Raw genomic sequence first — 144179 nt, 5'->3', positions numbered from 1 at the left:
AAAACCTCGATGTTGACTGCATACTGACCTGGTGCCCAATTAGAGACACGCACCAGAGTCACAGAGGAGGCAAAACCACAGCTGTGAGGAGGGACGCCATGAAACACAGACTCCCCTGGCCTAACAGACGCACCCCTCTCCCAGACCATCCCTGCCTCTTCCGCCACTCCCATACCACTGAGGTTACAGAGGGCCTGAAGGCACACGTCCTCCAGGGCCTCCTTATCAGGAAAACGGAAGAGGATGGCGACTAGACGAGGCACCGCACCTCGGCGTAGTAACAGTTCCTGCTGCTTGGCTGTAAGACATAGAGAAGCAGAGAAAATCATAATTAAAGGTGTGCAGCATTTTAAAACATCTATACTGCAAAATGTATTGTGATACCTTGGTATGATTCGCATTTCTTTATATAAACTTGACTGAACCTGAGACCATGGCCAAGATGACTAGCAGCCTTTGTCTCAAAACAGTGACATGACTAACAGTGACATGACTATATTTCCCTACATCAGCCTGCATTCTATATAAAACTTGTTGACTCCTATTACAAAAAAGAAAAAAATAGTACATGCACATTTACAAATTTGCAATCAAAAATAAATGAAGCTATAACCTGAACAAGAACAAGGAAAACAAGGAGTCCATTTGCACAACTCGTCAGGAGGTATTTGTATTGGTTTCCCCTACTTACAGCTGTCATAAGACATGCGTGAGATGGCCCGTACAGCATGAAGGAGCAGTTCTTGGTCTGGACTGGTCAGCACAGACAGCAAAGCTGTAACCAAACCGGCGTCACCAAAACCTTTACGAACCACAGCTGACAGGAAACAGAGAAACACAATAAGTGAGTGTAAAACTACAAAAAGAAAGTGTTAGCAAGCTGTGACCTTTTGAAATAGCTGAGAGGCTGCAGAGGTTCATTAATCTTATACACTTCATTAATAAATAAGAAATTATGTATATGTTATGTACATAATAAATCAACACATATCAGTATATATATCTAAATAACATACATTCCTTGGCGAGTTCAGCCACGAGTTTTGCAGTCAGCAGGGTGAGAGCCCCTCTTTTCCTCAGAGACAGAGCCAGAATTGGTAGGATCCCACTGATCACTACCTGCTCAGGAGCGCCTTTGCCTGGACACAAGTGGAATTACACATGAAAACACAACATAGGCATCATGTTCTCACAAATATATGACTAACATAACATATTATCCTATCACTTCCTAAAATAAATCCTTAAAAATGAAGTTGTTCTCATCTGTAGTGTTTTAATGGATATGATTTGTCGCTTCAATCTTTGTATGCTGAACTGAGTCCTTTAGTGTTTTTCAGCTTTTCTGTCTACATGATCTCTGACCATTCTTTACCTCTCCTGCTCCACTATCCCCCTGTTGCTCTCTTGCTAGTAGACACAAATACAGCTTAACGTCTCCCGAGGACTTACAACTGTCATGCACCTGATCCCTTCACAGCCTCTCAACCCCCCTAGCTACCCATCTCTCATGATGTGGTTTTCCTACAGGTTTTATCATTCAGAACAGGTAGCTGATATGATATAGCTGCCACTAGGAGTGGTTTGGAAACATATAAATATGTAAATTACGTGTGGAAGCAGTTTTCTGGATTTGCAATTCAAATGACATCAAATGAAAGTCACTCTGAACCTCCTCGTTATACCATGAAACCTATACATTTTGATATATTCTGTCCAGCACGCAGTGTTGTATAAATAAACTCCAACATGTCACAGTATATAAATGTGCAAATGAACTCACTCCGCTCTTTAATGTTGGTCAGCACTGTGTTCAAGTGTGGTTTGAGTTCATCTTCAATCAGTTCCAAACCAAGGACTCTGATGGCACCCAGTGCATTGTTCAGATTGTCTGTGGGGACATGTGAGAAGATGGAACCACATTAGACTCACAGCATGGAGCATAAAGAAAAGGCCAATAGGTAAGTATGTATGGAAGCGTACAAAATGTGACAGTCATTACAGATTGGTTCTCACTAAATAAGTCCCTGAATGTGATGTGAAAACACACAAATGAGAGTGTAGGAGTGTGCAAAAATGTCTTGTGTCTTGATTTTTCTATCCATTGTGGTTTTGGTTAAATGACCAGAGCTCTTTTGGGTCTACTTTATGTCTGTCTTTGTGGTTTTGTAAGGAAAACTTTCACTCATGACACTGTCATTCATACTGTGTTTGATTCACTCATCCAAGTGTATGATCCAAATGAAACTCCACTGTATTTTACTCCGGCACTCATGCGATTAAATTAATTTGCTGCTCTAATGCAAATGAATTTAAAAAAAAACATTTTTTAAGCACCTGCACGGAGAGAAGAGAGATGTCTGTGTGCTGTTGCTTACAAAAATTTCAGACTGCTAATCTGTGAATGCTTTGATCAAGGACACTTCAACAGCAAATGGCACTTTCCTGTTTATTTTTTTAAAACCAAAACCTCCAGTCGCCAGCCCAGTCCAGTTTCGAGGGGCCCTCCAATTAACTTGTACAAAGGCCAGTGGTACGTAATAGTTAGTAGGGTGGTCACTGTGTACTCAAACCTAGGCAAGACCATTAAGAGGACTCAAGCATCACTGGAGGCATATTGAAGGGCTTTAAGGGCCATATCAATGTTGTATTGCATGTTTTAGCCCCACAGATCATGGTAACAGATCAGATAACCATGTTTCCATTCATTCTCTATATGTGAAAATAATTCATCCAATTCATAGTGTACAGAAATGATCAAAAATGCAAACAATAACTGAACCTACACATGATCTGTTGTTAACGAGTTAAACAAAAACCCTGGTGTGGCCCTTTAAGGATTCATGGAAAGTAACGATCACTGGTTTGACTTGATTTAAAGTGTCAGGGCAAAGTCTCCCATCAGAAACTTCTACTGAGGTGCCTTTGAAGAAAACAGTTAACAATTAACTGGTCTAATGAAGCAGCTCAGTGCCCAGCAGTATAAGTCTGGTTGCATGAAACAGCTCCTGGGTGTGAACATATGTATTTCCTGTTAGTGAATACAAGTATTACAACTGCTTTAAACGGCAAAGACCTAGAATCTACTGACTAAACTGTACAGCAAAACATCAGCTACTGTTTCACTCACCGTTCGGTGTGTGGAGCTGCAGCCGGCTGGATTTGTGTTTGTCCCTGTGGGAACGCGTATAAGTGTACGTGAGTGGCACATTAGGGTGTCCCATTCTGCTCCGTCTCTATCTTCGGACAGCTGGTGGTGAAACTTTCTCAGGTTCTTCATGAAAAATACAAAGCGCTTTTTTTGTTTCTGATGTCCTCCTTTAGCTTTTCTCTCACCAGATTTCTCTCTTCAACGTCTAATCTACGGAGTCATTAGCTGCAGGATTAGAAAATTACTTCAAACTTCTTTGCATCTAACTTTTATCACTGCTGCTGCACTCTCTAAACATCTTGCACTATTTGTTTGTGCAAAAAATAAATGGTATTTATCAATGTCTGTTCAGCCTGTCTTCCCTGTACTCCAGCTAGCTCTCTGTCCCTTCTCAGGGTTAATACAGAGCAAATCCTCACAAGCTGTTCCCTCCCGCCTCCCTGAGTGTGTGCATGTGTGTGTACAGTTAGGGTATTAGCACTTTGCTCTGCTGGGTATATTCCTGCTGCCCAAAAATATCCCACAATGCCTTTTAGCTCCTGGAAAACCTGAGCTACAACAACAACACAGTCAGGTGGACATCTGTTTGTATACACAAGTGTATTATTAGATGGCTTGTCCCCACCCAGAATGCAAAGTATTAAAGCCGGATTGCATCTGATGATTCTTTAACCTCATCTATCTAATCTAACCCTCTAAAACATCTCAGGAACTGTGATTTTAAAAATCAATTTCCTCTCTGCAAAGCTCTGTCATTTAACAAATGCTACAATATTAGAGTCACTTAAAGCTACAAATCTGTCTTTTTTGAGCGACATGTTTAGCAAAAGCTTGCTCCGTTTATGACATTATACAAGGCAAATGAACAAAAATCAATGTATTTATGAAAATTAAATCTTTATATTTTACTCAACTCTTGAGGTTCCCATAAAAACAGACTATAATTTTCATGATCTAGTACAGAACAAAAGATGTTCAACTGGAAATCTAAATAATAAATACAACTGGGACACAAGACACATTGTACTGACAGCTACACGACTGACATTATTTGATCTGATGCACCTGTGCATGGACAGGTTTTCTCAGTGTTCAACATGTTTACATTTATACATACAGTACATCGGTGGGAACTTTTGTTCTTTAAAAACATGGGATGAAAAAAATCATATATGATCGGATTCAGTTAGATCTGAAAATACATATGAAATTTGCTACTAAAGAAACAGGATTTGTAGGTTGATGCTGAGTTCACCACAACTGTGATCTCCCTCACAGGTAAACTGTGGCATCTGAACTCGTGCAGCCTGTGAAACGTCATCATTGAGCTTTTAATGTGTTGATTCTCTTAAAAAAAACTTTGATTTGCTGGGCCAGTCCTTAAGCGGGATCCAACTGTCAAACAGAGGTGTCAAACAGTCCCTGCTGCATTGAGACCACTGGAAACAGTCTCATATCCGACAGAAACCAGAGTAAGGACGTTACTCTCCACATCGTCTGGCTTGCACTGCTCCGCTTGAGTTTCCACATGACCCACGGCTCCGGTTTCCTGCCGTATCTTCTTCCTGCCTCTGCCTCGCCCTTTGCCTTTTGAAATGACCTTCCCTTGATCTTTGACCCCTCCGGACGCCTTGTGAGGCCTCTCGCTGTCGGCGGAGCGAGTCTTGCGGTGGCGTCTGCGGATGCGCCGCATCGGAGGACCGGAGTCGGCTGGGTCTGATGCCGCCGCGCCGGACAGGATGCGAATCTGCTGTTCGATCACCATAATGATCATGTCCAGAGCAACGTCCAACATCCCCAGACCGAGGCCATGAGTGACATTGTCGAATGCACCACTGTTCACCGGGTCCCTGAAACATTTTCTCATGTCCTCAAGGTGGTTTCTTAGAGAAAAAGAGAGTTTTACCTGTTATTACTTTTGTTTATTTTGTTGGTATATCATAAGTAAAAAAAGTTTGAAGGCCATGTAACAGCATAGACATAATGTACGTACTTAGTTTCGATAATTTTGGACCAGTGTTGAACTGTGTTTGTCTCGGGAATGAGCTGTTTAGCCATGTTGCTGTAGTCGATGTAGTCATGGGCAAAGTCCTTCATGTCGTCACACAAAGCTCTAGTGTCGCCTACGAACAAACGCACATTAAAACAAAGTTAAGTCTCTGTGCTGTCAAATTCAAACATTCATCCAGACACACACACACATGCAGAAACTCTATATGCTACTCATTCCCTCATGCACAAACACAATGACATCTCTTGTCACCTTCAGTGAGTTTGGAGAACGAGGAGGATACGGAGGTAGTTGTGCTCGGCGTGAGACCGAGTACATTCAGTGACTCTAGAAGTGTTTTCTTGCTGGCTGGGCCTCTGCTGACCCGAGTGTAGGCTGCCAGGGAGCGCAGGGACATCTTCTCAGGGGCCTGCAGACGCCGTTTAATCTCATCATACGAGATGAGATACTTCCCTTAAATAAGAGCAAGACAGTTGGAGGTGATGGATTAACCTCAGCAGGGTTTTGGATTCAACAATATTTTGAATCCAACTCTTGATCTCTTCATCTCTCTTCATCATATGTCACACTTAATCCGCATGCCTTATCATATTTATTAAGGTTTGTACAATTTTGAGCAACAAAACTTTATTAAATGACTGAAAAAAACTGAAATTGTACGTTGCTTCTTGCTAATAATAAAAAAGAAGATATAAAAGATTCTAGCCTGATATTTTATCAACTGATCGAGGATCCAAAATGGAACCAGTGATCATAAACCATCCCCGGTGCTTCTACAGCTTAATAAACATTCAAAAGGTGCCATCTTTACACAACTAGCTACTTACGAGCCTTAGATCCTTTCATGTTGGGATCCAGGAGCGATGACACCTCTGCAAACGGCATCTGAGTAACGGACTCTGAATTTGTGCTCGGCGGCGGGTCCTGATGCTGAGACACATCCTCAGTCTGGACCGGGGCGGACACCTGCATCTGGGGCTGAATGTGAGGCTGCATGGTGTGCATTTCCACCTGGTTCTGGTCTAGCGGAGGCTGGCCTTGTGCTTGAGGGAGGACCAATGTGTTTTCAGGTAAACCCTGAAGCCCCATGCCCCCTTGTGCTACACTGCTGCCTTGTTCTGAAGACACCTGAAATATACCCATGACTGGCTTTACCACAGTGAAAACCATGTTCCCCTGGGCATCCAGACCCACCATCCTAGTAGAGGGGTCCATCTCTTCACTGAAATTTTACCTTTCTAGCTGAGGAGGGAGGCTCGAGAGGCTTTAATTATCGGATCAGGTTACCCCACAGGCCCATGTAGTGTTACAGTACACTACTGTTCTTAAATGGTTATGGTTAAAGCTGACCTGACTAAAGGGGAAGGTAAACTGAGCCTTTCTCTAGTCCAGGTAAAACCTCCCACATTGAAGCTGCTACTTTTCACTTTCTTTTTACAGTTTTGTGAAGGTTATTATGACTCATGGCAACACAAATGGCAGCAATTACATTCTGAAAGAGAAAACAAGAAAGATAAATGATGGTTAGAGACAAAGGTTGAGCTTTTAGCTGTATTCAAATTCATAAATGAACTTCACTGAACTGGAAATCTACACTGTTTTGACTCAAGCTGAAATAAAATGACTGGTTTTGGTTTGAGATGTTTAGTTGAATAAAAATATATTAAACATTATTTGCTTTTCTGAATAGTTTAGTATTTATATGGTGGGAATTCTCTTTGTGGAAAGTAGACAGCTGCTTGAGCAGGTTGATTGCAGCAGGTGACATCACCGCTACTAATCTCCACAGAGAGCTGAGGTAAACAAATGTCCTAAATAGCAACCGGCTTTTTAAACATCTGACAACTGTAAATATTTTTATATTTAATACAGTTTTATATTTTCATAAGATAAACTTAAACCGGGCAAAAAATATTTCAAGTAAATTAATAAAATAATAAAATCATATATGGTTATTATATTGCAAAACACCAAGGGAAATCAAGTATTATTGGCCTATTGCTTTAATACTCTTTTTATTGTTTTGTTTTTATTTATTTATTTATTTATTTAGGAACAGATTGTAACTATAGGAAAAAAGTGGGCTACAACTAAACAATCAAAACAAATCATCGAGAACAAGACTGTCTTTCTATGTGCCATTTGGTCATCACCATGATAACAAATGGAAGAAACCAAATGAGAAAAAGCTCCAACTCTGCAGTGTCATAAATACTTATTGGCTTCATGATAACCCAAGTAATCCTCAGATAATTTTTCATATCATATCTTATCCTGTTTTGAGAGAAAAATGGCATGGACATATTAAAATGATTATGACTCACACTGTTTATCTGCAGAGTGCAGGGTTTTGTGACAATGTTTAAGTCTGTTTATGTCGTAGTTGTCTGTGGGTTTGTGTAACGTTATAGAGGTCCGAATGAATACAAGTTGCTACAAGGGTCAGCGATGGGCCAGTGTTTTTCAGCACTATTTATCAGGGGGGGGGCCCGACATTTTACAGGCTGAAAACACACAAACAAAATGTTTTTTAATAAGTTTTGTTTGCTTATTTATTTGACTTCATCTGAGAATAAAACTGCTGTGTAAATCAGTTTTAGGGTTGTATCTGAGGACAGGTGTCATCATTTCCTTCAATAAACAACAACAAACAAAGACAGCATCTTATGTTGATAATGATTCGGCAAAAAATGACTCATAAACATTAAAATACATGAGACTAGAAATGTAACTGAAGGCTTATCCTCACACATTTAGCAGCGGTCTGCTTCATTTATTGGCTGTGTTATGCATCTCGTAAATTTGAAAGAGGTTAACAGGTCATATTTATTGGGATTTACATGAGCACTGTGTTAACATTGTTATCTACTGTAGATTTATGAGACTTATGTAAAATATTTCATATAATCTACAAAAGAGAAAACCCTTTCATTACGGGGCCTGATATTTATGTTGGAGGGCCAGATTTGGCCCACGGGCTGCTGATTGCGTACCACTCTGTTACAAACTAAACACCAAACAAGTCAGATGCTACAGTGTGTGTCTGTGATACAGTCCTCTGCTGTCTGGAAAGTTCAATACATCAGCAAGGACTTTAACAAGTTTGATCTGTTTTACTTTTATTCGTTTGAAAGAAAGACAGATGATGAATGTGATCAGTGATGTGCATCAAAGTGCAAAAACACAAGCTGAAATCTTGCTAAAAACTCAATAACTCTAATGTTATATTCCATAAGTGATGGGCAAACAGTGGCCCGTGGGCTGAATCTGGCTCACCAGCAGAAATATTTGGCCCATTGATGAAAGTTGAAGATTTGACTTTCACAGTTTACGGTAAAACTTCCACATCGTTTTTCCACAGATCTATTGTAAATTTAAAATAAATACAAGGTTCTTGAAAATCCCAATGGATAAACTGAAATTACATCTAATTAACATACCAGAAGTTAAATTTTAATGTGTGAATTCCAACTGTTTTAATTCCACGACATTAGCTGATTCAACCATAACAGATCTGTTCTTCACAAACGGCCAAACAGAAACGGTGTGTTTGATATTATATTGATATTGTGATATGAGACTAGATTTTGGATATCATACTAATCGTGATATGGTGTTAGTGTTTCCTTTTCATAGTTTTAAAGGCAGTATTACAGTAAAGTGATGTAATTTTCTGAACTTACCAGACTGTTCTATTATTTGCCTTTATCCATTATATCCACATTACTGATGATCATTATTATCAAAAATCTCATTGTGTAAATATTTTGTGAAAGCACCAATTGTCATCCCTACAATATTGTAACAATATCGATATTGAGGTATTTGGTCAAAAATATTATGATATTTGATTTTGTGCATATCACTTAGCCCTAGTTTGATGCATTTTTTTCTAAGGCAACAACAACAACATTGTAGATAACCAATGCAACACAGAGTATATATTTGCATATGAGTCATTTTCAGCCAAATAAGCATTAAAATAAGCTGTGAGCCATAACTTAATAATGGAAAAAAAATGTTATCAATCGATTGTATTCTGAAATGAATAAACAACAAATAAACCATATATTCAGGGTGAAAAATTAACTTTTTTGTCCACCGGCCAAAAGACTAGTGAATGTTCAAACAGCCGCTCAATAGATAACCACTGTTTTTTTTGGCTGATGAGTAAAGCAAATCTACCAGCCACTTGCATATTTTACCAGCATTTGGCTGGTAGCTGGTGCTAACTTTGTGCTCTGCATATATTTCTACTGGACCGTTTAGTGGCCCCCAAAAATGAACAAATCCCGTAAAAAAAACTGGCCCATGGTTGAACCAAGGTGCTGTAAGTTATAACATGATAAGACGAAAGGTGTTGTCAGCAGCTCAGGACACAGTTCAGTTCAGTTTTATGGTTTCCGTTGATTGTCTGTTCTCTTTCACAGCTCAGGTGCTGCTGTGTGAGAAGAAAAGAGCTCTCTACATTAGTTTAAACAGCTGTATAGTATCTGTCCAAGCGTCCACAAAACAATGAAACTCAACTTTTTTAAAGAGTGAGGAACACGTTTAACGGTTGCGTCTGTCAGTCACTTACTAACGAACGAGTCTCTCGAAAGCTTAACAACTTTCGAAAAATAAACACTTATCGACAAGCTTTTCTCCTCCTCCAACTGCCAGTTTGGAAATATTTCACGTCGCAGTGGCACAACGTTATGACTTACAGACGCAAATGTTATTAACACTGCTTTATTCCTCGTAAATGACAATCATCATGGCTGCCTGGCGCGGCCGCTGCCGGGTTTTCTATACGGCAGGCCTGAGACGTTACACGAAACGAGTCGGTTAATGTTGAGGTGGACGGTTGCGGTTCCGGACGGGACAGACCGAATTTAAGCGCTAACCTTAGATGCAACTGGTGACGGCTGTCCCACTCACCAAACTGCCGTGTGATTTTTTCCTAAAAGGACACTGATCCTAGAACGGTCCGCGTCGAAGACAGCGACATTTTCCCTTCTTCTCTGCTGTTGCTTTAGCCGGTTGCAAATCAGCTGTACGTGCACTACCGCCAGAGAACCGTAATCCTTGAGTTCATTGGTCAACTGACAAATCAATCACGCATCAAGTGGTTTTTCATTGGACAGAAATGCTGTCAGTAGAGAAGAGGGGGCGGTATTTCCGACTCTTATCTAAATACAAGGGGATGAAGTCCGCATGTCTTTATCTTGTGTTAGGTGGTGATTGACGTAGATATTTTAAGTAATTGCAGTATATAAAAGTATATAAGTACAAGCAATATTGCGTTTTCAGAATCTATTTAGCATATCCTAACTTGTTTTTGGTTGAGAGATCATTTAAAGGAGTACAGGGGTCTGCAAGAAGCAGTTAAAACCTGAAACCCATTCAATTCTCTAAGATAAACTATAGACCTGTTGGTTTTACTCAGAAAATGTATACATGCTTCTATGATAATAATTCTTAAGGCAAGGGTGGATGTCCCCGTCAGATTCAAGGACTCATTCGTTAAGAGACTCAAGACAATTATCTATCTAAATGTGCTATTGTAATCGTCTGCATCATCGTCAATGATTAACTGACATAGAACAGTAAATATTAACATAATTTGTCTAATAATTAGTCTGGAACAAAGATTAATAATGTGCTTTTGACATATGTCATGCCAGCTAAATAATCAGTTGGAGCTTTCATTGTGTGTTACAGAAAGGTTAATGGTCACAATTTTCTAACATGACAATATGGTTTTGCAGCCAAAAATATTGTGTTAAAACAAAGCATCTCTCTACAACCGTATATAGACTGGCTGAATACCCTGTGTGTTTGACAGCACATGGATCCAAACTCAGACAGAATGATACTCCTTTACCAATTATACTGCATTATATTTATCCTAGTACGTATTTTCTGAACATATACATACAGATTATAGACTAGTTATTGCAAACTGCACGGAAAATAATCTTGCTGCTGTACAATATGTACATGAGAAATTCCACCTCTACTATAGAAGTCTGTACAAACATAAAAACCAACCTTAAACTGAATCATAAAAGCCAAAATCAAGTAAAGTTACAAGGAAAACTTATCTTGTTGGGTAATTTATAAGTGGAGGTAACCCATCAGATGGTCTGTAAACTGGTTAGTTTAACAAACTGTGGCTAGAGTGCAACATCTGGTGGACATTTTACAGCATTACATACTGGATTGGTAGAAAGCGGCCTGTGTCTCACACTAAATTCTCTTCCAAATGACATTGTACAGTATTTCAGTCTCAAGCATGACTCCCAAACTGTTCTAAAAGCAACGTCAGACTAAGTATTTGACGCAGCCCTTCATATGTTGACTAAAACCTACACTGCTCTGAATTGACTGCAATAAAAGGCAGCCAACAATAGATACAATAAGCAACATCTCACTTATTTCATTTGAATTTATTTGGGTACAAATAAAAAAAATGTACAAAATAAAGCATAGAAAGTATTAATTATTAAAACAATGTCAATGACAACAACATAAAAGAAAAGGCAACAGTTAAATAATTCATTAAAAATACAGCCAACTAATCTGGTAAAGCATCTTGTGGTCCTATACATCTACACAAACAAGCAGGACATTTGACAGTCAAGTTTAGGTAAGAAAAGGCATAGACCCGGGGCATGAGAATATAATGTTGAGTTTGAATCCAGAAGTGCACAACAATCAAAGTGATCAAGTTTTTCTTTTTACTCACATATCAGCGTGTCATCAAATTGAAACAACCTCACTACAAGAAACATTGATGCTGAAACTTTGGGCCATTGCTCATTATACAGATTTTACATTGCCATTAGTGTGATATCCTTTTAGCTTTTTTATCCTTTGTTGAATAAAGATAGTCTTTTCCTCTGAGCCCCATGAATATAATGACATCAAAGTAGAACTCCACCCTTCATAACAAGCACTGAACATTACCAAACCGCATATACTCATAATGCACAAACATAAGTACAGTGTTGCATTCATAATGAGCTTGACACCATCCTGACTTGATGATAACACAAGTAATTCAGTACGACAGCAAGCTAAAGTGGGAACACTTGACAGAACAGAACACAAACTGTACGCAATCTTTGGCGTCTGCAGGTCTCAGAGTCAATCAGCGCCATCTCTCAGTGTTCAAAACAAAAGTGCAGAGGAGATCTGTGTGGAGCTACTGTCTCACAATCTTGCCTAATGTCAGTCACTGAGGGGTTAAGTGTTCATTTTAATGGGACTGGGGGTTGGGTTCCCTTCCAGGATCAGCTGGTTTGAGTGTTAGTGCTGGTGTTGAGAGTAAATACGGGTGGACGACTCAGTGTCTGCGTGTACGCTGGCCCCCAGCGCCTGTGGTGGTGATGTAGAGGAGGGGCTGGGGCTGCCGCAGCTGGGGCCCTCGCTTCAGGTTATTCATGTGGACTGTGGAGGACTCTACATTTGAGCCTGTGGAGAGACAGGGAATAAAGAAACAAAGCTCAATTACAAAAAAAAAAAGATTGTAGCAGAGGAATGTCACTACGGAGGCGATTACAGCGGTTTACCTGTTTGCAGGTTGTTAGGGGGTGCCCTGACTTTGGCAAGAGGAGGGACCCCTCTGTACTGGGGGCGAAGCATGGGGGCCTGGGGCTGACCGTTGATGTGGAGGTGGGGGTCTGATGTGCTGTCCAGAGGGCGGAACCTCTGAGCTGTGGTTGTCTTGGTTTGAGGCAGCTGCAAGAGAGGGAAAGACAAAATTAGAGCACTTCAACTTCTCTAATACTCAACAACATTCATTTTTCAAAGTGCTGCTTAGTGCTGTTGTTAAATTGCACTATTGATACCTATTTTGTGGTTTTTAGCTCACACAGTGTTTTGTGAAAACCGTCATTCCTGGGAAAAAAGGGCTGATGAGATGATATAGTTAGTGTATTATGGCTGGTTGGCATTTGTCTTAAGAGCCTTTCTTAGCTAAAAAAAAAAGACTTCATGCAGCTTTCACTTGCAATGTTCAATGCAAACATTAAACATCATACATCAGTGTGTCATGAAGAGGTATTCTAAAACGTTAAAATAATAAAATTGTACATATAGAAATAGGAAAATACTTACTGCTTGACCAGTGACCTCGAAAGAACGTGAACGCCTCTTCTTGCGGCGAGCCTCAAAGTCAACTTCACGTGGGGTTTGGTTCTTGGTGGCGACCTGACGGTTACGTGGGCGTGTCCAGGTCACCTGCAGGCCGGGCCCCTCGCCAGTGCTGCTGGACAGGTTATCATCTGAGGTGGCGTGTCTGAGCTCAGGGCTAGGCTGCCTGCCACGCCGCATTGGTAAACCTCTAGGGGGTGCCTCACTTAAAGACAGGCTGCTCTTCTGCTTCTTGGGGTCCAAGGGAGAGGGAGGAGGGGGCAACCGCAAGGCATCCACCTCCAGGGCTTTGGAGCGCCGACGGGCTGCCTTCACCACAATGTTCTGGACTCCCTTTAGGATCTGCTGCCTCTCTGTGGAGGCCAAGGGAGAGGTTTGTTATTTTACTGTATACACTTTCTTTACCAACCAGGTAGATGGTCAGGAATGCACAGACAGTACAGTTCTTCACACTCATGTCACTTCACTCACTCATACTGTCGCCCACACTGTACTGTCTCCTCATATGGACATCTTACCGCTTCTTGAAAGGGGGATATCAGCCCCTGCCTCGCTGCTCTCGGGTGATGAATCCAGGTGGCTGCTTACACTGTGACTGAGATGGCTGTAGCTCAGAGAGCTCTCAGGAGCCAGTTGCTGCAGCTGTAGACATGAAATGCAGAGTGCCACGTTATGATCAGACGTTCACCGCCGTTCTTTGCTTCGAGCTGAGGTCAGGTTGAGCGCCATGTTAATCAATTCTGTTTCTCTCCAAATGTGTAAATGAAATTTTAATAGGGCCCTTTGGATTCTACCACTCATAACTCTACTTAATACATCTTGTCTTTGAGTCACATTTGCATAGAGACAGAATTTGATGGAGGTAATATTATTTCAAGCCCGGAAAAAAGAGCTCATTCTGCTGGTTTGCAAATTTCACCATGAGGCAAAATATCTGTGTGAGTTTTATTCAAATAGGAACCCATATTGCTTGAAGTGCAAAGCAACACCTAACTAGACTGTATTATTCCACAGCATGAGACAGTTCTCATGCAGAGCTATTGAACTGAAATGAACCAGGGCAAATTGTATTAAAATTGTCCTCACCTCTCTGTTGCCCTTTCCGTTGATGTGGATGGGAGGTGGAGTCATTACTGCTGAGTTTTTCATCTGCCTGGCGTGAGGGCTGCTTTTAAAAACTCTGTTATTGTCCCTGACACAGGGAGAGAGAAAGAGAGAGATAGACTGAGAATCTCAAATTAACTTGTTCATTGTATTATGAAGGTATAGTGACGCTCGCTGTTGCCATTACTGTAAATTCATCTTTGGTATAAATTCTAAACATATGAACAAGATGTCTTCTTACAGCTCAGGCTCAGGCAGAATGGGGGGCAACGTGTGTCTACGGATTTTAGCTTGGCCTCGTCTGTTGTCAGAGCACATGTTGCGTACACTCTCCTGGTCTGAGTCCATGTCCTGCATGTTGTCACGACCGTGGCCGGGTAGGGTGATCTTGGGTAGAGAGCCCTCCTGGAAATATCAAATAGAGAGCATTTAATAGGAAGTATTTGAATTAGTATTAATCTAGACAACCTTATTAACATTTTAGTTTCTTAATTGTTTATTTGATTTGTCAGGTGGGGGGTTACCTTGATGGTATGTCTGGTTGTCACCTTATCCAGGGCCATGGCTCTGTCCAGTTCCCTCTCATCAAGCTCCCTCATGTACATATCATAGAGCTCCTGGAGGTGGGGAGGTACTAGCAGACTGTGGTCTGGAACACATACATGCACACAAAGTTCAGTAAATCATAAATTCATTGTGCCTAAAACAAAAGTTAGATCTCTGCAAAGCAACTACACAGAAGTTACCAAATTATAGATATTTATTAGAGGCTTTCACACAGGGTCAAAACCAATTCTAATGGTCTCACCATCAATGAACTGCCTCTGCTGCTGTATGATCTCGTCACACAGGTGTCTGTGCTGCTCGAAACGCTGCACCACAAAGTTTTTCTGCCGGATGACGTTGTCCTTGAGCAGCGCGTGGGACTGCATCTCTGCATTCTCGATCTCCAGCTCATGGACCTTGCAGAGGAGGCCCAGGACCTCGCGTTGCTCCTCTGAGCTCACCCGACGCGGCAGCAGCTCCTCTAAGCGCCGGGCCCGATCCCGAAGCTCCAGAAACCTGCGCTCGAGCAACGCCTTGAGGGTGAGAAAGAGAACAGGAGCTGATCAGATATGGTCTCAAGCCTCAAACTGTTTATAAAGCGTTAGAAGAAAGTGGTTAGTTATATATTCTACAGAAGCAAACAAAAGTGCATGAACCATTTTCCCCTTAATTTCAATAAGTAGAAAAACTTCTACCTTCTGTTTGTGGATCTTTTTCTGTTCAGTCATGAGTGTAACCAGGTTTTCTCTGGCTATCGCCACCTCCTGAGTCTCAGAGCTGTCAGGGGGAGACTCCGGGGAGTCGGAGTCCTTCTCGCTTTCATCCTTATTCACACTTTCTTTTCTCCTTTCTGCCCGCCACTTCCTCCTGCGCCTACTCCGCTCCTGCTCCCAGCTAGGAGAAAAAAATACAGAAACATTTTAACTGCCAGCAATAATTACATGTCATCTGGTTTGTAATTTACAGCTAGATCATAGTGATCAGATTTCTGAAGCCACATTTGAATGTACGCAGTTCAAGCTATCATCTGTTTGAAAGACCAGTGAGAATTAATTGAACGTAGCACAAAGTCAGAGTATGGTTGCAATGGTTACCTACTGTTCAATATACCTTGCACACTCATTAAGATCTCAGTGGTGTTAAAACTGCACATATTGAATAACAATTCTGAACTTTTAAGCTAGAACTAGATTCCTGAATGTTACACAGGAGATCTTTGCATAATACATGTCTAACTAGAACATATGAGGGGGCGAGAAAGACATAAATCCTGAACACTCACTCTGCAATAGTTAGCAGGTGTTTGGAGGTGTCGATCTGGATCTCCATATTGCTGTTTTCCAGCTCCATCAGGCTCTTCCTGATCTCCATCTGTTGGCGGAACGCATCCAGGAGCTGCTCCCTCAAGTGATCCATCTCCGCCCGACTCTGATGGCTGGAGTGGGCCTGGACCTCCGCTGCGGGGAGGGGAAAGATGATGACAGAATGAGATAAAGATGAACAGGGATTATGCAACACAAATATTACAAAACATCTTAATTTGGCAGATATTCTTCATGTACTGTAGGAGGCGGTGTGGACAAGGCTTTACCCTGGACGTGGCGGATGTCAGCCCTGTCTGAGTTGAGTTGGCGGCTTGCCTGATCTGCAATCTTCTTCTTGAGCCGCTGGATCTCACAGCGCAGATCTGAGATTATGCTGGTGTACTGAGCAATGTGGTATGACACATTTATCAGGTTCTTTTTTACCTGAAGCACAAAATGACAAAAAACAGCTGAGCAAATACATAAATATTGACACAACTCTCTCAAATTTCACACTGAAAGTTGTATTTTGTAACTGTCAGCAGCTGAATTTAGCTCTTGAAATACTATTACTATTACTTGGATCTGCTTTATTTGCTGTAAATGTCTTATAATCAATAATAATGAGCAACAATCTACTCTTAACTTCTTGCAAACCTTTTACATGCAGTTAGCACTACAATATTAAACCAAATATAACATTACTCCCTTGTGAACGAATTTTAAGGTGAAGAAATCAAGAAATTTGAGGAAATATTTCATTGCAGCATTAAGGACATTGATAAAAATCAGTAAAAGTAGACGAGAAGTTAAAAGATTGAAATATGTGTTCTGAGCTCACCCGTGTTCGAATACTTTTGGCACGGTCAGCATATGCCAGCGTGTTACGGGACTCCTCAAAAGCCACAGAGGCAGGACTAATATGGGCTATCATGACCGTTCGGCTGTTCCCGCCAAGCGAGTCCTATTAATCAAACACATCAGAAGAAAGACAAAAACATACATTAATCAGCAAAAAAAAAAAAAAATAGATAAAAAATCTGAATCATAAAACACATTAAAAATAATGAGGAAGTTGGTACCATATACATTTTTAAATTGCTGTACCTTCAGTAGGCGAGTCAACTTGCTGTCTCGATAGTTGACATACTTGTTGCCATTTTTGTCACTCAGGGCGTTGATGCAGTTGCCCAAAGCCAGGAGGGAGCGGTTGATGTGGGCCCCTTCTTTCAAACGCTGACCCCTATTCTGAGTCTGATAGAAAGACAGACAGATATGAGTCAGAAAAGTGATGAAATTTTTTTGATTTTTTTGTATTTTTTGGGCCTTTCATGCATTTGTTAGAGAGTAGACTGCAGAGAGCTGACAGGAAATTAGATAACAGAAATTTGGGGGAATAACGTGCTACAAAGGTCCCAGCTGGACATGAAGTGGTGACAATGTGATTACATGGTCACGACTTGGCTGTTTCTTTCAGAGTAGTTGTCATGTTTCAACTTTTGCCCAGGAGATGGCATTACCTCCTACCTTTGGTTCATCAAGACTTGGCTTAAACTACATCAAGTTCAGCTTTTATTAGCCGCATGCACTCCTCTTTTGAAGAGGCAGAGAAAATGGTCCCTGTAACCTCAAGTGACAAACAACTCTCTGTGCCGCTCAATTCCTAGTGGAGGCCATATGTGCTGTTCATCAATACCATGGCTGTGAACCTTTTTCAAACAGTCTCCATGGTAAATAAGTGCTTTCACTCACCGGCTGTTTGCATGTTGCACGTGTGGTGCACAACAACATGTCGGTGTCAACATAGGCGACAATGATAAGCTATTAAGCTGTCCAACAAAAGCAGTCTCAACTTGAAAACTGCCAGCAACAAGCTGAACAAATACTTTTCAACATCTTCGCTTGTCTGCTCAAAAAAAGAAGATTGAAGAAATAATAAAACCAAGGAAGTGAACTGTCTCACAGATAGTCTTTTCTCCCTGTCTGGTAATACAGCCTTGCACGTCTCCATACAAGAATTGACTGTATTGGTTTGATGTCATGGACAAGACTCTCAAAAGAGTGGCTGACAGCACTAAACTGGCTGTGCTGTAAAATGACCCATTTGCCAATCATGAAATGGCTCACCACCTTCAGTGTTTCATTTTAATTACTTTTTCTTTCTTTTTTGTTTATTTGTTACATTGTCCAGAGTTTGTTTTATTATCACACCCTGCATATGTACAGTGCTTAAGAGATGCTTGGTTTCTGCACTTAGGTGATTAAAGAGCTTATTTGCTGAAAGGTTGGTGTATTACTTTAATAAACTACATGGTGGGTCATAATGACAGATGTAAAAAGGGTTTTATTAAAGTCTCCTGAGGTTTATGTGGCCCTCAATCCTCTGGCCTGTTGTAAGAAGTCACTGCCAAGCATCCCTGGTGAGCAGACTACAGTGAGAGGCTACATGAGTGCAGACACACTCACAAAGCAGACCCTTGTAGTTTGAAGGCTACATGTGTAATGTGTACATACAGGCTCAAAAGGAGCAGTGTATATTGTATAATGGGTACAGTAGCCAAGTCATGCTATATAGTCATGCTATATATACAAACACACATAGACCACACACACCTGTGCTGCTCGTTCGGAGCCGGCAAGGTCGATCATGAAGAGGCGTGCAAAGCGGACCTCCTGCAGGACATCACGGCAGCGACTCTGCTGTTTGACGGCCACCTGCAGCACAGCGTGGGAGCGAGACGACGTCTGATTGGCAGCTGTCGGCTCCTGGGTGCGCTGTTTGTTACCCTTCATCAACAATTCCATGATCTGACAACACACAAGTAGAGTTCTTTGATGTGTCTGCAGTTGCGCTGGATGAAATCTGTATGCTTTAACTAAGATGAATGAGTGAATGAGTCATGTAGTGCAAGTGTATGGTAGCTTGTCTCACCTCTTGAGCATTGATGGTAGACACCTCAGTGATGCCAGCAACCTGAATCACTCCCTTAGAGTCTTCTCTTAGGTCTAAGAAGCCTGAGGATGGGTTCAGCAGGTCACGGATCATCTCATTGTAGATCTAAATGATGCAGATAAAAATACAAAATCATCAACTGAGTTCACCTTCAATAAAGATCGGAAAAAAATATGTGCTTGGCATCCTTAACTTAAACCTTAACTTTTAAACTCTAGACATGAATCAAGAGGAAAAGGTTTAAGTCCATGGACAAGGCTCCATTCAGCTTTCAGGCCTCCCTCACACACACAAACATGGTACAAAAGCATCAAGTGCTATATTTTCAGAAACTTTAGAAACCTCTACTTGTTGGGTGGCAGGCTGCCATCAAGCCAATGTCAGTGCTCTTCTTTCATTCACTGAAAAGAATATGCAGTTGACCTCTCTGGTCTGCAGTGAAAGCCCCTAAATCTACATAAAAGCCCAGTGCAGGAAGTGACATCCTGGAAAGTGACCACTAGATGACAAACCAACGGGAGGCTGGAAATATGAAGACAGTTTTTGTTTGTCAAGCAGACCCCAGTCACAAACTCTGAAAAGGGGATGCTTTTATTGACACTGACAGTTGGGTATTTTTCTCTGTTATTTTTTCCAACTCTTTTATTTTGAGTGAAGTTTAAAAAAGACTAAGAGTCTTCAGCCATGCTAGAAGCTCTGTGAGGCTGTACTTGGGCACAATGGTGCTTTGAGCTAAATGCTAATGTCAGCATGCTACAGTAACATGCTTAAAATGAAAATGCTAACATGCTGATGTTTAGGAGGTAATAATTCCCATGTTCACCGTCTTAGTTGAGTTTGTTGGCATGCTAACATTTGCTAATTATCACTAAACACAGAGTGTAGCCGAGGCTGATGGGAATGTCATTAGTTTTGCAGGTAATAAACCAAAGTATTGGACAAATTAAAAACTTAACCAGATGATGGTGCGAGATGAAAAGTGTCATAGGGAGGGGAGTTATCACAATTCATCCTGAGTGAAACATGAAATTGGGTGGCAATCCATCCATTAATGGTCAAGACATTTCACTCAAAACCACATGGTGGTGCTACAAGAAAAGTCAGGGGACCACCAAAGTCAGGAGAATACATCATCTGGGAACCATGAAAGTTTGTGCACAATTTTGTGCCCATCCGTCAAGTAAGCTGTTGAGATATTTAGGTGGCTAAGTGAAAAATTTACATGAAAAGTCAGGGGATCAGCAGGATTCGTCATCTGATCACCATGGATATCTGTACCAAATTTTATGTCAATACATCCAATAGTTGTTGAGATATTTCAGCCTGGTCCAAAGTGGTGGACTGACCGATCAACAGATTGACATTGTCATCCCTACACGCCGTTAGTGTAGGTAAAGAGGTTTCTCTGTCCACTACCCTACACGTGAGGAGAGCAAGGCAACAAAACCAGAATAAACATAAAAACAAAGGGGGAGGTAACACTGCGTGCATGTGAGTGGTAAAGAATGAATGAAGGTGTATATTTGCATTTGTTGTGCGTGTTTCTGTGCATGTGTTTTTGAGATTGCACATGTTGAAAGAGAGTGTGATTTGGACAAGAAAGGGAGCAGATGTGTGCACATCGCCCAGTCAGGCTGTAAAATGGCGTTTAACCTCTTTGTGGTGAGGCGGCAGTGGTAACAGATTGCTCCCTGGAAACAGCAAACACACACGTCACACACAGCCTTGTCAGGATCCATCCAGAGAGTTCAATACAGGTCAAAGAACATCCAGACTCCATGATTGGCGTTTTAACAGGCTAATTTTTACATCCAGAGTGCTACTAAAGAGCTAAGCTTCAATAATAATGTCAATCATTGACATTAATGATAATGTTTGTCACTGAAAACACAAAATCTAATTTCAATGTCTGATGCAAACCCTCCACTCAATGGGCAAAATTTGTACCCAACAAGTGCTTATATTGTGCCATTTTTATTCTCTGCTGAAGGTTGAATGTCCTCTTCATATTTGCTCTTTTTAAAACAGGTTATATTCATCATCTATCTCTTTCTTTCTGCCGTTATCCTTTTCTTTTCTTTCTCTCTAACCCTTTTCTCTTTCTCTCTCTCTTTTCTCATAAAATAATTTCCTTTTCTGACAGCCTGGACATTTTTGAACAAATCTGACTCATTCGTCTTTGTATTCATGCTGCCATCTTCTACAGAACGTCTTGTAGGAAAGAAACTACAAAGGACAAATTGTTCATTTGAAATCATAAAAAATATCTTGAATGAGACACATCATTTTAAAGGTTCACATGATACAATACTTTCTGTATTTTGAAAAACAATTTTGACCAGATACTTTGAAAAGAACACATTATGAACCCATTGTGAGGCTATGCCATAATCTCAAACTGACCACAGTCAAAAAAAAGGCAAAAATGACTTCTGTGAACCCATGAGAATACTAAATCACCCCAGTGAGGCTCAGTTACTGCTATCAGAGTCAAATGAACCAACTCCATTGTATCCACTGCTATTAAGGGCTTTGTCATTAAACACACAATCTGAGCTGTAGCTGCTTCTCAGTAATGAGGTGTGGAACTGCAGCCAGAAAGGCACACAGAGAGACCACCATCATGAGCCTGGCTTCTCATGTGTAGTTCATCATCCAATGACAAAGGCGGAGATAATCCCTCAGCCAGCTGGTCCACAGATCACTGCACACCAAAAACTACTGAGGGCTTCAGTGCAACAAAAGCTATCGGTTACTTACTGTGGTGTCTTACAAAGTTTGTCCTTGATCTTTAAAACTAATTTTGAGTCATGACCTGGTAACATCATCAGAGCTGTCACCTTATAATCTGCGGTAAGTTTTGAGTTGCTAAGAAAATAACCTCATCTAAAAGCCCTCACACAACAAACTCTGACAGATTTAACATTGTGCATCGCCTCACCTTGCCTCACTTTACCTCCTGTCTTATGTCATAAGTTGTATTTGAACCCAATGTAAAAACTGCAGCTGATTATTTGCACTCCAAAGAATATCATGGAAACACAAACAGAACAAAAGAGGCTGCCATTATATCTTCTCGGAATTAAAAGTGAGAAAATATATTTCAATTAGCACTGTAAAGTTTTGCTTTGTTGAGATTTTTCAGCCTGTGGTCTTTTAATGTTGAAGAAAAGAAATGAAAAAAAGAAAAAGAGAGAACCCGGACAAAATAGGTGAAATTACCGCTTTATTTTCCTAACAGCCTTTCAGACAGCTTTCTGCCACTGACTGCCTCCACTGACAATACAACACACCAAAGCTGTTAAATGGCCATCAATAAGGGACAGTTAGAGACAAACAAAAACTACAGGTGTTGAACAATGGTTCAATGGCTGACTATCACTTTGAATTTGAGTTTTCAAAAAGGGTTTTTTTTAAAGATGGCAACTTTCTTTTGAAGACTGCATTGTACTTTTGAAATTACAAAATGCTATATTTGCACAGTGACATTTGTAAATGTTGAAAGCAGTACGCCTTTACCATTTTAACAAGGAAAGGCATGGCAAGTTTATTTGTGTAGGACCTTTGAACACAATTTAAAATGCTTTACATTAGACATAAAAAGCATTAAGACACAATGTACAGTACTGGTCAAATGTTTGGACACTTTCTCATTCAAGTGAATGGAAAAGTGTGTCCAAACTTTTGACTGGTACTATAAAAGGCACATATAACACAAAGTTTGTGTCCGGGCTCCTCTGCAGGGCTGCGGATAAGGATGTCAGCTCAGCTCCTTTCACATGTGAAACAAATGCTAGGCTAAAGTAATGCAACACCAGTAGTATCTGCATACGATTGGCATCAACTAACAACCTCAGATGTTATCAGTGTGAGCAGATAACTGTGAAAGAGGACGTTCTAATTGTGACAGAAACAGAAATAGATGCCTGCAGTTAAATGTGAAGAAATCAGAAGGAATCTCCAAACTCTGAGTGAGCAATCAAGTTAATGGCTTTAACATTTTGAGTCCCCCACTGCAGGGCAATTAGGAGATGTGTCATCACTGCTGCATTAACTAGATGATTCTGTGTGTTGTGAGAGTGAGAATACATGTCTGGAGAAAAGTTCTTGAAACTGACCTCCAGATAGGACATCGAGACGCTATACAGCATGTCGTCACTGGTCTCCTCAATGGCACGGAACAAGTCGTTCAGGGTTCGGACATAGATGCCAGGCTCCTTGTCTGTCCCCAACATGGTGTATGTCTTCCCACAACCTGAAAACAGCAAAGAAAATTACAAACAAACAAACCATTTATGGCCTGCCATGATCAAATAACATCAGATCGGTTTAGAAGGGAAACATTTTACTCCCTCAGTTGGTACAGTGAAGCTTTTGACGTATAATGTGAAAGAGGTTGTACGTAGTTATCACTAACTCTGCAGTTCTTCTCAGCTTTACAGAGCATTTTAGTCTTTCACCTCATTGTTTTGGTTTCATGGTTTTAATGTTTTAATTCTCTCTCCCTGCTTTCATCAGTGTCCTTTCCAGCTGCAGCACGCAGCTGTTACAAGCAAAATACCTCTGATAAATCCACTTTACACCACCTGGCCATCACCAAACAGCAGAGGCACATTTAGCAACTAGGTGGTGTGCATAGTAGAACATTTAGGAGCTAAAGAGCCAAATATTTCCCTCAGGAGTTGGTGGAGACCACAGAGCTAAAAAAAAAAAAGAGTGAATACTGGACTTAGATTTGCAAGGTGGACAGAAACATGACTTCAAATAAATGCTCCATGTCTGCTGGTTGTTTATATAGGCAACTGTTGGCTAACAAGTTCGTCATATCAACTTTATGAGGTGACGTCAATTAGTGCAGGTTTAGCAAGTTAAGCAAGTTTTTTTTACTCCTGCATATTGTGTTTAAAAATTGCTAACCAAAGTAAATACTGTACTCTAAACCAAACCACCGTATGAAAGCTCAATGTCAAAGCTAGAACTAAAAGTGTTTACTATGTCCGTATCACTGAATGTTCAGGATGTGCTGCCTTAATCTGTCCTTGGCTGGCCTGACCACACTGTTGCACAGACATGCAAGTAAACACATAAACACACACAGACACACGCTAAAATCCCTGTGTTTATTTCCCCACAAGAGGAGACAGAGAGCTGTAAATCTCTGAGACAGATGGACAGACAGAAGGCAGAGGAAGTCAGTGAGACAGAGAGACAGATGGGTAGCTTAGATGGAGAAATAGTGCTTGACTAGTCTTTGGCAGTGTGGCCCTACTCACTGGAAATGTGGGAGGTAGAGCATGACTCATTTTCTAATCAGACCTGCAGTAAAATTAAAATCAAAACAGATGCGAATAAGATGTCTCACTCTTTTCCTGAGAGTGCAATGACTGGCTGAATTGGTGGATAATTCACACCTCTATTCAGACAGAGGGCCGAGTTATATACGTGGGTCTTGTGCAACAAACACACAAACAAAGACGAAGACAAACCTGTAGGTCCGTAGGCAAACACAGTGGCATTATAGCCTGATATGAGGCCCTCGATCAGCCCTTTGGTTGTAGCTCGATACACCTCCTCCTGCAGAAGGAGAAGGAAATCAGTTTAAAGAGCTCAAGTGATAAACAAGAGCACAAATTATTTAAATGCTATGCCACATTTGTTTGGATTTCATTTAGTGCTTGATTTACTACTACTTTCGACTAACCTGACTGGCTGAGAAGTCGAACGCCACGTCAAACATGTAAGTCTTCTCCCTGGAGCGGTTGGCACGCAGGATGTCGTCTGGATCCTCCATGGGGTCCATCAGAACCACCATCTAATGATGACGAGGAAAGCGAAGACAGAGGAAGGAGAGCCACGAGAATGGAGGAAAGAGGCACACAGAAAGAGTAGGTGGTTAGTCCCAGAGCCTCGGACTACTGACGTCTGAGCAGCTAATTAAGTTGAAGATATGTCTTTTGTCAATCTAATGAGTGAATGTGCCAATTCAGTGAGTTGAGATTCAGCAGTGGACGTCAGTTTGGAAACATGGTGAGAGTAAATGAGAAAAAAAGTTCTGTAGGAATGTCAGACATTAATTTCCCAATTCCACTGGGATTGGATGGATCCCAGATGGGAAAATGATAACTTCACAGGTGTACTGTTATCATTTATTATTTGTTTAGATTATTATTATGTGTGCATAGTTGAAAAAAGGGAATAGAAAGTCAGGTAGACTGTGCAGCTGTAGCATCAGCTGTCAGGGCTGGCTAAAAAAGATGCAGATGGCTGTGTGTCTGTTGCAGATGGCTGCAGATGTCTGTTCCTGTTGAAACATTTGGTGTAGGTTGTAAGCTTCTGGCAGGGTGATGTTGAGTTTCAACTGAGTCTTATGTACATGGCATTTTGTGTATTCAGATCACAATAGTAGAGAAACAAAAAAACAAAGGAAAATGACTGGCAGCTAGAATGGAGAAAAACAATGTCACATTTAAAAGCGAGGAAACAGCAAAAACATTTTCTTTTCGGCCCTGTAAGTAAAAGAAGTAGAGGAATATGCCCAAATCAGGGTACACTTATGTGCACTTCTGTAATTTACAGCCAGTATTTCTTCTTCTGCTCTCTTCCACTGTTTCATAACCAATAACTGTCATAAAAAAAAGAATGAACACGTCAATGGAAGATGTCTGCTTTGACAAAAACAGACCACAGAACGGGGACAATTCACAGCATGTATGTATGTATGTAGGCAAATGAGCATCCACTCAAGCCATCTGCTGCACTCTGAGTCCTGCTTATAGAGAATAACGACCCAACAAGCAGCCCACATGTCAAGGACATTCATGGCATCTGGAGGATGAGAGACCAGCTCAAGTGTACTCAAGAAGAACACGGGGGCAGGTTGATATTGTTCAAAATTGCTGAAAATTGCTGCATACAAAAAACATGCATGTGACAGCCTCATGAATCAGGTTGTGTGTGAATACAAGATTGAACTATCTTATTGTTACAATTGCGCTGTTTGACAAAGCCCAATTCTAACCCACTATCATCAGTAAATAACAGCTCCAAGAAAGAACATTCAGGGAACTATTAACAGAAACGGCACAGCACAGTGCCAGAAGAAAACATTATAATGCTGTTGACAAATCACTGAATTAGAGTGGGTGCATTTGGCTTGACAGGAAAATTACTCTCTTTACAATCCCGTGGGCTTGAATCTCCTGCAATGCAACTGACAGAGGAGTCAATAAATAAACAAGACAAGGTCAAAACCTAGTATATGGCTGGACTGTGTATGAAACGCTAATGTGAAATGATGGATACAGGAAGTGGTGACATGTGGCGACCGAGCCCCCAGGAAGTGTGCCGGGCTTTGACACCTCTTTTTTTTTCTCATCCGCATTCTGCAGAGACACACCCTGCTCAACCTCTAATTGGCTAGTACTTGTTGACGTCATTGGTTAGGTTGGTTAGGTTTAGGCATGAGATAGTTAGGGTTAGGGTAAGAATATCAGGGTCAGAGCCTATCAGAGGCAGAGTAGGGGCGGGTCTTTGCAGAATGCAGGTGGGAAAAAAGAATAACACGACTTTGACTGAAGCCAATTTGACAAAGGGCCTTTCTCAATACCAAGTTCGGACATCTGTACTTACTAGTTCGGACTTGGCAAGTTTGACTCGGGAGTACGAACTTCAGAGGACAGGAGGACGCAGTACAGTCATTCTGCAGTTGGAACAGCAGCTACTTGCTGATAGCAACAGCTCAATAAACTTAAATTTAATATACACTGATCTGTTCATTTTAATACATTTATATTTATTGAAACGTGGTGATGTCTGTACATATAGAGCCCCAGAGGCAGTGCTGTTGTTCTATCCAGTAAAAACATGAAGCTTCACTTTACATTCAGACAAACTAATGTAGCAGCTACAATTGTTAGATTTCATCTGTGAGACCAACATTTATCTTCCAAAACGAATTATATCATATATCAAAATGCTACAGAGACATTATAGTCAGGAATTATTTGATATTTTTTACAATACTCCATTACCATTAAGGTTTGAGCAATTGGTAGTTCTGGTGCTTTTTGAGCGAATGCAGAGCTGGATTGCACTAAACAAAGAGACCAGAAGTAGAGTCCTTAGCAAATTTTGAATTATTTGTTTTTGTAGTTCATAGTTCGTATTTCATATTTAATCAAAATCATGATAAACGTTTCTTCCTGTCCCCTTAAATGCAGTTGGTAAGAGTTGACAATACAACAAAAACTAGGTTTGATCTGATAAAATGTAATACCAGGTCCAGAATCACCTATATATATATCAGTGGCTCGTCACATCTCCAAAAACTTTCCAAAATAAGCGTTATTTAGATAAACTGACCACTGATTGTGAATCTAAATAGTTACTTTCTTGCCTGAAAAATACTCATTAAAGTGACATATTAACAGTCCCACAGCGAAAATGACAACGGCTTAATCTCCACCATCGCTGCCTGTCAGTGCAAAATGCATTCTGGGATACTTAGCTTCGGCCACCTTCAGTCAACCAATGGTGTGACTTCATCGATCAGTGATTCACTCAGTCAGTCAGTCATGGATGTTTGCGTTATAGGGCTAGCTCTGCTGTTGCAGTCCATCCAAAAAAATAAGAAAAAAACCCTTGAGTTTATTTTAGATACGACCATGGGGCAGCTGGGAGTTTGCAAGGGTTCAGTTGATCAGCTTCCGTTCAGCAGTGGGCCTGGAGAGTCCTCTGAGGCCTATAACGCTGAACCACACGGCTTGTTTGATGACCCCCTCAACCACTGAGCCGCTCACTTTGAAGCCTCTCAATTGAAATTCAAGAGGGGAGATTTCACTTTTAATAAACTGACAATAACAGATGAAGGCGGGGAGCATGGCAAGCTTGCACAGACTGCAATCAGCAAAAAGGGGGAAAGGAGAGGGGGATGAAGTACTGAAGAGGGAGAAAGAGGAAAGATGGAGAGGCGGGAGGGATGAAGTAACACTGGTACTTGTCTGGACTTCAAGTTTACTCCCTTAATTGCTTGCTTAAGATGTGTCTTGTAGAGAACAGAGCAGCATGTGGAGCAGTTCATGCTACTCATCCTATTAACTCCCTGCTTCTTCTCCAACTTTTCTGTGCATGCCGTCCGGCTGCAATGACAAAGATTTGGTGAACAAGGGAGTGCTTCTTCAGTATCCAAGGTCAGAGGCACTTAAGCCACTTACTGTAACTCTCAGCCAATCTGATGACCTTTAGAAACAATATCGGTATAAAGTCAGAGGAAGAAATGAGTCATCGAGTCTGGAAAAAAAATGGCAAACAGAGAGAGTGTTAAGCAGATGAGTCCAAGTCCTTTGAGTTGCAGGAGGATGTAACCCCAAAGTGGATTCATCTAAAAATGTGTCCACAATAGGATAAGGACTGGCAGGGGAGGTCATCTACATTGTCAGATCATCCTGTCGTAATTACACCACATAGCACCACATAAAGCTGAATCCGGTTATATCAGATTTTATATTATAACACATATTTAGGAAGTTAGTAGTGGGCTGATAAGGATTTCTTTACACTTCATATGTACATTTTGACACATGTACACTGATTTAATAGATCAATTATCTTAAAATTGGTTGGTCATTCATCATCAATCAGCTTTTGTCTCTTTAATTGCTTATAGTTGAGATGACTATTAGCAAACAAAATCATCTTCTGGTAAGTTGGTTTCAGTAGTTTACAGTAAACTTCTGTTCCATCGCCTCCTACTCTATGTGATGGCCAAATAGAGCTGATGACACAATTTTGTCAATTTATTTTTTTGTTTCTGCAAAAAGCAGAAACATAAACCCAGATGCAGGACAACACCTCCATTGCAGAGCTGGAAGCAACAGAGAATTGACTTCTTCTTACTTCTGTGCAACAACCTAATCGTGTCTGAGACGACATGCATAATTGTTTTGGAAATGCTTTATTGTCCTTGTTCACACTAAAATGTGAGTAGTGTTTTCAAGATGTTCCACTCTGGAGACCAAGCTTAGGGTGGATGAAAGGTTATACCAGAGAAAAAAGGTGTGTTTTCAAATTCAGCCAGCTTAGTGTGAACATGGCCTGTTACTATATGCATGGTGTGTGCGTGCGTAATTGTGTTCCCCGAGAAGGCTGATGAGCATGCCTCAATACTCTTACATAATTGCATGTATAGTAGGTATCAAATAGTGTGTGCATCCATGCACACTTTTGTCCCTGTGCATGCACTTGAGAAAATCATTAAGGGTGCCAAAGGTGTTGATAACACCTCTAGTCCCATCTGTCATCTGTGTTTCTTGAGTTACAGTACCTTCCGCAGCTCCACCCATGAATATCTACACATAGCAGCTGCTGCTTGGGCAGATTCTATACCCCTAATTTTCTTAAGTCTTCTGATTAGACTGTAAGGTGCTGGCTCTAATGACAGTACACTGTGTAGGAACATAAGACTGGATGTCTGGGCATGTGCCTCAGGGTTTTATGCCAATAATGGACTATGGATAACCTCCCAAAGTTTAGACTTTGCCAACACAGGTGCCTTTCACAGCGGACTGTCCTCTGAGTTCAATTAAGAGCCTTCTGAGAAACAAAGAGTCTGAGGTGAAGTATAGGTCACTATTAGCTGTTGAGCATTGACATCCAGCGTACAGAACAGGTTAAGGAGGATTCGGAAACATGGCAGTCTCATGGATACCACTAAGTCTCCCACATATCCCTTCTCTCTCTCTCTCTCTGTCTCTCTCTCTTTCTCTCACAGTTGCATGGAAACATATACACACATAGCAACTAAGAAAACAGCAGTTCGTGTCCACTGCAACAAGCAAGTCTGTGCAAGCAGGGTGGCGAGAGGCATGACTGACCACAAGAGCTGAGGTCAGCACACTCCCACACAGTGTTCTTGTGTATATGAGTATATAGGAGGAGAGGATGTGTGATCGGTTGTATTTTTTACACTAAAAACATTCAGGCACTCTCCTCATATACAGTATGTGTATGCGCTGATGATAGCAGAAATTCCACAGAGCCAGTGTGATGGTTAGAAAAAATGCAGAAGTACTGTAGGTTTTAACACCTTCAGAGCAAATAACTCTCTCAGAAAAGCTGATCGATACATCCCTCTTATTTACCGTATCATACATGCAACACGCTGTTCACTGACATGAGTCTGTGAACAGCTGCACAGCAACCACTCTACAAACAATACTGGCACAATACAGCAAACACATAGAACCTGATAAGATGAATACAAATGTCTGACTGGTTCTGGTGCAGCTGTTGAGAACAAAAAAATAAAGAAGTGGGCACACTGTATCCATGACACTGATAATTACTGGGACATTTGCTGTGCTCTAATTTAAAGAGACTCAAGCATTAGAGCACATTTAGCAGCAATTTATGTGTCTTTTTGCCAATATATCGGTTTCTCTAACCTCCAGCTGACGATTGTGTAACATTCAGATGTTGTAAGCCAGTCTGGTGAAAAAAACGCAGAACTACATTTATGAACAGCCTCCTTTAGGAAATTAGCTAATTGCTTTGATCATTGATCATTTGACAGTTAACACTAGAGCAAATACATCAGATAGAAGACAAAACCAGTGTGAGTGAGAGTCCTTTGCATGATTTCCAAACAAACTACAACTAAACTTAAGCTACCATATCTGCCCGTCTATCAGGATAGAATTAATTGCTTCAGCTTGTTAATCATGTTCTTTCAAAGATCAGGGAAGATCAGAATTTAGGTGACAAGGGAATCTCTTGACTATGCTCAAGTTCAACAACATACTATGAGATGAGTGATGTCAGATTTTCCACTTGGGGACTGAATGAGCTTCTGTTACTCTTTCTATCGGGACCAATCACCCCTTTTTCGCTGACTGCTGACTAATTTATGGTTGCCACTCAAGGAAATGTCAATTTTAAGACAAGCGAGCCAAAAGCCTGGAGGACTGCTTGAAAGGGAAATGGAAAGCAATTTCCTGGTCGACAGCCCCTGTGGTGTCGTGGTGTCATTTTTAGCAGTTTCAATCATGCTGTCTTTCATCACAATGGACATCACATGCTACAGCCAATTTTCATTTGGATACAGGGCTTGACTCAATTTAACTTGACCCTGGGTGCTGACAAAACAAATGGCCAGAGCGTGAATTTACACACTGTGGCTATGAAAAAAAGAGGCTCCTAAAATATTCATATCATCACATGGATCAGCCAAAGTCAAAACAACAGCTTGCTTATGCAGTGACATGAAACCAATTAGTATGATGGAGTTATATAAATGCCATAAAAAGCAGTGGGGTGCGATGGAGCACATTTGCCCAGTGCCTCTCTTGGCTGATAGGTTTTCTAATCAACAGGACCTGCTGTTCTGGTCGTTAAAGCAGCAGGGTTGACTTGGTTGGCCATCTTGCTCATTATAGCACTGCTAGCTCCCACCGCAGATCCATAATTCAAAGCGTGGATGTGGTGCAGTTTCACAAGCCAGCTTGCCCTAGTTGGTTCCCCCTGACTTGCTCCACTATCATGTGCCAAGAGGCAAATGCTGCCAAGATGGGCAACAAAAGTCAGCAGTCGTGTAGACATCAGCCCCTTTTATAGGCACTGGTTTCATTACACCTAATTGATGGCTTGGATCTCTAATAAAATGAACAAAGAGCAATTGGAAATCTCGATCATATAAATGGCTTACAGTGGGCTGGCCGTCACTCATGCTGTAATAACAGGGTTTTTCCTGCACGGAGGAATTTTTGGCGCCCCCCAAAGAGGTTTTAGGCGGCGCCAAAGGTAAAATCACCAGCGCCAAAACGATAAGAGCTGAGCATAAAAACAGCAATTCAAATCCTCTCCGAATGTGTTTAATAGCACTACATCAAACAACTGTTGAACAAGCAAAGCATAAACTTAAATACGACGTCTTTGACTTCCAGCAGTCAACTCCCCTCTCATCCACAGCTGCTATATTTTACATATGCAGCTGGTGCTGGATAAGCCAGCTAAGCTGCACTGTATTGACTGGGGCCTAATGGGAGAGAGGACTTCCTGAGATTTATCTGAATTACAACCGCAGCATACTTTTTGCATCATGTCCTGCCTCCTGCATCCCTCTCCTAAACCAAACAGAGTATTTCCAGTGGGTGTCATGGACGATCTCCTGTTGTGTGCTACAGGTGTGAAAGGGCATCTGGTCTGGACACTGTCCGGAGTTCACACGTTAAAACGGCAAGAGACAGTTAGCGGAGCACACACACCACACCCCTCCCCAAATCCCACGTCCCACGTCCCTCTCCCTCAAACTCACTTCTCTTCCCCCCCTTACAATGTTGGAATAAAATGATTTTTTATCCAGTTTTGTTAATTGGGCTTTTATTTACTCAAGCATAATAGACAGTTTTGTTTATCAAACGGACAGAAATAACAGGATGATGCATAGATTTCTGTAAAATAAGGTAATACAGACTCATTGCCTTTACTGTATATGGATTGATCATGGTTACTGTCATAGTCACCCTCTCTGTATAATCCATGGAATTTGACTATAAGCAAATTCAATTGTTTTTCTGTCTTGTATCAGTATTAGTATCTATTTAGTATTATTATTATTAGTAAGTATTTATTCTTGGAGAAAAATTAAATAAATATCTATTTAAACATTTTTAGCATAATCCACAATAAAATAAAGATCCACTTAAGCAGATAAATACAGCAACTAAAAAATAAAGATTGATCATTTTTTTAAAACCCCAAAGAGAGGAAAGAAGAGAATCTGAAAGACCAAACAAAGCCAGTTACAGCAGATGGAGAAGGAAATGTTCTTATAAAAAAACACACAGACAGAGTCTAAATCAGAGCGGCAAGGTCGAAGCTGTCAAACCACCTGTACACACTGATGTCATGTTTTATTGTTTACATTTGTGTCTTGTCTTTACTGCTCTGGCTTCAAAGGTCACGAGGTTACATCCCTTTTTTTTATCAAGGTTACTTGGTTGACCCTACATGCATTGGAGAGATTAGGAGACTGGCTTTTGTCTTGTGTGTCATGTATCTGTGTGTCATATCTAAAGAGCGTGTCCATCTATGCATCTTGTTTTTCCCCAGAGACACCATTCTCTTTTCATCCTCATCCCCAAGTGACATTGTGGTTACCATGGAAGCGTGTTTCCAATCCTGTTTCCACTGCTTTGTAAATTTCAGTGAAACTGGGGATCATTACTAAGGCTACTCAAAGGCTGTAGTATTTTAATTCTGAAAAATATTTTGAATTTAAGAATGTCTGCATGATCTGCATGAAAATACTACTGGTTATTTACAGTAGTGGGATGATTAGATGTGAAAATAGCAAAAACAGAAAATGTCCTGTCTCACAGTGTAGAAAATTGTTGATCACACCAAAGCAAATTACTTAATCCTTGGACAACTGGCCTGATTTTACACCAAATTTCACTGAAAACTTAACAAGTTGTGATGGCAACTGGTCAGTTCTTCACTTCATCCCAGACTAAAATATCTCAACATTGGATGGACTCCCATAAAACTGTGTACATTCATGTCCCCAGAGCATAAATCCTGTGTGTGCATGCGTGTTTGTGTGTGTGTGTATGTGTGTGTGTGTGTGTGTGGACTGCTGGGCTCTCACTGCTTGCATCTCACCATATCCCCTTCCCTTATCTTTAGGTTTCACAATGACATAACAGCAGAGTCGTTTAACAGTGACATCTGTGCGCTACGTCAAGAATACCGCAAAGAACAAAGGATCAAGATCACAAAAAGAAAGCCATCAGGTCGCAGCAGTGACCCTTGCGGGGCAACCTTTCAAGCTGCTCTTTCAGATACGCAACCAAAGCTTTAGAAAGTCCAACGGACACAATTGTGGTTGGTTATCTGATAGAAAACCTCAGAGCTGCCCTCTCTGCACCCCAACAATGCTACTGTATATCCCGTTTCAGGGGCTCTTGATGATTGGAGGTGTGTGTTGGATCACAGTGTACCTGATACACTGTGCTTGATAGCAATGTCTGTTCTTCATTTGAGGTTACATAAGATGTCTGGCTGTGCCTATTTGTCTCAGTCTCTGTTTCTGGTAAATGAATGTCAGATCAGTACTCTCAGACGAGGGTCGCTGTAATTCCGACTCACAAACGAATAGACACACAGACACACACCAGTCCTTGCAATAGGATTCCCAACACCAAAAGCAAGAAGAGATCGACAAGTGGATGAGAAAAATCACTTTCCTTCCTTCCTTCTCTCCTTTCCTTCCTTCATTCTTTCCTTCCACCAGTCCAATTTTTCACCGTTGCTTAATGTCCTTGTCATTTCTGTTTCGAGGGCATGTAGCACAGATGTATTATTGGATGGCTCGGGCACAGATGGTTACAATGGATAACAGGAACAATACAATTCATTGAACCACAGGATCTCAATTAAGTGTGAGGATGTTGGAGGGTGCAGGGTGCAGGGTGCCCTAAGGTTGCCATTAATGTCACCCTCACTATAAAACCCTCACAGGCAGAGTCGAGTCCAATCAACGACAAAGTTCTTCTGCATAAGATAAAACCTAAGTGTTTAAAACCTGTATTTTAAAATATCTGGTATAAAAATAAGTGCTGCTATCTTCTAAAATATTTAGATTGTTTTTCAACATAGACCTGGTTTGGATCTTCATCAAAATACACAGTGATACACATGTTTTTATTTCAAGTGCAGTACCTCATAAAAACAAGCAAATATTCTTAAATGATATTCATAACACATGTTTTTGAGATACCCTGCAAATTAAGAAATAACAAGACCTAAAACAACCTCCATGGTGAAGGTAATTAGGCTGATTACCAACAAAGCTATTACTTATCCACTTGTTGCCACAACACACAACAAACATAACCCGACTGGCAGGAAAGCTCAGTAGCTGGATGCCAGATACTGGCACAGGCTGCTGACCATTAAAGGTCAGAGGTAGCCTTGAGGCCAGAGGCCGGAGGTCGGCCATAACACACAAACTGGGACAATCACTAATTACCTAGACAACAACACACTGACGTGCACACGTACACACGCTACACAGAATCAAATTACAGCCCTGTGGTGTTTGTGCGTCAGCATCGAGCCTCAGACTGACCACTTGAGTGCCAGAGGAACAACTTAAGGAGTGTAGAGGATGCTGTACAGCTGTAACTTTGGCATAACAGAATGAGGTTAAAGTAGGAAAATTAATGAAAATCTTGAAGAAGCCCATGTCCTTGTTCGATATATGGTGCAATTTGTGGTGAATAATTTCCTAATGCTACAAAATGAAGCCTGATACGTAACATTCCTCTTGTAAAAATGTACAATATTAAGTAAGATATTGAGAATTTAGAATCATACTATTTTGATTAATCTCCGTCTAGACACTCCAGCCATACGTCTGTGTTTATGGCAGGAAGTGAAAATAATAATGAATGTAATGTTTGCAAATTTGACTCAACAACAAATGTGAAATCAGTTTCAGTATTGAGCAGAGCAGCTGTGTGAGTCAGCTGAAAGATGTGAACCAATATAATTACTTCCTTTAAATGAAACACAAGGCCGTAGTTTTGATGTCACTCTGCTTGACGTTCGAGGTTGTTTAAGTTGTGAGAACACTGTTGCTAATGGACTGACGACACAAAAAGAACATTGCATTTTTACCATATACTGAAAATTCATTTAAAAAAACTAAATGTATGGCTTTCCTCTGATAGATTAAAGGCAGGAAAAACACATCCTAAAGCTTTGGTGTGCACAGTAATGCCCTTAGGAGGGTTCTTTCAGAGGGAGGCAGTAGCCAGCTGTGCAAGGATCCATTTAGTATGGAGTCAAGTTAACTTCACGCCCGTGCTCACATGTAATGACATCCATAATAGCAGAATGGTGCTCAGTAGCATGCTGTTTTCATGCATTTTAGTCCATTTTATTTGCGTCAGACATGACATGAGTAGGAGATGTCATCTGTGTGAAACACAAAAGCAGCCATTAGTGTTTTCAAGTAGCTTCAAGTCGTCTGCAGCCACAGCACACAATGAACTTTCCACACAGGGTTTCAAAAATACACCAATACTCTGTGCTCTGTTTTTAGGAGATGAAAAGACAGAACTCATATTACAGTGAGGAGAAACAGAACAATATTGTTGGATGGATGAAAAATAGACACACTAAATGTTTGCATACCAAATCTGTTTGGTTTTTGGGTGCGTTGTTGATGGACACTTGTTACATGCAATGCAACTCAAGACGGTTGTATGATTACAGAGATGGGCGAGTGGTGGTTAAAAATACTGTGTGCTGTAAACATAAAACTATATCCATTACATTTAGGTTTAATCACCTAGAATGATGAGTCTTTGAGTGATGTGAGGCGTCCTTACTTGCTACATTTACAAGTACTTCCATATTATTTAACGCCAAGTCAGATACATCAGCACTTTCAGAAAATTCAGTCACATACATGCTACAGTCCTGTTAAGAGTCTCGTCAGCCCGCTTTGTTTGCATGTCAGCAGCACATTAGCATGGACATCTTTTAGCCTGGCTTTTCACTCTCTGGATGTGGTCCTCAAAACTTAAAAAACAAAATATATTTTGTTCCAAAGTGACTCATATCAGCACTCTAAAAATGACTCATGCCTTTTTCTGATCTGCTGCACTGGTGGAAAAGGTAGGGTTACGTCACACTACTTCTTGGTCAAGAATGGTGTGTAAACCTTTCCATAATTTCCAACTTTAACCAGTGCTTTTATTTCTGGAAAGCCAGTCTCATGGATGAGCCTTACCAGACAAACAACATGTTGTTATGACGGGGATATTACACAGTAACCCCCCCATCCCACCCCAAGAGACTTGCTCCCTCTGGTTCCTTAGTCCAAGACGTTTGGGAAATGTTTTCTCTGTAAACGCCCTGTTATGCCTCTTCTTCTACCTCTTCTACCTCTTCTACTGGATCTGTTGTTTTCCTTCAACCTCTTTTTGATCACCTGTAGCTCTTCTCAGTCACCACACTCTTTCTTTCAACTGTTCATCAATGTCCTGAGGAGATCTTGAGAGGACACTGTGCTGTTAATAGGTGCACCTTGGTTGTTGTGTGAAACTACTTCTGACCTATTCGAGATGTAATAACGGACAGATCCCTGCCTGTCTTTCTGGCCAGGAGCCCAATAAAGACGGTACATCAATGGCTGTACTTCCTGCTTGTGTAAGAGGTATTAGGTGGCCACGGAGGAAGCAGGGGAACATTGTGCTCCTGATTCTGTTACAGAACTGGGCACACACATACCCAGACAAATGCACATACACATCACTCACTGTGAACACACGGATGTGTTTTTCTCACAATTTTGTCTTTCTCGTAAAAGGGAAAGATGTTATGCTTGCGCAATCTGTAACATAATTAGTTGATGATGTTAAGGTAAAAGCCCTTTGGGCACTTCCTTCCTTATCCTCGCTCTCCTGCGGACTGAAGAATGACTCAGAAGAAGCCCGAGCACACAGCATGGTGCTAACAATTCACATCTGGCATATTATGTGCAATCCCGTGGTGTGCAGTATTACATATAATACTGTTTTTAATGAAATTGCGTCAAGAACATGTTGTGATTCCTAGTTCTGGTCCTTACAGCTAAGACCTTGCTGTGCCCCCAGACGGGTTAGTTGGGGGCCAATAGGTGTGTTTACCAGAGTACTACAAGCTGTTCAGAGGACCAACAACAGGGCCACTCCAGCTTCTAGTCTCCTTCAGTGGCTGCTTGTGGTAAAATGCCACGCCCTGCTCTCTTATTGAGATTAGGAGTGGAAGAGGGATCACATGCAACACACACAAACATGCACAGACTAACCCACAGAGGCCCTTGTTGTAAAACGTGAAGGCATGAGGGAGGGGTGGGGATCAGGGGAATCAGAAAGAGTGTCACTTGGAGGCGAAAGGGAAGATTATCCACTTCCCGGGGTCAGACAGTCTATTTGTGTTGACATATTAACCTAGCTTTGCAAAAAGTAGGACTACCTTGTCTGTGCGACCCAAAATAAACTCCTCTGTAGTTCTTGTTCATCTCTGCCTCTCTCTGCTGCAATGCTGTTGCCATTTCAGGTTCAGGTCTCATTACGGGCTCTGTGTGTGTGGAGGTTAAATCTTCACAGCTAAAAAGGACATGGCTATTTGTAGTTCCTTTCCCTCTCTTGTTCAGTGGCGAAGCTATTCAAACACCCTGCCTCATAAAAAAAAAAAAGACTGTGCATGAACAAAGTGTGCCTTTTTTTTCTTGTTTTCCCTGATTTCTAACTACCTTATTATGAGGAGAGACTGTTCTACAGAGAACATTTTCAACAGCACAAGGTGGAGGAACATTAAGACAGTAATTTTTATGCAATTTTGGCTATTTCTGATCCATTTTACACACTCTCCTTCCTAGAATTGGACCAAAATGTCAAGTGATTGATTTATTTTCGATTTCACCCTGTCTTCACCGTTCTCTTCTTCCAGCATGCTTATCCAGTGTTATCAAACACCTTTAAAGGTGCATTATTTAATTTAGTTCTGTTAGAATGATAGTTTTAACATTCAAAAATTAACTAAAATTATCAACAGCATGTGAGGAAATAACTATTGACATTGCATCAAAGACGTCTATGTTTTGTGTTGCAGAGATATGAAGTTAGCATGCTAACCAACTAGCCACGCCCACCCTGTCTCGTAATACCCCTTTGTACCTAAAGGGCAGTAGTGAGTCACTGTAGCTTCCAACATGAGAGGATTTATTAAGTATTAATATTTTTTCAGGTGAGAAAGTAACCATTTAGATTCCCAATATGTGGTTAATTTATCCAAATAATTCCTATTTGGAAACAAGCTCCAACGTCGTCGGACATGCCGCTGCTGCAACTGCTAGCTGACTGAGACAGCTGGTCACCTCAGCTCCATGATCTGATGAAAGATCTATGCAGCTCTTTGATAATTTATTGCTAGCTCTAATATCTCTATAGTGTTTTGATATTTTGATGACGCCATAGCATAGATTCACTGCAAACAGTAAGCTTTACGCTTTATTCAGTGAGTGGTAATTCTAGTGTGGTGGTGGTGGGGTGATGCGTTTGGGGGGAAGGGGAAGGATGGAGTGGGGGGTTGGGGGGTGAGGACTGTGCTTTCTGGTGATATGCTGCCCCCTATTTGTTTGGAGCAGGTGGCCAAATCTTACATACTGCACCTTTAAGGGTCTGAAACATAATGATGTTTGCTCATACTTCTGTATTAAACAGAAGTTTAACAGCCTTGACAACCATCCCAAATTACATTTTGTTTGGAGTATGATGCCCCTCTTGTTGTACAGTTGTTTATTTTCCAGGGGGAGCTGTTTTTGCTGAATTAGGCTAACTACAGCGCAGCCTCTAAGGTGATGGCAATTTGAATCTCCTTTCACTGACAGTCCCGTGTAGAGGGTGGCGGAAACTCTACACTGAGCACTTGAGGTGAGGCGCTTTGTACTCCACAAAGGCAGAAAATTTGCCAATTCATGGCACACTGTAATCAAGTAGACTAGTGCTTGGACCAGGCTGAATGCTGTTAATTGTTTTAGAGGACTTGATGTTTACAAAGGAACCAGGATGCAAAACTGTACATTTTGTTTGCCTGCTGGCTGACAATCTCTCTCTCAGGGATCAGAATGAATCACCTGCCCCTGAGGTTTTTTTTTTCTTTTTTCCAGGTAAACACATGAATACATGGTGGGAAAGTCTTTTTTAAAGTCTCTGCTCCTCTTGTTGTTATAAAGAAGTCCTCCATTATCCACAACAGAATCATCACTCTGAAAAGATTACCAATAAATGCCACCATCAGTAGTTGTGTGATATATATATTGCTATCAAGCCAAAAAAAGAACATATTTACAGTATTAAAGCAAATTCATTTGAGGACATGGAAAAAAAACAACCTCCAAAAAACCACCATGGTTGTTGGGGCCTTCTTCCCCTGCTGTTTTTCTTTATTCTCCTATATGGAGGCCTGCACTACCGAGGAATAGAAAAAAACAAAAACAAACAATGGCCCTGACCTTGTCTAGGTGTCTCCATGGAGACGAGGCCTCACTATAAAGCATTCTCCACTGTGTGCTACTGACAGGCCAGCCCTGCCGAAGACATGCTTAACAAGTTTGAAAGCTAAGTGAGATGCATCCTGCAGCCTGTAAACACTCAATTCTCCAGTACTAACAAGATATTCACATGTACACGTGCACATATACATTTACCATCATGCTTAATTACTGTATTGCCTTGGAGAGAGCTCAAGAACAAATTGTTTTGGAATAAGGAATCTGCATGTTTAAAAAGAGGATCTGTGCAAATGTACTAAAGATAAAACATGCTTTTAGGAATTAGGTATATTCTGTAGTGTATATCTTATGTAGCAACCATCCCTATGAGCAACCATCTTTATCCCTTTGGGCTAAACATAGCTTTACTGTTAGCCTCTTACAGAGGGATGATATCATCTCTCTGGTTCTTTTTGTCCAATGTAGGATGGAAAATACTATCCGACTGACTCATTCATTACTCATTTTTATCTTATGACTTTTTCTTAACTGATTGTAACTGTTGTGTAATTAAACTATTTTTCATTATTTTATTTTGACTTTTATGTTTGGATTTTATTTACTTTTACTTCTTGTTTTTACTGTAAAGCATTTAATAACTATGTTCTGAAAGGTGCTATGTAAATAAAGTAATTATTATTATTATTATTATTATTGTTATTATTATTATTATTATTATTAGGTTTAGTTCTGAACAGCCATGAGACACAAATAATGTAAGAATGAATGCCTTTAAAGACAGGGTACAATAAACCAAATAGTTGGATGTGTTGATCATTTGCCATAAACATAGTGGCTAAATATGATAAACTAAAATCTATAAAGTAACTAACTATTTTGGTTAGGATAAGTAGGATAAATCTGGTATTTAAACACCATGTTGTTTTTAGCTGATAAACTACAATACATGCACAGTAACACTAAACATTCCCCTCCTTAATTGTTTTTCATTTACAATATGATGCCACAAAAAAGTCTTACACCTTGTTTGAGACAGGTTATACATCAAAGTGTATTTTCCTTAGATTTTTAGTTAAAGTTAGTGATAATTGTGTGCTAATGCTGCTACAAGCAGGGACCAAAACCTGCTGCTTCATTCAAGGAAAAGTTAGAGCTGACTGTCAAAACATCACATACTTTTCACTGCATTCATGTTTGCTTACTGCTCATCTTAACTTAAAGAACTTTTAGCTCATCTTTTTTACAACTATAAATTAAAAGTTCGAATATACTGAACTGTAACTTTTTGTAATATCCGTTTCAAAACAGTATCTTGTTTCCTTGTGTGTTATTTTCTCCTATAAGAATTTAAGCTCTCAGTGGTTTTCGCTGTCCATAGTGTCGCAGACAACACTGGTCGGACTGGTTTCTAAATTTCCCCAATCTGCGTCCTCAAAAGGCTGGTCAGAACACTAGTACATGGCATACAGTTTGCGATAAAACCTACTTCTCCAGGCAGGTAATACTTGTTACAATATTATAACCTTGACTGAATAAAAACGGTGCAACCTGAACCATTTTATATCTCATTCATAAATCCACCTCACTATACCCCTGACCTGTGTACGACTCACTCAAGGGCAGGAAAGCCCATTAATCGTAACAGGCAACAGGTGGTCCATGAAAGGCAGCGGCTGGATCCCCTGAGGCTGTCAGTGGGGGACGAGTAAGTCAGAGAGAGAGAAAGAGAGCAGGTGGCTGAAGGTTTAACCTGAGCTAAAACCCATCCAATAAGCTCATCTTCTCAGGCTTAACCAGCTTTGAGTTGTCTGTTTTCTGCCAGGACAGCCAGATCTTACTACTCCCACCCCATCGGCAAAGTCAGCCACAGTCACCCTGCTAATCTGTCTGACCAATACCTGCAGTCCATATGGTCAACGCCTGGCTGCCTGTCTCGTAAACAATCAGTACAGCTTTGTGTATTTACAAAGGGACAGTGTGTAGAAGGGATTGAAAGTGGTATTTGTTTGTACATATATGCATATATTTGTATTAGGGATGGGATGATATGAGATTTTATCTTAAATCGGGTTAAAAACACTCAATCGTGGTGAATTCCCATTATCAGGATAATTGTGCATATCCTCACATGAGTAACTTGAAAAAGCTGTCTAGCTCACTAACGTACAGTCCGTAGAGTCATCCAGTCATTCGTTCACCATGGCCGAGGGCTCGCAGTGTGAATGCTTGGATATCAGGTTGATCGGTAGATTCTTTTTATTAATGGATTTTTTTTCTGTAATTGTAATTATCCGCTGGGTGTAATCTGAATCTGTCCTTGTTTGATTTTCACTAAAAAAGGATGTTCACAAATGAACAAACAATGTTTGTTTCTTAACAAAACGTAAGGTAAAGTGATTCCAGTGTGTTTTCGTGCCATTTTAAGACTTTTAAGCATATTTTGATGATTATCGGCATAATATCGTTAATTGCAATTATTTTGGCCAGGATAATCATGACGTGAAATTTTCATAATGTCCCATCCCTTTGTCTGTGACTTTTTAATGGCTTGGACAGGAGTGACAAATATAGGTATAGCTATAGGTAAACAGATTCAGCTGTCCTATGCACTGTAAACTCACAACATACCTGTGTTGTTATGATCTACCTCACTATATCCTCTCCATTCATGCCAGGGCAGCCCAGGTAAGCCCGTCTCAAGACATAGGTAAACATCAGACTCCCACAATCCCACTGTCTCAACAAGTGTGTATTGTAAGCTCCACTAATCCTTCGCTGCATTCAAGCATGCCTGAGTGAACCTGATATAACCCCATACAGACCATGCTAAAGCTGCAACGATTACTCGATCGACAGATAATTAATCACCAACTATTTTGATAATTGATTAATCGTTTTGAGTAAAAAAAAGCTAAAAATTCTCTGCTTTAAGCTCCTTAAATGTGACTTATATTTACTATTTTTTTTTTAGTCCTCTATGATGGTAAATGGAATATCTTTGGGTTGTGGACTGTTGGTTGGGACTAAACGAGACATTTTTTGCATCTTGGGCTTTGGGAAACAGTGACTGACATTTTTCACCATTTTAAAGAGTATGGCTGCAACTATCAATTTTTTTATTAATCGTTTTGTCTATGAAATGTCAGAAAACAGTGAAGTCTTGGTGGAGTCTTCAAATTGTTTTTGTCCGAGCAACGGTCCAAAATCCAAAGAAATTCAGTTTACTATCATTTACGACACAAAAAGGCTTCAAATCCTCACATTTGAAAAGCTGCAACTAGCAAATGTTAACAGAATGACTAATCAAACGACTAATTGATAATTGATAATGAAAATAATCCTTAGTTGCAGCCCTACTCCATACAGCACATCTATCTAACATGTGCTTATCAAATTAAATAAATGGTTTGAATGAGTGGGTATCCATGAGTAAGATCAACACATTGCAGTTAAAGTTGAACATGAAGCGCGCAAACATTTTTTGCCAAGCCTTCGTTGAGCTGGAGACAATAACAAAGGCTTGTTGTGGTGGCTGTGTCAGCACCATATCTACCTGCCAACCGCTCTAATCCCCTGTGTACAAGCCTACTTTAATGATGTCATGGCAGACAGAAGTGCTGATGTTGTCCTTAAGACTTGGTGTAATTGAATTACTTCTGAGAAGACACACAAACAAGTCAGATCTCTGAGCTGTGGATTATCTGTTTCGAGAAGTGTTCTCTAGTAAAATCCTGAACACCCGCTACTAATCACATCCTTCTCGTGATTATAATGTTTGCTTCCAGCACTTGTTACAGATACACCGAGGCAAATCTGAGTCACTATGTCAGCTCTTGCTATGTTGTTATTTCTCTTGCTTTATCTTGGTTAATTATGAAACGCTGCCCACTACTTCCTCAATCAGCCTGGTGAGAAACCTCAGCAGGTTCCCAGTCACGATGCTCATTATCATTTGCACTACCTTCATCATCATCACACACTCACTGGTGGTACTGCTAAATGGTCTCCAAGAGGGGCCAATTCAAAAGCCAGGACTGCAAATAAATATGGTCCTAATGGAGCTCCGATAGTATATCCTTCTCATATGGGAAGTCACATGATAACAGCCTCATGATATACTGAGGTTGTGCTCTGAGGAGAGGAGCTTCTGAGGAAACACCTCACTTAGTTTTAATGTTTTTTGTATCGCTTGAACTCCAAAATCCATCCCTCTGGTGTAATTTATGCAATTTGTATAAAACGAGCGCTCTGCTGTTGTGCATAATTGTGGCCCATGATAGCCAGTGTACACTCAGTCCATTCAAAAACATTCCTGTCATAGTTTAGGCTACTCTAATGGAAAATACAATTAGCATAATGGCTCCATTCAAAGCAGTTTCCTTGAATCCTTTCCAGCTGGAACAGAGCCGTAAAGCTGTTAGTATTGTCTGTTTTCAGTTGTCAACAAATTAGTCGACTGAAATATACAGCATGTTCAAATGTCTGGCGTATGAGAGAAATAATTATCAAGTTAACTAACCAATCAGCTTAAAGGAAAAGTTCAGTCATTTTAAACATGATCATGATCAGTGTATGGCTGCAACTAAATATTATTTTCACTATCAATTAATCCGCTGATCATTTCTTCGATAAATTGATTGATGTTGAAAAAATAGTGAAAAAATGGCATTCACAATTTTGTAGAGCAAACAGTGATATTTTCGATTTGCTAGTTTTGTCTGACTAACAAATCAAAATCTTGAGATATTCAATTTACTGTCATATATGACAAAGAAAAACTGCTAATTGTCTCATTTGAGAAGCTGGCACCAAAGAATGTTTGGCATTTTTGCTCAAAAAACAATTAAAACGATTAATTTATTATCAAAATTTTCTTTTGATTGACTAATCGATTCGTCGTTGCAGCTCTAAAAAGTCTGAATAAGTAACCCTGATGATGTTTTTTCTTTTAAACAGGAAGCCTGCATTACAAACTGGGGGCGTGTTTACTGAAATATGTTTATAGACATCATCATTTACAGGTTCTCATCGGGAGCAGTTGTGTTATGGGAACTTGAAGGACCCAGCGAGCTTGAGTCATATACTGTATGAGTGGAATTTAAGCTTTTGGTTAGCAGCAGCACAGAATTAGCAGCAACAATGTCTTAAATGGAATAATATACAAAGAAGTTGCATTGGTGTCTTAAAGGCTTGTCAATTTTAAATGCTTTTCAAGATACAAGATTTTCATCCCAAAGCACTGACATACGAAGAGCAAACTGGGTTCTGATTAATGGACTCAGACAGACACGTAAGAAACTGAACTGCCATCAGCATGAATGTTATATGTTGAAAGTGTTGCACTGCTCTGCAGGTGTTGATGTCCAATTAAACTCCGGGTATTCAAGCTTTCAGCCGCCTCTGTATGAAAGAATCTGAAGCTTTCTATCAGTCCTTAGAAAGGTCACTCTCTTTTGCTACAGGTCTGAGTCATCCAGAGTTCATTTACAAAATGAAATGTGACATTTGAGCTTTACAAACAAGTTGGTTTTTGAGAAGAGCTATCAGCTTTACGGAGATACCTTATCTGTGCAGCCCATTGACAGACAGGCAGGAAGAGGATTTCTGAGACAGAGACAACAATCTCCTCCCTCACAAGCACCCTGACCCCAGAGGTGAACAGGATATTGACGCAAGCACACACACACACACACAGACAGAGTTGTATGAATAAAAGACGGCCATCTCACCTGGTCGTCCACTCTGTGGGCCACGATTGTAGCCGCCTCCTCCTGCTCAGCATCGCTGAGGGGTCGGATCCTCAAGGCAACCTGCAGCACACAGAGTGAATTTAGTCGCCCTTGAATTCAATCAACACAGAGATATTCAATTTACTGAAATTGCGGGGTTGAAAATGAATTGAACTCGGCCTTAATGGCAGTTCAGAAGAGTGCTCTTGCTTCTACAATAAATTATTTCTTCATTACAGAGGATGTGTCGATGCAGCTGAATCTAGAGCTGTAATTAAATATGTATAGTACCGGTCAAAGGTTTGGACACACTTTCTCTTTCAAGGGAATGGGAAGGTGTGTCCAAACTTTTGACTGGTACTGTATGTATGTAGAGGTTCTTCAATGAGAACATATTAGACTTGCAGGAGAGACATTTGGTTTATTTGCCAGTTACAGTTTATGTATGAATTCCTCTGTTTTCTTAGAAACCAGTTTACCAGTCATGAGGAGAACAATTTAATATTGTTCTGAGAATTTTATCAAGTCTGAGAAAACAAAATTTTAAAGAAAAGTCTGCATTACAAACTGGAGTTGTGGTGTTTGAAGGCTTGAAAAATGTCCAGGTTTAATACTCAGCCAGGGTCTAACTAAAAAAGACTATCTAGTTGCATTATGGGAAATGTAGGATCCAGTGTTAGTGAAGCCTGACCCATACAGGGGCTAAAAGTAGAGCTGTAACAATTAGCCAATTAATCAATCAATCGACCGACAGAAAATTAACAACTAATTAGCAACTAATTTGATAATTGAATAATCATTTTAATGTTACCGTTGATTAGACAAAACATGAGATTCAAAGACGTCAGCTTTAAGAAATTATAATGGGCATTTTTCACTATTTTTTGACATTTGAAGACAAAACCATTCATTGGGAAAATGTTGGTCTAATTACTCGATAATGAAAATAATTCATTATTAGTTGCAGCCCTAACTAATATCTGGTATCTGCATTGATTTTCATCATTCTTTTTATTAAGCTGTCTCCTCTGAATCCCCCAGAATTCATAGAGCTGCAGTCAGCAAATTACTAAAACCATTACTTGTTTATCAAAATAGTTGCCAATTATTTTTTTGTCAATTAATGAATTGATTAATCAGGTAATCATTGCAGCTCTTGCCTGATGCATTCTGGGGTAATACCCCCAGTACCGTGGATGTAATAACTAGGTATAGGAAACGGATGGATGAACAGATTGACTGACGAAGCCTACCTGATTACTGTTACTTTCTCCTGCAACTAACAGAAACAAATTAGACTGATGGCATTTTCCCACAATCAGCAATTACTCATTTCAAATTAAATACAGACCCTTGTAGTTTTAGAGGGTAAGTAAGCCTTGTCTCCTGAACACTGAATAGCATTTGGGAGATATGGAACCACTAAACGAGTGAAACAGTATTATTACACTGCAATCCACTCATTCACGGCCACTCTTCTGTTAGTCTCTCTCTCCCTGCATAATTTCCCCTCCATGAAAACATCCAGAGATATTCATTCAGCAGAAAAGCTTTTAATGGGAGTAAAAAATGGGATGAAAAACAGACTATAACAATCAGGGTACTTATGTCTTACACCCAGAGGCTGGCATTATGGCCCAAAGCAATTAGTAAGAACAACTCTGATATACTGTTGAACACGTTGCAGCATGTAAAATGTGCCGCCTGTTTGGTGCTTTAAGTTGTGTAATTCTACTATTACGACAACTACTATTAATCATAGTAATAATAAGCCTCCCTGTGGTTCCATAAACGCACTAGAGGGAATAATAAGGTCCTCTATATGTCAGCACCCTGTAGAAAGTGTATTACATGGACAAGAGAGGCCAGGCAACTGAAACAGCCACTTCAATAATTCAGATATGGTTTACAGGACACAGTGCAGGTAGTGTAGGGCTTGGAAATCTAATGCAAAAAACAAACAAACATCTAAGTATGTTTGGAATTATTTTTAAAAAAGTACAACAACGACGTGGACATTTCTTTTCTTTTAAATTGAATTAACAGCAGAATGTGTTCTGACAAGTAAAGGGGGCGTTTATCTGAGTAAAAAAATAATATAACACAACTTATGTTTAGAATTTAAAACAAAAAATAGGACAAGTCTGTAGTTTGCACTCACAGTTAGTTGGTGGTCCTTTGATTCTCCCGTGTCCTTCATGGTCACTTTCGGTAAGAGTGAAGGATAATGAGCGTTAACAGAAGACGGGACACTGGACCATCCTCACTGTCGGTACCTGCATGCCACCTCACCTCCTCTGAAAACACCTGCAGCGCGCCGCCACTACTCTGCACAAGCCCACCTCTCTTCAGGATAATAAGAGGAGCTACACTGCCGAGCTAAACAGCCTCACGTCGTCTCTTTTTCACTTCACGACCTCTTTCTCTTGTCTCGCTGTCGTCCCACGCTAGTGTCTCTTCCTCTCTCTGTCCTTCAAAAGTGCGTCGACTGTCCGCCGCTCCCCTCCCGTGCGTTTCCCCGTCAGCGGGTTAGAAACACGAAGAATGATTCATCTGGCTGCGGAGAGAGAGAGGGAGAGAGAGAGAGAGAGAGAGAGAGAGAGAGAGAGAGAGAGAGAGAGAGAGAGAGAGAGAGAGAGCGAGGCAGGTAACACCAGCAGCAGCCCACCTGCTACACTCACTTCCCCGTCTCCTCTCCCCGCTACCCTGCTGCTACGGGTTTCCTCTCTCGCTCTGTGCGTGCGTGTGTGTGCGTGTGTGTGTGTGTATTTCTGCCTCTGACATAGGCTACTTTCGGGGAAATTCACACTTAAGACCAGTTTATTGGGGACGGCTTGTCCAATTGGTTAAGGTTAGGGTAAGTCTACAGGAAGTGAATGTAAGTCTATGCAATGTCCCCAAAAGTGACCTTGGACAACATGTGTGTATGTGTGTGTGTGTGTGTTTGTGCGTCCTTGTGTACTTGAACGTTGTCCCTGGAGACCCCGGCAGTAGGTTTTGTATTCTTTATTGTGTACGATAATAGAAAATATTATGCCAGACATTTTTTTTCTTCTGGTGTGTGTGTTGTTTTTCTACATTTTTCTTTCGCAACATTTGTCAAGCAAAAGGTGAACAGATAAAATCTCAAGCTCTAGGCTAGGTCTATTTTTTAACCCTTTTATAAAGTGTATCACATCAATCCAAAATATTCTAAAACACAGTATGTGTAAGGTGAAGGACTGTAGCTTTTGGCAGCCAGCAGCACTTCCTGCAACACTTTGCTGACATCTGCTGGAAGGATTAAAAACGACCTTATCGTGTCAAAACAACCTGTTGACTGCACACAGTCAAGTCCAAAGATATTTAAAAACACACACACACAAAACATCTGATGTCTACCTTAGTCAGTTTTTTAGGCTCAATTCCGATTAGCTGTTAAAAGAAAATTGGTAAAGTAGACAGACACAGATCCACCATCAATTACAAACAAAGCAAAAGAAAACAATGAAATGAAAAATCAATATACTGAAATTCTTAACTCAAAGCTGGAGTATAAATTGTATAGCAAGCATGAAAACATAGTTTGTTCCTGGCACATTTTCATTGTTCATCATTGACTAAATAAGTAAATAAAATCTGTGTTAAAGATACCTAAATGATGTGTTTATTAAAAACTGATTATTTGTTCATCAGATCAGATTAAATATTCTGTGTTTAAATGATCAGAGATCCATATTTAAGAAAAATACCATTATAACACAACTGTGAGCAGAAATATAGCTACAAGTGGCAATAAGCACATAATTTAACATACATTAATTGTACAACTTTTTAACCACAAGAGTTCACAACAGATGGAGACACAAACCAAGGCTGCCAGGCTGCATTTGAACAGGTGACTTTGTAGTCACAGGGCATGTGTTTAGACCACTAGACCACCAGGAGAGCACAGCTGTCACGGACAAAAAAAAGCCAATGGAAGTGGATAACTGAAACACTTAACAACTGTGGGATGAGAGAGTGACAGCTAACACAGGTCCCCCCAGTGTTGAACCCAGGACCATGTGGTTCATAGTCAGCAGCTTAACCCTGGACTACCGGCTCTGCTGGTGAACCAGCTGTCTTCAGTTTGCACAACCTCAACAGAGGTCTATGAGAATTAATGCAGCTGAAGTTCAAATATTCATTACAGATTTACAGATTAATAGCTGAAAGACTAATCACATGATCAACAAAGAAATGTTTTCTGATATTTTCATGACGTTTGATCACACATTTGGCAATTTAGGACATATTTGTACAGTACATATTATGCTAAAATATTTTATTGTCACTGCATCACAGATTTTCAACATATTTCAAAACTTTTTAGAACTTTTCGTCTCCGGACTCTAAACAATCTGTGACTCAGTTTTGGTAGCATTTGAACAAATACTTTAGAAGATTTGAGAGATAATTGATTATGCATATTTTGAAAAAAATAGAGTGAGGGAGTTAATAATTTAGCAATAGTTGCAGTGAAGCAAAGTTTCTTCACATATTGCATGATGTTATGCTTTTTGCTAACGACCCTTTAAGGGTGATGATGCTCTGCAATAGGATTGACTGTTTGTCTCTTTTGTGTCATGTTTTGCCATTTCTTTGTCAACCAGGTCTTTCCGTGTATTGTCGAAGTATGGGCCATTTGGCCATGAGTTTTCAAGGTGATTACGGAATAATATGGCTTTTTATTTATTGTCACTAATGATTGTGCCCAAGGATTTGAGTGGTGGTGTGTTATTGTTTGTCTCCATTAACGCTTATTTTTTTGCTAGAAAGTCTGGGGATTTGTGTCCTGGTTGAGTTTTTTGTAGAATGTGTTGCAGGTTTTCTGTTGGTGAGGGGTAAGTTGTATTTTAATAGTGCTTTGGAGTCTGGTTATTTCTGTTTTGGTGTGGGGTGATCTCTGAATTTGATGAATTCTCTTTGTAGTTTCATTTTATGGAAACAGGGCCACTGAGGGTTTTGTTCCAGGGCGACAGTAGACGCCGATGTCTGTGATAGGATGACGAGAGTGGATTTTTATTTTGGTTGCAACATATTTATTTCCTTTCAGTTCCTCTGATGAGAAGCTCATTTTCACTGTATTCACTATTTTTTCTTATCAGGATTGCTACTCCTCCTCCATGTCCTGTCTGCCATTCTTTTCTTATGATGTTGTAGTCAGGGATCTGAATTTGTGATTTGTTTGATAACAGTGTTTGAATTATCTAATATATCTATCTAATATTTATGTATAGAAAGGTGGTGAGAGCCATTGCAAAGGGTGTTAGAAAAAGCGAGATATATTATATTAGAGATATATTACTCTTGTTGAGAATGATGGGGGGAGGGGGAGGTGGATTTTATGTATTGAAGTGTGTGTTTCCTGATGCTTTAAAGTGCTTCTTCTATTTTCTTGTCATCCATGGCAAGTTTTTTGAGGTCATGCACCATCATTAGGGTGCAGGCTGGGGGTGGGGGGCTGATAAGGTCAGGTATGAGAGATAGACTAGACAGGTCTTGGAGGTGATGGAGTGTTCACCTGCATAGTTGACACACTTGGCTTCTCGTCTTTCCTTTGTGCAGGTTTTGTGGTGGTGATTTCCTCTGCATCTCAGGCATACAACTGGGCTGCTGTAGTTAATGGATATATGATTGAACTGTTGGCATTTGCAGCATTGATTGATGGTGGATGGAGCATGCGTACTCCACACTATACTGGTCCATGTAGAAGCCTTCATGGAGAAGGCCAGCGGCTTGGTCTTGGTTGATGAGGTGGATCTTGATGGATGTGGTTGGCTGCTGAGTGGATTTGCTTATAATTCTGAATATTCCTGAGATGCTGATGCCTTGTTTTTACAGTTCTTCTTTGACTTGTGCCTCTGTAATGTTTGTGTGAATGCCTTTGATGACCAGCAGTTTTGTAAGGGGTTTCAGACGGGGGCATAGAGTCATGTTTGTGCGCTAATCTGCATGTGAACTGAGCTCCATTAAATGCTCCCTCAGGCCATGATGAGAGTAAAGAGTTCAGGGAAGGAATATCCTTGGGGAAAATGAGAATGCAGCTATTTTTCATGTGGACCAGTTTTTGAAGTTGGGCTTGAGTCTTTGGATTTCCTTGAGGATGGATTGGTTGGTTGAGAGAGCTGTAATTCTCTATTACAGCAGGTGTAAGGTGTTGATTTTCTGTTGACTCCTGTCTTGCTCTTTTCCTGGGATCTGTATTGAACGTTTGGTATTTGTGCATGTTTGTATTTACAGCTTCCGAGTAGCTGGCAGAAAGTGGTGGGAGGGGAGTGTGTGGGTCTTGTCCATTCAGTAGGGTCAGGTCCGTGGTGGTTAAAGTGGATTGCATCTGTGTAGTGACATTGTTGAAGGGGGTGCATTGGGTGTATTTGCTGAGTTCAGCGAACAAGTGGTTGATTTGGTCAAAAATATTCTTGATGATGAAGTTGTCAGTTTTATCAGTGGTCAGAGGGGCTAGTTTCTTAGCAGGAGTGGATGGTTTTGAATTTCAATTGGGTGCATTGACTGCTTGTTTGTTAACTTTAGGAGGTTTGGATAATTTTATAGGTGGCAATGTTTTTTCTTTTATGGTTGGATTGGGTTCTGGAGGTACAATAGTATCCATTGTTTCCAATTTTTGAGGGGTGTTGGATAAAGCTGCATACTGCTGAATCATTTGGAAAATTAGGACTCTTTCTCTCTTGGGTGGTTTTTTTGTGTTTTGGGATCTGGCACTTTGTTTTTTTCCTTTGTGGTGGTTTTTAATTTGCTCCAAAAGCTGCAATCCATATTTATTTTCTTTCCAGTGCATTGGTTAGTTGTGCAGTTGCCTTGTTGTTTGCCTCAGGAGTGAAGGGACCCGAGTAAGTGTGAAAGTGTGTGTGTGTGTGTGTTTGGAAAGTGGGTGGGGGTAGGTGGTAGGCAAGGGATGCGTTAAGTGGGGTGTTGAATAAAATAATTTGTGAGTGTAATGAGGAGTGAGGAAAAAAAAAGAAAGAAAGAAATCCCCTAGCTAGTTAGGCAGTTTGGCTGTATATAAGTTCTTAGTGAGCCAGAGAGACTTAACAATGCAAAAGTGCCGTGGTCACCATATTTGTTTATACCTCAATTGTGTCTGCTGTGTCTGCAGAGGAAACCAGGGAGGCTCTTTAAACCGTGGCTGGGGTAGGCTTCACAAGGCTCCTGTGCAGACAGAAGTTACAGGCGCTGTGTATGGCGTGTGCTTCCTGTGTCAGTTTGTTCAATTCGCCGCTGAGTATCCAGGTATAAATCCAGGTATAAATCCGTGCAGATGTAAGAAATCCATGTAGTGTGTAAGTCTGCTCAGTATCAGTATCTGAGAGGCTGCGTCTGACTGTGAACCCTTCATTCAGAGGAAGAGGAAGGCAGAAAGCTAATAGGTGTCTTAAATACCACTCAGCCTGATTGATAGGAAGGGAGGGGCTGGCAAACAGACAAGAGCTGCGTTCAAGTGCAGTTGGGGGAAATGTTTCCTAGTGTTCCCTATCACAAATGCAAACAGGGAAACAAGTTTATAAAAGAACAGAACTCCCCATGCACAGCCAGTATTTTCAGACAGGTGCTGGTTGGTCGCAGGAACATATAAGGTGAAAATCAGAATATACCACCGCACACTGTAATGACTGTACTGTGACTTTATTGAGAGAGAACAACGCGTTTCGCCTGTCGCTTCTTCAGGTTCGCTCAGGAAAACAAGTTTGTTTTGGCAATCACACAATAATCCTTATAATTCCAAGAGCGTTCCCCTGAAGATACAAAGGTGATGCAAACGGTGTAAGGGTTTTTATAATATGATACAAGATAAATACTAATTTGAGATGAGCTTTTGTCATTTTTAGACATTTTGTGAATAATTGATTAATCAGGACATAGGTAACAAATTAATGAATGATTTAAAATACAGAGAAAGTACTTTAAATTGATCTTTTTGACACATTAATGCTGGATGTTTGACTGAGCTAATTTTAACCCAGGAAAGCTGCTATGCTTCTTATAAACTGTCAGTTAAATGCAGCCAAAATTGGACAATAATAATATATTTTTTTTTAAAACTCTCAAAATCAGTAGTCATTCACCATGTTCAAGTCGTTGTCTGTTTTTCTTCTTTTCAGTTTAAATAAGTAAAGACATAATGGGACATTTTAAATATCAATGTCTAGCTCACCAGCCTTTAAGAAAACTACATTTCTTATCTTGGCAGCAAGAAATGATGTTATGTGTATAGTTAATAACAAGTTATGGGTATAGATTACATCAGGTTCATGTCTTAAAAACATCTTTTGATATATCTTGACTTTACGGGTGCTTTAAGCGCCATCTGGTGTCGATGACAGTGAAATGTAGCAGTATAGTTTGGTAAATTTAAGCACAGGTTGAAGAGATCTGGTCACATGATTTTCATGATGATTTTGCACCCAAAGGACACACAATTGTACTCAAAACTGGTTTATTCAACTCACAATTAGACCCCAAACTCTGGGGTCACACACAAAATTACGCACCACTCTGAGTGCCTGTACAGTGTAACATGCTGAAACAAACAACATAATCATTAATAAACAAAACTGCATTTATGTATTAAAACCCTACAGAAAACAATTATTGGACAGTTTGATCTGATGAAAATAATTACCTGAATATTCTCATTAATCATAGTTAGAGCAGCACAGCTTCCCAAGTAACGGTAGAAATTACTTTGTATTAGTTGAATTAGATATGCAGACAACATGAATTAATGACCCTTTATAAAATACAAAAAAAATAGTGATTCTATGTGACCGAGCCACAGAAAACTAGAAAAAATATATAAAAAAAATGGCACATTGTTTGAAATAAAATCAAAATAGTACACATCAGAATGAGACGACAGTCTGTTATTGTACAACATATTTACAGAAGCCGTGGTCTCAAGGTTGCCTCGTCTCTGGAGATTTCAAAACATAAAGCTTCACTCGCAGGCGTGTATCTCTGTGTGTGTGTGTGTGTGAATGTAAATAAATTATACCTCAACGTCACCTCCTGCTGTGTGCTGCCAGTGCTGGGTTTGTGCTTCACAAATATCATGCATGAAGCATAATATATAGAAAATATGGCATGTTTACATCAGCTGTCATGTTCACATTTTTCTCTTTGGAGACCTGAATGTAAGTTGTCAAAAGTAATACACACACCTCAGCGTCAAAGCTTTGAAGGGTTGGAAAAGGAAAAAATATCTTTGAACAGGAGAGGCGGATAATTTAGAATACGGTAGTCTTTAAGATTAAGAGAGGTTAAATTCGACAGCCTGTGAAATGTTTTCCAACAGATGGCCTGGGGGCAGAAGAGTGTGATTAATCATTTATGAGCATACAACACATGGAGAACAGTACAGATATAGTTGCGTTGTCCTGAGTTCTGGACTAACGAGATGTTCGCTTTGATGCTTGCATGAACCACACACTCTTTTCGGGTTGTGTGTGCAATGCTGTTTTCCCTCCTCAGACAGATAAAGAAGAAGAAGAAGTCTATGCTTGGAAGTCGTTCCCAAAGTGTCTACTCTGTTCCTCCGTCATGGACAGATAGGTGGCTCTCATACTGGGGGAGTACTGTGAAGGAAAGACAAACACACAGACATATAAAGAGCATGTTAAAAGCGGAACTCTGTAAGCTAAAGGATGAGGTTTCATAGGTGTGGACTGAAGCCTAATTATCAGGTATGACGAAAGGAATTGTCATGAGGGGCTTAGAGGAACAGTCCACTGAAAATCTATCTTTTGAATATCAAATTCTCTTGTCTGTAGGATTGAAATGCGGCTCTGTAAAGACTGAAGCTTTGGACGGCAGCTGTAGTCAGCTTGGATTCACAACAGATACAATGAATTCCAGTCACGGTAGCATAAAAATATCCATCATGATCCACCTCTCTGCTGTTGATCCATATGTTGAGGATGTTGGAGCTTCACCAATAATATCTCAATATGCTACTTGAACATAGAGAACTTCTGTCCCGAGTGTGTTTCACCAGTTTTAATCACCTGATCTCCACACCCACCTGCACACCTGTTCCCCGCCTCATCAGCTACTCAATATACATGTGTCCAAACTCATAATCCACACAGTAAATCCCACTGAGCTTCTCTCAAACAAGGAAACATTTAAAATATACAACCATATACAACGTGTCCCCATGATGATTTGTGTTAACATGTTATTATGTGGTCAAAAACCTTTTTGTGCAGTAACAAAACTAACTAACAAAGTAATTTCAATTTTAAGGCAATAACCCACTATCCATATATCAAATAAATTATTCCGGTAACAATAAACAATTCAATTCTCAGGCATATGGAATAATATGCACAACAAAAGTCAATTTATAGTCAGATTAGGCTCTTGCAATAATAGACACTCAACAGTAAATTGAGATTTTGGCAATAATAATTTTCACTTTGATTAAAACACAACGCATTTTATTATGGGATTGTTAGCAGAAAGTAGCGTTCATGCCAAGAAGTCCATTGTAACGGCTGTGAATCCAAGCTGACTATAGTTGCTGTCTTTCACAAATGAGCAAGCTACAAACTTTTTTCAAGTGTTTGATGCTAAAAAGGTAGATTTTTGGCAGAGTATTCCTTTAATTCCTTTCTGTTAAACTGTCTCAGGGCGTATATAACAGATGTAACCTTCAGTTTATTCAAACAAATCAATCCCTTACTCATTAGCAACATTAACAGTAACTGTGACACCGCTCTAAATCAGTCAGTACCCGGATAAATTCAGTTCTAGAGCACTATACATGACGCCTTATGGCAGTACAAGCTGTAGACTTGGATGATTGGAGCATGCACAGGGAGACTAAAACTGTGAGGAAATCCAAGGACGCAACTACAGTACCACCCTGTGAACACCAGGGGAAGACAAAACCCTCACTACAGACTGTCTGGAATGAGAACAACAGGTTGTGAGTTTAAAAAAAAAAGCCATGCCAAACAGGAAAACTGCACAGGAACCAAACAAAGAGATGTGAAGTGAAGTGGGGGAGAGGTAAAAAGACGGAGATGCAACAGAGGAAAAGTGAGGCATGTAGTCCTGAGGAAGAGTTGAAAAGACTTACTCGGTTTCTATACTGCTGAGAGTATATCTCCAAAAGTTGATTAAAAAAAAGAGGAAATATAGAAATGAAAAGATACAAACAAACAAACACATGACAAACGAACAAACAAAAAATATATAAAAGAAGCTGTTAGCCGAAAACTACTGCATGGTGCTGCACAGTCGTAGTCATGAGGGAGAATTGAATTAGACATTACTTGCTGGTATTAGGAAAGAAGTCATAAGGCAAAGTGAAATCACATATTCTGGTTAAGTTGGAACAACACGCTGAAGTTAAATGAGAATGATGACTGACATAAAAGGAAGAACTTGATATTTTTTCTTCATCATCTATAAACTCCACTAAAACTGTGGTGAGACTAACATTAACAGTAGAAAATATACTGATCTTTTTAAACTCTATGCATACCGATGAATAACATGCAATGTATCAGAAATAAATAATGCTTTTCTTCACAGGTTCTTTGCAACTATATAAACTATATTTGGGTTCATACATTGTTGTTTCAGTGTGTAGTTTTGTGTGTCAAACTATATATTAGCATATTAACGAGCACATATCCTGTGTACCACCAAATTCCATAACCCTTTCAAAGAAATCTCCTACGAATTAACATTTACACAGCAGCTACTTTAAGGAAATTATTATATGATTATATGCCAATATATCGTTTGACACACAAAACTACACACTAAAAACTAGAAGTATGTTCTGTCAGTTAAAGAATTGTTAAGTATATAAATAATTTTTTAAGATTTTTTGCAAATTAACAACTACATATGAACCCAGATATAATGATACCTGCTGAATGCATTTAACTGCTGTATTTCGTCACCCACTTGTGTGCCGCATGTTATAAAGAGGCTGCGCCCAATGAAAATTTAATCAAAAATGTTTCTATTTCTGTCTCCCTACATGACAGGAGAAAAGTGACCCAGTGGGGGACGAATTTATTCAATGAGGAAGAAAACCTTTAGTGTCAACAATGAGCGAGCTAGGGTTAAAACCTGTGTCACTTTCTCCTGGGAATATGGCCTATGAGAAGCTAAATGATGTTCACTCCATGATTAAATATTAACTACATTACTTCTCCTCTTCTTGCTTTGGTACTGTAAGTCACCCTCCTATAAGTTATGGAGGGCAGTAAAAAGGCACAGTGTACAACTATACACTATCTCATTAAATACCTTTTAAGAATCTTTTAAAGAGATGTTGAATATGTCTTAACATTTCAGTTATGTATAGGTGATATTTAAGGAAGGAAGTGAGTCACTGAATAAAGAAAATTAATAATCAGTAGTTATTTATAAATATAAATAAAATTGCTCCCTGTGCTTTAAAAGTGAAATCTGGCTGGTTAGCTCAGAGGGAAGTGACATCATAGGAAGGACTTGGCCTCTGGGACCCAACGCACCGAGGGTGGAGGAGAGCCTCGTCCTATCAGAGGCACATTCTCGTACCGCGGATTTCCCCCGAACAGAGCTGTCTGGTTCCTGAGGAGAGAATAAAAGGAGCCACTCAGAAGCTGAAGGAACTGCGAGCACTTGAAATCCCAGTTTGCTCCGCGCATTATTTCCTTTCACTCACATGTACTCAGACATTGGGGCGTTTGAGACAGCCGGGGCGGGCGGGTGAAGGCTGTTCTGGCTGCCCATGCTGCTGCTGTAGCTGCAGAAGCTGTGCATGTTGGTGTGGTTGGGGTTCTGGGAGCCTATCCTCCTCACCCGAGGGTTGAATGGGTCCTCCTCGTCGATGTCGTCATAATCTCGTTCCCTGGAGGCAGAGTGAAATGTCAGCGAGGTCAACAAGTTTGACCTATGTACGCTTGAACCAGTGTTTTGAATGTTAGTAGCGCCTATGCACTACATTTCTGCTGACCACGTCCAAAAGTACGCCGTAAAGGTTTTACCTTAATTTCCAACCTTCTAGGAAGCCTTTTGTTACTTTGGTACTATAAAAATATCTACCTAGAGGTACTTTAAACCTAAAATAATTGATTTTTTTGGCCACTTGCGGGCAGCAGAAATAAGCTGTGAAAGCAAAACTGACAAATTATCACCTTTGAGGTTGATATGGCAAACCTGTTGCTTATTGCCGCTGTTTTTGTGAAACAGCTGATGTGAATTTAGTTGTTTCTTGCATTAAAAATGTTTCTCCATGCCAGCAGATTCTCACATCTTGTTTGCCAAACCACTGCTGAATGCATCCACATGGAGTGTTTTCATGATGATAATGTAACTGAAGGTGATAAATTGCTCACTGTGATGAATTACCTTAATGTTCATTGTTAATGTTGATAGTGTACTGAAATGGGACGCCTGCTTGAAAGACAGGAAAACAATCTAAAACCTTATGGTATGCTTTGTTAAATATGGAGCTGTAATATAAAGTATGTTTGAAAGGTTAAAATCAGCGGTATGGCCCTTTAAGTGGAGAAGAGTAACTAATGTTTCAGATGAAAGGAGCTCTAACATATTGTATGTCTCATTATGCTCACACAATTGAATTTGTATTTGTAGCAAAACATCTGGGCTCTTGGGCCAAACAGAGAAAATATTCACAAACATGCAGCAGTTGGCTCATACAGTACATTTGGTGCTGCATAGAGATGTTTCCAGGATGAGGAAATGAGGGCACTCAGGCAGGCAGACGAGCAAAGAACGAACTGACCTGCAGGCAATTTGTCTCCATGCCCTGGGAATGGCACACAGCATCACAGTGAAGGCACAGGCTGCCAGGATGGAGAAGAGGCAGAGGTAGAGCACACCCTCCACCCCGTCGTAGCACACCCCCACCATCGCATCCAGGTAGTCCTAAAGAGGTCAAACACGAAAACAAGGCAAATGAACAAACATTTTGCTTGTATAAGCAGGCTCTTGCTGTCATATATGAATTTGTAGTAGACAAAATTAAGCAAGTGTGTGTTGTCTCCAGGAAGACATATTCTTAATTCACGTCATGCACATTCGGTGGGACTTCCAGCATTATTAGTGTAAACCGCACTGCAGTCACACAATGCGAGTGAAGACAGTGCAGGAAATTCACACGTTAATAAGGGAGCAAAGCTTAGAGAAGTTGATCTCGTTAAATTTCAAACTCCGCTCTGCTGCCAGCTCAGTTTCAGTTTCATGATGAAATCCTACGTGGCCACTTACTCTCCTGTTGACCTAGTTGTGCTACTGTGATGCCAATTAGGATGCAGTGAACGAACCTTGTTGAGCCCCCTGCAGTCCAGCAGGGCGGTCAGCTGGTGCAGGCTGGCCTCTGAGGAGTTGAGCAAATGCTGGATACCCAGTAGGTCTCTCTGTGGAGAGGTCACCATATCACTGAAACATACTCCAGCACTTATTTACACGAGAATGTCCTTTTACTGCTACTCCTATAACCACTTGACTACTTTTTACTACAGGATGTAGCTTGGTATGTGTGTGTGTGTGTGTGTGTGATACCTCAGCTGTAGGGAACAGAGGCACAGCAAACTGCAGCAGACCCTGGATCTGGATCTGCATGGTGGTCAGGGACCTCTGGAAGATGGTCAGAGGCTGTAAACAAGAAAGTAAGTTGAAATGCACACAGAGTAAAAAGAATGCAAATGAGGAGTAAACATTGATCTTAGGGGAAGCATTTTAATTAGTCTGAGTCTGCACACAGCGTAGAAAATCGAGGCTCCCAAGGCTGTTTAATGTAGCTACTGTAAAATGATAAAAGTGACTCTAGTGACAAGATGTACAAGTTGTGTCCTTCCACAAACTGAAAACACATGGATGAAAGCAGAACAGCCTGCATAATGGATTTTATTTTTTATATAATTTCATTTGTTGGTTTATTTAACAGGAATGATGCAGATTGATCAATAAAACAACAACAACATGGGAGCCAGAGTTAGCCTTGAAAGCAAATAAAATGCCCTGAAATCATATAAGAATGGACATTTAAGGAACATAGCAACAAAACAAAACAAAACGCAACTACTAATGGGCCAAAAAAGTGAACAAATACTGTTTTTTTTGGTCGGCCATGGCTGAATAATTCAACACTCACTGATATAAAATATTCTATGATTACATTACAACATGTACTTTGAGTCTCTCATTGTGGGCTTGTAGGTTTTTGTTCTTACCAGCAGGGGGCAAAATAAGCCTCCCCATTCAACATGAAATAACTGGATAATCACATCCCACCTGAAAGACAGCACCTTCTGCATCTTGCCCTTTTTTTTTTTTTAATTAACATTCAAGCATAACCATAAATGAAATAATCTGTCACATTTCCAAAGTAAATTTGTATCTTCACAGTCACCCAACCTAACAAGAGAAGCCTGCAAACCCCTGGCCTGTGGCAGAATGTTAAATTGAAAAAGGATATGGTCAATTACGTCAACCATCCATAAATGTAATTACTTTCCTCTGATCTGACTTTTTTTTTTTTTTCTTCCCGGATGTGCATCAGTGCCATGACAGTCTGTGATCAAACTGCTCTCTGCTGCAAAATCAGATTTGGCTTTTTTACCTTAGCCTGGGTGAGCTTGTTTTAAGCCTAATAAAGCAAAAATAGGACAGAGCAAGGAGCTGGAGGAGGACAAAAAAAAAGAAAAGCAGAAGAAATGATAATAAGAATAGGAAAAAAAAAGCTGCGGCAAGAAGCAGAGTTGACGCAGGAATGATGCCCTGAGCAAGGAAACACAAGGGCACAGAGGGTAGAACTGCAAGGCACTGTTGCTGCTCAGGCTGAGAAACACAGAGAGAGAGAGTGTTTGTATGTTTGCCAATCAGTGTGAATTCCTGTATCTGCCAGCTTGCTTGTGAACTTTGCACCTGTTGGGTATCTGTGTGGCAGAGAAAGGAGTGCTGACTTTGTTTACCAGGCAAGGTGACGGTTGCCTGCCCTCCGTAGCTGTGTGCTCTTGTTATCCTCGGGGCATGTCTACGAGAGCCAGATAATAAGATCTGAGCTCCGCTGGGTCAGAGCTCACAGAAATTGACTTTACCGCTGCCTTGATGTCAGCGGCGAAGTCAGTGATGTGACCCACAATTCCTACTCTGCTTCTCTGAAGAGTAACCTCACAGAACCTCAGAGGAGACGGAGGAGCCTTCATCTTGGCAGCTTTGTATCACTTTGGCATGTTTTGCCTTGTTTGCTTGATACACGCCAAAGACTGAAGAAAAGCAGGCAGAGAGAGAGAGATAGGAAAAATAATGGTGACAGACCAGGAGATAGTGTAGTGTTGGATGCTTTGCAGTTTTATAACTGTTGAAAGAACGGTTTTATGCCATAGCTAGGATTTTAAAAACACTGAGGTCCCTCAAATGCAACCCACCACCCATTAACTGTTCATTTATAGTTTAAAATTTTCGGAAATTGTATTTTTTTTTCTTCACACCACCAGGTATAAAACTCTGGAAGAGAAATTCACTTTTATAAGGTTTAGTATTGAACCGTAATACATTCTGACCAAAATACGTGTGTAGAATCAAGTATCAAAAACTGTAAATTATCAAAGGTTGTATTGAATGCTTGGTTAGATTTATGTAATTAGATATTTCCTAATTTAAAATCAGGAAACTTTTCTACCTTAAGATTAACTTTAATGTGGGCGTATGAAAAAAGTGAAGTAGTGCATAGGCTCCGATATCTCTCTATCCGAAATGTTTTATTTATTTATTTGGTTTCCCTAAAAGAACTCAAATTATTGTGTATGACAGTCTAGAAAATACTCATTTTTCAAACAAATTTACTGCACTTTTAAATGATATGTAGCCGTGCTTTTCCCTGCAAATCACCAACTTAATGCTCACTATGTCCCATCGCTGAAGATTCAGCAGGAGTTCAGCAAAGCATCCTAAAGTTTGACACATAACATACCTGCTGGAAGGGGTTGGAGAGAGTCTGGTTGCAGTAAAGGTAGTAATGAACAATATCTGTGAAAAAGCAAAAAGACAAACAGGGGAAGAAGTTGATTAAATGCATTTGGAGCCGTCATTTTTTACTTAACTACAACACTATTCTTGTCATGGCCACAGTTTAATGCTTTTGTAATTACAACTCCACTCAAGCAGGATTATTAATGCTGGAGCTTACCAGTACCGATGATACCCTTTGTCTGACTCATGAGGTACTTGTCGGGGGCTATACAGAAATCACTTGTGCCCTGAAATAAAACAGGAGACGTGTGAGAGCGGCGAACAGAAAACAAAGACACAGTTGAAAAGAATGAACGGTTCTTGAACTGCAAAGGAAAAAAGAAATCCATTAGGAACAGAGTGTCAAATACCAAGTACTCTATGTGACGATAATATTTCATTAACACCTCGGAAAGTCTTTTTGACAAAGCTGAATAACAATGATGACCATCATCTTTATCACTTTTTGACACAAAAGGGAAAATAAAGAGGATGGGCTGTGTTTTCTAATCCACTTTAACACGACTAGACAGGAATACTTTTCAGTTCTGTCACTCACAATCACTTTCACCTCACCACACAGTGCTAACAAGAAACCTGCCTTGGTAAAATAACAAAAGTGAAGAGCGGTGGTCTCCTCCAAACTATGCTGTCTGAATGCTAAATGTCCCCCGGGCTCAGGGCAAAACACACTGTATGTAGCTTAACCCTCTCCAGGGGCTACGCTAATGAGCCTCACACACACACACACACACACACACAGATGAGATAAAGTGAGCCGAGTTCCTCAGCAAACCCAGGCCAGTTTATTAAAAACAAGGGATACCAAGTAGCTCTGCAATTCAGGGGCAAGTTTGTTAGAATTCCTGAAGGGAAAACAGTGATTCTCTGAGACTACCCGCTGTCTGTAATTAAGAGTTCTGCGAAGGGGTGCATTCATTAAACCTTCATTTATTGTGTACTCACTAATCTAACTGTAGCTTACACACACACACACACATTTTGAAGATTCCCATGTAGACAACCAAACATCTGCAGTCAGTCAAGCCAAATAATATATCCGCCATACACATACTTGTAAGCACAAAGAAGATCCTCAGAAATAAATACAAGTACACTGTCTGCACTCTGGTGGATGTCTGACATCATTATAGCACAACAGCAAAACTTGTTCTCATTATAAGTGGGATGCAGCACTCTGGCTGCAGCGGCAAATAGATTGGAGTTTGGAACTGAGTTCAAACCCTAAATAAGGGTGGAGGAGGTCAATGACAGACTGATGGCAGTGGTTACCTGCTGTACAGGTGCTCCAGTTCCCTTCAACAGTCTCAGTGTGAAGATTTGTCCATTTTATTTTAGCCCTGCAAAGGACTGTTGACCTGTCTGATGATCACTACATTCTGCAGCACCAGCAAGACCCTGGTGAAATGACTAAAAAGTAAAAAGTAACATGGATGACTGGTGTTTATCATAGACATAGAGAACTACATCCATGATGTTTATATCATACTTCGAGTTTTACTGAAATAACAGAAAATAAATGAAAATCATCAAAGAAATTCGAGCTTCAGCTAAAGCTAAATCTTTCAAAATTATTCAAGGTAGGGCTGCGACTGATTATTATTTTCATTATCGATTGAAAATGGCGATAAATGTCAATCATAGTTTCCCACAGCCCAAGATAACGTCCTCAAATGTCTTTTGCACCGACCGACAGTCCACAACTCAAAGACATTCAGATTACTATCACTGAAGATTAAAGAAACCAGAAAATACTCACATTTGAGAAGCTGGAATCAGAGAACTTGGACATTTTTTTCTTAAAATGACTTAAAACGATGAATTGATAATCAAAATAGTTGGCGATTCATTTAATAGTTGGCTACTAATCAATTAATCAACTAATCGTTGCAGCTCTAATTTAACATACCACATTGGGTTTTGTTTTCTTACACAGTATTAGGGCTTAAACAAGATGATTAATCTGTTATTCCATTGTTAGAAAATTAATGAATGTGCGTAAGTCATTTATCAAGCGAGTGGAGATGTAGAACAAGGGGAGAGTTTTAAGCTGAAACACATCTAACTCTGGTCAGTCAGCTTGCCATGAAATGTAGTACAGATATTTTTAATCTCCAGATGATTATGTCAAATGACTGGTGACCCTCTGACTGTTTGTCAAGCACCACTTTCAGGTCAAAGTTTCCCCTTGACTTTGGTCCATGACAAGGAGTCTGAAATACTAATAGGCAGATTTCCATAAACTTTGCTTTAGATGTCCATCGTCTGCAAGGGATGAATATTTCTGGTGACCTTATCATTACTCTACTGCATTCCCCCCCAGGCAACAGTTTCTGTTTTTACACAGAAAATATCAACACATACTGGGCAGATAAGCGTGTATGTACTGGCTGTTCAGAGGATCTCTGTCCATTTTAGTCACATGTCGACTTTTCCTCCAGTGCTACCCTTGGGCAATTTTTTACACAAGTAAACTACAAGCTGGATTGCCATGAAATTTGCTGTGGAATCCTTTTGATTTTGGTGATCCCGCGGCCTTTGCCCTATTGCCACTCTTCCACTATTTCCATTTGCAGACAAAATATATGTGCAAATACCCTGTGACAGTCAGGGGGTCTCAGTGCTGTAGGCGATATTACAAAACAGAAGAAGAAGCACATGTCAGCCATTAGATCCAAGTAGCTATACTTAGATCTAAGAGCAACTAAGAACAAAAGCGGTTGTGTTTTTTTTATTGGTTTATTTGTTCTGTGATAAAAGGAGTGTTTAAGGACTTTCCTCAAGATAAATAAAGAATTTTTATTTTTTATATGAATTAGTTCACATTCACATTTTTTACTGGATGTTTTAAATATGCAGAGGCGATATGCAAATTGCAATCAAATGCTGTAAATGATTTGCTGTTTTAAAAACAATCAACGATTTAAGTTACATAAAATAAACCTTACTGTGTAGATAAATAGAAAATAATTAGGCACATTGTTGAGACAACCCTAGAATTTCATTTTGAGATTTTCAGAGGGTCAGAGCTGTCAATTTAGGGGTCCCAGACCCCCCAAGAAGCCCTGTATTTTTCACACTGCATACTGTGATAAGCAGACTGACCCACAATACAAAAATGTTCACTCTGTCCTACATTTTTGTATTGTGGGTGTTTATTGAACGGCGTCTACAAGGGCTGCTTGCACAATCTTGGTTTTCCTGTGTGTCATGGCACTCGTATCAAAGGAATCTACCCGGATTTCAACCATTGATCCAGCAAAAATAGACCACAGAGGCTGGAGACAAACTGGTAGATATAAAAGGAAGATGGAACCGGAGACTAACGTGTTGTAACTGATTGCGCCTCCTGCTGCTTTCTACCCGATGCTCATTATCTCCAGCTCTAATTCACACATGTTAACAATTCTCTACGGCCCCCCGAGTCAAAACAGGAGATCCAACAACAAACCTGAGAAAAATAGCACACATGCCTCAGGCAGGTGAGTCAAACGCCAGCGCTCATCCATCTGATATGAATTCTTCCAAATGTATCTCTATTTTCACATATCACTCCCCTCTAGGCATTCAAACATTTGTGTGGCTTTTTTTTTTTTTGCCGTGGGAACGTAAAAGAGAAAAACATTGAAATTATTCAATTATTCATTATGATTTACAAGCTGCAATTGGATTCCGGTTGTCATAATCTTTGACTTTGTATAACGATGCCTGCAAGGTGTGGGTTTGGGATTTTGTTCTTTTGTTAGGCTATTTTTAGTGATGTGCTGTTTGACGGTAGAGATCAAAAGCTCATGAAGTGACAGATAGACAAACTATGATCAGAAGAATTTGAGAATGGGCAGTGAGGAGGTGCTAAAAGCTTTTTAGATGACACTGCGTGGCTCTAAGGGCTCTTTCTAGCTCAGTCACATTTTACAGAGAATGATTTAAACTTAGGCTAAAATATTATGTTTTGCATAAAAAGGCTCCATTTAAACGCTTTTTTTTGCATGCAGCCACATGCATATTTTCATGAAACAGGTGCATATTTGTACATAAGACTGCATAGTACGTGGAAAAACCTTTAGCTAATAACAACTGTTACCCCTCCTCATTGTCTGACACACTTCAGAATTTTAATTAACATAAACATGCACATACTGTATATGCACATAAGAAAATGTGGCAGTGCATGCAATGCCATGTGTTATCATCTCTTCTCCCAAACCCCATACATTAAAAGACTATTTTTCAAGTGCAGTGTGTGTGTAGCTTAAGCAATTTATCACAACTGTCAAGCATGATAAGAATTGATTGTAGACCAGTATGCCAGTTTATATTGGGGCAAGCCGGTCAGTCAGAGGAGTAGAAGTGAAGCAGCTCACCACAGCAGTGGCCAGGTCAGCTCCCAGAGAAGTCCAGCTTAGGACCAGCGTCAGCACTCCAAACACCATCATCCTGCAGGGACACAACGCCACAGAAAGGTCACAGTGCAACTCGGTACAAAAAAAAATTGTTTATTTGTTGAATCAAATGTAGATTAACTGAAGCCTCAGCAGCCAGTTTGTTCCCAGGAACAGATGCAGCCTGCTGTAGGATTTCACAAAGATGGATTGGTAAAGCTTGCCATTTATCCTAATGAAGTAAAGCTTGCCATTTGTCCAACTGAAACACAATGATGAATGTTTTACAACACTTGTCCTGTTTTGCAGTAAGTTATTTCTGATAATGTGTATTGATTACATCTGTATATTATTCCTTTCTTAAATCAAACCATTAGAAAACTGTGAGAATACCAAAGGTTTGTCATTTAAACCTGCACACAAACATACAAACATAACAGACATATTATCCTCTTTTAAGTTGATATGCAGAACTTGTTGGAAAACAGCTGCTTATTTTCAAATCCAGCAGACACTGAGTAATGTTAGCATTAATTTGAGGTCATGTTTGTGTCCATCTAATAAATCTAAGGCCAATATTCGCTCTCATTTTGGCTCTTTTCGCCTGTTAGTCGTTAACTTTGTTTGTTTTTTTGGGGGCTTTTTCGCTGAAAATGGCTACCTCCTGTGGTCAAAAAAGATGCTGATGAGGGCAGGGAGAAAGTGAACCAACTCTGAAAAGTTGCCAGCCAGAAAACCAAAACAGTCAGTAAAAAGAGGCTTTAAAGTCCCGTAGAGATGAGGGGAACATCAGAATTAAATTAAAAATGTTGATTACATTTGCTTTAAGTTGGTCTGTTCATAAGACATGAGGAATAAATGGCTTGATGTACAATGCAGGACAACATCTATAGTATATACAGATGACAGATGTGTGGACAATCTCAAAACAAAACCAAAAAGTGGAATTTTGCAGAGTTAATTATGTTATCAGCAGTCTACAGAGGGAGTACAGTGACGCAAATGGAACTGTTTTCATAACGGCTTCTGCTATTGAAAGGAAACAGCATGAGCCCCAAGGGGCAGGAGTGGTGATCTCATTGGCCTGTCATCAACAGAAAAGGTCAGAGGTCATGTTTATTTCTGTGGGAGTTGATTCTGCGGCCTCAACATACTGTACAGCTGCAGTGACATGGCTTTATGAATGGAGAAGCAAGCATCAGAGCATGTCCGCTCCGTTGGCCTACATTCGATTACAGCCCCCTGGGTGGATGGCTGTTCCCTGCACCCATGAGGACACAGAAATGTGGTTTTGTTTTACAGAGGGCTCCCTCCCTGATGATCTCATGGTATCTGAAAATGACATCAGAGACATGTGACTAAAAGGCGGTAGAGACTGAGTATGTATTTCTGCATATAGGGGCAATGATATGCCTGTATGTGTGTGTATACTACAAGATACAATAAGATCAATACCCATTAAAAGATAAACACTTGTCCTATTAAAGATCAGCTTTCATTATATGAAATAATCTCCAGAAAATCCAATAAGCTCCTGTTTTCTTTGACCACTGTGGCACTTTCCCAATATTCCTCTTTCAGCATATCACCAGTGTTTAAATATAATTTGGATATGCATGTCAAGGCCAAGTACCAGCCTGTTCATCTTTCAACAGCTCCCCAGTTAATCCAATTCACAATGTGCTGAGGAGATACTGAATGCCCTATGTTGAACTTACAAGCCACCACTTAAGTCCTTCTTCCTTTATCTTTTTTCTATTTCTTACTCTCTCTCTCTCCCATAGCCCTCTCTCCCCTATCATTTCTCTGCCTTCTGCCTCTTGCTTTATCAGTTTTTCTCTTGTAGGATGTCTCCCACCTTCTCTCTGATACAGAGCCCTCACCCAGCCCTGACACTTAACAACACAGGAGAGAGAACAAGGCTTCACAGAGTTATCTTGATTTGAAATTGAAAAACAGAAGAGATACAAAAATTGCTCTACTGTCTCGTCTACAGTAATATGTAATGAAAGTTCCCCTTTCAATTTAGTCTGATTATTAGTTGTTTGAATGTGTCTGTTGCCTGGATCCAGATCTTTGAATCCACCGACTGATTCCGGTCTGGCATCATGACACGAAATAGCAGTTTCTCGGTTGAAAAAGCAATCGATCCAATGAGCGCCATGGGGGAGACTAATGATTAGCCAATCAGTGCCGCGTTGTGAAGCGTTGTCAAGCTGTGTGCCGAAACCAAGGAGGAATAAAATATGAATCAAGATTCTGTTACTGCATTACCTATTTCTTGCCTCAAATGTCATCAGAAACATATTTTAGTGCACTGTTTAGCTGTAATATGAGAAAGTTTGTGACCCGGCTGCCATGTTGAAAACGGACAAACCAAAAGCCCCACCCAACTGGCCAGTATGTCACCCATCACGTCACAACCTAACTGTCATAAAAGTAGCCTCATTTTTGTGTCGGACTGGAGAGGGTTTGTTTTGTCCTCCCGATGTATGGAATAATATCACTTTTTTGAAGTCTGAAGTGGGACATGATGATATTTTGCTAAATAAATGTTGGCCTCCCTGATATGTTCTGTAGCTGAATATGAGAGCATGAAGAAAAATAAAGCGTTCATATGAAGTGCCTCCAGTATGTTCTCTTGAAATTAAGGCAAACCCAACATACATTAGACAGAAAACGTCTTCGTTTATATGAACAGGTGTAAGCTTTTGTATGTCTATCGCAGAACTGTGACTTTGGGACTGATTTTCAATTTAAACAGAAAACTTTCAGCCAAGTTGTAATAAACTGAAATGACCTTTGGTTCATTGGTCATTTGCCCTTTGTCATTGCATGCCAAGTGGACAACGTCCCTGTCAATCTCAACACTAATTGGAGGAGAGGATGGTCTGATTTATTGGAATGTGATCTACTATAACTATTAATCCGGGGAAACCGTCGAAATGGTACAAAATGTATCCCAAAATCATTTTCAAAAAGTATAAAACTGGGTGGAAAACTGTCCAATCTGACAACACCGTCCCCAGTCTTTTGGTCAAGACCCCCAAGTAGTCCCACGATAAATCTGAGGTGGTCACAAAATGATCAATTTCTTAAATGTCTCAAATGAAAAGAATTTCAGATTGTGACAAGGCCAAGACCATTGTGACAGGTCAATGTGAAACCTGATGGTCTCCTAATAAAGTTGTTCTTGATTGCTGCTTTCTTCCTCTTTGGTTGGACTGATTGCAATGTCCGCCTTTAGGCCATAAGCCCTGACGAGGGGCACAATTAGACCTTGCTTTGCCTTAAAGGGTAATAAGCCATAAAGGTTGGGAACCATTGGCCTATGTGTCTGACAGGCCATGCCTATTTGACAGCTTGTTGTGGTCGGTTTGTGATACTGCAACATATACCCTTCTTTATACAACTTTGACACTGGTGACAGACAAACGGGAATACAAACTGATCACCCCCTCGGACCTGGCAGGTCGCGTCCCAATCAAGCAAGGCTGTATTCAGTTATGTGCTCTGGTGAGCAAAGGGGATTCACTGAGCTACACAGACTGGCAGGAAATCAGGCATAAAGCTGACGCAAAGCACATCAAGTGAAAAAGTGGCAGGGCAGTTGATGCTAGTAAATGCAATCACCAAGGATGAGGTCAAGTCACTCTGAATTAAATCAGTGTGGAAAATAGATTTTCTTCTCAGTTGAAAACTAATAGATTTCTATAGAACGCTGTTATATCTTGTCTTTAGTCATAAGAAAAGTGTATCATCATTATACAAACCATCATTATGATGTATGTGTCAATTAAAACCGAGTGAAACAAAAATGATATGATCATAAAAGCAGAAATGCAGGGAATACACCGTGAGATACCAGACTCTGCCAATTAGCTTGTCATAATAATCACATCGTTTTCTCAAGTTCTAATTTTGGTTTCTGCTTTGTGCTTTGCCATCTAAGAGATCATTAGTGACTAACTTAGAACACACCTCATTATATTGTGTTTATGTGTCTTGAGCAACTTTGTTCATAGATTGTGACTTTGACATGCAGCATTGCATAACTTTCAAGATAACATTGGACTCTTGGCCCTGACTGAATTAATGAGTAGTTGGCTCCTGTGCCGGTTTGATATTCCATCTTTAAAGGAGAAAAAGATTCACACGGTTAAAAAAGGTTGTTGCCAGAGAGAAAACAAATAAGAGCATATTGTGATCTAATTGCATGTATAGGTGTACGGATATATGCATTAACATGCTCAAATAAAAAACATATGACAGAAGAAATGTGTAGTAAAGGATGTATATATATTGTGAAATTAAACACGATGATTTTGCTGAAGCTTATCTTCTTTATAATCTATTAAACAGGTCTATCTGTGCTCAGATTACAGCTGGTGTACTGCATTAAAAATGAAGAGGCAGTAATGATTGGAAGGATAAGTCTTTCAGTAGGTTTTTAACCAGAGTAAGATACTTTAGTGCTTTAAGTCACCAGCGAGAGGAGCTCCACTGCTAGTGACAGTGACAACGATGATTCAGTATAGTCAATTTAATTTGAACATTTGGTGTTGAAGATTTGATCGTACGTGTAATGAACTGTGTGAGTGCTACCTTTTTGAAACATGCACAACTCATGGGGACGTGGTTGGGGTGGATGGTGGGCGTATAAAGCTGAAAACTTTGACAGCAGAGACCGGGGTTCATATCACATCTGAGTTCTATGTGTGGTAACAAAAATACTTGATTATGATCATTGCTTTGGTTAAATGTTAATAAATATTTAACCAAGATGTTTACCAAGTGCTGTGAGTGCCTAAACATAACCATAAAAAAATGCTAATTGTGCTTTAGCTGCTATGAATGGGTATTGCACTACAAGAGTATAGATATTAGATTATATTATATAGATATTGTAGGAAAACAAATTTAAATACGTTGTCAGTGAAAATGTTGCAGATTTGCTCTTGGTAGATATATTCATTAAAAACATTTCCACATTATGTTGATGAAAACGTACTAAATCAGGATGCATTACAGTATGTTTACCTCATTTGCTGTTGAAAATCAGTAGTCTAGAAAAAATAATTTCAAGCAGACAGGGTTGCCTGGTTGGGATTCTGTCTAAACTAGTAGTCTTATTAACTTGTATCTTAATCAGTTCATTTAACACTGCTGTGTTTATATCTAGCTTCACACTCAAAGTATATCTTACATAAATGTGTGTCTCAAGGAAGCAGACATTTGATCAGCAAGCTCGGCTGCACAGATGAAAAGCTAGTTGCTGAATTCAGCTGGCATTTCCTCAGGCTTATAGAGTCAATTGGTATTTTGGACATTTGAGGTTACTTGAACAGCTCTGGCTTTCCCTGTAAAACAGTTTATGTCTCTCCACACAGAGCTTCAGTTGCCACTTGCTTCCTCCAGGCAGTAAATATATATTTTTTTCTTCTCCTTCTTTATAAATGCTGTGGTTTTGTTTCATTGTAATTTGAGCGCATCTCAGTGATTTACCTTGTTTTATAGTGCAATTCCTCTTGCTGTATGTCCTTGGCCCATGACAACCCTAATGATTTCTGTCATCTAGGGAAACGGTTTCCCTCCTTTACTTTGTTCTGCACAATGGGGCACATGAGCACTTGTAATCCATTAAATTAAGCTTTGAAATGTGCTTATGCTGTATTTGCATCATGAAATTTTAAGGTTCAGTTCACTCGATAGTTTCTATTATTTATCCAAGTTTTGAATTTTCTGCTCCCAACCCATTATAATAGAGGTGGTGGAGGTTTGTCTGCAGTGCTCAAAGCATGAAAAAAAAAGGACATTTGAAAAACTCAACAGCAACACGACCCTCCGGAAACAGAAATAGTCCAAAAAAGAAATCAAAATAAAAAACCACTAATGGTGAGGTCTGTGAATGTCTCACATGTGGGCGTATCTCCATGTCTAAGCCGTGTGTCATGCTAACACAGAGACAGCTGGTTGTGAGAACCAGGAGGAATCAGTAGGGGCCCCTGAGAGTAATCTGCTCCCGAATGCCTCCAACCACTTCCACTCCGCTGGAAGAGAGCATCCCTTGGAAAGGCAGACAACTCTTGACACTGACTTATCTTGTGTGTGCAAATGGGTAGGAGGGTGAAGTGGGGGGTGGTTTGTGGTTAGTAGGGCAAGTTTAGCGCAGTTCACACCCGGAGCTGACTGATTGAGAGAGACAGAGTGACGCTTGGCTGAATGAATGGAGGCCCGGGTGGATTTCATGCCCTGTGAAAGCTCATTTTATAGCGGAGAGAAAAAAAAGTGAAAAAATATATTCACATTCCAGTGGAGATGGATGCAGTTGAGCTATAGATACTGTAAGGAGATTAAATGAAAGTGGAGGCTATGCATGTGAATATATACTGTACATACAGTATTTATGTGCCATGTATAATCACTTTCAATATCATCTTTCAGTGTAATATGTATTATATGTATATGTATATATGGGAGTATTTATATGTCATATTTCTGTCATTCCAACATCGTTTTTTCATTGAAATTTCTTTCTACATCCAAAAACTAATATTAATTAAATTATTGTTTCTTATCTTGAGAACACTGTGATATAATTATAATTATTATTACCATTGAGACATTTCTTATACTAGGTGAATCTGTTTTTATTTATTTATGTCTTCTGTTTTCTCATGTTTGCTTATCACTTATAAATGGTACATTTAATATACAAAAAAGAGAGGCTAAAAATACAAACCTAAATAATTAATGGCATGCCATGAAAGCCTCTGGAAATAGTGTGTTTCAAACACGTCAAGTCTTAAGCTACAAAAACAATCCTCAGGAAGTTATACTGTTGATAAGAATCAAATGGCTTCACTCCCTTCTATCCACAGCTCTCCGATCCAATTTGTAGAGCAAAGCTATTGAGATGGAAACACTCTGAGCAATGCTCACTGGCAATGCTAAAAGGCAAATGGTGAAATACAACAGGGCTTGCGGGGCAGTGTTTGCACAAGGACATGATCCAATAGTTAGCTGCCTCGTTCACAGGCAATGTCTCATGGGACTGAAGCAACTTCTTGCAGGGTACATAGGAGTGAGGTCTGCACACTGTTAGGCTCCTAATAAATAATTTTATTCTCTTTTTTTAAGGCAATGTTGTTTCGATTTGTTTGGATCTTGGTCCCTCTACTGAAGCAACTCCTGCCTCCAGCTCCCTTCCCTGTCTACACAAACTCTTACTGTACTAATTCATCTCACTGTATTGTATTATATTTGTCCTTGATCTTCATCGGGATAACAAGATGTGATTATGAGGTGTTAAACAGCTGCAGCAGTGGCATTGGTAGAAACTCCAGTTTTAAATTGCTTTATCTTCAGTCTCATAGATGCAGGTAGTCTGTAAGATCTGGACAAATAATGGAATTTATAGCAGCTAGTGTAGCACTTAATTTCCAAATCCACTGTTGCGCTCAAACAAGCTGCCCCTGTCTCTTTACTCCCTCCCGTACCTTCCTGTTGTGCAGGATAGGAAAATCACACATGAAACACATAAAAATGGAACAGACTGTCTCTCTTGTAAACAAAAAAACAGCTCTTCTCTCTGTAAATAGCTTGGTTTTACAGGGTATATTAGACTCACGTGGTGAGCAGCCAGCGAGACTGCTTGGCCAGCCCCAGACAGGCCAGCAGGCAGATGATCAGGTCCAGGATGAGTAACAGTAGGTAGGTGAGCCACCTGTAGAGACAGACGGAGACAGAGAATTAAACTGCTGCTTGTGAAGGCCTGTAAGGAAAGGGAGTTTTGTTAAAGGGAAATTATGCTTTTATTAAACTCGGGTCTAATTTTTGGCCATTATTCCTAATAATAATAATAAAATAGAACTCAACTAGTTCATTGAAGGTTTGCTAAACCACTTACTGAGTGACTGTCCAATCACAGCTTAGCAACTGCAACTAGATATGGCAGGCCTGTCAACCTTTGGATTTCTCCACATGTAGAAGTTGTGTGCGTGGGACTTTAGTAAGAGTGTTATTCTGTCTAGAGTTTGGAAGGTTGTTTGTTTTTAGCCTTATCAAAACCAAAAACATAGCAAAATTGTAAGGAGTGGATGTGTGAATATCTGCTCCAATGTAAGCAGAGAAAGTTGGCATGCCAAGATAACTAGCTTACCTACAGAAGTAATCGGGTGTCAAAGCTTCTACATTGCTACTATATGAAGATTTACAATTTACAATTTTCCCCACTCATCGGTTTGTCCTCATCCTCAAATCCTTTTTTTGTAAAAGTGACACATACTGTTTGAAAATACAAACGACAAAGCAAATCTAACCTCTCTGTGTTGTTTTTCTACAGAAATCATCTAAACAGGATGTAGCATGTAGATTTAGCATTATAAGTGTATAAGTTAAGTGAATAAGTTAAGACCCTTTGACATGGTTCTTGTCTTAAAGTTATTAAAAGGTGAGGTGGAGATTGGCCAAAATATGGATAAAATAGGCTAGCAACAGTGATCATTTCAACTGACAAAATCAATGGTTGCTGGCTAGAAATGAGAAACCTACCATTGTTTACTTTGTGTGACACAGCAGTACAGTTTTGAGCTAAATGCTAATGTCAGCTTGCTAACATGCTCACAATGACAATGCTACACGCTGATGCTAAGCATAATGTTTACCATGTTCACCATCTTAGTTTAGTGTTTTAGCATACCAACATTGGCTGATAAAGTCTTGAAGAAATTTCATGGCAATCCAATAACTGTTCACATTGTTGTTGACATTTCACCCAAAACCACAAATGTGAACTTGACAAACGTTTTGTTGCAATCCATCCAGTATTTGCTTAGATACTTCAGTCTGTCATCGCCACCCTTAGAACTATGCTATTTTTACACACATTTTGTAATTCTGCCACCCTTATCATTGTAAACTACAGTATATGTGCCATGCAAGAACAGAAAGTATGACATGCATAGCAACAGGAGTATGCTTAGGGTCAATGACCCTGGTAAGTACAATGTTCTGATAGAAATGATGGACAATACTACAAAAATATGACTGAAGCTGTAGGAGACTAGAATTTCCTTTTAAGTCAGTAAAGCCCCTTGACTTCAAAAAATGAGCAAGAGTGAGAAATCAGAGGCATACAGTGTCCCACTTATTTTCACCTCAACAGATACATGCAATAGCTGTCATCTGAGTTGTGTGTGTGTGTGTGTGTGTGTGTGTCTGTGTGTGTTCATGCTTGAGGGTGTACTCCTGTCCTGCATTGCCCTCCTCAGTGTATCCATCTGTTACGAAAGCATTGGTCAGTTGGTGACCGGACATAGCAAGCCTGTACAGATGGTTAATAATTAATGGACTCAAATCCATATGGGTAAATGTTTTATGCTGTGAAAAAAGTGAGAGGAAGGGCAGTCATGTCACCTCTCCGCCCTGATCTATCACTCTGTATATCTTCTCCAAGTGACCTAAATTTTTCTCTCCTCTCCTCCAAATTCCTCATCTTCATTTTTATCTACATCAGTGTTCATCTTCTTCTCTTTTTCCATCATTCCTCCTGCACATTGTCACTCCTTCAACATGCTCACTCTGTGCAGTCTTGTTATCTTTTAATCTTTTCTTTTATTCCCCATCAATCTGTGTTTCCATCACTCCGCAGCATCCTTCCTACATCTCCCCCATCTCTCCCGCTCTCCTCTATCTTTCCCTTTTTTTCCCCTTCTCCTCCTCCTCCTCTCCCACTCCCCTTTCATCTCTCTTTTCCTCTCAGCCCCTTTTCTCTCCCTTGCCCTTCTCTCCCTTGCCACCACCTCATTGCTATTTCTTCTTCGTTTCATCTTTTCCCCTCTCGGCAGTGTACAGTACAAGAAGCTGGGACATCAACATGCACACGGAGGCTCTCGGGTGACACCGCCACCGTGTTTGTCTGTGTTATCTTAATCCAATTAGAGTCAAACTGAGTACAGCGTAGAGTCAGGTGGGGATGGAGGGTTACATGTATGTATAATAGAAAAGTACATTTCCTCAAGACATGAAGCGAGATAGCCGAGAAAAGTTAAACGTGCTGGCTTCAGTTTGAAAGGTTTATCGTGATAATTAGACACAGTGGTCAGAGGTCACTACAAATTAGCTCGATATAAACCTCGGAGGAACGGAGATAAATTAAGATAAAAGCTCGAGCTCGAAGATGAGATTATAGATTAAAGGATTCTCTCTTTACCACACTGTCAATGTAGACATTTTAGGGGGAAAACATGAAGCTTTTTATGTTATATTTCATCTATCTTGGCAACTTTACTCACAAAGAAGGGATACGATGAACTCATATCAACTCTCAAATGAGATACAGGATTAGTTTGATCAAATGAATTTTCCTTGTTAGGTATAGATACTAGTGAAAACTCACTCACTGCCAAAAATTGAGAGTAATATTAATAATTAATGTATTTGTATTGCGCTTCTTGGCATAGTTACAAGGTGCTTATATAAAAAAAAGTGAGATAGTAATACAATTACACAGTGAAAAGTAAAAGCAGATACCATATTTTAAATAAAAAATAATAAAATAGCCTAGGAGATATAAAAACTTATAAGTAGCCATTTAAAAAGGTGTTTTTTAGATGACTTTCAGAAGAACTACAAAGCTAGTTTAGATACTATTAACAGCAAATGCACCCTTAGTAGGACAGATATTTACTGCAAGAGTAAATACCAAATGTATTAAAACAGTGAAAGAGAATCAAGAATCTGAAAGTTATGTTTCTAGTCCAAAGCTGAGAGGACATTAAATAATTAAAGAGTGAGTAGGAATAGAGTTTGTTAGCTCTGGGACACAATTAAATAATTAAATTAAATGTTGGATGATTCCCGGAGTGTATGTTGGTCTGTATTAGTGCTCAAACAGTCTGAGAAACACTGTGAGCATGAGCTTGAAGAGTAAACTAAATATTTCTGGATTAGTATGATAAAGATAGACAGCCAACACTGACACAAGAACACATAAACTTTGATAAGTCAAATCAAAAACATGCGAACACACACACGTCTGACCACACACAGACTATTTGCTGAGGTGAAGCAGTGATAATGAGTCCATTAACAGCTTAAAATGTCTGGCTGTCTGGTTTCAGTCTGCCAACTCTTTTAGTGTGGAGCGATGTGAGGTATTGAATTATCGGTGGAGCAGAGGAGTCACATTACAGATCAATACAAAAAAAACCAGCCTGTCTGTTACTCAAGACTCCAAAGAAAAATTGGCCATGGGCCTGTTTCTGCTCTAAGATGATAAGAGTTGAAAGTTAACGAGACGTGGTCGAGGATAATACTTTTTCACATACTTTACTGTAGTCGTTCAGACTGCTGCTAAATCTTTATTTGATTGATGCAATAATTGGCAATGATTTAAGGTCCTTCTAATAAACCAATGTCTGCAACGGACTTTATATTCACATCAGTGGGTGATACACACAGGCAGCCACATTATTTCATCCCATCCTCAAAATATCATGTGATATATTCAGGTCATAATGTGCAGAATGTAACTACCTACACATGAATTATCTATTCAACTGCATGTTCAGCCGACAAATTGCTGCCACAAAAAAGACATATTATAAGCTTGAGTATTTTTCATCTCTACGAAGTAAATAAAATCTATAATTTGCTTTAATTTGTACTATTTATACATAACGATCATACATATGTGATATGTCATTTCTGGTTAATCAACACCCATCTTTCCTTACACTTAGATGTCTTCTCCCAAATAAACAACCACCACTGATTTGCATATTAAAAAATGCATGTGAACATTTTTACCTCCCCTTGAATATATTTTTATGGCTAAAGTAAATCAAATTTCATGTTTTGGAAGACAATCCACTTCCTAAATTTTGTCCCTTCCGACCAGAATGGGTATACCATTTTTGGTACATCTGTCTTCCTATTTCACAAGAAACCAATAGCATCACAAGGACTGTGAGTAAACACAGATCCCATGGCTACCCTGCACTGTACAAGCCCGACACGTGTATTTCCCTGTTCCTCACCTGTAGTACTCTATGTTTGCTGTTTGATCAGCGATGGATGCCAGGTCCACTTTAGCCTCCTCCCAGTCAGGCAAGCCCAGCAGCTGTTTGATCACGTTGTCAGCCATCTGCTGCATGAACTGCAGGGTCTGCACATAGTCGCCCCGCGTGGCAAAGATCTCGTCAAGCCTAGCGAGGTGCTGGTGCAGCCCGCTCTTCATGCTGCCCATGGTGCCAGTCACCTGGAGGGCACAAGAGAGGAGGGGGAGGGATGGTGAGGATGACAGTGAGAATAAAAAATATATACGTACTAGGTTGAGAATAATGAATTTGGAAATTTAAGGCCACCAGGTTGAATCGTGAATGGACAAAAAACTTTTCCTTCTTTTCCTTCCAGTACAAATATTATTTACCTGGAAACTAAAACTCTTAAATGTCTTACTAAATAGGTGTTAACTGTTTTAGTGGTCTTGCCATAAGCTCCAAGAAATGTCATCAGCAATTGTTCAGTTTCTTTTACATTCATTTTATTATCTTTGTTTCCTGGTTCAAACACACAGTTGTGAATTGTTTCATTCCAGAGTGTGAGAAAAATCTCTAAATATAAACCAGCCAGTCAACCGCTGCACCTGTGGAGCTGTGAACGAGTCCTGAGGAAACAGCTTTGTGTTTGTGTCTCTCCAAGCCTCTTTTTACAGGCTGTAATTATACAATGTGGTCTTAAGGCAAGTAATCATAATTACTGTCAAAGTTGTTCAGTTTACTGTACAGTATGTGTTTTGTTGTACACAGTAAGAAGCCCTTTTCAGCATGTGTGACCTCCCAAAAGTGGTCTAGATATCCCTATAGCTAATTAACAAATGTTAGCATGCTAGTGTGTTAAACTAAGATTGTGCACCGATACACATTATACCTGCTAAACATGCTAATCAGCATGCTAGCATTGTCAGTTAGTGAGCATATTAGCATGCTGATGTTAGCGTTTAGCTCAAAGCACTGCTGTGCCTAAGGATAGCCTCACAGAGCTGCTAGCATGACTGTAGGCTCTTGTTAATTGAGAATTCATTCATTCAAAACTCAACCTATCATCTAATTAACCTTTCATGAGGCATAATAAATAAGTGACAGTTAGTTGGTGATTGAGTACCATTCTGAACAGTAAGGAACATGTTTTGCAAAGCTGCCAGCAGTATAACATACCAGTTTGAGGAGATGATAATGTTTTTATATCCAACACCTTTCTACTAAAATAATGATGTACTGACAGACTTTTCTAACTGCTGAGCACAGCACAGAATGCTGATCATGTGTGTGGGCACCTTTGGTCAACTTTTGTGCCTGAGAAAGTTTCACAAAATAAGTGACCAAAGGTGAGAATAGCCTAAACATGAGGCTGGTCTGCGCTGCCAATCAACTGCAGAGGACATGGAGGGGTCACTGAGGGAGAACTGGAGAGCGGATGCTAGTGAGGAGGTTCATTCTGAGTAAACAGTTCAGCTTGGAAAACAGCCAAAACTAGAAAGCCCAGAGGTGAAACAGTGAGTTTGACAGTGCTGGAATTTTGTATTGCATGATACTGTTGTTTGTCAGACACATCAGATGTTTATCTACCTGACCAAACACACACAAGAAAAAGTTATATGTGTGGAATCAAGCATCTCCTGTACAGGCGCTACGCATTACCTTGGGTTTAATGACACCATGCTTTGCTTGAAGGGAGATGTTGTTTACAGGGAAATGGCATTCACAGAGACATCCCGCTGTTCGATAATTAAAAAGGGTAATAAATGCTCTCATTCACTCTGGGTACTTGGCATTCACAGGAGAGACAACTCATATTGTTGCTATGTTTGTCAGGGATGGAGTTTGCTGGAGCGGGAGGTGAGGTTGAGCGGAAGTAATTAGTTGGGTTTACATTCAATGCGTAGCCCACACTAGACGGTCTATGGGAAAACTGGGAGAAGGAAGGAGAACAGATTAAAAAAAGAGGGAAAAAAGAGAAAAGCTTGACATGATTGCGTTTTGTCTGCTACACTTTCAAAAATACTGTATGATTTCACAAGCTGGCCTATTCATTGTAGAGCTCAATCTTAAAGGACTATTTTTCTTTCAACAAGTGAAAAACACCGAAGATATTTTCACCCACAAATGAAGTTATTTCAAAAATGTCTTAAATTAAGTATTATTTTTGCTGTTCGAGTGAAATAATTTGCCTTATAATGTCTTGTGACAATACAGACAAAAATCCCACATACAAGAGGAACAAAAGTCAAACAGAGTGGAATTTTAAAAAGTTTTTAAAGATAAATTAAAGGTATACAACACATTAAATCTGAACAACTTTTAAGCTTATTTAGTAACTCTTATTTAGGTTGTCTTTTTCTTTGTGCATGTATTTATTCTCTGTTTTTCTTTTCTATTACTTATGTGCAAAAATTACATATTACAGTAGCGTATAGCAAGAATATGGTCAAACACGTAGTGTATGTGTTTGGATATGAACAATTTATATTCAATTTATATTTATATTCAATATCCTAAGTGATCAAATCATTTATATTTTATATTTAAAGCCACTATGTGTGAAATTTGAAAAAGTTCCCTCTGGCACTCCCAGAATGAGATTGACTCATTTATCACAAATCAATTCAGGAAGATTTAATGGTTTTAAGGATTACATAAAAATCCTACACATAGTGGCTTTAACGTTTTAAATGACATAAATGAACCATTTCGGAAGCAGCCACTGAAAGTCACGGACACATACACAAGCTTGTGGCGCTCTGTAGTTTGTTATCTGATCACTCATCCTCCTCAGACTGAGCAGATGAAATCACAGATGAGAAATGAAGCATGTATCTGATCCTTGCCTCCTGTGTGAGAATCTTATCTAAAACGCCCAGGGAGACAGCCAATCCAGCTAATCTCTTCTTCGTCTTGGTCTGATCCTCACCGTGTAAGTGATCCGCACCGATCAAGAAGATATGATTTTTAGTCCCAGTCTTCTCGGGTCTTTATCTCAGTCTTATGTTTTGAGGGCATGGCAAAGCATTCTCTGCCTCACAACTTTCTAAACCGACAATTTGCTGCAGAGTGTGTTTGACGCAAAGCTATTTAACTGTGGGAATTCCATTTCTACAAGTCATAGGGTAAACAACAAACAAAACAACACAAGGAACCATGACAAATGACATAACTGTGACAAATGACAAGTGGCTTTGGGCTGAACAAATGACAATGTGCTGTCAAATATCAAATGTAGATTCTTGCTTGAGGAAAAGGAAAGTAAATATATCAATGAGCATTATGTAAAGGTTCTGGTTTCCATGAGCTCGTATTTGTTTTGAAGACCCTAGGCAGTGTTGGGAGGGGTTGTATGGTCATGTAGTCTCACATCCTTTTCCTTTCCTCATTGGTTGTACTATCAAATGATAAAATCAGATCACTCTTACGCAGAAAACCTTGATTTTTATGTATTCCATTATTCTCATGGGCTTAAAATCAATCTCATGCCCGTTCGGGAAATGTGTATGCTCATTTCAAGGAACTAAATACTTGCACTATAAATGGAAAACTATTACTACTGTATTATTACTAAATAATAAATTATATCAGGCAATTTATTTTCATCTGAGATTTATAGCAGGATCAGGACTCCCTGTTGAATTGCTTGTACGTGTCGTGCCCCCAACATTGCAATACTGACTCCCAGGCTCTAAAGAAAATGAATCCCACTTCCTTCAAAGGATTCAATCTCCAAGTTTAAGCCTGTTGGGGCTGGTACCCAACCCTAGAGAAAGTGATGCTTCAAAGATGACTCTGGGAGCACGAAACAGAGAAAGGCTGCAGAGCAGCATTTTTAATTTAAGACACAAACCTCCCAGAGAGTGTCCGCTGAGTTGAAACAGACGACTGCTTGGCAAAGTTTGTTTTTATGTTGTTTTTTTTAAAGGTTTAGGGACTTGTTCCAGATGAAGACTGACAAAGACTTAATTCTGCTTCATGAATTTTATGCTATGTTCCAAGTTTTTCTTTTTACTAACTTGTGTGTCATCAATGGGGCTTTATTTGGGATCTGAAAATAGAAATGACCAATGAATTCCACACAGTTATTGTTATTCTGGACTTATTCTGGACTTATTTTAGCTGCTGAGCATCCAGAGTCATTTGAACTATATATTCTATGCTCTTACTCATAATTACTTGAGAAACTGGGGCCAATGAGCATATAAAACAAAGGCTAAGATATGAAATTATACCATTTTTCCTGCTCTAAATCATTGTCTCTACTTGATAGTGCAGAGACTTTCTTCAATTAAAATTGAATGTGGGAGCTAGAGCGTGAAATGGAACATGGGTCTGAAGTGCCTTAGCAGCTCGGTCACCCCAAAGATAGAGACCATCTCCACCGCTGGGTAACGAAGCTCAGCAGAACATCTCTTTAAAAATATATTCTTTCCTGCCTCCTTTTTTCCCCTCTCAGATACTTGATGACCACAGAGCTTTTAAAAAGCTGTCCTGCAGAAGGACTTACAGGCGTTTATGGGCTTGTTGATGACACACTGAGCAGGTATTAAATCATGGCTTTTGGAAAAGCAATGGCCCATGCAGCAAAGATTGTTGACCAAAGGAAAGAAGCAGGTTTGCAATATGATATACAACCAGATGAGAGCAATTCAGCAGAGACTTCAACTATCTGAATGTCTGTAGTTTAGTTTTTGAGAGAGCAAGAGTTCACACAAGGGTTAAGTGGAGCGGAAAGTGGTTTGGCCACAGAGACAACCTCTGGCCAAGCATCTGTACTTTCAGTTCAACTTTACAAGGCTGCCCATCCAGCCATATGAGAGTAAGGAAGTCAGCAAAACTGTCCATTAGTCATATCTCAAATGGACACAGGGATGGCAGTTGTTTGTGGGAGTATTTCTCGTAAACAACTGAGGAAAAGATTCTGTCTCTTCTCCTGAAACTGAACAGATTTCTATCTTTTATCACCAGACTCCTAAACCAACACCAATTGTGTGGTAGAGGAGAGATGATGGTGCCCTGGCCTGCTCTCTGTATTCTAGCTCCACTCTTGTGGAGTCACATCTATTCATTTAGCAGTTTTACATTGCTTATCCTAGTCTGGTTTATGGTGGCAGCAAGGTAGCCCAGATGTCATTTTCCACTGCCACATCCTCTAGCTCTCTCTGGGGGATCCCAAGCTGTTGCATTTCCCAAAGGACACGCAACATAGTCATCTGCTCCAGTTACAATTTCTTCACTATATTAAAAAACATAAAATGGCAAATTGGCTCTTGTCAGACATAGAAGAATCTAATGCCTAAAGGTATTCCAAGACGAGATTGGATATGTAATCCCTTCAGTGTAAGCGAGTGGGTCTTCTCCAGTTGCTGGTGCCAAGAGACCAAGAGACATCTTAATCAGATGCCTCATCCACCTCAATACAAAAGAACAGTAGTTCTCCTTTCAAGCTACCAGGATGTTCAGGAGAGTCCCCAGTGGTAACCCCAAACACCCTGTAAAGGAAACTCATTTCAGCCATTCGTATCCACAGTCTCATTCTTTTGGTCACCAAGCTTGTGAGCGTGTGAGAGCTGGAACATAAATCGACAAAACTTCTGAAAAAAACCCTGAATCTTTACATCCACTCTAAATAATTGTTCAACCTCTCCCCCAAGACTGTGACAAAAAGCCCTCACCAGTTTTTATACTCATAATCCTCCCCGCATATTATGAATGGCTTATTATTTTGTATTATTACAAAAAGCGTATTATGAGAATGGTGTGGAAATATGCATGCTTGTAATTATGTAGTGGGATAACTTCCAAATTGTGTTTGAGCTCTGGCCAAATGCTCAGTGACTGACCCAGACATCGACCACGCTCACTGGCTGCCAAAACCTCTCACAACACCCATCTCCTAACAATAGAGTTATTCTTAGTGTGGCTACACACTTCAAATGTCACATCAGTCCCATTACAGCATAGATAAAGCATCCCTGTTGGCCGCTCTCCAGATTTAACAGCCTTGTTTTTTGTGTGTTTTTTAATGTTTTTTTTTTGCATTTCTACTTGTGTCTCCAAATTACACAGCTCTCAGTCTGCAAGTGCTTTGTTTAATTCACATTCTCACTAAGAGAGAAGGTGTGTGTTCATAGACACATCATAAGCATATATTCCAGACTGTAACTAATCAAGGTCTCAACAGTAGCTGAGAATAAAAGCATCTACAAATAATGACTAACTTCCTTCCTTTCCCCTCTTACAAACTGAGTCTTTAGAAGCTAACTCACTTCTAAACTCTCTCAGAGCCCGGCTAAAAGGCATTTGTGTGGGCCAGAGGGCAGTGAGGACTTCATTGTCAATGAGTTCAATACCGATTTCAATCCCGACTCTGCCAATCAGATGGGCTAGCATTGCTCCTTGTTCTTCCCCATCAAAGGCCTTTGTCTCCTCGGCTCATGGTTGATTAGGTGGGGGGAGACTGGGAACTGTGTGTGGCACACTGAGCTCTTTGTCCTGCTCAAGAACTAGACTCCTTAACAGTCTATAGCTGCATGCAATGAACTCACTCAGGCACACATGCACAGGCGTGCATGTGAGAAAACTCACATGCATGAGATGCTAAAATAAAGGCCACCATGTCCAATTATGTGTTTGCATGAGTTCACAGATCTCAAAGGAGCACGCTGACAAGCTGCCAGACGAGCTACAGTATATGTTAATGATCTCTCTCCTCTTGCTAATGTGACTTTGAGAAATGAACTTGAAAACTACTTCACAAGATTAATAGGCGAGACAATCAGTGAACAATTCATACAATCTAGAAATGACAAAGAGATGTATCTATTCCACTGTATTAAAGGGGACATGTCATGTTTTTTGTGATTTCCTGTTATTCATATACTGTTATGATGTTGGATGTAAACATGGTCCAAGGTCCGAAACTTTAGGTGAACATATGTGAAAGTGCTCCCTACAAGTCTAAAGCCATGATGACGCTTTGTTTTCAAAATTATCTCTACTTCCTCCTTGTGATGACATCAGATTGCTTCATGCATGCCCACAAACAGCCATCTGTTATGCAGACTTTGTTGCTAAGGTTATTGCAAAGGTTGTTCCATGGGTTGTTTGCATCGTTCACTCATATTTTGGATCAGATTTCCACTCAAACTTGCACAGATGTATTTGAGAAGTTGACGTTTTGAGTATAGAAAAGTGAAGTGAATTCCTACTACTACTGTCCACAGAGCATGAGCACTGGAGACTTCCGCTAGCCGAGCCGGCTAACTTCCGGTTGGCTCTCCACTAACTTGAATGGGGATAAAATCATTTAATCGTGTGGCTCCTCTAGACTTTCCAAATATTATCAGACCAAATGGATCAAATTCTGATAATAAATTGAGTAATTTTGTGGGAATTGTGACGATGAAAAAAAGTTATTCAGCATTTTACAGCCGCTCCTTTTCCCATGATTTTGTGTGGGAAAGATGCTTTTTGAGCCAATGTGCATCACGTGATGGACCCTGAAGTTGTAATTTACATGGTTTGGCCATTATGTCAAATCTGGCTTCCAGTCCGGCGCACTTTCTCGGGCTTGGTTTACCTAGCCTCCTAAGTCACTGGAAGTCTGCTACGGGGCGGCTAACCAATAAAAACAGAGTGGGCTCATTGGGATTGCGGCCTTAGAGAGACAGGACCTAAAATGGCCTGTTTCACATAGAGACTGAACTGAAGGGCTGCATAAAGGGCCAGTATAAGATAAATAAGTTAGATTTTTTTTTTCAACTGTAAATCATGCAAAGATATTCCAGTAGAGCCCCACAATAAAAAATATGACCATAAAATGTACCTGACACCTTCGCTTTAAGGTAATACAAGCTTAACATGTGGTTATATTGATGAAATGGATCAAATCAAAAAAGCTTAGATGTTTATAGTTTGTGTCAGCAGGTTAATCCCAACTGACAGTCTACAGCAGCGCTACTGATCTTCCAACATCAGTAGTCACAGGGTTCTTACTGGTTTCCAGTTTAAATTATTTATAAAGTGCATCAATCGGAGCCAGACAGCTCTAACAGCTACTCTCCGTTAAAATCTAGGACCGTTTTTCCTCATCATCAGTGTAAACCTTTAAGAAATCCTCACTTAGTGCTGTAGTGAGTGAGTGAGTGAGTGAGGTTTGGGCTCTATACCCTCTCAGCAAAGTGTTTATTACTGAGGCCATGTTGAGTCACCGCGCTGAGTGGCTCAGATACCACCACATTAATATCCATTAACACAGATGGAGACTTAATCCCTACTCTTCGACAGCCAGTCACCCAGGGTCTCTGCCTGCTCTGACATCGTCGCAGTATCATGCAGGACATCTGCTGGTCACACACACCGGGACAACAACACACAGCTAATGTACAATACCAGTCTAAGTTTGGACACACCTTCTCATTCCCTTGAATAAGGAAGTATGTCCAGACTTTTGACCAGTACTGTATATGAACACTGCATTGGAAAAATACATATTATTACATTGTTGGGTATAAACCGGTTTTGACAGCCCTTCTCACAGAATTATGACACATAAGTTTCCTATTTTTGTGTTCTTATGCTCAAAACTCCAACTACCAGAGTTGTTTTCATGTATAAAATGTTGAGTTATTACAACGTGCATAAAAAGGTTCTTTTATTTTAGTTTCAGTCAAACAGTAATGTAGATGACAATTGGCTACATTAGCTCTCTAGATGTGATGTGAATATTTAAAGTATTTTTGCACACCTAGTTTGCGAGGTTGTCGTAATTCCAGGTTGCTAGCTGGCTCTGGCTAGCCTACGTCATAATGAATTTAACACTTACACAATGGAAAAAGATTCTACACACTCTCTCTGTGCTCTTGTGTGAAGTGTTCAAGGTGCGATCAACTTTATTCAGTCCCTACCTACTAAGCTAACTGTAGCTAGCCTACAGTCAGCGAGTCAGTTATCTACCAAGCTAACTGTAGCTAGCCTACAGTCAGCGAGGTAGGGATAGACTGAACAAAGTTGAATCCACACACTGTTGCTTCAACTCTCGTCTGCAGATATCAGACTTGTCTTCTGTTGAAACACAAACAGCAGGAGCAGATGATCTTGCTGCATCTTAGTTGAAGTATCTGGTACTGATAGAAATCCTAAAAATATGATATTTCAATCATGTTTTAAGGGATGTCCTACATTCTTCAGGAAAAAGAAATCATACCCAAGCTAAAAAAAAGATGATTTTTGTCCACAAAAAAGTTTTTTTTCAAAAACAATGGTAGGAAAAAAAACAACCCAGAAAGCAAAATATCCACAGTTTTAATTTCTCAAAGTTTGACTCTCAACTGAGAAGATAAAACTGCCTTGTCATAAGTGCAAAATTTGCCACAGCGAGCTACATTTAGGTGTCTGTGTGATCAGTGTCTCTAGGATGGAAGGAAAGTGAGGCAGATAAAAATAGAAAAGTATCACGCACAAGCACTGAGCTAAAGTGAGCACAAAAAAGACACAGGACGATTCTTTGTTTCTGCTGAGGCCACAGCAACTGGGAGAAGGTGGAGCAGGGAGAGTGTGTGTGTGTGTGTGTGTGTGTATATGTGTGTTGTCTGTCTGGGAGGAAAGAGTTTCTGCGTGGAGAGGCTGTCAATTTGTGTGTAGCGGTAAAAAGCCATAAAAAGACTGTAAAAACATCTAAAGGTAAACTAAATTGAGTCCCCTGGGCTTTCCTCTTCTCTTGGGTGTTTGTGTCTGTGTATGTGTTTGAAGCTGTATATATATATACTCAAGTCAGTTGGTTTTTACAAACTAAAAACATGATGCCACTTAATTTATACACGGACATTGTGAGGTATATATGTGTTTATGTGTATGAGACGTTTAACAAAGTCATTTAACGATGTCTCATCATGTGACACTAATGTGAGGAGCACTGTGTTTTACCTACCAGACTGTCCACACCGCCCAGCGTATGATTGGCGTTGTACAGGGAGTAGGTCAACTGGTACACGCCGTCATTGGTCTCGCTGTTGCCATAGAAACCCACACCCACTGCAACGCTGCAGAGAGAAAAGGCATATAAAGGGACAGGTAAGGCTTTGATAAATTAATGAGGGGAGCAGAGTACAACTGATTGGAGTGTAAATCCTGTATGTTTGAGACGATGTCCTTTTCAGTCGCCGTTTCAGTCAGAGTTTGCTCATTGATTAAGTCAAGAAAATAACGTGCGAAAAACTAAAAATAGGAATGTCGTTTCTGTTCTAAAATACTGAACCATCCTGTGGTAGAGATATACCTACAAGAGAGAACAAAAATCAGCACCTACACAGTATTTCATGTCTTCTTTTTCACATTAGCATTTTGGCATTATCACAAAGTGGGTTCATCAATTTCTCCACCTCAACCCTGGCTTTTGGAAAAAAACAAGAAAAAGCAAACGTACAGTAATGAGGCTCTTTGGGACGATCCCTGTAAGGAGATAAAAGTGTTATAGGGTATATTATGTCCACTCAAACAGCATGAATGACATGCATTCACTGGAAAGGCAGCAGGAGTTGCTGTGTGTGTCTTGGGGGGATATCTTGGGAGATTTCACACACAATTAAGATTGCGGGAGAGATAATATCAGATTCATTCAGAAGTTGTTTTGTTTGTTGCTTTTTCCTGCTAAAGTCTGTGCTTCCTCCATGAAAAAAGGTTTTTGTGCTGCACATTTAACCAAAATGTCCAGCCTTATGTCCTGACTTGTTTCTTTTACTTACTGTACAATATGATAATTTAGTTAATTGAAACTGTAATCTGTGAGCAGCAAACAGAACAAAATGGTTTATTACAGCAGGAAAAAACAAAAACAAATATGCAGTACATATAGAGAACTGAAACCATTTGGATTTCTGTGTTCATTTATGTAAACATAACTCTTTGAACCAGAAATCTGACAATACAGGGTTTTGGAATGTGAATGCATAATTTGAAAACACTTTTGCATATTCAGTCATCCAAGGATTTCATTTGATGAGCAAGAGAAGCAGCACAAACAAAATACCCGGCATCATAAACCTACGCTCTTAAGTAGTCTCTCTGAGCGTCTGCACTGTGGCACTGTGCTGCCATAATATGGGATTTAAAAGCAGCTACACAATCTCTTTCTCGACATAAACCCCACAAGAAGAACATAATGCCTCACAACATACTCTGAAGACTTGACGACAATGATGTTACATTTAAAAGTTGAGGTCAGAGGTCACAGTTTTTTTATAGCAAAACCTGAAATAAAGATCATCTCTGCTAATATCAGAGGAAATTATTACTCTTTTTATGAGAGAAAACGTTGATCTTCGGGAGAAACAAGTTGCTAAATGACACAGCAACTACTATAATTAGTGACGCTTTTGTTTAGACCACCACCTACTAACTCAATTCATCACAAGATGAGAAGCAAGCAGCATCTGTCAGACTCTGTCAGTACAATCCAATACAGCAGCTAGTCATACTGTCACGAAGCATTTAACGATCATTGGAATCTCTGGTTTGAGGTGCTGTTGAATTATATTACATTATATTGAAAAGTGTGCCTAATAAACTCACTTGCACTGCTGTCACTGACTACATTATCTTATAACCAAGTAAAGTTAAGTTTATTTGTAGAGCACAGTATCATACAGAAGCAATTCAAAATGCAATTGATAAAACGGTAAAAAAAGTAAAAAACTGGTTTGGACATAGATACAGGCACACATTACACACACACACACACACGCAGGCAAACAAACCTACTTAAAAGCTAAACAAAACAATGTCTTCAGTTATTGTAAGCCGGCAGACTGTCCCATACTTAAGGAGCAGAAGCACTAAATGCTCTGCGCCTGATTTGGAATTAGAAAGCTGTCCTGGGGCCTGAGAGATCTGCCTGGTTGATAAAATGGAAGCATGTCTGATGTACAGTATATTCAGGAGCCGGGCCGTTTAGTGCTTTATAGGCCAGAAGCAAAAAAAAAAAAAAAAGATTCTATAATTGAAGGTAGCCAGTGAAGCTGTTTAGAAATTGGAGTGACATGGTCAAACTTTTTAGTTCTATACGGGCAGCCGCATTTTGAATAGGCTGGAGTCTGAATCTGCCTGAGAGATGATTTTTTTTTTTCAGATAACCAGTCAGTTGATATAAAACAGGGAGGAATAAAGCTCTCTGGGACCAATTTCCCTCTCTAGAGTTGAGCAGATACAGTATATGGCCGATTGACTTGATTATTTATTACAGATCAATATTTTATAACCTCATTAATTCTACATGGTTTTATGAGTATGGGCGCCTCTTCTCTTACTTATCTAATAAACCATAAAACATCGATATAGCTTTCTCTGATCTGTTACTGTAATCACTGCATCCGCCCATAGCTCAGTTTGATAAACCACCACTGTCTCATCCCAAAACGAGTCCCCGGTGACGGCCAGGGGCAGGTCAGGTCAGAGCTAAAGGGAAGGCAAGCTGAGGTAAGCCTGACTGAGACGTGAGCAGTCTCCTTAACCTCCCGGCTCCCCTGGACTCCTCCCTTATGGTCCGGATAATAAACATTAAGCAGAAAAGAGAGACTATAAATCCACAGTCAACGGCGCAACAATGGAATCGCTGAAGTCTGGCAGAGCTAGCTGTGCGGCAGTGTGGCGCTCGGAGCTGAATGCAGGTGAAGCGGAACAACAGGGGCTATTTTCCTAATTAGTAGAACAAGGACAGAGTCTCATTAACTGACCCCCTGCAGGTAAAGCTCCCACTCTGCAGGTTTTAACACAACCCTCAGGGAGAGGCATGGAGATGTTTTAAAGACAGAGCAGACATGAATAAATAAAAGCCTCAGTTTGGAAAGAGAAATAAGGAAGACGTGGAGAGACAGGAAGTGACAGATATAGACAGACTAAAAGAGACAGACTGACAGTGATGGAGGCAGGAATCGAATACTGTATACAGGCAGACGGAGAGTTTACAATAAATAATGTGACGCAAGAGCAGAGCGCAAGACAATGGGACAAACAGAACAAGACAGTTCCGTCTTGCTTCATGCACCCACAGTTATAATAATACACAAATAATGACACATACTGCTACATTTTATTTGTTGGATGTGTGTGTTTTTTTTTTTTGTTCCCCCAAAAAAAGACATCACCTGCAAAAGAAAACATACAACGGGAGTTGCTCTTCTTTCATCTCTGTGTGTCTAAACAGATCCTCTAATGCCACAGACGCAGAAAAATGTATTGGGTAATAGCCGGGAGAAAGTTGCGCTTCTTTGAACCATGCAAATATTTTAAGGGTAGAATCTTATGAATATAAGGGAACTGGGAGGACAGAGAGACATTTGCAGAGGAAGAGAAAAAAGAAGGAGGAATATTTCGTTCTTTTTCTATCCTTCTTTCGCTCTCTCTGTCTTCCCGGCCCCTTTAGTGCTGCTCCTTAAAATATCTATGGTCTAATTCAAAGAGAAAGAATATTATAGATTTGACTAGGCATGCACTGAGCAGAAGTCCAAACTGTCATGTTGATAAATGACAAAATAGATAAAAGACAGTGAGGGGAATTCAGAAAAAGGAACCAAAAGCTTCAGCCTGCAGCAGAGAAAAAAAAAAGGCCTTGGCTACTATGAATAGACTGTGTGAATATTTGAGATTTGCACCAAAGTGGCAGCAATGACTCTCTTGAGACGACAAATATAAATAGATGATTTTATATTTCACTCTGCCCTCCTGAAGTCAGCAAACAAGCCACCCCCAAAAATCCCCTTAATATGCTGTAGGCCTGTAATATAAAACACAAATAGCTCCTCTCTAAATGTTTCATGCACATGTCTCTATTTTCAGAGCTTGAACATTTCCAAAATAGCCAATTTAAGACCCGAGATGCAGTAAAAAACAAAGTTATAAATCGGTTACTGAAAATAGATGACACCAAAAAGTGAACAAGGGCTTTAAAGCACTACCGCTGGCACGCTGATAGTTAGGTATTCTGTTACAAGCTGCTCGTGTGCCAAATAAATTCTGTATCAGATCCAATGGAGCATATACACAGATGTCATGTAAACAGACAGTTTATCTCTCTTCCTTTCTCATATTCTTCCTGCTTCTCACTTCCGCGCTATGATTGTCAGCAGACACAATATACAAAACAGATTAACAAATACAACAGAATTTTTGTGGCAACATCCTTTGATGATCCATTTTTGCCTGACAACCATTCATCGCAACCAGTATTAGGTAAACTGACAGGAGATATTTAAGATGTCTTTAACATCATGTTGCAATAGAGGTCACTGTTAACAACTTGCTGTACATCCAAGACTTCCTAAAGAAACAGAAGCGTCATTGTGCTCAAAATCCAACCTGGATAAAACTATCAGTGGCTTTGTAAGAGTCCAGATGTCCTCAGCATGAGCAGCTCAGTCAGTTACACTACAGTATAATTACACAGCTAATCTGTTACACCACAAGCAGAGCTACAACCACATCCACTGAGTGACATCTGCTCTGGCCTCACCAGTGTTAATTAGAATGGACATCACTGCATATCAGCTCCAGCCACTGTCAAACATAATTAGAGTGGAGGACGGCACGGCTTTAAGCAGAAACAGAAGGAAGAGGGGAGGATGAACAAGGATGAGCATAGAGGGAAAGGAAGCAAAATGAAAAGAGGACCTAGAGAAGAGAAAGGGGGAAGCAACATAAGGGTGAAAAGAGGTGAAGGAGCCGGACTGAAGAGATTAAAACGAAGCAGGTTTTCCTCTTCCCAAATCCAATGTGAAATCCACCGGGCAATTCGCATCCATCCTCTGGCATATCAAGTAGATTGACATAATCAAAGTTGGGAATCAGATGAAGGAGAGTTGATTTCCCACAGGATGTTTCCTCCCACTTCATTCATCTCACAATATTAAATCTTACAACTTATCAAATTGCACCACGGAAGCTCTTTAAATCTACTCCAGACCAAAACAGTGCACTCTAATGGGATTACTATTGAGCACTATTTGAGAGAAAAAAAATTTAAACAACCAACATATGAAGACATTACATATTTTATAGCACTGACAGTATTTTTTTTTTTTTACAGTATATTACATTACAAAGCATAAGCTATGACACAGAAGATCAGACAGGATATGATCTTGTTTGGAGGGTAGAAATCTTGCAGAAGGGTCGACATCATCAAAAATTTGAGACTTTATTTACTTCTGTTAGGTGTATGCAAAGTTTTTAAAAATCCTACAGAGAGCTTGTCTCTTAAATCGGAATGTGCTGGAGAAATAGTCTGAAGAAGGTACTGAAAGAGTTTTGTTGATCTGAGAACAACAAGACCTGGTGAATAATCCGTTAGAAGACTGCTCTCCCAAGAAAAAAAAACGAAAGCATCAATGGTTTCAGCAAATGCCCCCAAAACAACACTTGCTTACGCTCAAGCGTCAAAGCCCTCTAGCGGCCGAAGGAATTTAGAGGAAGTAGAGTGACGTTGTTGTAGAGGCACAAAGTCCGCAGAGGGAGGAGGAGGCCGGGGGCAGGATGGATGGTGGGTCAACAAAACGAGGGACTTTAATATGGGAATGTCAACAATGGTTTCTTTCAACCATGACCACAGTTATTCCCTAACTATTGCCAAGTGGTTATTACTGTAACCATGACGACGGAAGTCCCCTAACCTTAACAAAGTAGTCATTTTAACCCAAACCACAATGTTTTCCTAAACTTAACCGAGTAGCTTTTGTGCCTAAACCTATAACCAAACTTTAACCACAAGAGTTTAAAATGAGAAGACTGTGTGTGTCGTTCTGGAGGGCATGGACCAACTATATATTTTTCAAATTTGGAGGACTCCTCTGCTAGTCGCTGCTTGCATTTTTAACGCTTCTAATTTTGGTTTTGCAACATACATTTTTAACGTGTGGAGGTCTGCCACTTTTTAAGTCATTCTACGTTTTTTAAAAACTTCACATGAATAATTTAATACCACGTAATGAAGACTGGTTGACTGGATGGGAACAGAGGCCATTTTCAACACTTGACAGAGAGAATTCACTGAATAAATGTGTGTGACATCAAGCTAAGTGTTGTATGGTTTGTGCTTTAGTGCTGTTTTTCCCAAGTAGTGACTCAAAGGTATTTTGACATACAAAATATTCGCCATCATGCTTTTAGCGGCCAGAATTTAGATTTGAATTAATGAAACTGGGAAATTAAATATTTTTTAAGAATTGTTGAATGAGGCGTTTTTGTGAAAAGCATTTATTTTCTTTCTTTTTTTCACTTACGCTCCAGGAAATTACTTCCAGTAGACGTGGACAGTGGCTCAAAAATATGACAGAGTAGAAAGCCGATGTAATTAATTAGTGATTCAAACCTACAGTGGTTCCAGGAGTTTATCCACTGCCATGAAACCCCTGTGTATTTCCATTTAACAGTGAACTTTGTCTTTTAACAAAAAAAAGACATACAAAAATGCTCGAGGCTCGACTAATTTAATATTACCCACTGGCTGTTAAACATGACTGTCACATGGTTGAGAGAAGCATCCACTCATCTGGCACCAGATTCAATTAGCTACTTTGTGGGAAGAGCACATCTCATTGACTGACTTAATAGGTTCTATCTGGTGATGTAAGTGCTGACTATGCTGCATCACTGCCTGCGTTTAGGTAACGTTATTACAGATTGTGAAATGAACTTTGCCCCTATAGTTTGAGAGCTGTAAAGGTTCATGTTTGTCAGCGGCAAGCGTTGCTTTGCAAGTTCGACACAGCAGCAATGAATGAGCTGGTGTTAACAGAATAATAAGCTGGAATAATTAACTGCTCCAGGTTGTCTACGTACCAGCTATAGGCCACAATACTGATGTCATTAATCTTTATCGCAGCTACACATAATGTCATTTCACATCAGGAAAGTTTTCAGCTCGACATATGATGAAATTCAGCCGCCTGCAGCCAAAACAAAACACATTCACTGGACCGCTCCTCAGATGTAAAATCTGAGGGGAAACACTGGGTCAGATATTATCTTAGAAACAAAGAAACATCTCTCCTGCTCTCAAATAAACCTCACACTAATCATTTAAGTGTTTCTGGAACAAGGTCGATTTCTTCATGCATAAAATGTGATAATTAAGATTTAAATTCATTATACATTATTATTGTCCTGTTGCGTGACGGTGAAACAAGCTGTGGACTAATGAGGCTAATGAAAAATATTATTAGTAACCTGTAACCCGCTCTCCATTATTTGGGTTGTATTATCCTGCCAGTTATGTAAACAGGAGGTTTTTATAGATGCAAAATAAATAGGCTGCACTTCATGCACTTAACAGTCTCCTAGTTCAGGCAAGAATTAAAATGTTATTTACAATTGCTGGAAGAGTTTAAAAACCCATTATTTTTCCTAATATTTCAATCATATCCCTATCAAGAATGTATAGTTACCTTCTACATTAAATCAAATATTTTAAAATATTCAAATAGCAACTCATGATGTTTCTCTGCCTTATTTTCTCTTTATGATATCTGTTAGTCTGCACCTACAGTAACATAGAATACTTAAGGCTACTAAACAGAGAAATTATTGCATTTTTTGTTATATTAGTTGTTTGATTTATACAGTAGTCTATCCTCCTACATGTTATTTGTTTTGCATTTTATTTTGCAGACTCAGTCGGTGCATCCTATCCAGAGAGAGGTTCAAGGTTTTAAGGTGAAGAGACTTGTTTGTGAGTTGGCTGTTAGAGGCAGTAATGCACCCGTTTCACTAAACTCTGCATTGTCAGCAGAATATTTATAATACACCCACATCAGGAAGGGTTTTTCGATAATGATGGTATACTACTTGAGAGTCAGAACACAAAGGGGATATTTTGTTTACACCACTGTGAACTCGGAGCTGATGAGTTATCAGCTGATTGTGCCAATACGCCCTAAAACCACAGGTCATAGCTTCCTAAGGAGCTGTTTTGAAAAACACATGTCGAGACTGAGAAGACCACTCTCTGAACGAATATCAAAAACTTTCACTCTTTTGGTTCATTTTTGTGTGTGCGTTTTTAAACTAGATATCATACAAAAATGAGGCAAAGGTAAGATGGTATCAGAGAGATTTCATCCACATAAACCACATCAATGTCTCACAGATGGAAAAGAGACTTAGCAGAAACAGATCAAAGACTGATTTCATCAAAAGGAAGGAAATAAAGAAGGCTGGATATGCCAGTGTGAACCCGAACCACTCACACTTGCAGAACTGCAAATGGGAGCTTGGGTATTTCAAAAGAGAGGTGGACTGACAGGCATGTACACCAGAGAGAGAGAGTCCCTGAATGTCTTGAGAATACAAATGGGAAAATGGAGACAGGCAGACAAACAAGAGACTAGCAAACATAATAGACAGGCGGACAAACACATACAGTGTGGACAAATATTCAGAGAGTCTCTGGATGATGAGTTATGGATCTCCTGTGAAAATAGGTTATGTGCAAAGACAGAATGAGAGTCTGTGCAGTGAAAACCACTCACAGATTCCCGTTAGGAATACAGAATGACCAATAAAGAAAATGGGAAAACACACAGAATCACATACATCAACTGTGTCTGTGGGTGTGCACTATCATCAGCAATTAGACATAACAGCTTGTCAGCGTCTTGATTTTCTCACCATGTGATGAGGCCGGCAGCAACGGCAGACCAGGTTACACAGCAAGAGTTTGGCTTCTTGCTCTCCTCCTCCTCGTCTTTGCGGCAGCAGCACAGGCAGCTCAGGTAGATGGCAAGACATAGCAGGTTGAGGCCGAGCCCTGCAGCCGCCACACAGCCCAGGAATATGAGAGACTACAGAGGGAGAGAAGGGGGGAGGGGGGGGGGGGGGGGGGGGGGGGGTGACATGATGCATTTGAATCAGAGACATAAAGTGGTATAAGATCTCGTGTTTTGCCTCGTGCAGTGTAAAACTATTTTGACCTAGAAAGTAGGGTCACTTATGAATAAGAATAGGGTAGCTCCCGGTCTGAAAAATGAAGCCAATGTGTAAGTGCCATAAACCTGCATTCTTTCCAAAAAGAAGTCTGAATGTAAGAAAATGACCCTACTTCTTACTTGATTTATTACACCAGTAAACAGTTTCCTAATGAGTTCATGGTCTCAAGTGCTAGTTTCAAGTGTTCTTAAATAGAGCATGATGTTCATTTTGATAAATTATGGTGGCATTTAGAGTAAAATAGACGATAAAGCAGGGTACGCTTTGGGGCATGGCTACCTTGTGATTGGCAAGTTGCTACCACAGTGACAATGTTGATTACGTAACGTGCACATGGTGTAACCCCAGATTCACAGAGTATAGGCATAGCTGCCACTCTTTTACAGTGTGTTTTCAGTGCATGAAAGTTAATTGTCTCTCTCTCCCCTCTAAGGAGTTGGCTGTTCAGTTTTTCCAGTAAATACATTTTGTTTGAATGGTTTTAAGCCTGTTTTTTGCTAGCAAAAATTAGCATCAGTATTATCACAGTTAAACACAGAATGTAAATGCACCGTGCTAACCAAGCTAGCAGCTAGCACTAGGGTCAGCTCCACCCTCTCGTCCAAATATGGTCACTTCTCAGTCAATACATCTTACAGCTGGTCGAGGAGTGAGCAATTTCTGAAACTCAGAGGGATGTCAAAGTATAAAGCAGCATAAATTTAAATAGTAAATACTGAAGACATTATTTGAGTAAATGTACTTGCAACCACTGCTTGAACTGAGGAATAAAGGACGAGAAAATGCAATAGCAGTTAAAAGTTAAAATAAGGAACACAGACATCCAAATCATCCATTGTTTGTTGTTTTGTGGTAGCACGCTGAGCTAGCATGAAAAGTTTTTCATGTTTTAGTGTTTTCTTTCTTTAGCAAAACATGTTAGGTCTGATAACCAACTGCATGCTAACTCCCCAGCAACAAATGGCAGGCAAAGTTAGTGACTAGTTGGTGAAGAAATATAACATTTAGCAGCTAAAAATCCCACGTTTTTATCTCAGGAATTGGTGAAGACTAAAAAGGAACTAAAAAGACAGCATAGTCAAGTGGCCAGGAAATTACTAACGTTAATGTTTCCCTGCTGGATGTGTGATGCTAAATAGCTGACAGGTGGTTTGCTAACAAGTTACCTATGTCAAGGGTCTGTGTTTGTCAGATTGTTGTGGACTTTGTTATCCTGTTACATGGGCTAATAATTTAACAACACTGACTCCCTTACTGTTAGCTCAAGTGTAAGCATTGAGCACTGAACCACATAGTTACCAGGGTTAAATGAATGACTTTTATGTTGTAATGATTGAACAGGTAATTTTACCAGTAGGCCATTTTCACAACTGTTCCTTTAATTAATTTGGCTGCCATTTAACTTTTCCCGCTGTATTAAATTTCCCAATGACAAGATTTCATCAAATAAATGCTGTCAAAAGCTTATCCTTTTCTCCTCTGCAAAATGTCTCTCTATTTATAGCATCATAATGCTGATGGCAATGACGTTCTGTGACTCCAAACACACCATTTCAAACTAAAGTTAACAGCTACTGTGTGGTAATAAAAGACACCAAAAAACTAATGAATATCTCTGCATCAGCCCCAGAAACAAGGCCAGCTGCATTCTGGGAGCCTGTTATCCTCATTCCCAGCGTCCCCTGCCTCCAGTTGGAGAGAGCAGACACCTCTTCATACATCTCTGAATCTACTTCTCTCCCTCTCATATTCCTCCTTTAGCCTCCATCCCACCTTCTGTGAAAGATGGAGTGTTGTGACAAAAATAGCAACAAGACTGTCCTAACAGCCTCAAATGAATTCTGCATCCATCTGTGAGCAGATGGGTTTATTCAAGCTCAGCACCCCCCCAAACCCCCCCACCCCCCACCCCCCCAACCATTGCTCCTTTCTAGTTTGTCTGAAATCTTTTTGGTGCTGAGCCATCTGTTCCCATGCTGTGATGTCATGTGTCCTGCAAGTTGAGTTGTGGGATTAAAATCCAAAAATGGGAGAATATGCAGGATTATGTCAACGATTGCTATAAAAGTCCCAGGTAAATTAAAAAATCCTCAAGAAACCTCAAAACAGCTGTTTACTTTACTCACTTTACTAATAAAAGACAAAAATACAACTATATATAGATATCGTCACTACATACTTTTTGTTTTGCACCAAGAATCTTCCATTTTATAATTTGCTCTCCTCCCCTAAAAACAATCTTTCTTTCTACTCTCCCCAGATCTATTTGTTGGGGTGCTGTGCCTCATCTTGTCCCATTTCACAGCTACATGCCTATCATGTAAAAGGCTACGCATCCGCTGACAAAAAAAGAAAGAAAATGCACAAGAAGTGTCAAGGGAGCGACGGGGCAATCAGAGAAACAGCAGAAGGTTGAGAGGTAGACGCTTCAGTCATTGACCCCTCAACTTTCTCATATTCTCCAGTGCCAGATAAAAAAGGTCTGGAAATTAGTGGAAATTTGGCACTGCGGTTTAAGAGATGGGATCGTAAATGCATTAATGGGTGTGTTCAGACAGATGGATGGATGTGTGCACCAAGGTGAGACAAAGAGAAGGAGAGAGAGAGAGAGAGAGAGAGAACTCCTCGTCTCATCTGAAGGCAGGGAGGGGTTTGGAGTCATGGGCGCCGATGTAAACTGGGTGTAATTGAGGTGAAAACAGTAATGAGATGGAGATGTGGGGCGCAGGTGGATAATATGAATATGGGGGATGGGTGGGAGACACCATAAGCAGTGACTGTTAGACAGAAGAGAAAGGGGTTGGAAACTCCTACTAAATGTGCAAACACTGGGCCACCCGGCCGCTTGAATCGTCATGGTAACGTGCAGGTTAGTTAGTGCCCTTGCGACGGGGAGGGAGGACGAGTGAAAAGGCAAATTATCACAGCCTATTGGAATTAAGCAGCATGTGACAGGCCTGCTTAAATTGCCATGCCTCTGTCTTGTGATTCTCCTGCAGCCAGGCAATACAGAGAAAGGAGGGAATTTGGCAGAAGGGGGAAAACCAGTGAGGAAAGTGGTTGACAGTAAAAGGCTTTACTGGGACTCTTTAGAGCGTCAAAGGAATAAACTTTGGTCTGTATGATCTTTTTGTGGCAGCTGTCATCATGTTTGGGCCTCTAAACTCCCTCAGAATCCATTGTGTAATTTAAAAATTGCATGGGCCTTATGAAGAAACTCATAAATGTATACTTTTTCAGGGAAACATTCATTCCAAGGCTGCTTTTAAAGCAGTTATGGACAACACTGTACACTTTCTTTCTCTCTACCTTCTCTTCTCAGTAGTAGGGCGCAAAAATAATGGCTTCTGAATAATGTAGCATCCATTCAGTGGAAGGACTCACACAGAGACTGTACGCACTCAAAGACACAAAGATGCACACACCACAACCCCATCCTGGAACCATCACTTTCCAAGTGCTCCAACCTTCCATTAGGTTTAAAAACACCATTTATCTTTTACCAACCAGTGTGTACACATTCGCTCTTTGGTAAAAATCAAATTGGCAGCTCTGACCACTTAACTGCTACCTAAATTAGGTCTGAGTAGTTTCCCATAAAAGCAGACTCAATATGTTAACACCCTCCTCCTTAGTTACTCATTTCTAACTCAAGAGGCCCACTCCAGTGTCTTCTCTGTTGTGTTTCCTCTCAATTGTCCCTATAGACGGGGGGTGGGGTGCGCAGGAGACTGCAGGCTATGACATAGGAAAAGAAAGGAAGGAAGATCTAGCTGAGCGGAAAGGCAACCCCCGAATTGGGAGGGAGTAGAGGGGGAGAAGATGAGAAAAAAGGGAAATGGAAAGACAGCATGACAGAGTGATGGAGAGAATACTGTAGGTAATGAAAACAGCGAGACAGCTGGGCGTGGATGAGAGAGAGTGAAGACAGAGGAAAGAGAAAAAGAGGGGTGGTAGAGGCATGAATGATAAAGTATGTGTTTGCACGTGCCTATGGCCATAATGGGAGTACAAAGACAAACATAAAGCTACCTCATCCCCATGGCTACATCAGACAGACTCTTCATTACTCATTCCACAGCCCAGTTTCTCTCCCATTACAAGCCCATTGTAAATGGTTTCACCCTGAGGCTGGAACATTGCATAATGCTACGATTTTCCCAAAATAGAGAGCAAACCTAGGAATCTGATTGTTGAGTGTACAAAAATGAACACACAAGTGTGTGACAAGACAAATCATCCATACTGTAAGCTCTGAACCAAAGGATGACTAATGGATTAATTTAGGGGTTGACACACCACTGAACTCAGCAAAGTTAACACTGTGATATCAAGAGAAATATTTTTATAGAGAGCCATCTATTACTCACAAATACTCTCATGTGGTCCCTGTATGAACTTCACAAAATGCAATGTTTTATTAACTAGATGAAATGAAATTAGGGCTTAAAAAATAATAAAAGTTACAATCCAAATGTGCTATAGTCAAAAGTGACAACTTCATTTGAGGTTTGAAGATGGAACTCAGTGAGTCATGTTTGGCAATTTTGCTTGATAATGACTTACAAGATTAACCATTTCTAAAAATCATTGATTTATTTTGACAAATTGATTAACCCTATCATTACTACACCCAATACAACAGCCCTGTAAGGTTTTTGTCCAGTTTATGTTTGTCCATTCATGAGTCAACACAATATTAGAAGTATCTATAAATATAATATATAAATATAAATATATATATATAAATATAATATGAGGATTTATTGCAGGGCTGTTTTATTAGATTAGATCTGTAATGATTAATTGATTCATTTATTGACCTAAAATTGAACAATTTTGATGATTGATAAATCATTTTTCAAGCAAAAATGGCAAACATTTGCTGGTGCCAACTTCTGAATGAGAGGATTCAATGCTTTTCTTTGCAATATATGATAGTAAACTGATTATCTTTGGGTTTTGGACTGTTGGTTGGACAAAACAAGCTACATGAATACATTTCATTGGCCTGTGGGAAATTATAATGGGCAGCTTTAAGCATACTAAAAATAGCAAGTAAGTGTATGTTTTGAACATACAAGAAAGAATGAAAAAATGCATTTGTTTACTATAGGAGGATAGAATAAACAGAATAAGAGGCATTCACACACACACACACACACACACACACACACACAAACACACACACACACACACACACACACACACACACACACGCAATCACACTTCTATAGGACCAGGGAGTGGCATAATGAGGCAGTAGGAGCCTGGAGCAGAAATGATCCAGAGGGCATTGGGTGAGTCATTTACACCCCCCCAAGTCCCATCAGAGGTATGATAAAAGCCAATGGGAGGATGACAACAAAGATGGGACAGTCAGATAAATGGCCAGTGATGCTGTAATGGGCCTATTACATAGCTTTCTGGAAAATATAACAAATACTCTAAAAGATAACATTTCAGACAACTGGCCACAACAGAATAGCTGTATTGGTTCTTAACATTCGGTGATTTGAAAAAGCACTGAAAAATAAACCCCTGAATGCTCTCGAGATTACTAGGAAAACAAAAATCAATACTGAGTAGAATCTGTGCAGCTCCAGAGCACATTCATGGTGCATCTTTCTCAAATGCAGGAAATGTGGTGGGAGGTATAATTCAGGGGTAATTTGTGAGAGTCCATATTAAAATTGTCAGTCACACAACTTTAACTTCATTTTGTCAGAGGGACTCTGAACAATGATTCCTTGCAGAAAATCTTCCCAAATGCTGTACATCTTAATGATGATGAGCAAGTTTCACCCAGAAAATCTGACATGAATCTTGATGAAACATCTTGATGAGCACTCCACCACTGGTGAAAACGGTGCTTTATTGGAGCAGAATGGAAATGCATGTAAAGAAGGCAGAAGAGATGGAGGATGTGCTGCACGTCAAGACGGATACAAACTCACAAAAGTCTAAGTGGTATATAGTTCGTGCCTTATGCCAAGCGCCCATTAAAAATCAATTTTTAATATACAAGTAGTGGCCATAATTAATACATAGAGATGGAAAGTACCTCCATCTGTTACATTGCATCTGCTAAGCAGGCCTAAGTCATCTAACACTGGAATTCCACAAGCTTGGAGCGGTGCTAAATGCACGCTAAGCGATATGAAGTGTCTTCCGCAAGCATGGCTGCTCCACAGCAGGTGGCAGACAGCTGTGCGTAGGTGGAGAAGGTCTCTAGGCACAGTGTGCATTAATGTACAATGTGTGTGTGTGTGTGTGGCCTGAATGGACAGTGACATTCCTTCAACTTGAGAGGGGTTAAACGGATGTCAAGTAAGTTAGAGGAAGAGGAAGACAAGGACGAAGAAGGAAATTCCACCTTAAAAGTCGAAGCCTAGCAGGAAGCAGGAGCCTGATCTTGCTGTTGTACAACAGATAGATTTTACTCTTGTACTTACTTTTTAACTATTGCAATTTTCTCCCCTTTTACTTTTAAGGGTATTTCAGCAATTTAGTACTACACGTCCATAAAGTTGGGGGACTCATAAGAACCAGGTTTTATGATGTCCTTAAGAGACTTTAAGTCCCAGCTATTATTATGAGTCAAGCTCCAAAAATGCTAAATGTTAAAAGTTCAAACCCCTAACCCCTAGTTTATAAGACATTGTGTATGACATCATCAGGATTATTTTCTCAACTTAGCAAAGCTCCCCCAGAGCCTAGAAGACATTATAAAAATGTTTTCACAGGCTCCGCAGACTAAAACCAAGAGAAATCTAGAAACCTTACTGAGTAGGAGTCACAAATAATTTCTTTCTTTTATACATTTACCACACTGCACATTATAATACAGCACTTTATGTAATGATTTTGTACCACCATGAATCAGTGAATAAGGGCTGCCAAGTGCCTCGAGAAATGCAGGCCAGAATGGCATCACCGCGAGGCAAAAGCCCCCCTCACCACAGATCAATGGAGCTGTTCGACTCGCTGTCTTCCTCCATGCTGCCGCCTGCTCCTCTCTTGACACTTGGTTGAATTCCCCCAGGGTCCAGGGGTCTTTCCGGCACAGTGCACTCGGCTGGGCCTGCCCATGTTCACAGCTGGGACGCCATTAAGTCCCAGTAAAGCGACCCATGGGTTATGGATGAGAGGAAGGGGAATAGGGAGTAAGAAGGGGCTTCATTGCTAAAGGATCCTTCATATCTATTATGCTGCACTGCTTTGTTTCCCCTCAACACTTTGCCAGGACAAACCGGAGGTCTCTGGAGCTTTGTGAGGTGTAGTCTTTGCTAATTTCACAAGATTTTCTTTTCTTTTTTTTTTGGAAAAGAGGAATGTTTGGCTTATTCCTGTTGTTTCACGGATCTCTTTCTAGTAACTGCTTCTCTGTGCAGGCCTGCTTACCAGGACTTCTTTGGAGTGCAGTGAAGCGTATTATCTCCCTATTCCCTTGACACCCTCTGTGAACCCAAAGCTCAAACCCTACCCTCAGGGGAGTCAAGGGTCATGATTTTGATGCTAGACCCCCACAACAAAGGAAACTCAACCCCGCCTCCATGGAAGAGCAGACTTTCATTGTTGTTTCTGCTGGAGGGGAGGTTGGCTGCGTGAATCTGCTTGCCCCAGTTCATGCAGCTTTGGCAAGTGGGTACAGGCATTTGATCTGACCTGCTGAAAAAAAGTCTTATTTTGCTATTAATCATAAAAATTATGATACCAAGGAAATCCAGAGACATATCAAACAATCATTAATCCTCAGCACCATGCTGTCATATCCTGTTTATGTGTTGTTAGATCAGCAGGAGGGATGTTCATATTGCCTTATCGGTACAGACCTCAACAATACCATCTAGCCAATCAGGTGATGCTAATAACTGGCTTCATGCACTACAGAGACAGATTGGGGTTAATGACCTTCTGGAGAGCCAGAGGGGGCATTATGAGTGAATGTTTCTGTATGAATGCATGGCACAAAGGAGGAGTAAGGAGTTGGTTGCATAGGAAAAGGGGAGATCATTGCTACTACAGAGGCTGGGCTGAGATGAATCACTATTATAACAATAAGGATATGCAATCTTTCATATAAACTGGGAGCGGCTGAGGTGGGACAAGCAGCACGGGAATCAAGAACGACAGATTTAAGATTGATTTTTTTTTTGAGGAGGCGACAATAGGAGTTGGTAAATTTCCAATGCAATCAGAATGGTAGTGATAGTTCAACAGATAATGGATTTCAACCCTCGGCATGCATAATTTTCCATTTTCTATCACACAAACTAGACACAGCTAATGCAAAAGCACAGCATATGCAGTCAGTTGTAAAATCAGCTGTGATCAGTAAAACTGAACGACCTGTAACAGCGAGTGCTCGGACGTGACAATGCAATCAAATAGTTAGGTAGAAAATTAACAAATGAAAAAGAGTATAATTATACTTAAATTGGTGCAGATCAATCAAAGTTAAGTTAATCACTTGGGGACATTATCCTTTTCTGATCTTATCTTCATGATTTCACATAAATCCTCAGTCTTCCACACGTGAGCAGCTCTGACACGAGGGGAAATGTTAAATATATTAAAATATTAAAATTAAAATATTAAATTGACATAGAGAGGTCTAACATCAATGAACAAAAAGGCGAAGGTGAAGGGAATGCTGATGCGAAAAAAAAGAAGAAACAGGGAAAACAAAGACAACAGAAGAAAAAAAAAAAGCAAAAACAGAAAGGTCTGGAGGAGGAGACTGTTTGGATGCGCTCGGGTGGAACATTTGTTCCCTGGGAATCTCTGTATGAAAAGCCACTGAAGCAGAAAGATCGAGTGTGTTAAGAGTGTGTGTGTGTGTGTTTGCTCCTGTAATTGAATAGTATGTCTGTGGCTTGTTCATTTATCCCGTATCATTCCAGGCCGCAGTAATAGCAAGATAAAGTGCTTTCAGTGGGACCATGTCTGAGCTGAACATTAAAGTGATCAGTGGTGATAAGTGAAAAGTGGATGCTGTGTTGTCAAGGACAAATGGTGCTGGGACAGACGAATCTTCTATAATTATGTATAGAAAGTGTGAGATAACCTCCAGTAGACATCCATGTTCTTTATGATGATAAAATGAATTTATTTTTGCATTAATCTCTGAAATTACTGTCAGTTCTGTAAATCAGGGTTAACTGAAGTTGGAACAAGCACAAGGACGGACATGATAAATTTCCTTACTTGAAATACAAAAGACTTTTTTCCATTGTTTCTAATCTTCAGCACATAAGGCATACTTAATGACAGTATATCCTATGGCTGGGTTTAAATAGTCGATTTTCCGATTTAAATCGTTCTTCATTTAAATTGTCCGATATCGATTCATAAAATCTGAGATCTATCTTTTAATATATGTCTTTTCCCGTGGATTTTAAATCCAAAATGAATCCAGACATCTGCCTTTAGGCTTGGCGGTACCTTCACTGGAGCAGCTCCAGCGCCATGTTCAATGAGATCTGGCTGTGCACGATATCTCATACGAGATTTCGTTGTGCGAGATCTCGTGGCCTGATCTCGTTGAACATGCTGTTCCGCTGAAGGCATGTTTTCCTGAGGTATAAGTGATGTTTACATTACAGCAGGTATGTTTCTAGCCACCTTATTTACACCGGCTGCCTGGTGTTGTTTATAAAATGTACTAAAGAAAGCAATTATCTGGTCACTCAATACTCACTGACTGTAGAGTCTGTAGAGTGGCACTATATTGTGTTGACTGCTGTAGTGAGTTCATGTTAAATAGAAAGTACATTAATGTAACTGCTTTGGGGTCAATTCTTAATGTGAACATTAATGTTTTAATAATGCATCAGATAGAGGGTTCCTTGTACAGTTTACAGCATTAATTCTCTGAGAATATCTCATATCCAAGCAAAATTGGTATTGTAACTGAACCCCTGACCGAATCGATATCGAATCAAAGCCGGAATTGAATCGGGACCTTGTGAATTGGAATCGAATCGATCTGGTAAGTCCGAATCAATACCCAGCCCTAGTGGCTCCTGTTGTTTGTGACTGTTGGCAGATTTTCCTTCAGCAACAGCGGAACAACTAATTTTATGCTGTTGTCTGTGCTTAACTGAGCATGCATTGAGCATTTACAGTATCAACCACAGCTGATCATAGGAATACAGTCAATGCTCATGAAAAATGCCTGTTTTTTTCCCAACAAAAGACCTCATCTGTAGAAGTAACATAACTCTGATACATAGCAATTACAATATCAGTCACTGTTCAGCCTGATAAAATGAGTACACTGGATAACGTCAGAGTTTCCTGAATTGCTGAATGTATATGAGGAACAGCGGTCCATGTGATGGAACCTGAAAGCATTTGGCACAAACTTGTTTGGGTCACAAAGCAGGAAATGGTAAGGGAAGTCAGATGGACTAGGACCTGCTGACCTACACATGATGCCACAAACACACACACACACACACACACACACACACACACACACACACACACACACACACACACAAATTAAACCCCCGTCCTATTTTAGGGTGAGCATTTTCAGTTTACAGTTTTTGCCCTCTTCCCATCCTCAAGGCCACCAGACAGAGAGATGAGGGGCAAAGAAATATATTTCTCACATCACACAGACCGGTGTGCTGTGGAAGGCCGATTGATTGTTGAGAACATCAGCAGATTGCCTCTCTACAAGATGGATGTGTCACTTTGTGAGCAGGAGGTCAGTAAATGACTCAGTATGCTTAAAACAAAGTGCTCGTTGGATAGTCAAGCCCCTTTCCGACTATAAAATCAGCGTGGTGTATCTGTGTCTTTTGTAACTTTCCCAAATTTCAACAATCACGCCCACTTCACACAACAAGTGAAAGTAGGCAGGTCAAGCTCTGTTTTTTCATTCTTCACCAACAACTCCTGTCACTTTTCATCACCGAGTGCAACACCATGAATACCTTCGAAGAGTGCCTGTCTAAAACACCCTGATTGTCTAGAGGTCTTGGAGAGAGATCGTCATGGAGGTAGAGGTAAGCTATGATGGCAGGTTTTTAACTTTGCCTTCGAGAACGGCCATTCAAAACAGGTATACTGGGACGACACGTTCTATGACCTAATTCATTTCAAGCACACTGGAACCTTAAGTGCAGTTCAATGCAGCATTGGATGAAATTTTCCAAAATATGTGACTGTAAGATTAAGGAGAATTGCTTGTTTATTGTCAGAAGACAGAAATTAGAGAAGAGCTCTGGTCAGGTGATTCAGCTTACAGGCATTCCAGCACGGACAACACCAGTGTCCAACAGAGGGTGAGAAACCGACTACCACACACACACACACACACAAACACAAAGAACAGTGAGAGATCGCGACCCCTTACATTCCATCACATTCGATGGCCCAAAGCCAACAGAGGAATTTAACCAGGATTGCCCACACTACAACTGGCCAATTACAATTCCTCTGACAAGGCATGGCTCAACTGCTCAATAGTCTCCACTAAACATTGATTCAGCAACTCCTTTACAAAAGAGTGGACTCAACATTACACAGCTTGATTAAGAGGCTTAATTTTTCTCCACTTACGCTGAATTCTTAACTATTAAACACTGCACATGTGCAATGCGGTTTATCACCCCATAGTAGAAATAAACAGCACTGGGAAAATATAACTGTTATTAATACCAGTGTGACGCTTAGATGCTTTCACTGCTTTACAGTCTGACCACTAGCACTTAGAATAAACTGCCAACCACATTTAATCGATTGAGTCACCTCATTAGCAACACTAACACTAGCCCTAAATAATTCACACGTATTATAGCAACCTGACAACCATGCATGTACATCCGGGGGCAATATATCACCTTTTCCCTAGTTCTTCATTCCCTTGATTGGATATACAGGATATTGTCGCCGCTGCTAATCCAGTCAAAACAGGAGGTGGTGATCAAAATTAAGCTTGACAGCCCACAAAGGACAGGAAATGTAATGGCCTAAATAGCCTTGCATCGACTTGAGATTGTGTCATTAGCTTTGGTGCTTTACGGAAAATTGCTCTCCAAAGTGGAAGCATGAGGGTTTGTGTCAGTGAAGGAAAGACAAAAGAGAATGGGAGCTTTTGCTTTTGTAAGACTTGAGGCAGAATAAGAGAAACAGATAAACAAAAGTCATAGAAAAAAAGAGAGGTTGATGGTTGTGGTGTTGGGCTGTGCGATATGACCAAAATCTTATATGCCGATATAGGTCACGTCATATCCAGATAACGATACATATTACGATATAGCACATTTTCTGTAAATTCAATGAATTAATAGCTTATATAAAATGACCACATGGAAAGGCCTATTTCTTATTACATTCTGAATTATATCTTATACATTTTTGTGATTCTTTGCCACATGGTGTGCCCTGGGCAAAAGCCTCTTGCAACACCTGAGTCTGGGGTTTGTTTTGAGCACTTGACTGTACTTTTGTGGTTCTCATCTCCGTACTATTTAATATGATTCTTGCATAGGTGGTAAAAGAGGTTAGTGGTGTTTAAGTCTGTTGTAGGAACTGGTCTGTGGCATAATTTGAAAAGTATGGTTTTCTAGTCTGTTACGGCCTTTTCATACATAAACCACGTCCATGTGACAGAAGTAGACCCTCTTTAAGGTACCAGTTCCTCGTTTGGTCTTGGCTGGTTAGAGTCATTCTGTTTGGAATTACCCCATTCTGTGTCATGTTCACTCTCCTCCATGTTTTTGTGTATTGCCTTCATGCAAATTTCCTGCCTGCATCCGTGCAATGTGGAAGAACGCAAGGCGTCATCCAAATGATGAAAAATATTGCTGTAAAGAGCGTGATTTGTGACGCAGTGAAATAAATGATAGAGCACAATATGAAACAATATACATTTTTCTATTGTCACATGATATATATATCATCATATTGCACAGCCCTGTTGCGGTGATTTGGGTTTTCCCATCCCTGGCTGGCTGACTGACTGCTTGTGGTTGACGGTTAGGAGGAAGTGCTGCACTCCTGCTGAGACTCACCACCCTCCCATCGCACACCCCGTGGCTCTGACTCCATACTTCCACTGTGGCACAGAGAATGGAAGCTGGCAGCACGAAAAGAAAAAAATTCCACTTAGTTTGCCTCTGTCTGTCTCTTCTCTGATACCAGCACAACATTATTCCACTTCAGTTGAGCTCAAGTTAAAAGCAAAGGGCAGCATCACAGATGAATGTTGAAACCAATGTTTAAGTGCTTTAAGATGCAATTGGGCCATAAATGCTGGCACTGATTTCGAAAAACCTCTAAGTCTCTGTAGAAATAGAGTCAGTCATCTTTTTCTGAGGCAGCCTGGACTCCCTGCACTTATGTTGCAATGATTTCATATTAACAAAGGATCTCATGAACACGTGTATGTGACAGAGGTTGCTCATAGTGATGAAAATGATCATCTGACTCTGTAGTTCCCCTCAGCTCTACAGAGCTTTTTAGCATTTTTCAGCTCATTTTGATTTTCCGTCACTTAACCTAAAGGCCTATTCATGGTGGAAGCATCCAGAGTATTGTTCATGCTGACTCACTAAGTGTGTTTCTATGCACCTGTATGTGCGGAAAACACCGGAAATTTGGAAAAAAAGTCAAAATTTCACACCTTTTTATACCTGGCTGAGGTGGAAAAGTTAGTGTATCGATGCAATGGAAACAGACTTTGTAAATAAATTATTATGTACATGAAGCATTTTACTTGGATGCTTCTGCTTCACTTCAGGGGCGAAAAATGCCAGCAGACACAAACATCAGATCTGTGCAGAGCGATGAGGCGACTATAAAGTTCCTTGATCCATGAAACAAACATAAATGTCATATTTCTTTAATTTGAGTTTTGATTGGTGATCTTTTAATTACACCAACTGTTTATATCACTGAGACCAACTCCTACAGTCGTATAACAGTAATGGATATAAAGACGCCTTCATTAACATTTTCTTTTCACAACATTCTGGAAATTCTGTCAAAACTCAGGGACCATTTGGATGGACAAACTTGACTTACGACACTTTAAAGGGACCAATCATGGTTTTTGTGACTGTCTGTTATTTTTATACTGTCTTAATGTCAGATGTCTATGTTAAACATAGTTAAAGGTCCAGAACTTGAGGTGAGTGTATGTAAAATGCTCCCTGCAAGTCAAAAGCCAGGGCTTCAACCTGCTCTGAACGCTTCGTTTGCAACGTCACCTCTATTTCCTCCTCTTGATGAAGTCAGCTTCCTCCTTCTTGCCCATAAACCGCCATCAGTTCCAAGGGTTGTTTGCATTGTCCACTTGCATATTTTGGATTCTGGCTCGAACATGTACTGATGTATTTGAGAAGTTTCCATTTTGAGTATAAAACAAGAAAAAGAAGTGAATTCCTCCTACTACTGTTTGTTTACATAGCCTCCAGAGACACTGGAAGTCAGCCAAGGGGCAGCTTCTGGGAGCTGACCAATCAGAACAGAGTGGGCTCATCGGGAGGGGGGCCTTAAAGAGACAGGAGCTAAAACATCCTGTTTCAGACAGAGGCTGAACTGAGGGGCTACATAAAGGGCCAGTATAGGACAAATAAGGAGGGTTTTTTTCACTGTAAATCATGCAAAGATATTCCAGTAGAGCCCCAGAATATAAATATAGACTTGGAAATAATAATGTGCCCTCTTTAGTAGAAGGGAGCCCTGTAGCACTAATGTCTGCTGTTATAAAGGTCTACTGCAGGTTTAGAAAGACTTTGGGGTGTTTCCTTGACTGACTCATCTTTCAGCCAATCAAGAGAGGATGCTGTTTGCTTGCCCCACCTCAGCTCCACCCTGTCTCCCATGTTTTACTGATGACAGAAATAGTATGGGAGTTTTATCTTTACTATCAAGGCACACATTACATTCATCTTTTGTGGCACAGTAGTATCCTCCCTTTATTTCAAGCAAGTCTAAACTGATCTGATTTCTGGAAGTTTAACCTTTTGCTACTTCATGTTTCTTTCCCATGAGGCCCCTCTCTTCCTCCACAGGATCCCTAAAGGTCCCCTGACCTCACTCTGTGAAAACCTCTGCGCTGAGATCCTGCAGCAATGAACTTAAATGTCACCTATTCTCGGCATGACGTAACCTCGAAAAATTAAACCGTGAAATAATGAAACATTCATAGTACTTGACATGTGTTCACAAGCAGGTCATTAGTCATCCAACAGTTGATCCCAACCCACTTCAAAGCTGTGTGAAACAGCCCTGTCACCGCATCTGGAGTTGGATGGGAACCACTTCGACTCCCATGGGTGAAACACATCTTTGCAAGCATTCACCCACAACTGTGGGTCCCGATCCTCAACTCTTCCTCTGACTCTCTCAAACACAATCTATTAGTCCCACTTAAATATACATGAAAGATGTTACCAAGTCCAACTGAAGGCAGTATTTAAAAGATAGGCATGTGTTGTCTTTACTGGTAAATGACTGTACATTTCAGTAATAAAACAACAAAACAAACAAAAACATATTCCACAATAGTGTAGTACCCCTTCTTGCAAAGAAGAGTAATATCTGCTTTTAGACAGACCTCTAAAATGACACTTTAAACAGATAACACCAATAACCCCAGCATTTCTGACTTGGTTTACTGGTCCATGTAACAGTATGCAGCTTCTTATAAATGTGTAAGAGGCTACCACTTAAGTGGGCAGGATGACACCCAGAGTGATTTTCGGTCCAATTTTTCCATCAATAATGCAAAATGGAATATTAATATGAAAGCAGTAGAAAGCATAATGATTATAAACATCCTATAACAGTGATATACAAGAGTGCAATTAGAATTATAACGAGAATGATTAACATTAACTTAGTAAATTAAAGGAATATTATAGAATCATACAATTTGTTATGTCACTGTAAATTGTCTATTGAGTAACAGACATTGCACAACCCCATAGGCATACTGTGTCCCAGTTTTACTTGTGTGCATGATAACTGGGCTTCTGGTATGTCCCATCTTCCTCCACTGACCTGCTGGTAGTTCTCCTCCTCAGGCTGGAAGCTGTTGTCAATGGGCTGAAATCTCAGGTTGATATGAGGAAAATTGTGAAGCCAGTAAGTCCACCAGGGCGCAATGTAATCCACCCGAGCCGAAGACATCCCTGCCCCGAGAAAAAAGTTAGGCTGCAGCCTAAATTAGCCTCTCTTTACTAAAGCGGGCAGTTTTGGTCTTAATCCCGTCTCATATCAAACAAAGGCAGTGATAAAAGCATGCTCGTGTGTGGAAACACACTCTCGGCCACACATGAGACAAAAACGTAGAGGAAGTCCTGCAGAAACAGCAGTGTTGTTGCAAAGTGAAATCCGACAAGGGTTTTTTTTTCATGAAAGAAAGAATAATCACACTGCGCCCATATCTCCGTGTCTGTGTGGACTCACAGCTATCCGACAGACAGCTGCTCCGAGCGCACACAGCACAGTCACCAGCGGGCACGCGCACTGATAGTAGGCACAGGACACGAGGGGGTTACAGGAGCGCGCAAAGACGCCCCTCTGATGAGTTTATAATTATCAGTCTGTAGGTATGTTTGAGGTAAAACTGTTAAATAAATACACACCTTTACCGTGTGGTGATATAATTTTCATTTTGACAAAATGTTTCATTGTTTAAGTGTTTTATCAGTCTCTCTGCCAAATTAGTACCTGCACTGCCACCTAGTGGTCATTTAAGACAATTACAAAGACCTTTACCCACAGAAATATCATAATTCCTGTCCTGGCAGGGGACGTCCCAATCAAACACCAGCAACTATTTATCTTCTCTAACTGTAAAACCAAGGTAGTGAATCATTATAAGACTGCCTTTACATCTGTAGTTCATCAGGAAGTGAATATACGAGCGAAATTAAGCCACAGAGCGCTGGTTGTTTGCTCGGTTTTTGTCCAGTTAACACTGTTAATGTCTCACAATTTTCCACCCATTCAAATCCTCTTCCTCACTGGTTTTATTCGAAGAGTCCAGACTAGTGTACACATAAAACCCACTGTTTATATAGCATGTCACTGTGATGCAGAAAAATGTTTTATGCATGCTGTAATGTATCACCACACAATGACAGTGCTCATGGTTTATTATCCACATTAGTCATTCTTAAGTGATCACCTTCCTATAGAATATTTTACACGCTGTATTTGGCAGCGTTAGGCCATTTAACTTCAATCTAACAGTAGCTGGAATTATTTTGCTGGACAAGTAAATGGAATTTATTGAGGCATTTAGTTGAAAACTAGTTTGTCAAACATCTTTTATAGACATTGATTATAATTACCTTTTATAGAATATGTGCTATAATCCTCATCTACAATATGTAATAAACAAATTACATATACTTAATTGACATTTGTTAGTGCAGTTTATGAGTGAACAGTGAGGTGTGACAACTGTAAGGATGACAAGCCTCAGAAAATGGTGTGTGGGGCATTAAAACACCTGCAGAAAATGAATGAGACCTATAAAACATCATACTGATTGTTTATTTTAACGTCTTTAGAATTGTGGGCAGGACTCGTTCGTGAGTATAGCTCAAATCTGACATCTTGTGGAGAGATGTCAAAACACCAAATATGACTACTACAGATAACCTGCCAGCTGCACATTAAGCCTAAAATGCCAGTTAGAACGACAAAATACAATCAAGTTTATCCAATCTATCATGTTCGCATCGTGGCATGAAACAATTAACACAAAACCACAGACGAATAACTTAGTTTTCCAATTTTTATTACAATTATCTGTACATCACGGATTTACTTCAGCTCCTTAACAGCCAGACCTGTAAAAGAGAAAAAAAATACACAGGTTAGAAAATACAGACAACACCAGCAAAGAGGGAGCTCTTATTTTCTGCACCCTACTCGCTATTCAATTGAGAATGGAAATGTGAACTTTAATAATTTGAAGCACTGAACCAATATTAGTGCAGACTAATGAACACATTTGAGAATGCCTTGTTTAAAAAGGAGAGAATTACCACTAATAGCGCCACCATTGAACATTTGACAATCCCACACAGACTGGCTTCATTACTCAGTCAGCCTAAAGAATCACTGCCAATCTTTCAACAAAGAGGCTTTTACTGATTCGCGCTCACCACACATTTTTTTCCCTGTCAAACCAATTACAAATAAATTACTTCAGAGCAACAGAACGCACAGAATCCCACATGATACAACCTAATCAATGCAGCCAATGAAGACTAATTATATTTGCATCAGCTTTGGCAGATATCCAGTGAAGACAGATGCAAGTGTTTCATTTACAGAGATTCGAGTGAAACATAATCTTTGAACACTTTCCTTTCAAACTGGAAGAAAAGCGGTATTAATTCTTTTGACGTACACTTCTCATTGTTTAACAGCCACATAAAACGTCCAGTGAAACACAAATGTATTTTGCCAAGAGCTCATTCAAATTAACAGAATGAAACTGCTTTGAAAGAATTTAACAGCTGCCCCCCACATGCACCATGGTTCATAGGTGACCTTAAACAGTCATTGTGAGTAGATAATCGTAAAAGTAATAACACTGGATCAGAAGACAAACTATGTATAGATTCACACTGCTACAAGGTGAGCATCTGTCTACCCTGTAAACTGTGTATGTCCATCATACTCTTTGTTCCTCTTTATCAACACATTTTACTGTTTGGCCTGAGTTATGACGACAAGACTATTCTCCCAAATATACTCTCATTTTTACAGACTGGGAATGAACAGCAAACTGATGTTAGTGGACCGGTGGAACTGGGGTTTCTGGAAGAGATCGAAACTCAGCACTTGGTCCATCATTATTCTTGCAAGTTTGTGAAATGCATCACTGGCACAACAGCCTGAGATGTTTGGACTTCTTGCTGACAGTAAGAATTATACCTTCAGTGAAGGTTTTTAGTTGTGATTAAGATTAGGCACTCATAAATATCACAACATAAATAAAACCTCAACACAACTACAGCTGTCTTTCTACTCTTGAATGTTAGGTTCAGAGTCATTTGGATAAATGAACACCAATAAAGGCTGGAAAACATGCAGTTCCTTTGCATCAGACTGTACCTGGGTGGCCCAATGAGCCTTTGAGCACTGCTATGCTAATGCTAACCTAGCAGTTTTTCTGCCAACTAACAAATATTCACAATTATAACTCACATTACACTCACATACAAGTCATGTAGACTCAAAGTGTTTAAATAAGTAATCCTTACTATGCTGCCGTGTTTTTTGAAACTTAACTCTTTGTTCCTCTTTATCAACACGTTTTTCTGTTTGGCAGGTGTTATGACGACAAGATTATTCTCCTTAATATACTCTCAATTTTACAGACTGTTGCTCCAGTCTGGAGTTTCAGTGGTCTTATAAAGCACTAAGGCCTTCTGTTCTGTAGCATCTGTGCTTTAACTTGTCATTTTCTACAGTTTAAACATTTCTAACCAACTAACAGGTTGAATCCTTGTCCTACATAAAACATTGTGATGCCTTTTTATGAATGCTCTGAAACATCTTGTTTAAGATGTTCTTTTACAGTGTATTACTACAACTGTATCTATCCTCTGCAGTCATAGATGGATCATGTCATCCCTGTGCTTGTGGCATGTACATGTACATCCAAGCGGGCATGCTAGTATGCTGTGAGCCACAAGAGGTCCAAAACTCCACAGGGTTCAGAGCAATCTAGATTATGTTCAAAGTCTAGTGTAGAAAATTCACTGACATGCAGAACCTTTCAGTGTTTCATAAACTGAGATTTCCTTCTCTGAACCATGGATGCATAAACCAGACTGTGGTGTGTCAATTGTCTAGTGTTCGCTTCAGCAGCTGACTTCTTACTAATACTGACCTGGGGGCAGGGACTGTTTGAGCTTCTCAGCCTTCTCCTTGTCTGTGATGACCAGGGTGTACAGGTATCTGCTGCAGCGCACCTTGAATTTAACATTGTCCTTGTTCTTCTTGATCTTTACGGCTGGAGGAAGACAAACAAGGTTGTGTTCAGATCCAATAAAAACAACTATTTGTATTACTATCACAATTCAAACTTTAAAGTAACACTGGTGGATATGTAAATATTTGTACAGTTTCCAAAGTAAGCTTTTTTTTCTTTAAACAGGTCCATGATTTCCAAACTTCTTAAATGTTTCCTAGAGATACCTATGTTATTTGGCAGTACTTATTGAAAAAAACAGTTTTCTTGAGAGAAAAGTGTGATTTCAATGCTAGCAAAATGTCATTTCTCAGGTATTCATGATATTTTCTAAGTTTTGAATTGTGTGCTTGGCTGTAGACAAGTTTTACATTTCCACATGTTCAGCTGTCCTGTGCACTGACTAAAATATTCAGTTACACTTCAAGTTATTTGGAATTAACTGTTACTGTACCAACATCACACTTTCTCTACTTTACCTATATTAGGTATTACATGTTTTTAAGACACATCTAAGAAAAACCAGGACCGGTACAGTATAGCATTATCCAAGCTGCCATTTGCCATACATACTTGTTTGTATATATCTTAGTGGCAGAAATCACATGCAACTTCTCAACCACAGCCAACTTTTGTCCTGATACTGACAAATGTGCATATAATTCTGTAGTTTTATAGCAAGAAACAGACCAGTCAACCAGTACATGCAGTGTAGGAGTGTAAGAGCTTAACTTACACTTGGCATCCTTCCTCCTGGCTGTCAGCAGGAAATCTTTGATTTCTTCGATCTTGCGAGGCTACAAGCAAATAAAGAACAGGGCAGACAATTATTCTTCCGTAAAATCATCAGCTTTTAACGCAGATTGGGATTGAACAGCAAACTGATGTTAGTGGACCGGTGGAACTGGGGTTTCTGTAAGAGATCGAAACTCAGCACTTGGTCCATCATTATTCTTGCAAGTTTGTGAAATGCATCACTGGCACAACAGCCTGAGATGTTTGGACTTCTTGCTGACGGAAGTAATAACCGTGACTGTAACGTAACGGCTATTAACTGTGTGTAGCTCATAGATAGCACAACGTGAGTAAAACCTTAACACAACCACAACTGTTTTTCTACTACAGAGTGTTAATTTCAGAGACATTTGGGGAAATTAATACCAATAAAGGCTGGAAAACATGCAAGTCCTTTGCATCAGACTGTAGCCGGGTGGCCCAATGAGCGCCACTATGCTAATGCTAACCACCTAGCATGTCATCTGCCGGCTAACACACAAACTTACACAACTTCAATTCACGTTACACTAAAATACAAAACGCAAGTTACAACCCTGTCGGTCATTTATTCTCTTATCTAACGAAGTGTTTAAATGAGACGTTATGCTTACCATGTTGCCGTATCTGCGGACTGAGAGCTGTGGAAGAGCAAAGAAACATGGAGTCAGTCCAACGATTAAAACAACGGGAAGAAATGTGTTGAAAAACAAATTTTCATCTCGCCATTTAGTTAACGGGGTAAAGAATTATAATTTAGCTGAAACGGGGATATAAATATTAACGTTAAAGAGGATGGATGATGATTAAAATTGCGATTTTGTTTACGTGAGAACGTGAAACTCACTCAGTCTGCCAGAGAGGGGATGAAAAGGGGTGGAACTTCCGGTTGAAAAAGCTTTTATACTGCACTACGGCCACCACAGAGGGCCAATATTAGTGAAGAAAAGCGTTTCTCCCGTTGTAACCAGGTTTATGCCGATAGATAGATACACGGTGGCGGCTGTAGAGTCAAAATATTGGGGAGGACGGGAGGAAAACCAACATGGAATGACCCCGACTCTTGTGAATTACAGGAGGCGGTGGAGGATGTCCATCAAACTTCTCCCACCCCTTCTGTAAGTAAATACACATCTAAATGAACACTTACTTGGTGATTTTTTCCTGATATATTTTCTATGATTGCTCAGAACAGTCTCTTCTTTAACCTTTTTGTCTTGTGGCTTCTAAAATCAAAGCTGTGTCTACATGTGAACTCTCATCACCTGTTCCATAAGTCTACCAGTTGTGACCAGTTTAATCAAAAAAGTGCTGTTATTGTGGCAGGTTTTAGAGTCTTAAAGAAGTTAAATTATTCAGTAATTCATGACCTGACGTAGGTTTTTGCATGATGATGTTGCTACATGTAAACCGATATAAACACCCTGGCCTGCCTAGTCAGTATCAAGAGACAGACTGAGCACTCACTGTAGCTGCTGGTCTGCTAAATGTGCTAACAGACACACACAGATGGAGAACTCACTGTTGCTGTTGCTCAAACTTTAAAAAATAAACTCTGAGCTCTCCTCCCGCTAGTAAACAGCTCCAGATCAGAGCAGTATCCGATGTGACTCGCAGGTGTTTGTCTTTCCAAAGTTCCAGATGTGCTCCCGGCTCTTGGCTCCTCTGAGCTGTATGTGTTGGGGGGACATCCAGCTTTGGACGACGTAATAGTCATGATCGGACCGACACTATTTCAGCCATAACTCTAATGTATCTCACCTCGTAAATGGTCACATAGTTTAGTAATTAATGTTACACAACAGCATTTGCGCTGCAATATGACTCCAGAATAAAACATGAGACACTACTTTTGCTGAAAAGAAAATTGGAAATGAGTCTATGATGAGCCCAGTCTGATGTGTGTAGAGGTGTGCGTGGTTATTCTGCAGAAGCCTGGTGCTGTTTTTAGCTGATGTAATGAAGGTACCCTGTCTATATGAAATATGTAATATTTACACTTACACTTCTGTCCATCAACAGGCTCACTGCCTGCAGCAAGGGGCAGAGCTGCACCACAGTGAGTGATGAAGACCACAGGAGCAACATGGGACGCCTGAAGAGAGTGAAGCTTGATGCAGGACTGAGGCAGAAGCTGCAGGACATGTATTGTACAGCGTATTACTTCATAGTTACGGTGTCATCTTTTGTACTAACGGTGTACCAGTACAGTATGTACCAATACATGTATGTAGGACACATGACAGATAGATAGACTGTGGATACTTTTAAAAACAGCTCAAGATCTCTTTGTTTAGACTTGCTTTTGTTTCATTTGTTTTGCTTATTTCTGCTTTTGCCCTGTGTTTTTATCTGAATTTGATGCATTTAATGACTGTTGCATTGTTTTTATTATTTATTATAACAGATAAATGGATATTTTATTTATCCCAAGGGAAATTAAAGTGTTACAGCAGCCAACAGTGAGGTAACAATGTTGTAAAAAAGTTAAAAGAAACAAATTAAATTAAAGACTAACCTTTATTTAATCAGCCTTCCCAATCATCTGAGGGCAGCACAGACCTTAGACTTTTTCAAAAAAGGCCAAAAAACCTTTCTATTCAGGAAACCTTTTTCATATTAACTCTTATTATTATTATTTCCTTTATGTTGTGTGTTCTATGTTATTTATACTGTAGCATTTTGAGTTTCACTATGAATGAAAAGTGTGGTACAAATTAAATATATTATTCTTATTCTTATTCTTATTACTACTACTACTAATAATAATAATAATAAAAATAACTTTATTTGTATAACATGAAAAAGTCCAGGTGAGCAGTTTGCCCTCACTGTCAGAGTCTCCTCTCCTGACACAGAGGAGAGTCTGTACAGCCTGATGGCAGTTGGCAGAAATGACTTCCTGTAGCTTCCTTGTTGTCACAGAGGAGCTGAAAAAGTCTCTGACTAAAAGTGCTCCGCTGTTTGGCCAGCAGGTCACGAAGGGGATGCAAGATTTGAGGACAGAAGATGTTTTAAAATGTTAAAGACATTCATTTAATTTATGTCAACTAAAATAACTGACCTTTTTTTGCTGAAGAACCACATATGACCATTGTTTATTCAGAAAAAAGGTGGTTAATGATAGGATGGCTTTCTTGAACAAGGTCTCCCCTTACAAAAATAAGACATAAAGGAGCCTATATCACAAATAAGAATACTTATCACCACTACTTACTTTGCAAAAACATTTATTTTGTTTTTGTCACCTTTTATCTTGTATTTGGAAAATGCAAAATGTCAGAAAGACTAGATGTTCTGTTATTAAAAGATATATATTGTTTAATGGACTGTTGGTAAAGACATAATTTTGGCTCATTGTAAATAATTAAAGCACTGTATTTTCTTTCTGTAGGTGAGTTTTTTTCTTTTGTTTGTTTGTTTGTTTGTGGCCTGGGTTGGGGGGAATGATGAAAAGTGTGTACTGCATTGGGTATCTACAGTTTGATGAAATGGAAAATAATGATAAAAAATATATGGTAATGCAAAAAATAAAATAAAATAAAGGAGCCTTTGAAGGGATATAAAAGTAAAATAAAAATTCATATTTTTTTGTCTAGATAATCTCATTCATGTTTTTATTGTATACAGTTAATCTAAACTTGATGCTCAAAACTAGCAATTTATAACCTGAAATCAGATTAAACACATAAATCCTTAGAGCCAGTTTAAAACATTGTATAGGACATAATGCTCTGAAAACACATATATTCACGCTTGTAAGGCAGATTATTGTTATGAAGGCCATTCCTCACCTTCTGTATGACGCTTTAGTCATCCTCCTTGTCATTACATTGCTTTTCCAATAAAGTATGTCTTGCACCTCTCCCTCAGTGAACTGTGATCATATAAACTAAATATAACCTTACATGCCTTCTCACCTGATACAACACATGTTGATGGACAAACGAAGGAAAGCTGTCACTGCCTGTGACAGCTGCTGGGAGAATTCGTGGTGGCCTTCACAGGTGGAAATGCTGTATGGATTGATGAATGCACTCTTGTATCCATTCCTTGTCCTGCACCGAAGTCTTTGAATAGAAACACTGGGTGTATGGTGTATTTTACACCAAAAAAGTTGGTGATATATTCTAGTCATTTTTCCTCACATTTAATTATTCATTTAAATGTAACAATTACATTTCTGTCATTTCATCTCCCTACATCAGTGGTTGCACAAATTTTGCCTTATGACCGCACAAATAAGCATTATCTACTGGGGATCATTGTCAATGAGATGTAAAAGGTTCCACCAGTGATTTTTAGATTTTAGACAAGAGGGTAGCTACGGGTCTTGAAGCCAATGTGGAAGTGCCTTAAACCTGTATTCTCTCCATGGATGTATAATGGCCATCAAGGGGCTACCCCACCGGCTCCAAAAAGAGGTCCAATTGTATGAAAGTCTATGAGAAAATTACCCTACTTCTCACTTGATTAGTTCATGGTCTCAATTGCTGGTTTCAAGTCTTCTTCAATACAGCATGATGTTCATTTTGTAAAGTATGGTCCATTTTAATTTAAATTTGACGATTAAACAGGGTTTGCTTTAGGGCGTGGCTATATTATGACTGGCAAGTCACTACCACAGCGATAACGTTGGTTAGGTAACATAAACATGGCATAACCCCAGATTCACAGAGTATAGGCGTAGCCGTAGCCATAGCTATTTCAGTGTGTTTTCAGTTCATGAAAGTTAACTGGCTAACTAACATTTCTTGTTCAGCGTTTGGTTGTACTAAAAGACCCTCTAAGGAGTCGGATGTTTTTCCAGTAAGTACATTTTGTTTTAATGGTTTTAAACTTGTTTTTCGTTAGCAAAAATTAGCAGTAGCATTAGCATTATCACAGTTAACCATAGACTGTAAAAGCGCAGTGCTAACCAAGCTAGAAGCTAGAGTTAGGATCAGCTCCACCCTCTTGTCCAAATATAGTCACTTCTCATTACTTCTGGCTCCAAAAATCTACGATGGCGACAGTCAATGCCAAACTCAAGGCTTCAAAATGCCTGTGTAGCAGATGTTTTGTCATATTTCCTATATTGTTGACCAACCGCTTAGATTTATTATCTTGTGACTACTTCCCTACAAGGTGATCTAAATGCTGTTCGAAAGCCAGAGACAGCCTAAAAAGTAAAATATAATATGAAGTGCATAACATAGAGTGAGATATTGAGTTTAAGACCATTTGATATTCCTGCTGCACTGCACATTGCCCAAGTATTTGCTTTATAAAAACATGCAATAAAAAGATGAACCACTGGGCTGGTTCAAAAATCAATTATGGCTTTTCTCATTTGAACAATGGAACTTCCTCTGGATCTTGCCAGAAAAATAAGTGATTTTACAGCAAGGAGGGCAAGGGTGACAATAAATTTCATGATTCAATTAAATGCCATTAAATTTTTTTGAAAAGTGCTTTATATTCACACAGCAGGTTGTGTCAGCACTCCAGGTTTATCAAACAGCCCATGGTCAGACTTCCTCGAGGTGAGGCAACACTCCATTCTATAAAGAAAGAGAAGATAAGCAGCCAAATTAAGCTGTATTTAATTATTCAGTTATAAATGTCTCTAAATGTTGAAATAGTTCATGAGCCTGTGCAAATTAAGAGATGTAGGTGGTTCTTCCATTTGTGTATCCATCTTTGTATGTATGTACCTGTCTATCTGCTCTAATCCATTCTACTCTATTTCTTCTCTCTTTTTCGCTTCCTAAACTGATGTGATGGTGGATGCAAAGAGGGTGTAATTAGAGGTAAATTTCTTTCTTTCACATAGGCAGGGGTTAAAGTGGGATTTGGCAGATGAGGGAACCATAAGATCTAGTGTAGCGGTGCAGCAGGGAAAAATGACTCACCTCAAAATAACTCCCAATTTCACTTGTACTGTGAGCTCCGGTGGACTTGTTTTCTTTGTGGATAGGCTATGTGAATAGCTGACCTTCTTTTAAGCACCCATTTCTTGACATATTTTTCTGGATCCCACTGGTCCAAAGGACGCCCAACCAAAGAAAATGAACATCACTGCTGAGACCTTGTTGATTTGTAGTTGTGTCCGTAGTGGCGTTATTATGTTGTTCATTTCAGAGAATCCTCTTTCACAGTCAACACTTCTAACAGCAAGTGATTTTACTGCTTGTTGCAGTTTCAGCAGCTCATCAGTCACAGAAATTTCTGGATGCTCTTTGAAATTTTTATATCTCTGTCTGACACCAGAAAAGCTGATTTCATAAAGGTCACAGAGTTGTCTTATATTCTCCTCCCCATAAAACATTGCGGTAAAGGTGATGGCCATGCTTTTAGCATAAGAACGTTGATTGGGTCAAAATGTGATGTTTCATTCTCAGTCACCATTCATGTGTGCATGCTGTCAGTGAGTGCTTCATAAAATGTCTGGGGGTTGAATGATTTCTGCCTTGAGTCATTTTGCACTATTACCCAATGGAAACTTCCATGTTCAACAGTTTCATCAGCTTTTCTATACTATGGCCCAGGATTGTGTTGTCTGGCCAGAAAAACATCAATTTGCCTCTTAATCATGTTCACAGCATGAGATAATGTTATGTCCCTTGACTGCAAACTTTCAGACGAATCTTTGAGCCCCTCCAGAGCATCAAGCATAAGATGCATGTTCTTTATGAAGTCATCTGAAGACAGCTTTGTAGCAAGTCCCTCACACATGCTTCCGTCATTTGAATTGCATTCAGTATCTTCACTAGCCCTACACAAACAAGAATAAAGAGCACTATGCATTGTCTAAACTGCGTTCACTGCTCTTTATGATGAGGCCACCAATCTCAGACCTAGGACTTGACCAATCTTTTTAATCAGTGTGCTCATTGCTGAGGCTACAGAGCTCAATTCTCTGAAGAAATTTGGGGGACTGGTGGTACAGACAATATAATTTGTCCATAAAACTTTAAAAATGATTGATTTCAGTGCAGTACTTGACAGCATCCCCAACAGACAGCTCCAGTCTGTGGTTTAAACAGTGCCGGCCAATGAGACATGGAAACTTGCTTTTCAGCTTGGTAAAAACTCCAGCTTTTCTCCCAACAAGTCCTCCATATTAAACGATCACATAGATCATTTATACCTGCAGTCCAGAATGACCCACTGGAGTGTTTTCAGAACGAACCAACATAATATGCCACTTTCCAAAACTGTTACAAATCACTATTAAAAAATAATGATGTTTTATGGTGTGAAAACACTGTGGTTAAGGTCTGGTTAGGTTTAGGCAGAAAAACCACTTGGTTAAGGTTAGGGAAAGATCATGGTTTGGGTTAAGATTTGAAACGTGGTTACTACTTCCTTAAAGATAGGCAACTTTTGTTGTCATGGCAACAGTAAACACCACATTACGTTTTTTTTTTTTTTAAAATGCCCCGATTTGTGGTTGAAAACACCCGTGGTTGGAAACTGGAAGCAAACAAGTGAAAAGTGGTCTCCATGGTATCTAGCCATCCACCCAACCAGCCTCCTTCAGATCACCTTATTTTGATGTCATCTGAACTGTGTCACTTCCCCAGGTAATTAATTACTATGGCCACTAGATGGCGTCTGTCACTCAAGCATAACTGTAGGTCATTTTTGGCAACTGAAGTTACAAGCTATATGGTAATTTTTCTTGGGTTGGCAGGCTCCTTTCACTCCAATATTACCAAAGCTCCATCAGAGCAAAACCTTACCAAACACTTTTTTTTAGAAAGGCAATTTAGAAAGACATCATCAAGCCTATGACTTATTAAACAGTTCAAAAGAGCCTCAGTAAGGCCCTCTCCATTAGTAGATCCAAGTTCAACCAAGTCCAAAAAATCACCAAAAAAAAGTAGTTGGCTCAGAATTATTAACTAAGCAGCTCAGGCACACAACCAGGCAAGATTTCTTGCTCTTCTCATCACTGAGAATTGTGAGTTTTGGCCTTGTAGACATGCTTGCCATCAATTCATCTGTCATTTCTTTTGAAATAAATTGTATGATATCTATACATGTGACACAGGAGTGCAGTACTCTGCCAATGTTGAGACCATTTCACTTTTGCAAGTCACGATGTTCTGGGTGGTCTGTGAAGGTCCTGTTATGTTTTGCAATAGAATAAGCTGTTGAATACAAATTTTGTTGAGGAGTTTAACTCCTCTTGTGCCTTAAGTAAACCTGACTCTAATTCTTTTTCTGATCTCTTTTCAAGTATTGCAACGGCCTTTCTGTGACTCTATGAATACTTGTGTTCATGTAGTTTTTTGGAATATAATTTTGGATATATCTGTTGGAAATATTGATAGTGAGAAACTCTCCAACTATCTGGCAAATTCTGGTCTCTGTGTGTGCTTCTACTCTGGGCTGTGCTGTATTTGAATTAACCAGATAAGTTCAGCAACACATTATGTACATATCCACTGTCTGAAAAAAACAATCTAAAATCTAAAAATCTAAAATGAATGACATTACTATGCAAGCTATAAATTTCTTCCACTTTATCAAATGTCATTTGTTGAGCAGTCCTTACCCTTCAAAGTGATCTGTCACCTTCCACATCTGTCCTCTCTTTCTTCCATGTTTCTCCATCTTTGAGAGTGAAATTATCACACATTAACAGTAATAATGTACTTGCTAACTGGGAAATACTTAAGGCAAGGCAAGGCAAGTTTATTTGTATGGCACATTTAAACAACAAGGCAATTCAAAGTGCTTTAGATAAAACATAAAAGGCAGAAAAAATGTAAAAGCAACATAAGGCAATAATAATAATGAGACATTTGAATATAATTAAAAAATTAAATTGAAAATAAAAAGCTAAAATAGAATAAGACATAAAACAGGAGAGTAAAAGTTACAGTGCAGTGAAAGATAAAAATTAAAAGTCTCAAATTTGATTCAGTAAAAGGCAGCAGCAAACAAAAAAGTCTTCAGCCTTGATTTAAAAGAACTGCATGTAGATGTTTAACAGAAAAGGCCCCAAAATGGAGCCTTGGGGAACTCCACAGATCATGTTTATCCACTCAGATGTGTAATTACCTATAGACTCAAAGTAGTCCCTGTCCTTTAAGTAGGATTCAAAGCAGTTTAGTACTGTGCCAGAAAGTCCCACCCAGTTTTCCAGTCGGTCTAGTAATGTTGTGATTGACTGTGTCGAATACAGCACTGAGATCCAATAATACCAAGACTGAAATTCTTCCACTGTCTGTGTTTAAGTGGATGTCATTGAAAATCTTAACAGGAGCAGTCTAAGTGCTGTGGTGTGTTCCAAATCCTGACTGGAAGACATCAAAACAGTTTTTTAGTGCCAATAAGTTGTTCAGCTGTTGAAAAACAGCTTTTTCAGTGATTTCACTTAAAAACGGGAGGTTTGATATGGGCCTATAATTGTTCATTGTTGATGTGTCTAGATGGTTCTTTTTTAAGAGTAGCTTGATGACAGGCAGTTTTCAGGGCCTGTGGGAAGAAACCTGAGAGATGTGTTGACAATTTGTAGAAGATCTGAGGCCATGCAATTTGAAACTATATTGAAAAAGCCTGTTGGCAAAATATCAAGGCAGCACGAGGAGGATTTCAGATGTTGTATAATGTCCTCCAAGTTTTTATGGTGGATGTATCATGCTACTTCAATTGATTTTAAAAGGACACAGGGATAACACATATTCTATACCTGATATGGAGGCACTGAAAGCCTAATTTTCTGAACTTTGTCAGTGAAGAAGGAGGCAAATTCCATGCAGGCCCTGGTAGATAGAGCCACTGACACAGGAGGGTTTGTTACCCTGCAGCAAACAAGGCACGTGCATTATTATTGTTTTTGGTGATGATGTCAGAGAAGAAGGACCGCCCTGCATTTCTCAGTTCCAAATTGGGTGCAATGGCATCAATAACATTTGCAATTTTAGAATTGAAATTATCTACAAGCTCATTGACTGAGACCCAAGAGAGGGCAGGTGTGGAAGAGAAAGCCTGAATAAATATATATGTTTCCAGTGATACTGTTTTGTGATTACTTCTGTTTCTGTTACATTTATGCGCACAGAGATAGCACTCTCAAAGAAAACACAGGAATGATCAGAGAGAGCAACATCAGTCACCACAACTTTAGAAATGTTCAGACCCTTGGATGTGATTAAGTCCAGAATGTGCTCCTTGTTGTGTGTGGGCTCTGTCACATGCTGAGTCAGTCGATAGTTATCAAGAATACAACACAGCTCTTTAGTCCTTCTGTCAACATGATGTAAAGATCACTAACAATAACTACACAATCAAAGTCAATACAGATTACAGACAGCAGTTCGGTGAAGTCAACAAAAAAGGTTGCACAGGCTTTAGGTGGCCTGTAGATATTTAGAAATATAGCTTGAGAGGAGGAATTCAACTGAAGAAGCCACATATTCAAAAGAAGCAAAATTTCTGTAAGATATCTTTTTACATTGGAGGGAATCATTAAACAAAATGGCAACTCCACCTCCTTTCTTATGCACTCTAGCTTTGCTCATAAAACTGATGTTGGGAGGGGTTGACTCGATAAGAACAGCTGCACTGTTATCTTGGTTTAACCAAGTTTCAGTTAAAACATAAAATTGTGCTTGATGATAAAATCATTGATTAAAAATGTTTTTCTGCCAAAGACCTGACATTTAATAACTCTAAATTAAGTGTGTAAAAAGCATTATCCTCCCAATTTTTTGCGACAGGCTGTGGCTGACGAGGAATGGATGCTATATTTGTTAAATTTGCAGAACTGGTTGAGTGCTTCCTGTTTCTTAGCAGATTCACATTTCTTTTTCTATTACTTATAGACAGGAATTGAGAAAGCCTCCGGTGCACCGGGCCATGGCTTGTCCTGGGAAAATTCATGAGTGCCATCAGCCTTGTAGCCTGGATCCAGCACATATCAGTCAGAGTTTGTTGTATTTATACACAAATAACTGGATGTGCTGTGTTTTTATCAGGCTGAGGAGACAGAGGATGATTCTGATGCTGTCATGGGTGGGTGGGGAGGGGGGGGGGGGGGGATCTTGTAACTGTGACAAGTGTGTCAAAACTGGCTGGAGGTGGAAGCAGAGGGGGGTTTAGATGAGACAAAATGGGAGCAGGGCGAGGTGTAGGTTTGGTCCCAGCAGTGACCAGCTCTTTCATCTGATCAGTGAACTCAAAGAGGGGGGAGGAGGGGGGAAAGGGTGACTGGAGAGGAGGATGACCTGGATGGGGTTTGGGGAGAGTGAAGAAGGTGGTTTTTGGTGAGGAGGGTGGAGACTCTTCTTCTTGGCTCTGATGTCTCTCATGTTTAAAGCTCTCTTCAGGCGGGTCCTGGGGTAGCTCTCTTTCAAGGTTTCTGCCGATTGTGTTATGTCTTCTTCAGTGTTGGGCAAGTTAATTGAAAATTGTAGTTGTAATTACATATTACTCATTGAAAAAGTAATTATGTTACTTTACTTATTACTCAGCAACTAAAGTAAAATGTTATATTGCTCGTTACTTTACTTTCATTACTCAGCTGTCGGTTTCGTCAAAGTTGCCTTTAAACAACTCAAAATTCTCCACACACACACACACACACACACACTGCATCTTTTGTATTTAACATGTAGAAATAGAAAATGAGACGTTAGTGGTTTAACAAACAGGCAGGATACAATTTGGAAGAAGTCCCGACCTCAGCTGCACGATTCACACACCCTCCAATTCTGAACTAAACTAGTGTCAGGTGACTTCTGAATGTAGGCGTACCTGTGGCTAACGATAGAAAGCCGGCTAACCTACAACACAACTTTGGAATTACTGCGAGTGGCATTTCTCCTCCTCTGGAGCAGTCTGTCACCCCATACTGATATCAACCCTCCATTAATTCCCGCAAGACAGCGAGCACTGTAAAATAATTACTGAATTTCAAACTGTAATCCCTTACACTATTCGTTACTGAAAGTAATAACATTACTGTAAGGCATTACAAGTAATGTTTGATTCCCTCTGTCTCTTGTCCTTGGCAGAGAGAACAGATGGGTGACACAAGAAGTAAAATAGGTTAGAGATGAACAATTTTACACCTGACTTGTTAAGGCAAAGTCCATCTACCTTAAAAAGCCTGTCCCAGAAAAAGTTGAAATAAAGTGCACTGAATGGATGGTGTATGCAGTCTAACTGCCCTCATCCCAATACGAGGGCACTTTATGCTCCTCATGGTGGAGCTAAAATCACCCCCCTGCCTGCGCTGACAGTGAGTGCAGACAGCAGGGGAAGAGAGCCCTTGTAGGCAACAGAATTCTTATGTAAAGTTGAGATGTTAGATCAGTAAGTTTTCAAATTATGGTTCAGGGCCAAGCATTGCACTGTGGGGGAAATCAAACCGCTCTACATTTTGCATGATTGTTGCCTTGGAGATTGAGGAAAATTGGAGAAATTCCAGCAATTTGTTTCCTGCAACACTGCTGCGCTGTGTTTAGTTGTTTATTTTTGTGCAGTTATTTCCTCAGTTTCAGACCAGCTGTATATTATGGTTGCTCATTTCAAAAAAAAGGAAAAGGATTTGCTAGAGATGCCAACTACACACTACATCACATTACAACCTACCTGCTGACTTATGAGTTCAATTATCTTTTACAGTCTTGACAGATAAACCCAAAGGGTGCCAGCATAATAAGCCTTTAAGTATATAAACGGTTCACATGGAAGAAATTCTCATCTATTATCCCCACAACTTGACAAAAATAATTTCAGATATTTTCACGGCAGCAGAGCACAGTTAATGGGCCAATCCTGCTATATATAAAGTTTTGAAACACATTTTGGCTCAGTGGGTGTCAATTTACTTTACTTTTCCTCAGTTAAAGTTTATGTTTGGCCTTGAAATTCATTGTACATATACTTTGTTTTTAGAGTAAATGATCAGCGGTTCACATTTAGTTTTCTACCGAATAAAGATTCCCTATAGATGTCTTACCTTGAGTTCATTAATTCTCTCCATCAACTGAATATTGTTTTAGTATTCCAGTTTCAAACACGATGGACATACTTTGTCAATAATTTACACCAGGAGCTCTGTTCGAGCCGAGCATATTTGGTCATTAAAATTTGAGTGACACCTAAGTCGGTTTCCATTGAGATCCACTTTGACATGGCATTAATTCATAAAGACAGAAAACACCAGACCAGTCGTTTTTAATTAACCTACTATCTACCTGTCTGTCCGTGTCCACAGGCCATCTCCCCCTAGATACTCAATCAGTGCTTGTACTATTGGACACGTTTCACTCAGGATTTTAAATTTTCAGCAGTCTCGTGTCAATCAAGGTCACAGATGCAGTGTAGTTTGTTTCAATGATGGCTGAGAATTTCAGGGAACAACCTCAGTGACTCTGCAATAACCTGCAGTACAAGTACAGACTAGAAAACCATACTGCAGAATGTATGTTTTTGTTCCGTTATTTCTTGTTGTTTTGTGTACTTGTTTACAGTCTAACCATTTTCTCACCACAGGGGCTAAAATGCACAGTTTATCTCAGCATGGCTTTCTACTCCTTGCTGCTGAGAAGATTGTACTCTATTTTTCCAACTGACATTCAGTCACTCTGCTCCTTGATGTAGCTGATGCACAATATATCTGGGATCCTCATTCTATTCTTGATCACCGTTCACAGTGAGTGTGACAGGATGGAATTGCTGATTTTCATCATTATATGACTGGAATTTGAAGTGGATAGAGGGGAGCTTTTCCTATACATTATACAATCTTAAATCAGCAAGGTGAATATTTTGTTCAAGTGTTGCATGAGTGTATTTTCTTATGTATGTTACATAAATGCATAATTTTATGACTGTGTGTGTGGGTGTGTGTTTTCTTTTGCACTATTTATTTACATTTCTTTTTCTTTTTCTTTTTCTTTCATTATTGAATGTCCATATCTGTGAGGGATGGAGGTATAACAGTAAGGGTGCATGAGGACGATCAGCTCAGCCTCATAGATTACAACAAATGACCAGTCTTGGTTTAACTAAAGCTCTTTTGCACCAGGATGATCTTTATTCCATTTCTTGCACAGCAACAAACATGATCCTTAGTGCCAACCTGCTTGTAGAAACCTAAAAAAAAAAAAAATTATTCATTTATTCATTTATTATTCATTATTATTATTATTATTATTATTATTATTATTATTATTACTTTAAAGGGTGGTAATTCTGCTTTCCTGACAACAGAGGGCAGTGAGTAAATGGTCATGTGAAGCTGAACAGTGTCTCATCCTCACAGATGACAATGGGAGACGCTGTGTATCAAGGAATGGACTCCACCAGTCACCACCTCTGTAATAATTTGGAGGGAGTGATTGCAAGGCTGAGTGCTTTTTTTTTCTGTTTACTCCTGTTTTTCAAGTATTAAAACAAACACATTTGATTGTCTAATGACCAGAATTAACCACTAAACCCCATATCATCAGGCTTATGCCCCCAAATCGTTTTATAAAAAAGGATTTTTTACCCAAAACACTCCACTTATCAATACATCTAAGCTTTGTTTCTGCTTCAGGATATACTTGTATCTCGCTGCATGAATCTTTAGAGATATGGACTGTCTCTCTGCCTTTTAAAAAAAAAAAATGTTCCAATAAATAACTATCTCCCATCCAAAAAAGATGGATTCAATGAGCCTGCCTAGGGCAACTGTTAATTTGTTTACACAGCAGTGTTCATTTATGAATTTATTCTGCACTGAAAACTCATTTAAAGTCCTTTTTTTGGACACACCTGGTATTAAAATAGTACCCTGAAACTATAATTCTCCATTTTTGTATGAAGGTAGTAATTGGAATAAAAATATGTACCCTCAGGCTGAGGGATGATCATACTTTGTAACTATGTGCTGGCTTATTAAAAAGGCATAGTGGGGTTACAGGAAGAAAATTCTCTGAGATCCTTTTTAACTGTAACAGACATGTAAAGCGTGGATGATGGAATTTCAGGAGCTGCACCAGAGACATTGTAGATAATGATACACATCATTCCTGCCTGCAGGCCTGTATGGGGCAGCTCTACCTGGGAGCTAATGAGTTATGCAGCATCAGACTCTGTTATTAATCATGATTTGATCTATGGTTGAGAAGCAACAAAAGAATATCTGAAATAGTTTACTGAACCGTCATCATCGGATTTACTTTGGTCATGAAGTTGGTAGAGGGTTTTAAATACGTGTCTAGCATGAATGCACCGTAAAATAGATCAGAGGTGGTAGGGTGTATTTTTTGATTTAAGGGATCAATTGTATCTGAAAAAGTTGTTATTAACTGCCGGAAACCACCTCCAGTGATAAGGTTGGATGAAATATGAAAGCTTAAAAGTTAATGTGAAATTAAAATGAATGTCTGTGTCATTGAAGTTATGCTGAAGTGTGCCCGTCGTTAGAAATGCAAGAAGAGAGTACTTCACAATCCTCTCTACAGCACTGCATCCCTAATCTCCCTGATTATTGATCAGATTGATTTGTCAAGTATTGATCCCATTTCCGGCAGTCTTATCAGAGGCAAACTTAAAGTACATCTGCAGACGAGGGGAGATTATCAGAGAGTCTGAGGCTTTACCCTGACAGAATCTCAATGTGAATATGCTTAGACTTGTCAGAGTAGCCACAAACTGTTGAGAAAGTTTACTGTGAAGTTCTCAGTGATCATGTCCAAAGACCAGTGTCTCACAACTCGTTGCCAATCAGTCCTGCTCAGTTAGAAAAAACAGGACAATGGAGAAGGAGGAAGAAGAAGAGGAGCTCACTCCAGAGGTCAAAAACATTGTCAGCAGTTGAGTTCTTTGAAGAATGCTGCATTGAAAGCTCATGCAGAAGAGACCACAGGGGTTACAGTCATAAGGATGACCCTGACTTCATTGACTTCAACTTCAAGGTTGATGATCTGACGGAATTGGAATTGAAGGAAACATTGTTAAAGAAGGATTCATAGATGTGTCACCTATTTCATCACCCCCTCAATCTCCACACCAGTCAATCAATCTCACTTGTTACCACTATCCTACTTTCCCCAAAGCTCCATTGCCGACCTTTTTTTTGCAAGTGCTATGCTGAGACTTTGTGGTGGAGAGTGAATGTTAAGTTGAACATAGAAAGATGGCGTAAGAGCAGAAATGAAGGATTTTTTGAGCGACAGAATCAAAGAAAGGTCAAAAGGGCAGAGAGAGTGAAAAGACGATGCTCGAGTGTGATGTCACCCATTGGTTTGCATTGGAGCCGGTTTGAAGCCCAGAGTTGCTACTTATGGTTAGTGTCATCTTTTCCATTTGGAGCCAGGATCTTCTAAATAAGGAGTGTTGGGTGTTGCCTTTGATGCTCTGCAAACATGCCCTGCTACCTCAGACCAAAGTGAACGCTAGCTTACTGGGAACACTGAGCGGTGCACACTTAGCTACTTTAGCTAAATTGTGCAAATAGGGTTGGTATCATAATCAAGTAACATTAAACTTACTGAAATATTGCAACGATAGTCCAACTCAGTGCAAGTTCTAGAGCCGTGGAGAGCAGCAGGTGAGCGAACTGTCAATCACAGCTGTCAATCAACGCTCACATGGCAAAATGAACAAACACACACACCAACACACTTACACAATTGGAGCCAGCATCTAACAGATGTCGGTGGCATTGCACTTTAAGGTACTTCTGCATTGGCTTTAGCCTCAAGCAGTGGTAGTTGCTGATTGCTCGGAGTCAGATCAGCACTGTGCATTGCAATCATCTATGTCTTTTTTGATACTACCACAGGGGGTGCCAAAATCAGTAATTCTCAAAGTCTACACGTAGTGGTTTCATCATTGTAATAGTGTCCCTACAGTACATGCAACAATATGCTGAAAATCTTATCATTTTGTATGTAACGACGGCAACAGACAACTAGGAGAGATATTGCTTTCCAAATATGACCAGATACAAATGCAAAGTGGATGGGAATGGGAACAGATGAATGTGAAAAGGTAGAGGCCAGTAACTGCAAAAAAATATATTGGCCTAAGAGTCAAAGGCTACTGACTCATTCTGGATCTGGTGTAGGTGGTTTTGCCAAAAAAGGGTATAAAAAATGTATTATTCCAGAGTTTGGAGAAAACACTGCATATCACAGCTGAAGGCACTTTCACTCTGGACACACTTTTCTATTTTATGAAGAAGAGTGAAGCTAGAAAATAGAATAAAAGAATAGTTTTACACATGGAGAATTAATGAAAATACCAGAGGAATAATGAAGAGAACTCAAGCCGACTTTTATCTTTCCACATTCTTCTTTGTATTTCAAATTTTTAAGTTTTTCTCAGCCTTTGAACTTAGAGTTTATTGAATTGGATTATGATATACTGAATATATTTTTAACCATTGCCTCAACTTCTATACTTTTGATCATTAAAACCTAAATAAACTTCAATGAATTTTGACATTTAAGTTTTATTTACACAGATAGATGAGCACATTTCAAGTGTATTCATAGTTGCCATCCAGCATACAACATCATACAACAACTGTTGCATCTGGGGAATCAGTAAATAGAGAGACTACTCCTTCTGGGTCAGGCCGGTTGGGAGCAGGCGTAGTGAGGGAGGGAATGCTCTAAGATGTAGACTTTATACCACTGAACTAATCTCTTCTTCCTCAGCCTATTTTTGATTATAATCTTGTACTATTTCTCATTGACAGGCTAATTATTGCACATTAGAATAGGAGCTTTAAAGGGCTACAAAAGGGATACAAAAGTTCCTTGTATGGCAAGAAAATGATGGCTTTTCAGTGTATCTCTTGCTCATGTTAACACTTTATTCAGGCAGTTTTGCTCTGACTCAGGTCTGACTGTACAGCAGAGTTTAGTATGTCATAAACAGGTAGTTCTCTCTGTCTGTCCTCTGGACCATGTCGGAGACCTGCCCACCTGCCATTCGGTGTCTGTACAACTATACATTTCCACTTGCTCTCCTCCAGCCAGCACACACACACACACACATACACACACACACACGCACACACACGTGCCAGCCAGCAGTGCCAGGATGTCTATTGTCCCACATGCCCTCAGTCAGATTGCCCTTGCCCACACCACTCTGCACTCACAGTGCCAGTCTTGGCTGACAGCAGGTCTGCAGTAGCCAGCTAACATTTCCTGGCCTCTGTGTGCTCAGCACGGGCAAAGCTGTCAGCTGTACATTGGGCTGAAACTCAGTTCTGAGTGCTATCTGTCATACTGTATATTTCACTAGTTTGTGAATCTATGTCTCTGTCAGGGAATCTGCTTGGTTACACCAACATGCACCTACTCAAAAATGTAACTTTATGCGAGGGCTACGGCACGGTGACTACAGAGATACCAGGTGAAGACCATTATTGGCTGCTTGTGTTTTCTCCTACAAGTTTCTGATGGTGGCGTAGATAACATTAACGGATGGGTTCACAATTTTTCAAGTCTGTTTTTAAAGAATAGTAAGGTGTCCATATGAACATTGAATCTGGTTTTGCTCACAGTAATCATTCCTCTTGTTCGTACAGACCATTAGAAGGTCCCCTCAAAATGATGAATACATGGAAGGAGGGCTGTTGATTTTGTCTGCCATCACTTACATTAAAGTGTATTATGAAGGGATCTCTTAATGGCTAGTGTGAACAGTAAGAATGATTACAGTAAGTAAAAACATGTGTCAGTGTTTATTTGGGCGCCGGACTGTTGTTTCAGGACAGTCTTTAAAAATTGGAAACCTGTTCTTCAAGACAAAGCCTCTGTAATTTCCTGCTTTTCTGTAAAAAACAAAGACATCTCCACTACAAGCCTCCTGCTCAAGGCAAAATAACAGTATACGTTATGTGGATGAAACACCAATTTTTTAAATTACATATGTAGCTGGGGAATGGGGGAAGCTGGTGAGAATAATTAAAGCATTACACGGCCTGATCATGTCCAATACTACTGTATGAGTGTAGTGTTGCAGTGGTTTTATCAATGGGTGAAAGCCAATACTCTACTATAAATCAAAATCTATACTGTAGCTATTAATTCCACCAATTTAGTATGGCACTTGTATGAAATTGGGGGACTTACAGGAGACAGATTACTAAAAGAATGGATGCAGCAGAGGTCAGGGTCTCCTGACTTTTAGTCTCTAGTATGGGCCAATTCCTCAAAACACTGCATCCTACATTTGCCATAATGCTCAACAACTCAACAAGTATGTGTCATTTGACCTTCCCTGCCTGGTAAATGCTTGTATCTTTCAAACTTTCAAGCTTTCTATTAAAACTTGAAGTCTCATACACAAGGAAAATGACATCAGTCAACATCTTCAGTGTTATTTTCTCACTTTGGAAAGCTCCTTTCAGATCCACAGAAGTCATTAGGCAAACAACTGTTTTCACTGGCTTATCAGTGCTCATTGTGACAAGTAAACTAATCTTCATGTATAAAATCAATGGCAATGCAAACAAGAAGGCTGGCTGTAAAGTGCAATTGTGTTAAAATAGACTTATTAGATGGTCGCTATGACTACTGTATACAAATAACCCAGTGCAGCATACACTGTTGAGTCAAATAAAATACCACACTCCTCCTTCTTCATTGGTAAGTTTTTTTTTCCAGTATTTGAAACTAGTATGGCCATAACATTTGAATCCATTAGATTAATCAGTATGTTCCATATCTACATAATGTCTATATCTCACTTGCCGTTCTCATTACCATTGGATCATTACTTCCTCTAATACCATGTACCTTCCAGCTGCTCTTTGTCAGTGGTAATTAGGTGATGATCTGTACCAAAAGATATTAAGATGAATTCTAAGGGCAATGAGTGGTATCATAGAATGAGATAAGTCCTTCGAATACCCTGATTAAGCTCTAAAATGGCTGCGGGGCACTTTGGGAAGATGGGGCTGAGAATCTATTTTCAAATGCCAAAAACAGTTCAGCAGCACTTGCCATTTTGTGCATATAGAATATTGCTGCTGCAGTCTATTGCTTTATGGAGGTATATTGAAACCTCTCATTTTCCACCTACTCCCTTTGCGTCGTTGAATATTTATCCAATCTCTCCGCTGCCGTACCGTTATAGTTAGATGAGATATTTATGATCTCCAAAACAAAATTGATCTATTTATCCACTCATTTACTCCGCATTCACTGACTGCCAATGGAGGCATGTAAACACATTTCTTTCTTTGGTGAAAGTCAGAGAAACTAGTCTGAGAACAGCTTAAAAAACGAGATAAATTCAGTCACTTTTGGCACCCTTTGAAATTTTACATTAACATTTTTTCAGCTTTTGTAATCACAGACAGCCTTAATACCAGATATTAGGTGAGCGTTTAGAGACAGCGTATCACCTTGACAGGCCAAGGCAATGTCTTTCAAGAGTGATAACTGCCTTCTTTATTCCATGACTGACCCAGTCTTGACCTCCAAGTATCGAACTATTTTCTCCATGGCAACACAGATGAAGATCGACCCATAGACACTCATGTATACGTACATTGGCACGGCCACTTGGCACTGTACGTTAATAGTGCCAAGTGGACATGACAGAGAGCATTTCATTTCATTTTGGAAAGAAATATATACATATTTATATGCAGGATCAGGGTTTTTTTTCAAGCACCAAGAAATATTTAAAAGTTAAAACATTTCAGTTAATCTGTGGTTTATGCATTAGACTCTATATTCTTCACTGATTCCTTATCTGTGAAGACACCATTGCTGAGCTATACCTATAGAGTGCAACAGAGGAAATAAAGTGTAACTAAAAGGAAAGTCAAGCAGTATGCTCCCTTGTTTTGTTATTCTTTGTGCCCACAGGATTCATCCCATTTCTTCATCACAGCATCACAGCTGTCTTGGTCCTCTGGTGTCTAGTTTTATAAAGAGAGCTGCAGCTCACAAATATGAAATTGTACATTTACAGATCATGAGAAGTAAGAAGCCTTTTGGAATATGCTGTACATGTGTTTAAAATTCAGTGGGACTTCCCTTAAAGTGCAAGACAGCGATAGCTATAACTTATCAGGGAGAGAAGTGGTATTGTATGAGAATAGCAACTCTGGCAGAAGAGATCAAAGAGAATAATATTAAAAAGAAATATTACTGGTCTCTGTGGGGAAATTAGGTCAGTCTACCAACATTTTATTGGAATTCAGGGGAAGGAAAAAGCAGTTCAAAAAAGTGCACTAATATTTAAAAATACATGATATAGCATTAAATACACATTCAAATGAGAATATAGCAATTATTAGATTATGTAAACAATTTCATTGACGTTAAGGCTTATGTCACCCTAAACTCACATATGAAATAATTTCCATCTGACTACCATCTGTCATTCCAAACATATTTCAGTCAGGGACACCTATTGACCATTTATACCAACAGTTGGCAGATAAGACTCTCAGTGCTTCTGAGCAGCAACAAGGATTCTGCTGAGAGAACCAATTCGCCCTTAACAAACACACACATGAACATTAAATCTTAGTTAATCTTGGCTGTTGGATGAGCCTCTGATGGTGAAGTATGACTGAAGTAGATGATGCCATTCAGCTAATCCAAGTGCCTGAACTAAAGTGGAGGAAACAACTGGTGTATTGGTCTAGAAGTAGGAGAAATGTCTTCTTCTGAAGACTCTCATTTGAGGAAAAAACACTTGTCTTCACTACTGGTCTCCAATTCTCCACTGGCCAGGGGACGCCACACCCAGGGGCGTCATGCAGTTAATTTTTTGGAGGGGTTTCACAAAGCATATGTTAATGTTCACACCAAACCAAGCTGTTGCCAGTAATTATCTGCTTTGGCAACCCACCCACTATCAGTACCTATCTAGAACTATGACTGAATGACACTTATTAACACTATATTGCATTTAATAGCAATACTGAACATGAAGGCTTTAAACTCAGGTATGATAGTAGCTGGTTAGCTAGCCAACACCGTTGATTATTTATCGTTAAGTAAAGCTGTTTTTACTTACACTATTATTAACTTGCATTATTTAGCTTGACTCTTTGTAAAAAAAAAACCTCCACATGTCCATTCCTTGTTTTGTAGGACGCATTTCAGTGCTGCAAATTTGTTTTGAGAAGAACAATAATTTAGCTACTAGCTTAGCCGAGGATAAGCTAACACTAATGTTAATTATTTGTGGGTAATAGTTGAAACCACTGATGCTAAGATCACTTTAAATAGAGAAATTTCTGAAGCTCTGAGTAATTTACAAATTCTTTCGAGTCATACTGTTTTATAGCATAAGCTGAGATGAGTTATTCATACCTAACGAAGCAATTTGCAACAATTCACACACTGTTGATATTACATAGTGCTTTTTAGCTTGGGGGGGCTGTGTGTAAATACGAATAAAGTTAAATACGAGTAAAAACATACAGAAAAGCAACTTTTGTTTATATACTACATATATTATTAAGGCTAATTAAAAACACTTATTGTGAAAATAGAATGACAATTTCTAAAGCCATCTGATCTCAAATATTTTAGGGGGTACATGCCCCCTCAAGTTGAATAGGCAAGACGCCTCTGGCGACACCTTTGTAGAGGATGATAAAAGTTGTAACACAAGCTTTAACCCAGTGATGGTTTATTTGTGCATATTGGTATTCTCCTCCATGAATCTATTAATACAGCACAAGAATGAGTGTATACAGGTGGCAGCACAATAATATAAATCCCTTTACAATCTAATGTAGGTGTTGACGATAAATAATACGCAGATATGTACATGCAACCAAGCCTGAAAAGTAGAGTGTTAAAAGTGTGATTTTAGGATTGATAATATAATGTGTTTTTCCACGACTAAGAGTCTGTACAGTTCATTCACATGTCCCTTTTCAGTCCGTGTATGTGTGTGGGTGTGTGTTTGTGTGAGTGACAGTTATCAACAGTCACATGTTAAACCTGCATACACACAACAAGGTCACAGTTGCTCTCACCTCCAGTTCAACATTACTATGCAGACAAGTGAAGGGACTGAACTGTGCATGGCTCCTGCACACGATGATGCTGGAAGATGCATTATAATTGTGTTTGTCATTCACTCACACTACTCCTCTTTTTGGAACTCACTATACACAGCCACTGTGACAAGTGCATGACTCCCACATGAATTATGGATCATCCTCATGGGGCAAATACCGGGCCAAAAAGCTGTTAGGCCCTCCAGCCCTCTATGTGCGACATCCCTCATTCCATACAAATTCATTTCCAGTCAAAACTGACAATGGGGTGTCCTTCATAATGCAAAGACAAGGTGACAGTCTTGATGGTGTGGCATCATTAGGGCCAAATGGTGCTTAAACTTGGCACACTCCTGGTTTGATCACTTTTTGACACCAAAACATCAACATGAAGTCTTTCTTTGAAGACAGAAGTTGGACCAAGGGCTTATTGGTTTTAACTTAGGGACGCACATACACACATAAAGAGCTTGACTCACAAAAAGTTTACTATATTGACTATGTATTTGCTAATATAACTTTCCTAAAACAGGACTTGTATCATTTTTTAAAATAATTTTAAGCATATATCTACATCTTATTTAATCTTATTTATTGAGGCTAAAATTAATATTTAAAATTGACACATTCTTCACACTTTCAGGTAATGTGCTACTTTTTAAACTAGTTTCTGTGGCTCTGTCCTTCTTACAGTTTGTTGATTTTGGCTACAAATCAAGTTTCCTGAAACTAATAAAATATTTGATTGATTACAGAGCATTCTTAATAGCTAAGCTCTGCTGTTTTTGTAAAATACAGTAAAATATCAACTGGCTGATGTTCAGTGAAGAACTTTTTAATTACATGATGTTTGAAATGTTTAAACTATAATATACTAACCACTTCAGATTCACCACCATTCATCACTGACTCTACTACTGCTGTGCAGCTCGCCGACAAAGCAGATATAGCTTGAAGTTGCCAGATCATCAAATCAAGAATCCTCCATATGCATCTGTTTCACTCTTTATCCTAATAGCTCTTTTTTTGCAGAAAACACACAAACCTGGCAACTCTGCATAGATCTTATTGGTAACATTATATGGAGTTAAAATGACAAGATCAATAAAAATATTGGTAGGGACAATTCAGCAACACTTTGGTATTGGTAGGGACATGTGGTTAGCATGCATACCCATATTTACTCCTATGGTTTTAACAGTTTCACTTAGATTTTCCTCATATTGTCTCTACTATCTGGTGTATTTTCAATCTCCTCACATTAATCTCTAGGAGCTTCTTTAAATTGTCTTGTTTCTGTGTTCTGCTAATGCTGCACTGCTCCTGCATTCTTATGTCTTTGGAGCATTTTTAAATTCCCTTGCTGCTGCCTTTAGCTGACACCTAAGCAGTCTCTTTTATTTTCAGAGAATGTAATAAAGGATACCATTGAACCGGTTAAATGTTTTCAGCGTGCTTAGACGACACTGTGGATCGAGGCTTCTGGCCTTTTTCCAAACCATTACGCTATCACTTTAATGGTTGTGAGGAATTGGCAAATACTCAGAGGGAAATGTGACTCGCCTTCAGCTGCCCCCTCATACAGAATGCCAAGTCTGTGCAAGCTGTATTTTAAGATACACTGGTTTTACACTAACAAGAGTTGACACCTAAACTGGTGGCATTTTCATGCTTTTGCGTTTACGCCATTATATCCACAATGACATGAGTGAATGAGCATAGTATTTGTTTGTAAGAGGAGGAAATGATAGCTTAGGAAAGCAGGATGAGGAAGGAGAAGCCTGTGAGCCGTAGCAGTAGGATTAATTCCCTTATTAGTTACTCTCTGCAGTGATGCTACACCATGAAAGTCTAATACCATCTTTTTATGGATTTGACTCACTTTAGATTACCTCCCCCTACATTCAGCAAAGGGATCACAGTGTCTCTTTCTGTTTCTCCATCCTTTTTTAAAATTCCAGTGGCTTCTCGTTGCTATGTCAGAGATGATGTAGGAGAACC

At 39.8% G+C, this 144179-nt stretch overlaps 5 protein-coding genes across 10 annotated transcripts in view; all 5 read right to left on the bottom strand.

Moving 5' to 3' along the window:
• si:dkey-21e13.3 (uncharacterized protein LOC100150043 homolog) overlaps positions 1–3929 on the bottom strand; it is a 4743-nt gene extending 814 nt beyond the window's left edge. The window contains exons 1-5 of the mRNA XM_042398473.1: positions 3131–3929; positions 1784–1891; positions 1017–1139; positions 692–817; positions 1–298 (exon numbers count right to left, since the gene is read on the bottom strand). The exon at positions 1–298 is cut by the window's left edge and continues 814 nt beyond it. Coding sequence (XP_042254407.1) covers positions 1–298; positions 692–817; positions 1017–1139; positions 1784–1891; positions 3131–3224 — 749 coding nt within the window. The 5' untranslated portion in view covers positions 3225–3929. The remainder of the gene's footprint in view (positions 299–691; positions 818–1016; positions 1140–1783; positions 1892–3130) is intronic.
• Positions 3930–4029: 100 nt separating this feature from the next.
• si:ch73-127m5.2 (uncharacterized protein LOC561202 homolog) lies at positions 4030–10199 on the bottom strand. Of its 2 annotated transcripts, none has more exons than XM_042398472.1 (5): positions 10049–10199; positions 5990–6654; positions 5415–5615; positions 5145–5274; positions 4030–5034 (listed from the first exon to the last, which is right to left on the bottom strand). In XM_042398472.1, the coding sequence occupies exons 2-5, from the start codon at positions 6375–6377 to the stop codon at positions 4563–4565; spliced, it is 1191 nt and encodes a 396-aa protein (XP_042254406.1). In that variant the 5' UTR covers positions 6378–6654; positions 10049–10199; the 3' UTR covers positions 4030–4562. The 2 variants fall into 2 exon arrangements, with proteins under 2 accessions (XP_042254406.1, XP_042254405.1); XM_042398471.1 differs by having other exon boundaries at positions 10083–10199.
• Positions 10200–11870: 1671 nt separating this feature from the next.
• kif19 (kinesin family member 19) lies at positions 11871–48732 on the bottom strand. 2 transcript variants are annotated; one of them, XM_042398564.1, is made up of 21 exons: positions 48294–48732; positions 48163–48206; positions 46002–46082; positions 24910–25020; positions 24695–24782; positions 23327–23463; positions 19188–19313; positions 18869–19063; positions 17363–17509; positions 17097–17219; positions 16543–16699; positions 16234–16408; positions 15647–15845; positions 15214–15484; positions 14930–15054; positions 14647–14810; positions 14388–14493; positions 13820–13943; positions 13266–13654; positions 12719–12887; positions 11871–12620 (listed from the first exon to the last, which is right to left on the bottom strand). In XM_042398564.1, the coding sequence occupies exons 2-21, from the start codon at positions 48199–48201 to the stop codon at positions 12493–12495; spliced, it is 3054 nt and encodes a 1017-aa protein (XP_042254498.1). In that variant the 5' UTR covers positions 48202–48206; positions 48294–48732; the 3' UTR covers positions 11871–12492. The 2 variants fall into 2 exon arrangements, with proteins under 2 accessions (XP_042254498.1, XP_042254497.1); XM_042398563.1 differs by having other exon boundaries at positions 48163–48558; positions 48670–48685.
• A 5728-nt stretch (positions 48733–54460) lies between these two features.
• On the bottom strand, positions 54461–115108 carry ttyh2 (tweety family member 2). 3 transcript variants are annotated; one of them, XM_042398288.1, is made up of 14 exons: positions 114475–115108; positions 98131–98303; positions 89405–89516; positions 79468–79688; positions 75057–75152; positions 67409–67481; positions 63202–63271; positions 62986–63041; positions 60573–60665; positions 60335–60427; positions 59794–59936; positions 58711–58896; positions 58538–58616; positions 54461–55615 (listed from the first exon to the last, which is right to left on the bottom strand). In XM_042398288.1, the coding sequence occupies exons 1-14, from the start codon at positions 114601–114603 to the stop codon at positions 55535–55537; spliced, it is 1605 nt and encodes a 534-aa protein (XP_042254222.1). In that variant the 5' UTR covers positions 114604–115108; the 3' UTR covers positions 54461–55534. The 3 variants fall into 3 exon arrangements, with proteins under 3 accessions (XP_042254222.1, XP_042254223.1, XP_042254224.1); XM_042398289.1 differs by lacking the exons at positions 79468–79688; positions 89405–89516; positions 98131–98303; positions 114475–115108 and adding an exon at positions 76128–76202; XM_042398290.1 differs by lacking the exons at positions 67409–67481; positions 75057–75152; positions 79468–79688; ... (1 more) ...; positions 98131–98303; positions 114475–115108 and adding an exon at positions 64317–64415.
• A 1099-nt stretch (positions 115109–116207) lies between these two features.
• rpl38 (ribosomal protein L38) lies at positions 116208–120117 on the bottom strand. 2 transcript variants are annotated; one of them, XM_042397236.1, is made up of 5 exons: positions 120036–120117; positions 119803–119829; positions 119151–119211; positions 118334–118456; positions 116208–116276 (listed from the first exon to the last, which is right to left on the bottom strand). In XM_042397236.1, exons 2-5 carry the CDS (start codon positions 119803–119805, stop codon positions 116251–116253), a joined length of 213 nt encoding a protein of 70 aa, XP_042253170.1. In that variant the 5' UTR covers positions 119806–119829; positions 120036–120117; the 3' UTR covers positions 116208–116250. The 2 variants fall into 2 exon arrangements, with proteins under 2 accessions (XP_042253170.1, XP_042253172.1); XM_042397238.1 differs by lacking the exon at positions 120036–120117 and adding an exon at positions 120017–120035.
• Between the last annotated feature and the right edge of the window lie 24062 nt (positions 120118–144179).

Source organism: Thunnus maccoyii, chromosome 20 (genome assembly GCF_910596095.1).
Source record: "Thunnus maccoyii chromosome 20, fThuMac1.1, whole genome shotgun sequence".
Taxonomy (NCBI): Eukaryota; Metazoa; Chordata; class Actinopteri; order Scombriformes; family Scombridae; genus Thunnus; species Thunnus maccoyii.
Note: the sequence above shows the minus strand (reverse complement) of the source record. Positions and strands in the feature narration are given on the sequence as shown.

Coding starts and splice junctions, on each gene's coding strand:
- ttyh2 (XM_042398288.1), bottom strand. CDS start 114,603: ATGTCTTCGGCTCGGGTGGATTACATTGCGCCCTGGTGGACTTACTGG. Junction 98,304..114,474: donor AGGAGGAGAACTACCAGCAG/GTCAGTGGAGGA, acceptor CTCCCTCTGTAG/TCTCTCATATTCCTGGGCTG. Junction 63,042..63,201: donor AAAGGGTATCATCGGTACTG/GTAAGCTCCAGC, acceptor GCTTTTTCACAG/ATATTGTTCATTACTACCTT.
- rpl38 (XM_042397236.1), bottom strand. Junction 118,457..119,150: donor CAGGAGGAAGGATGCCAAGT/GTAAGTTAAGCT, acceptor GTCTTCCTCCAG/CCGTAAAGATCAAGAAGAAC. Junction 116,277..118,333: donor CAAACAGTCCCTGCCCCCAG/GTCAGTATTAGT, acceptor TCTCTTTTACAG/GTCTGGCTGTTAAGGAGCTG.
- si:ch73-127m5.2 (XM_042398472.1), bottom strand. CDS start 6,377: ATGGACCCCTCTACTAGGATGGTGGGTCTGGATGCCCAGGGGAACATG. Junction 5,275..5,414: donor GTTCTCCAAACTCACTGAAG/GTGACAAGAGAT, acceptor GTTTGTTCGTAG/GCGACACTAGAGCTTTGTGT. Junction 5,035..5,144: donor TCCAAAATTATCGAAACTAA/GTACGTACATTA, acceptor TTTTTCTCTAAG/AAACCACCTTGAGGACATGA.
- kif19 (XM_042398564.1), bottom strand. CDS start 48,201: ATGAAGGACACGGGAGAATCAAAGGACCACCAACTAACT. Junction 17,220..17,362: donor AGTTGACTCGCCTACTGAAG/GTACAGCAATTT, acceptor TTTGATTAATAG/GACTCGCTTGGCGGGAACAG. Junction 12,888..13,265: donor TCGAGGTCACTGGTCAAGCA/GTAAGTATTTTC, acceptor CCTCTCTTGCAG/CTGCCTCAAACCAAGACAAC.